At 36.4% G+C, this 144,179-nt stretch overlaps 3 protein-coding genes across 8 annotated transcripts; 1 reads left to right on the top strand and 2 right to left on the bottom strand.

Annotated features, from left to right (window-relative positions):
* Positions 1–28,912: 28,912 nt before the first annotated feature.
* On the bottom strand, positions 28,913–85,053 carry YIPF7 (Yip1 domain family member 7). The gene is given in 6 exon segments (XM_058430028.1): positions 28,913–29,075; positions 31,108–31,289; positions 35,872–36,017; positions 42,373–42,551; positions 56,463–56,579; positions 84,994–85,053. Coding segments are annotated over 5 exon segments (786 nt in total). The 5' UTR covers position 56,579; positions 84,994–85,053.
* GUF1 (GTP binding elongation factor GUF1) lies at positions 77,951–109,669 on the top strand. Of its 6 annotated transcripts, XM_058430027.1 has the most exons (18): positions 77,951–78,055; positions 82,734–82,821; positions 87,139–87,250; positions 87,393–87,541; positions 87,819–87,899; positions 89,034–89,111; positions 89,941–90,024; positions 92,672–92,736; positions 93,227–93,430; positions 94,714–94,853; positions 95,989–96,112; positions 96,546–96,678; positions 97,404–97,547; positions 98,354–98,487; positions 101,181–101,282; positions 103,175–103,294; positions 104,943–104,979; positions 106,072–109,669. In XM_058430027.1, the coding sequence occupies exons 3-18, from the start codon at positions 87,151–87,153 to the stop codon at positions 106,201–106,203; spliced, it is 1,827 nt and encodes a 608-aa protein (XP_058286010.1). In that variant the 5' UTR covers positions 77,951–78,055; positions 82,734–82,821; positions 87,139–87,150; the 3' UTR covers positions 106,204–109,669. The 6 variants fall into 6 exon arrangements, 4 of the variants coding, with proteins under 4 accessions (XP_058286010.1, XP_031992025.1, XP_058286009.1 ...); XM_032136134.2 differs by lacking the exons at positions 77,951–78,055; positions 82,734–82,821 and adding an exon at positions 85,102–85,468; XM_032136135.2 differs by lacking the exons at positions 77,951–78,055; positions 82,734–82,821 and adding an exon at positions 85,119–85,193.
* A 32-nt stretch (positions 109,670–109,701) lies between these two features.
* Positions 109,702–134,555, bottom strand: GNPDA2 (glucosamine-6-phosphate deaminase 2). Its single transcript, XM_032136138.2, has 7 exons — positions 134,462–134,555; positions 129,755–129,916; positions 125,976–126,077; positions 124,789–124,971; positions 118,484–118,668; positions 115,339–115,513; positions 109,702–110,689 (listed from the first exon to the last, which is right to left on the bottom strand). Exons 2-7 carry the CDS (start codon positions 129,876–129,878, stop codon positions 110,628–110,630), a joined length of 831 nt encoding a protein of 276 aa, XP_031992029.1. The 5' UTR covers positions 129,879–129,916; positions 134,462–134,555; the 3' UTR covers positions 109,702–110,627.
* Between the last annotated feature and the right edge of the window lie 9,624 nt (positions 134,556–144,179).

The following is a 144,179-nucleotide window of genomic DNA, read 5'->3' as shown; positions in this document are numbered from 1 at the left end:
CACCAAGAGGACCTAATAGACATCTACAGAACTCTCCACCCCAAATCAACAGAATATACATTCTTCTCAGCACCACATCGCACTTATTCCAAAATTGACCACATAGTTGGAAGTAAAGCACTCCTCAGCAAATGTAAAAGAACAAAAATTATAAAAAACTGTCTCTCAGACCACAGTGCAATCAAACTAGAACTCAGGATTAAGAAACTCACTCAAAACCACTCAACTACATGGAAACTGAGCAACGTGCTCCTGAATGACTACTGGGTACCTAACGAAATGAAGGTAGAAATAAAGATGTTCTTTGAAACCAGTGAGAACAAAGACAAAACAAACCAGAATCTCTGGGACACATTTAAAGCAGTGTGTACAGGGAAATTTATAGCACTAAATGCCCACAAGAGAAAGCAGGAGACATCTAAAATTGACACCCCAACATCACAATTAAAAGAACTAGAGAAGCAAGAGCAAACAAATTCAAAAGCTAGCAGAAGGCAAGAAATAACTAAAATCAGAGCAGAACTGAAGGAGATAGGGACACACAAAAAAAAACCCTTCAAAAAATCGATGAATCCATCACTGACCATCAGAGAAATGCAAGTCAAAACCACAATAAGATACCATGTCACACCAGTTAGAATGGCCATCATTAAAAAGTCAGGAAACAACAGGTGCTAGAGAGGATGTGGAGAAATAGGAACACTTTTACACTGTTGGTGGGATTGTAAACTAGTTCAACCATTGTGGAAGTCAGTGTGGCAATTCCTCAGGGATCTAGAACTAGAAATACCCTTTGACCCAGCCATCCCATTACTGGGTATATACCCAAAGGATTATAAATCATGCTGCTATAAAGACACATGCACATGTATGTTTATTGCGGCACTATTCACAATAGCAAAGACTTGAAACCAACCCAAATGTCCAACAACGATAGACTGGATTAAGAAAATGTGGCACATATACACCATGGAATACTATGCAGCCATAAAAAAGGATGAGTTCATGTCCTTTGTAGGGACATGGATGAAGCTGGAAACCATTATTCTCAGCAAACTATCACAAGGACAAAAAACCAAACACCGCATGTTCTCACTTATAGGTGGGAATTGAACAATGAGAACACATGGATGCAGGAAGGGGAACATCACACACTGGGGACTGTTGTGGGGTGGGGGGATGGGGGAGGGATGGCATAAGGAGATATACCTAATGCTAAATGATGAGTTAATGGGTGCAGCACACCAACATGGCACATGTATACATATGTAACAAACCTGCACGTTGTGCACATGTACTCTAAAACTTAAAGTATAATAATAAAAAATAAATAAATAAAATAAAATACTTTTATGAAAGATTTTGAAAATAATATTGAATACTTATGGTTTTTTTGTTGTAAAACTATGAAATAAAATGGATAATAAAGTATAATTACAGCTATTTTAGAAGAGTCATATAAAACACTGAGAGGACCTGTATTGTAAAATTTATCAATGTTTTACATTTTTCACTTATACTTGTTACCAGTAAAAATAAAGATTATTTTAAACAAGTGAAAAAAATCAATGAATCCAGGAGCCGGTTTTTTGAAAAGATCAACAAAATTGATAGACCACTAACAAGACTAATAAGAAGAAAAGAGAGAAGAATCAAATAGATGCAATAAAAAACGACAAAGGGGATATCATCACCAATGACACAGAAATACAAACTACCATCAGAGAATACTATAAACTCCTCTACACAAATAAACTAGAAAATCTAGAAGAAATGGATAAATTCCTGAACACATACACCCTCCCAAGACTAAACCAGGAAGAAGTTCTATTCCTGAATAGACCAATAACAGGCTCTGAAATTGAGGCAATAATTAATAGCCTACAAACCAAAAAAAATCCAGGACCAGATGGATTCACAGCCTAATTCTACCAGAGGTACAAAGAGGAGCTGGCACCATTCTTTCTGAAACTATTCCAATCAAAAGAAAAAGAGGGAATCCTCCCTAACTCATTTTATGAGGCCGGCATCATCCTGATACTGAAGCCTGGCAGAGATACAACAAAAAAAGAGAATTTTAGACCAATATCCCTGATGAACATCGATGCAAAAATCCTCAATAAAATAGTGGCAAACAGAATCCAGAACCACATCAAAAGCTTACCCACCACGATCAGGTTGACTTCATCCCTGGGATGCAAGGCTGGTTCAACATACACAAATCAATAAACTTAATCCTGCATATAAACAGAACGAAACACAAAAAACACATGATTATCTCAATAGATGCAGAAAAGGCCTTTGACAAAATTCAACAGCCCTTCATGTTAAAAAATCTCAATAAATTAGGTATTGATGGGATGTATCTCAAAATAATAAGAGCTATCTATGACAAACCCACAGTGGGAACACTTGGACATGGGGTGGGGAACATCACACACTGGGGCCTGTCATGGGGTTGGGAGAAGGGGGAGGGATAGCATTAGGAGATATACCTAATGTAAATGACGAGTTAATGGGTGCAGCACACCAATGTGGCACATGTATACATATGTAAGAAACCTGCACGTTGTGCACATGTACCCTAGAACTTCAAGTATAATAATAATAATAATAAAAAAAGTTGGAAGAGAGTGAAAACAATACGGAACTCTCTCTGTAGAGAAGATAGTAAGAGGTCAGCCATGGATAAATATGACACTTTGAAGGAATGTATGTTTAGATCTAGAATGTTTCCACATTTGTAGGTAACAGTATTTAACTTCTTCATTAAAACAAAGATAAAATTAAAAAGCATTATAAAGCATTATATGTGTATGTGTCTGTATGTGTATATATATGTACGTATAAAACCCTATAAAGTACAATGCTTTAAACAAAGTATATGCACATGTCATTGTGTGTATACTTATATATAAACACATACAGACATATATATATATATACATATATATGTACACACACATACACCACATACTCTGCTTACTTGATATTCTAAACAACTGAACCCATATCCATGAATTAAACTAGAAAAATACTTGAAAGTGTTCAATTTAAGGAAATGCACACCTGAGAAAAACAAGAAAATTGAAAATTAGTCATACACAAGCTGAGACCTTTTCTTCACGCCAAAACAGATCAGTGTTTCAGTGTCTGTCTAATGAATGCTCCTTTTAAGAATCCCTTGAAGGAAGTTTGTGAAGTATGTTTCTCAAGCTCATCATATTGAAATGCTTGGTGTAGTTTTGTTTCTGTTAAAATCACTTGGCTTTTGAGGCTTACTGTTGAGGTTTATAGCAAGAAGTGATCCAGATAATCTGTCTCTGAAAATAAACATGGGTTCGTCAAGTTCCATTGCTAATTCACACCAACACAAGCATGGAAGAGTCTACTCTTATGGCCTCACAGGAGAGCTTAGTCTAGTATGTCAAGAAACTTTAAGGAAGGCTTAATACTAGATGTAGATATTCTCAAGCCCCTAAGTTCAGTATTCACAAGGCACTTCCACGCTTGGCTAAAAGGCTGACTCCATGTGGCAGGAGGCAGTTCCCAAGGTACACTCACAGGTACTAGCACTCTTTGTGAAATGTCAGGTCTGACTTCTCACATTCATCCTTTCCACTGGAAAGCCTGCCTTCCAGTTCTCATTTCTTCTTCTACATTAAGCTTCTTCCCAGCAAAATTTACAGAGGGAATGTTTGCTCTATTCAGAGGAAATGCCATCATTGTATTATACTATCATTAATTATAACCCATTCTTTATCAACTGGATAATCACTTTGGAACACAACGGTCCAGTGTCTCCTGTTTTTCCAGTGCTGTTATTCACTATATGTAGAATATCAGCAGTTAATCAAGGTTGAGCTACCCAAAACCCAAGTCTTCTTGTTTTATTTTATTTTCCCAACTTCTTAGTTGTTAAAACTTCAAATCTACAGAAAAGTTGTTGGTAAATAGTACAATGACACCCATACACTCTACATCCAGATTTATCTAAAATTTTAGCCACATTTTCTCTATCCATAGACAATTTTTTTTTCTTTAACCGTTTAAGAGTTAATTACAGGTAGCAAAATACTTCCTCTCTAAACATTTTGGTATATTCCTGTTCAGAACAAGGGCATTCTCCAACATAACCACAATGCAGTTATCATACTTGGGAAATTTTACTGTTTCTATTCCATTTTGCCATTGGTTTCAATAACAATCTCTATAATTATTTTCAAAGAATTTATCCATGATTCCACATTGCATTTAAGTCATGTCTGTTTAGTCTCCATCCTTTTCTGTGTGTTTGTGTATCTCTCTGGACATTGGCATTTGAGAAGTTTCCAGGCAAATTGCTTTGTCAGAGAAATTATTTTTACAGTCTTTCCTCCAGGACGAGGACTGGTTCAGGCCTACACGTCCTTCCTGTGTCTCTAAGCATCTCAGGTTCTTATCTTTGTAAGAGCCTGCTTATCACATATGCACACAAACAAACATCTTTATAAGATCATGCAAGATTTTATACACAACGTGCACTCAATATACACACAGGGAAAAAATAGAAAATTATCCCATTCCCAAACTAAGCCAAAGAAACAGAAAGCAAGAACAAAATTAAAACCACCAAGGCACAACATTGACATATCCAAAACAATTACATCGCAGAAACAATTTTCCAATTAAAAGAGCTGCATAGACATTACCTGTTTCTTTAGTTTTTCACAAGAATAATAGGTAGATACTGGCTGTATGATTACATAAATAAAATATTCACACCAATTATCTGTCTTTTTAAAATTAAAGATAATTCATCAGAAAAGATTGTTGAGAGGCTCTTAAGAGGCAGAAAATGTTAGTGACTTTCATTTTTTTCCTTGTGATTACTCAAACTTTCATACATCTTCAGGTCAAATTCCAGCCAGGGTACTCCATTAGAAAAATTTAAATAAGACAGATATAACAAATAATCTAGAGGAAAGAGAGTAAAAAACTTGGGGATGGAAAAATAGTATAAGACTAGCTATAAGAACCCAAGTAACAGAAGACTTACTCAAATAAGGGAAGTTATTGGTACACAGAACATGAAGCCCCATGGAAGAGAAACTCCAGGGTTATTAATTAATTTTTTTTATACTTTAAGCTCTAGGGTACATGTGCACAACGTGCAGGTTTGTCACATATGTATACATGTGCTATGTTGCTGTGCTGCACCCATTAACTCATTTACATTAGGTATATCTCCTAATGCCATCCGTCTCCACCACCCACACACACCACAACAGGCCCTAGTGGGTGATGTTCTCCTTCCTGGGTCCAAGTGTTCTCATTGTTCAATTCCCACCTATGAGTGAGAACATGTTGTGTTTGGTTTTTTTGTCCTTGAGATAGTTTCCTGAGAATGATGGTTTCCAGCTTCATACATGTCCCTTCAAAGGGCATGAACTCATCCTTTTTTATGGCTGCATAGTATTCCATGGTGTATATGTGCCACATTTTCTTAATCCAGTCTATCATTGATAGACATTTGGGTTGGTTCCAAGTCTTTGCTATTGTGAATAGTGCCACAATAAACATATGTGTGCATGTGTCTTTATAGCAGCATGCTTTATAATCCTTTGGGCATATACCCAGTAATGGGATGGCTGGGTCAAATGGTATTTCTAGTTCTAGATCCTTGAGGAATCACCACACTGTCTTCCACAATGGCTGAATTGGTTTACAGTCCCACCAACACTGTAAAAGTGTTCCTATTTCTCCACATCCTCTCTAGCACCTGTTGTTTCCTGACTTTTTAATGATGGCCATTCTAACTGGTGTGAGATGATATCTCATTGTGGTTTTGATTTGTATTTCTCTGATGACCAGTGATGATGAGCATTTTTTCATGTGTCGGTTGGCTGCATAAATGTCTTCTTTTGAGAAGTGTCTGTTCATATCCTTTGCCCACTTTTTGATGTGTTTTTTTTTTTTTTCATGTTAATTTGTTTGAGTTCTTTGTAGATTCTGGATATTAGCCCTTTGTCAGATGACTAGATTGCAAAAATTTTCTGTCATTCTGTATGTTGCCTGTTCACTCTGAGGGTAGTTTCTTTTGCTGTGCAAGAAGCTCTTTAGTTTAATTAGATCTTATTAGTCAATTTTGGCTTTTGTTGCCTTGCTTTTGGTGTTTTAGTCTTGAAGTCCTTGCCCATGCCTATGTCCTGAATGGTATTGCCTAGGTTTTCTTCTAGGGTTTTTATGGCTTTAGGTCTAACATTTAAGTCTTTAATCCATCTTGAATTAATTTTTGTATAAGGTGTAAGGAAGGGATCCAGTTTCAGCTTTCTACATATGGCTAGCCAGTTTTCCCAGCACCATTTATTAAATAGGGAATCCTTTCCCCATTTCTTGTTTTTGTCAGGTTTGTCAAAGATCAGATGGTTGTAGATGTGTGGTATTATTTCTGAGGGCTCTGTTCTGCTCCATTGGTCTATATCTCTGTTTTGGTACCAGTATCATGCTGTTTTCGTTACTGTAGCCTTGTAGTATAGTTTGAAGTCAGGTAGCATGATGCCTCCAGCTTTCTTCTTTTGGCTTAGGATTGACTTGGCAATGCAGGCTCTTTTTTTGGTTCCATATGAACTTTAAAGCAGTTTTTTTCCAATTCTGTGAAGAAAGTCATCGGTAGCTTGATGGGGATGGCAGTGAATCTATAAATTACCTTGGGCAGTATGGCCATTTTCATGATATTCATTCCTCCTATCCATGAGAATGGAATGTTCTTCCATTTGTTTGTGTCCTCTTTTATTTTGTTGAGCAGTGGTTTGTAGTTCTCCTTGAAGAGGTCCTTCACATCCCTTGTAAGTTGGATTCCTAGGTGTTTTATTCTCTTTGAAGCCACTGTGAATGGGAGTTCACTCATGATTTGGCTCTGTTTGTCTATTATTAGTGTATAAGAATGCTTGTGATTTTTTCACATTGATTTTGTATCCTGAGAGTTTGCTGAAGTTGCTTATCAGCTTAAGGAGATTTTGGGCCGAGATGATGGAGTTTTCTAAATCTACAATCATGTCATCTGCAAACAGGGACAATTTGACTTCCTCTTTTCCTAACTGAATACCCTTTATTTCTTTCTCCTGCCTGATTGCCCTGGCCAGAACTTCCAACACTATGTTGAATAGGAGTGGTGAGAGAGGGCATCCCTGTCTTCTGCCAGTTTTCAAAGGGAATTCTTCCAGTTTTTGCCCATTCAGTATGATATTGGCTGTGGGTTTGTCATAAATAGCTCTTATTATTTTGAGAGATGTCCCATCAATACCTAATTTACTGAGATTTTTTAACATGAAGGGCTGTCAAATTTTGTCAAAGGTCTTTTCTGCATCTATCGAGATAATCATGTGTTTTTTGTGTTTTGTTCTGTTTATATGCTGGATTACCTTTATTGATTTGCATATGTTGAATAGCCTGCCAACCAAAAACAGTCCAGGACCAGACGGATTCACAGCCAAATTCTGCCAGAGTTACAAGGAGGAGCTGGTACCATTCCTTCTGAAACTATTGCAATCAATAGAAAAAGAGGGAATCCTCCCTAACTCATTTTATGAGGCCAGCATCATCCAGCTACCAAAGCCTGGCAGAGACACAACAAAAAAAGAGAATTTTAGACAAATATCCCTGATGAACATTGATGCAAAAATCCTCAATAAAATACTGGCAAATCAAATCCAGCAGCACATCAAAAAGGATCCACCAGGATTATTAATTTAGTAGCTCAAAGTCATTATCAACAACCCAGGTTTTTCCATCTCGCCTCATTGTAATCACCTCATCAGTTTGCTTCTTTGTTGTAAGATGGCGACAGCTACTGGCATCAAATATTCCTATGCCAGTGAAGGGAGACAGAAAAAGTGACTATACTTTCGTTTTGTTTAAAACTAAGAAGGATTTTTCAGAATCTCTCAGGCATCCCTCATATCTCATTTGTCATAAGTGGGTAATAAGCCCAAACCAAAATCGGTCATTGGCAAGGTGATAGGACCTGATAATTGGTTTAGATCCATAAGAATTTACCAAGGCATGTGAGCCAGAGGGTTCTCTTAGTCCATTTAGGCTGCTGTAACAAAATGCCATAAACTTGGTGGCTAACACATAACAGAAATTTATTTCTCACAGTTCTGGAATTAGAAAGTCCAAGATCAAGGCACCAGCAGATTTGGTGTCTGGAAAGAAGCTGCCCCTGGTTCAAAAATGGCCATCTTTTCTCCGTGTCTTCATATGGCAGAAAAGAAGGCAAACTCTCTGGAGTCTCTTTTATGAGGATACTAATCCCGTTTATGAGTGCTCTACCCTCATGACCTAAGCACCTGGCAAAAGTCCCACCACCAAATACTGTCACATTCTGCCTCAGGATTTAACATCTGCATAATATTTAACAAACATTCACTCTATAGTAGGTGAACATAAAACCAGAACAAAATTTTAGCTCTGCATGGAGGAAAAAGGTTGAGAGTAAATTTTGGGTGACCAAGAATCAATTTTACCAATGTCTCCCTACATATTAGTGTCCTAGACCTCGTGTCTTTCTAAGAACTTCATTGAATATAGGAATTTTTCAACGCACTTTTTTTTTTTTTTTTTTGAGATGGAGTCTCACTCTGTTGCCTAGGGTGGAGTGCAGTACCATGATCTCAGCTCACTGCAACCTCCGCCTCCTGGGTTCAAGCAATTCTCCTGCCTCAGCCTCCTAAGTAGTTGGGACTACAGGCATTTGCCACCACACCCAGCTAATTTTTGTATTTTTAGTAGAGAGGAGGTTTCACCATGTTGGTCAGGCTAGTCTCAAACTCCTGACCTCAAGTGATCCTCTCGTCTAGGCCTTCTAAAGTACTGGGGTTACAGGCATGAGTCATCACGCCTGGCTTTAACCCACCTTCTAATCTACTTTTGGAAGACACAGAAATTCGTGAAGGAAGCCAGTGTCTTTCCAAACTGATCCAGCATTTACCTATCAACCAGGCAGAGGGAAACTTACATTGTGCTATAAAGTTGAAAAGATGGAACATCAAAAAAGTACCATTTGTCCTGGTTTTTACATATATCTGGCAAGTTGTATTAGTTGCACTAGTTTTAATGCCCATTGGCGAAGAGATAAAATATACCCGAGTTTTTAGACATGCAAGCACTAGAGTCACACTTTTATTGACAATAGTGTAACTGGGGCTGGGTCATCCAGGCTTGTGAGAACTAACAGTTACAGTGAAAGTGCTATATAATGGTATGCTACTACTGGGCATCTGTTTCCAACTCTGTTTCAGTGGTATCACATTGAAATCAACCAAATCAACCATAATGAGCATATTAACCCCACAGAAATATTCAAATGCTACAGACCAGAAAATAAAGCAGCCAAAAATCAAGTGGTTTGCTGTTAAATGTTTAAGAACCACCTCTCTGAAGGCAGAGAGTAACCCTGATGCTAGAGACTGAACAATATCAAACTGTTCAGGGTGCCGTAACAAACTACCATAGACTGCATAGCTTACAAACAACAGAATTTTATTTGTTAGATTCCAGATGGTGGGAAGTCCAAAATTAAGTGGCCAGAATATTTGGTGTCTGGTGATAGCCTGATTCCTTACTCATGGATATCTTATCTTTGTGCCTTCACATGGCAAAAGGCCCAAGGGAGCTCTCTCTTTCATAAGGGCATAAATCCCATTCATGACAGCTCTGCCCTCATGACTTAATAACCTCCCAAAGGCCACAGCTCCTAATATCATCACATGAAGAATTAGGATTTCAACATACGAATTCTGGTACACCAATCAGACATAGGTTTGGTCTTTTCACATAGTCCCAAATTTCTTGGAGGCTTTGTTCATTTCTTTTTATTCTTTTTTCTCTAAACTTCCCTTCTCGCTTCATTTCATTCATCTTCCATCAGCGATACCCTTTCTTCCAGTTGATCGCATCTGCTACTGAGGCTTCTGCAATCTTCGCGTAGTTCTCGAAACTTGGCTTTCAGCTCCATCAGCTCCTTTAAGCCCTTCTCTCCATTGGTTATTCTAGTTATCCATTCTTCTAATTTTTTTTCAAAGTTTTTAACTTCTTTGCTATTGGTTTGAATTTCCTCCCGTAGCTCAGAGTAGTTTGATCGTCTGAAGCCTTCTTCTCTCAACTCGTCAAAGTCATCCTCCATCCAGCTTTGTTCCGTTGTTGGTGAGGAACTGCGTTCCTTTGGAGGAGGAGAGGTGCTCTGCTTTTTAGAGTTTCCAGTTTTTCTGCTCTGTTTTTTCCCCATCTTTGTGGTTTTATCTACTTTTGGTCTTTGATGATGGTGGTGTACAGATGGGTTTTTGGTGTGGATGTCCTTTCTGTTTGTTAGTTTTCCTTCTACCAGACAGGACCCTCAGCTGCAGGTCTGTTGGAGTTTACTAGAGGTCCACTCCAGACCCTGTTTGGCTGGGTGTCAGCAGCGGTGGCTGCAGAACAGCGGATTTTCGTGAGACCACAAATTCAGCTGTCTGATAGTTCCTCTGGAAGTTTTGTCTCAGAAGAGTACCCGGCCGAGTGAGGTGTCAGTCTGTCTCTACTGGGGGGGTGCCTCCCAGTTAGGCTGCTCAGGGGTGAGGGACCCACTTTAGGAGGCAGTCTGTCCGTTCTCAGACCTCCAGCTGCGTGCTGGGAGAACCACTACTCTCTTCAAAGCTGTCAGTCAGACAGGGACTTTTAATTCTGAGGAGGTTCCTGCTGACTTTTTGTTTTTCTGTGCCCTGCCCCCAGAGGTGGAGCCTACAGAGGCAGGCAGGCCTCCTTGAGCTGTGGTGGGCTCCACCCAGTTTGAGCTTCCTGGCTGCTTTGTTTACCTAAGCAAGCCTGGGCAATGGCGGGCGCCCCTCCCGGAGCCTCGCTGCCGCCTTGCAGCTTGATCTCAGACTGCCGTGCTAGCAATCAGCGAGACTCCGTGGGCATAGGACCCTCCGAGCCAGGTGCAGGACACAATCTCCTAGTGTGCCGTTTTCCAGGCCCGTTGGAAAAGCGCAGTATTAGGGTGGGACTGACCCGATATTCCAGGTGCCGTCTGTTACCCCTTTCTTTGACTAGGAAAGGGAACTCCCTGACCCCTTGCGCTTCCCAAGTGAGGCAATGCCTCGCCCTGCTTCGGCTCGCGCACAGTGCGCTTCACCGACTGTCCTGCACCCACTGTTTGGCACTGCCTTGTGAGATGAAACCGGTACCTCAAGCAGAAATGCAGAAATCACCCGTCTTCTGTGTCGCTCAGGCTGGGAGCTGGAGACTGGAGCTGTTCCTATTCGGCCATCTTGGCTCCACCTCAACATACGAATTCTGAAGTGATACAAACTTTCCGTCTATAGATTCAGGGCAGTCCTCTGCCCCTAAAGAGCTGGTTGTTAAACACTTACCAGCAATCTACTTCATTTTTAGCTCTCTTATTTTCTTAGCTAAGTAGCCTTGGAGATATATATCCATATATATATATATATATATATATATCTCTTTTCATTATTTATTGGTAATAAGAGTACTTACCTCATAGGTGAAGTGTTTTATAAAATGTGGGCTACCTGTTAGACATATCATAAATACTCAATAAATTAACATTACCCATCATTACTACAATTACAAAAGTGAGGGTTTCTTGGGAGGTTATAGTACAATATAAGTAAACTATATATGTAACAGACTCATAAACCTGCAGTCTTGGAACCTTCAAACAGGGCTTGCTCAATACTGCTAAGAATATTGAGGCAAATACATTCAAGATAAATAAATAAATTATCGCTAATTCTTCTAGCTTGCAGTTTCTGTTTTCCTTAGAATTATTCAGACCCTATGCAGATCATTTTTCTAGAAATCCAGGTTTGGTGCTCAATTATGAGACATCAGTTTGAGACAGGGAATTTGGTTTACTTTAATGGGCTTCCTTAAGGCACTTGTAAGGGATATAAGAGACTTAGTTTCTTAAACATGTCTGACATTAGCTAGTATGTAGTTTTTTTCTTTAATCCCCGTTAATACGTCTACTGTTTCTGAGTTTTGGTTTTGACATCTGTAATATGCAAAGGTTGAATTCACTCAGTGGTTACCAGTGCCTCACACTCTTCTAGCCTGTAGAATACTGGCCTCTTCTATCTCCATTACATTGTACTCTTTTGAACCAAAACTCAGGTCCTCAGAAGCAAAATCTATTTATTGCTGTAGCTAGTGATGACATCGTGGCCTCATTTCCCAAAGATGTTTCAGAAATATTCATAATGGATACATAAGATTCTAGGCATACTGCTTTCTTTCAGCTGTCCAAACACACCAAGATCCTTTCAGCATCCAGGGCTGTGTCTGTTGTTCTCTCTCCCTGGAAATGCCCTTCTGCATATAGCCATCTCCTCCCATTCTTCGGGTCTGCGTTAGTTTTCTGGGGCTTCCATAAAAAATACCACAGACTGTGTGGCTTCAAAAACAGAAGTTCATTCACAGTCAAGTGAAAGATCAAGGTACCAGCAGGTTTGGTTTCTGGTGAGGCCTCTCTGTTCAGCTTCTAGACCGCTCCTCACTGTGCCCTCAGCTGGCCTTTTCACCGTGTGCATCTTCCAGGAGACAGAGGGTTCTCATGTCTCTTCCTCTTTTAAAGAATGGTCCAATCGGCTTACGGTACCACCCACCCTTATGCCCTCATTTAACCTTAATTACCTCCTTATCTCCAAATACACTGAGGGTTAAGGCTTCAACATATGAATCTGGGAGAACACAGTTTAGTCTGTAACAAGGTCCCTACTTTCAGTAAGCGCTGCTCTGCACCTTCCTCTCTAAATTTAGTCTCTCTGTTTTTCTCTCATAACACCATGTGCCTCACACTCTTCTAGCCTGTAGAACACTGGCCTCTTCTATCCTCATTATATTGTACTCTTTTGAACCAAAACTCAGGTCCTCAGAAGCAAAATCTATTTATTGCTGTAGCTAGTGATGACATCGTGGCCTCATTTCCCAAAGATGTGTGTGTGTATGCAGACACACATATGTAATATTTTGTACAATTTATTTACTTGGAGCCTGTTTTTGCCATTGGACTGTAAATATCATAAGGGTAAGAACAAAGCCTACCATATTTACTATTATATACTCAGCAATTGGCATGGAGACTAGTGCACAGTGGGCAGTCAATACATACTGTGGTTCGCTCACTATTTATTTAATGCATAAGCACTTTAAAAATCAAGATGCAAACGGAGAGTGACTCCTTGCATTCCCTGAACTCATCTGTGTCCTGGCAGTAGTACAGGCACTTTTCAAGCATTATCTCATTTACTTGTTACAGCAACATAAGTTATTGCTGTTTTATTTTCCACTTGGTAGCGATAATCATTGTCTGCATTCATAATCCACAAGAGTGGAATTAAAGGGTCAAAAGGTATGAGCATTTTGAAGCTCTCGGAGCATATCATTAAATTGATTTCCACAGAAGCTTGCAATAATTACTGCATGTCTACTTCATCATACCCTCATAAGGATTAACATTTTTATCTATGCTAGTTGTAGAGGTGAAATAGTAGAGCATTGCTATTTTAATTCATTAGATTATTTGATAACCAGGGTCTGAAACCAAAGCTTTTTCCTGCTAGTCCTATTTACATCTTGTCTCCCATGCCTATACATCCTGCTTCTTCATGGGAAGTTGCCAGGAAGCCTGTAAGAATTCTTGGTTTTCTCAGCATTGTGTTACAGAAAATCTTAATAATGATGAAGATCTTAATTAAAATTGCTCAAGAAATTTATTTTTTTTAGTGGACAGGTTCGCTGATAAAATCCTCCAATAACTTCTGATTACCTTCATGATTAAGTCCAAACTCTTCTTTTTTTTTTAAATAAAACATGAAATCAGAAAACCAATACACAGTTGAATTAATTCTTACAAGGCAAACGCCCTTGTAACTACCATCTGTATCGGGAGACTAGAACTTGGCACCTCAGACATCATCCACCTGTCTGCTTCCAAACACAACCCTCTCTTGACCCCTCCCCAAAAAGTATCTAATCTTCTGAACTTTTGTAGCAGTCACGTCCTTTTTTGTATAGTTTTATCATCCACGTTTTGAAACTAGTTTTGCCTTTTTGATATGTCTTTTTAAGTTTCTCTTACTTTATAGTTTTCTTCCATTTCTTTTCTCTCTCTCGCTCTTGTTGTTTGTTTCTTTGAAGAAACCACCAGATCATTTGTTCTGCAGAGGTTCTTACAGGCTGGATTTTGCTGATTACTTTTTCATGGCTTTGTTCAGCAAGTTCCCTTGTATTTTCTATAAAGTGATAGTTGGATCTAGGCAATTAATTAAATTGTTTTGCTATTTTTTGCAAAACTATTTTTTTTTTTGCATAGGTAGTGGTGCTTCTTTATCCAAAGGTGCATAAAGTGGGGTTTCCTCTTTTCATGATGTTAGCAGTCATTGATGTATAATGCCTAGATTCATAATTCATTAGTTATTACAGAATTGGGAATTTTAATTCCAGTGTTCCTTTTTTTATTTGTCAAAGTACTGTATAAAGATAATTTTTTCCTTATTTGGTCACCCAGTGGTAGTTTCTTTAGGAAATTCAGACCAAATATTTGTTCTTTCCCTTTATTTACTAGTTTACAAAATTAAAAAATGACAACGTGGCACCTTCCAAAGGTGGCCAGTTTTTTTTTTTTTTTTTTTTTTTTTTTGAGACGGAGTCTCGCTCTGTCGCCCAGGCTGGAGTGCAGTGGCGCAATCTCGGCTCACTGCAAGCTCCGCCTCCCGGGTTCACGCCATTCTCCTGCCTCAGCCTCTCTGAGTAGCTGGGACTACAGGCGCCCGCCACCATGCCCGGCTAATTTTTTTTTTTTGTATTTTTAGTAGAGACAGGGTTTCACCGTGGTCTCGATCTCCTGACCTCGTGATCCGCCCGCCTCGGCCTCCCAAAGCGCTGGGATTACAAGCGTGAGCCACCGCGCCCGGCCCAAACTCTTCTTTACAGTATCTTAGTCAATACATTTGCTGGCCACCACCTCATTTCCATGGTCATCTCTCCCTCCTCTATTTCATATTTTATAGTCAAACAACACAGAACTGCCCACAGTTTTTGCACACATAGTGCTTGTCATTTCTTTTCCTTGGCTGAAGATCTCCCCTCTCTTCTGGCTGTATTACCTTTCCCCTCTTTTCTCCTTCTTCTTCTCCTCAGCTTCACATCCTCTGGCAGGCTTCCATCTCTATTCAGCATTATTCAACACATTTTCATGGAATGATTTTTTTCTGTGTCACAATATCAACTTCTCTGTAAATACTTAACCATTGACTGGATTGGGTAACCTTCCTCTGCTTCCCAGTAGCTCCCTGTGTTAACTTGTGAATTGTAATGATGTGTCTATTTATCTCTCCTGAATGAGACTAGAACTCCTTGAAGTCATAGACCAGATCATCTTCATCTTGTGTTCTTAGGAACTAACAAAAGGGCCAGTGATTATTACATAGCACCAGATATGCAGTAAACATGTTTAAATAAATTAATGACTGATGAATTCTTAACCTTGAGGAGGAAATGCAACATTTCTCCCTGTAAAGTGGATGAAAAAGAAGAAATACTATTAGGTTGGTGCAAAAGTAATTGCCGTTTTTGCCATTAAAAGTAATAGATTCAGTAAAGTTTCTATCAGAACAAAAGAAACATCTCTAGATATTTGATATGGAAAGAGATTTAACTCAGCTTATTAGAGCCCAGGGAAACAAGGATCACAGGGTTGAGCATAAGCAGACACTGGCTACTCGGTGTTCCACTTTTCCCCTAGAAATTCAACCGGGCAAGAACCAGGTGGATGCAGCCCAGATGGTGGGCATGATATGACTACTGAGGAGTCCCAGACAAAATGCTTCTGCCTCTTTATGGATTTGTGAGCCAAATGGAGGGACTCCAAAAATTATGACAGTGAAAGAGATCTGACCTAAGTGACCCCATCTTGCCTCTAACCTCCCAAGCTGTCCTTGTTCATTACTGGGCATAGGCCAACTAACTTTCGGAAGAATTTAGTTTCTAGTTTAACTTTGAAACAAAGATGATAACAGCTCTTTTCTGAAACAAACCCCTTTCTTGTCTGGGGTCCAGGCTGCCTTTGTAACACAAACAAATTAGCCATAAGATTAAAAATTATGGCTTAGGAGTCATAAAGCCGCAGACCACAAGGTTCTGAACCTCCCCAATTGTTCCTAGGAATAACGTCACTATTGTAAAACCTAAGATTGATGCTTGAAATATTTTTCAGACCCTGCATTCTGATACACTATCTGGTGCCACACAGATTGGCAATCTGGCTTAACCAGTTCTGTGATCCAACCCAGGAACAGAAGACAGCAAGAACACACTTTGACCTCCTATGATTTCATCTCTGACTCAACCAATCAGCACTCCCTACTCCCTGTCCCCTATCCACCAAATTATCCTTTAAAAACTCCAGTCTCCAAATTTTCAGGGAGATTTATTTGAGTAATAAAACCCTGGTCTCTCATTCAGTAGGCTCTGTGTGAATCAAACCCTTTCTCTATTACAGTTCCCCTGTCTTGATAAATTGGCTTTATCTGGGCAGCAGGCAAGGAAAACCTATTGGGGAGTCATAGGGGAAGAAATAGGAGTTAGAAGCTATGGAGTCAAAATGGAGAGAAGTGCCTTAGGCAAGTCCTCTGCTAAGGTCTGAGAGGAGGTGCCTGGGAAGTGATGAAGACTCTTTGGGCCTAATAAAAATGCCTCCATGAAAGAGCATGGCTAGTCCTGGGGAGCCTGATTCCTTGACTGCAGTTCCCTCCAGAAAACTACAATGGACCGGCAATGCAACAAGTCTGGTGTGGGGAGGGCGACTTCCCTCTAGGAGGCCTCTCCACCCTTGCCTGTGGTTTAAACTGAAAGATCACACATAGAACTTGGGAGTTGAGCTGGACTCCTTACAGGGAAACTGCTGGCATTGAAAAGTTTAATTATATGGGTATTGTAGAAAAATGCCAGTGATAATCTCAGCTGCCTGTAGCACCAAATTGGAAGGCAGGCAGGAAAACACCCAGAAGGTGGAAAAACCTCACATTTGCCTTCGGCCAAAACCCGTATGTGTGGCCACTGCTGCTTATGAGGTATGATGGTTTCTGCTTCTTTTTGGCCTACCACATATTGCATAAAAGATGTATTGAAATCTTACCTGAAATCCAGCTAGGAACTTAAGTAAATATAATCCCCAGGGTTCTAGCTCATGTGATATAAAGTAACAGGCAAAAAATGGGAAAAAAAATCTGAGTTGCCCATAAATAAACCAACACAGTACAGAAGACAGTGTATGGGGATAAAGAAGAGGGAATATTTTTGCCAGACAGACTAAATACCATCTAAAACGTAGGAAGCAAACTTGGAAGTTGTGGAATTGGAAATGAGATGGCCAGGAATAGTTCAAATGATTACTTTAAAACTGTGAACAGGTAATTCACAAAAATAATTGATGTTAAGAAACTCATAAGATGAAAAGCTTAATCTTACTAGTAATCACAGAGATAAAACACACATATATCTGATTTTTACTCACTTAAAGAATTTTAAGTGCTATCAGTGCTACTTTGGTCACTGATCACGTATGGTCTCGCATTTGTTTATATAAGCTACTCAGCGTGCGAAGTACAGGACAAGACAGTTGTTCCACTGTCATTGGAATCTATTGTTCTCACTTTTTTTCAGAATTGATTTGTCAAAGTGCATCAAGAACCTTAAACCGTTATTTTCTTTTGCTTCCTAGTTCTATCTTTAGAAACGCATTCTAAATAAAAAGTTAGAGTTGCTGGTCAGTAATAATCTAAATAACCACCAGTAAGGGAAAGTTAAAGATAAATAATAGAATGTCTAAAAAGAGGAATAATACGGAGCCATGAAAAAGTAGACACTGGAAATCAATTATGTGACATTACCTAAGTGCATTTTATAATATTAAGGGGTATTTTGTAAGATAACATGAACATTATTCCTGTTATGTGCATAAAAATAAGATTGGGAGGAAAAGCACCAAAAAGTTGATCACCATTTTTCTGTGTGATTGTATTATGGGTGCTTTTTTTCTCCACACAGTTTTTGTTTGTTTGTCTGCTTTTATGAGTTCTATAATAGATATAGTTTACTTATTGAGTTGCTTTGAAAATTCATTTGACATTTTGGCTTACAAATATGAAATCAAACTCATCTGTATGGTTGCGTGATTCAACAGTTGTCCAGCAGCTCCCATCAGACTAAGCAGGGAATTAGGAAACCAAGAGTTTGTTTCAGTTTAAGCTGTGTGACGTTTGGCAAAACAAGTTGGCAGAAGGGCAAAAGCCTTAGGGAGTTGAGAGTGTGACACCATGTTATCTGCCCTGGGTAGAAACAAAAATTACATGTGTTAGGATGGGAGAGGAACACTGAAGTAAAATGAAGGAATTGAGGGACTGAGAATCCTAATGCGATTTTTCTTTTGAGATGAAACAATTCTAGGAAACAGAAAAGTCCAGAGTGTAGCTGGCGTATCGAATGCTGCAGTCATGGAGATGCTTGGAAGACATGATGCAGGACATACAGTTTACATGGATCTGCCAGTCCTTTGGGATGACTCCAACATTTGAGGAAAGAGCAGAACACAAGAAGGATCCTAAGTCTTCAATGGATGCAGAGGGGTGCCCCGGAGCAGGAGGTGGCCTGGCCTGAGCAGCACACAGGAAGTGACATGAAGAGATGAGAACTGCAGCCTTGTCTCTACACTTGAAGTTCTCAGGAAGTCTTACTTTTAAAATAAATGTTTAAAACTTTGATTTTTAACATTTTTAATTATCATCACTTCTTTAGAAATGTGTTCAGATGTAACCAGTTTTCCTGTGGTACCTTTATGATTACTTAGCTTCTGAAGGGGAAGAGGTTATAGCATCAGCTAATTTACTTCCCAGCTATCATTGCAGTGATTAATGACTGGCCAAATGGAGAATCTGCTTTTAATTTTTTTTCTAATTAAAATCGTACAAGAAATGTTGACAGTACCAATTGCTTCTGAACAGACATTTCAGGTTCAAGAATAGTTGAGAACGATTCTGTGGATGGTTGCTCCAGTGAATAGATTTCAAATTATATGAAATTGGTTTTTTTGTTAAAAGTGCAAAAGTTGTCCTAAAAATGCATTAATTTTATTAAATTGTTTAGAGACTTGGAGTTCCCTTACAACTGAGCCAGCTAGCATCTTGGGAAAGGACAGAAGACAAGACTGCCCTCACTGCCTACTGCATACACTGGGCTAGTGCAAAATAATTCTCTATCGTTATGATAATCTATCCATCCTCAAGGTCGTAAAATGGAAGCAGGGGCTTCAGTGAAGTCAAAAGGGCCTAGAAGTAGTTGTGTTGTCAAGGGAGAGGGTTCAAGGGGAGACAGTAATTCTGGTCATAGTTCCTATCAGTATTATTTTCTCAAGGTAGACATTATCTGTCCAAGATGTCTTCTTCACTGATGTTTCCAGCACCTCAGTTTCTAGCTCCTTTATGTGGAGTCTCATTTCAGCAGAGGAGCCTGAACTTCTTGAAAGTAGTTCAAGACTTCAAAAGCCAGGAAGCAGAAGCAGCCAGTCTTCCTAAAGGTTGGACTCAGAAGTTTCACGTTGTCATTTTCAACTATTCTCTTAGTCAAATTAGGTTTAAGCAGCCAAGATTCAAGAGGGGGAGAGGGCCATGTGTACAGAGCGGAAAGGAATTGATGGCAGTGGCCATTTTTCCTTGAGAGATCCTATGAGAAGTGCAGAAAGTTATAAGGGCTATGGGAAAGAAGCTGTAGAAGATTGAGAAAGAGATTAGAAAATGACTTGAATAAAAAGGTCATATGATAAAAATAAGCACTACTTTTGGCATCAGTCTTTTTTTCACTGAGTGTCCAATATACATCCTTTTCTATACTTGATGGCAAAGATATAAAAATGATTCAATATGGACAATGCTATATGGACAATGTGGACAATGCCTATAGGCTTGCTTGTGTTCCTTGCACCCCAAAATTTATATGTTGAAATTCTAACCCTTAGTAACTGAGAATGTGACTTCATTTGGAGATAGGGTCTTTAAAGAGGATAATTGTGGCTTACGCCTGTAATCCCAGCACTTTGGGTGATTGAAGCAGGTGGATCACTTGAGGTCAGGAGTTCAAGAGCAGCCTGGCAAATATAGCGAAACCCTGTCTCTACTAAAAATACAAAAATTAACCAGGCGCAGTGGCAGGTGCCTGTAATTCCAGCTACGCGGGAGGCTGAGGCACAAGAATTGCTTGAACCTAGGAGGTGGAGGTTGCAGTGAGCTGAGATCATGCTGCTGCACTCCAGGCTTGGCTAGAGCAAGACTCCACCTCAAAAAATAATAATAATAAAACAAAATAAAGAGGTAAATAAAGTAAAATGAAGTCATTTGGGCAGACATTATGCATTGCAAGAAGGGGGCCATCCGCGAGCCAAATAGAGAGGCCACAGAAGAAAGAAAACTTGCTGACACCTTGATTTTAGACTTCTATCGTCTAGACTTGTGAGACAGTAAATTTCCATTGTTGAAGCCACCCAGTCTGTGGTACTTTGTTATGGAGGTCCCAGCAAGCTGATAGAATACAGTATACTCAAGACACTTAAACTGCATGGATGATGTAGACAAATAAGTAGATTTTTCAATACAGCGTGATAATACCTCCAATAGGGGTAGACACAGGATGCCATGGGAACATAGGAAAAAGGGCATCATATTCCCTTAGTTTAGATTCTTCTTTAAAATAATGTCTCATTGCTTTTTCTGAAGATGAAATGAGACATTTTATATAAAGCACTGAAGTAATAGGTGCCTATTATATATTAGTTCTTTAGCTCCTTCCTTCAAACCTATTGTATACATACATAATATTTTTTTCTCCTTCTACCCATGGAAAGAAAAAAAAGTAGAAAGTCAGAGTGGAAGAATCTGAAAAATACACCACTGACCCAGGGGACTCTATGCTCACCCAACAATGAGGCCGAAGCCTCATTTTGGCAGCTCTGGGTCACTTACGAGTTTTTCACAACCAAAGGGCTACTAATTCTGAAGCCTTATGAAGCTGTGTGCTGGAACCAGGATGGTTCTGAAGACATTTTAAAATATTCTGGGTGAGTTCATTCTGCTCAAGTTAAGAGGAATTTTCTCAAGATTAGTTCAAGTTGTGACTGAAAGCAAAGATTAGTAAATAGACCTTCTCATTATTTAAACATAATAATCCATGAAAATATAATGTTTAAGCCAATACTAATGGCTATTTAGAGGATTTATTTTATCCAAGTTTATGAATGATGAGAGATTTTTTAAAAAAGAATTTTGATGAAAGGAATTTAACTTGGGAAATCTTGCTGGAAGTTGATTTCTAAGATTAAGTTAACATTAATGCATATGATTCATCAGGGAAGAGTTATTTACATTTCTGATTTATCATTTTAATTAAGCAATGCTTCTTGATAGCAGTGATGATCCAGGGGAGATACATAGGGTAAAGGCTATAGGTATGCGAAGCATTAGGCCAGGATCTATGATTTGTTGCAGAGGGACAAGCTCCGGGTCATATCCAAATAGACAGGAAATAAATGCTTTTGTAGTCAGTGTTGACAAAAATAATGCTAGGAATAAAAATATCCTTGCTCATTCTATGTGTTTTTTTGGGATCCCTCCAACAAACTCCCTTGGCAAATAAAGAATATTAAACACAGAAACGAAATGGCACATTAGGGCCTCTCTTAAAAAATCGCATTCTAAGCAAATCCCAGAAATTTGAAAGCATTCTGTAAGAGTTCCTCGAATATGCCTTTGACACAAGAACAACCTTGATTATACTTGTTGTACTGGCTTCTCTCACCCCTCTTGGTTCAATAAATGACCTCTTTGAGGGAAGTTCAGAATGGTTGTTTATCTACAAGTCCCACGCTTTTTATTAAATTGGGGTGAATTCCCCAGTGTTCACATTTTAAAATGCAAGACAGATTGCAGCACCTGTAGATGATGATTCCACCGGTAACCGGCAGCAACTGAGGATCTATGTGCCCTGTCACTGGGTCAGTGGGAGCCCCTCGGACTGCTCTGCCATTGGCTGATATTCATTGTCATTCCTGCTGCTCTTGCCCTGGATTCTGCCTCAGTGAAATAGTCAACACTTTCTTCCTCACATGCTGCTTTCCTTCTAGCAAAGCTCATCTCTGCACCACATTATATGCCAGCAAATACCATCTTCAATCTGTCTCACAAGATTTGCAGCTGGGACAAATAATACACAAGTTCTTAATTCCCAGAGTCTGGAAATTATACTCGAGTTACTAAAAATCTTTCCCCAAATTACAGTCAGTTTCAAGTGTCATGTTTATGTTGTTCTGTGTGATAAAAATACCTCTACAGTGACAGCTTAGGTGCTACATGTTCTGCTTGTGAGTGCTACATACAATATAATAGCTGTGTCTTCTCAGATAATGTAAAGAATAACATGTATTTCAACTTTCTCTATTATGATAACCTAATATGCCCTCCAAAAGTTTGGTGATGCCAAGAGAGGAGATGTTCATTAGTCTACCAATCCTTTAGGAGTCCTTGTATGCAAACAACAGAAGTTGGCTCTAGTTAATATAAAAAGAAATAGGATTTATAAGAAGGATATAGGCTAGATCATAGAATCAACCATAAGGAAAGAGGACAGAGCTTGCTAAAGGTGCACGATCCAAAAGAGACTGAGTAGAGAAGACAGCCCAAGTCTTCAAGTTCAAGTCGTTCTACAGATATGGACCCAGCTACTTACGCATAGTTATTACCACTGCCAGAATCTGCCCTTGAGCTTCCGTGAATATTTCTAACTGCTCCTCTGTCCTTGTATCATTTTATCAGGATTCCAGGTGCTGAACAAAAGGATCAAATTGGCTGATCCTATTTCATATGCCACTAGCTGCCAGAGATCAGAGAGAGGGAATAACTGCCTGCTTTAGGATATGGAAAATGCCTTCAATATAAAATATTCAGATGCTCGGCAGCCAAATAATGAAACATTAACAAAGGACCTTCTCTCAAATTCGTAAAATTGTGTTAATATTTCCAGTAATATTTAACAAAATGTTTAGCTGACCTTGACATGATCTCCCTCACCAGTTGCACCACCATGCCAAAATAATTGTTTTCCAGTAAGTCTGTATGTCAATTAAGGTCATCATATTTTACCCATAATCTTATTCATGACAGTATGGAAAAGCAAATAGACTTTCCTAAAATCTTATCCCTGAGGATCTATTACAGCTGTGGCAAGTTTCCACTTACTGAGTAATTACTATATGCAGGGCACTGGGCTAGGTAATTTATATGCAGCATCTTATTTAGTCCTCACAAGGCCCTTGCAAACTCTACATTACTCACTTCATTTTCCATGTAAAGAAAATGAAATTCAAAAATCTACGTAATGGTCTCAAACACAGCAAATTGTTTGCAGGCAGAGCTGGGATGATAACCTAGGACTGAGTGATTTCTCCTTCCTTCCTGCTTTACTTCGTTCCTTTTTTTCTATGTCAAAGTCTCTGTTCAAGATATTTTCACCACTCTGCATGTCTAATCAGCAGCATAAAAGCCCATGAATCCTACCTTCACACAAAAAAATCATTTTTTTTTCTGAAAATATGTATTTGGTCACCATCATCAAGGATTCTCTGTGACACAGACTGGTTGGCTTTTTAAATTTAAAAAAATTATTCCATAGTTTTACTCAAATATGAAAATCTATTTGGAAAGCTATAGACTCTTGACTGTGTTGGAGAAACAGAATAGAACCTACAGTGCTCTGAGAACAAGAGGAGCAGGAGCTTGTCAATGTGGGTTTACAGTTGGCATCCCTCCCTTGGAGTCAGAGCAGAGTAGAAAAGCATCTGTCATCAAATGTGACAAAGGCCACTGCCCTAGTTAAATGGTGGTGAACTGGGGCACTTGAGTCTGAGTAATTCAGGACTTTTATTTTCAGACCATGTCCCCAATCATTCCTGTTAAAATGAAGGCCATCTCTTGCCACTAAATGTGCCATTTACCCTGAGCAATAATCTGTAACTTTCATCCAACCAGTAAAGACAGAAGAATGGAAAATGTTACATCCTCAGATAAAGGAAAAAAAAGACATATTTCTTGTTGTGCACCCCAAATGTGTTTTCTTTTACTTTCTCATTTGTTCTGTAACAGATTTTACTGACTGCAGATATATTTCACAAAGTATATAATAAATTTAAAAGGAAAATATCTTCATTCCACTCAAATCCATACAATGCATACACCTCTTGGAATTGGGAGACAGAATGATATTTTGTGAAATGTTTTATGCAAATGCTAACTAGATATAAATGTGCATCACTCATTTCAATTACAGTTCAGAAACGGACCCAGGAGTCATATAGGTACCACTATAATCCACTTAGACATTCTGGATTCTTCTATCTTATTACAGTATTATTTTTCCCTTATAGGTAAAGCCCATTGGCCCTGTCTAGTATTGGCCAAGATGAAAAAGAAAGGATAAACCCTAGTAGAATGAAAAGTAGACACATTACTGCTTAGTTACAGACAGTGTTATGTAGTGATTATGGGCTCTGGAATCAAACTTCCTTTATTCGAATCCTAGTCGTTGGCTGTGTAACTTTGGCAAGTGATTCAGCCTCTCTGTAACTCAGTAGCCTCACCTATTAAATGGACGTGATGATAATTGCACTTCATAAAATTATAGTGAGGATTAAACATGAGTTAATGAATGTAAAGCATCTAGGCCAACCCATGGTAAATCCTCAGTAAATATCAAAATTGTGAAAACTTACTGCATGCATTTTCTCCTGTCATGATTCTTCTAAAACATTTGTTAGTTACCAAGCATTCAATTACAGAGATGAACAATAATCTACTTAACTAACAATTGTAATAAATTTTTAGATTTTTTTTCCAATTCTTCACAGTTATATATTTGCCTAATTTTTCAGATTAACCTTAGAATCAATTTGTCAACTTTGTAAAAAAATGCCTCTTGGATTTTAACTGAGATTATATTAAACATACACATTTATTTCAGGGAGATTCTCTTATGACGTCCAATCTTCTCATCCAGGGATATAGTTTATCTTTCTGTAAATTTAAACCTCCTTAAAATAAACCTCTAATGTTTTGCCATTATTTTCATATAAATCATCTGTATTTCTTTGTACATATATTCTTTGGTATTTCACAACTCTGTCATTAGGAACTATTAAATAGAATATATTCTTATTTCTTACTGTTACGGAAATAGTAGTTTATGCCATTTTTTAATATAGAGGCTATAATTTTTCATAGTAAAGTATCAAACCTTTCTGTGTATGACTGTTTTTATACATAGAAAAACATCAACTTACATCCTGAATTTAGAGCAATTTTTAGTTTTATCTTTTTAAAAGTAAAAGCACTTTCCAAAGAGGAAAAAAAAATTAGGTCCATAAGGCCGGGCGCGGTGGCTTACGCCTGTAATCCCAGCACTTTGGGAGACCAAGACGGGCAGATCAGGTGGTCAGGGGATCGAGACCATCCTGCCTAACATGGTGAAACCCTGTCTCTACTAAAAATACAAAAAAATTAGCCGGGTGTGGTGGCGGGCGCCTGTAGTCCCAGATACTCAGAAGGCTGCGTCAGGAGAATGGCATGAACCCGGGAGGTGGAGCTTGCAGTGAGCTGAGATTGCGACACTGCACACCAGCCTGGGTGACAGAGCGAGACTCCGCCTAAAAAAAAAAAAAAAAAAAAAATTAGGTCCACAATATAAGTATACTTCTAAGCAAAGGGGTGATTTTATAGAGAAATCATTACAATAAATGGCATTCTTGCTTCACCATGAGGGATGTCAGTAGAACTGTCTCAGCCCAAATAGAAAGACCAAGAACTTAAGAAAATTCTGTGCTAATTAACAGGTCTACTAATGGGTTATTAGACCGTAACAGTCTAACATTTACTACAATCCTGCCTTCTTTTCAACATACTCCTACCTTAGAATTCTTCTCATACTTTTGTAATTATCTCATATTAGTTGATTGCATATTGTTTATTTTTGTCCACTGCCAATGTATTTAATGTATTTCCATTAGGGCTGCAACCCTCAGCTGTCTTATTCACCATAGTGAACAATGCCCAATCACAGTCTCATTCGTTTGTTTATTCATTAATTGAATAAATAAATATTAATCTCCTATTCCTTATCAGGAACTGTTGCATATAGACAAGGTCTTTGGCCTCAGAGTGTTTATTTTCTGCAGAGTTGGGGTAGGATAGAAAGCAAGTATCCAAAGAAATAACATAATTTCAAGTAATTGTAACAGTTACCACAGAGGGTGGACTGAGCAAATCTGGGTAGATGTACTGTTGAAAAAAAAAAAACCAGTGAAGGCCTCTCTCAGGAGGTAACATATGAACAGAGAAGTTAATAATATGAAAGATCTGAGGGGAAAATGTTGCAAGTAGACCGAATTTGTATAAAGATCCTGAGGTGGATAAAGTTGGTGGTTTGAGAAGAAGCAATAAAACCAGTGACCGAGAGAGAATGGAAGGAGATGATGTCACAAAAGCAAGACATAGTGAGACCGTGCAGGCAAGGCCTTCTTGTCTCACACTTTCCAAATTCAGTTGTGCATGTAAATCATCTGGAATCTTGTTAAAATGCAGACTCTGATTCAGGAAGTCTGGGCCAGGGCCTGAGATTCTGAATTCCTAACAAGCTTCCAAGGGATGCTAATGCTGTTATTCTGGGGACCACTCTGAAAAGGAAGCTTCTGAGTTACAAAAAGGAGGTTGAGTTTTATTGTAAATATGAATAAAAGCCATGAAAGGGCCTTGGATGACATAATTGCTTTTCATTTTCAAAGGATCACACCGGTGTGAGGAAAAGCTTGTGGGGGAGAAAGCGTGGAAGCAGGAAGCAGTTAGGAAACTGCTTCCGTGAGGCAACAGAGGAGGGTGGTTCGGAGCAGTCCGGGCAATGAAGGAGCCCAGGACACACGGCCACGTTTGGGACGTGTTTTGATTACATAGTCAAAATAATTGATGGACTAGATATCGGATGTGAAAGTCTGAGTAATCAAGACTGACTACTCTGTAAATGAACCAGTAAGTGATTTGTGGTTCTTGTTATAAAGATGAGAAAATATGGAAGAGGGACAGGTAGCACAGGATAGAAGTCAAGGGTTTGGTTTCAGATATGCTATTATTGAGAATATCATATTAATGATCAAATAGAAATATTAAGTATAAGTTGTGTATATATGTTAAGAGCTTAGGGAAGAGTATTGAATGTAGATGGAAATTTGGGGGTCATTAGATTTTAAAGTTATTCAATTAAATGAGCTCATCTAGCAAGGGAGAATTACAGAAGAGATTTAAGCCTGAGAAGAAGAAGAAAGGACAGCCAAGGAGACTGAAAAGAAGCTACTTGTGAGGTAGGAAAATAATTCAAGAACATGTGACACTCTAGAATTTAAGTGAAGAAGTGCTTCAGCATAGTGGCTAATGGAGATTGGGTAATCAAATAAATACCTGTCAGGGTTCAAATAAAATGAAACTGAGAATTGACCATTGAATGTTGCAAGATGTGGGCATCGTTGCTAACTTGACAAAGGTGGTCTTGTTGAATAGGATGATAAATTATTGCCTGGAACGTAGGAAAGCAAGAATGGGAGATGATAAAGTAGAAGCAGAGACAATAGAAAACTCTTTCAAGAATTTTTGCAATAAAAAGGAGCAGAGAATGAGCCATAATTGGAGAAAGATGTTAAATCAAAGGAGTTTTATTTTAAGATAAGAGATATTGAAACATGTTCATGTGCTGACGTAAATGATAGGTGATGAGAAAATACGTGTTATGCAGGTGGAGGGGCTGGCTGTGGAGAGAAGACAGAGACAAGAGGAAAAGAAGAGTATATATGGGTTAAGATGCATGTATGTTGAGAGAGAAGAAAGTGAGAAGACAAGCACTTTTCTTCTATATGTTTCTGTTTTGCAATAAAATAAGAATCAACAAACAGTAGAAAATGAGGAAGGAGTATTGGGGATTTGAGTAGTAAAGAATTGGTGGGATATATTCATCTCAGATAGCATGGAGGTAAATTTAAGAGAATATAGTGGGATTCAAGGGTAGTACTGAGGAGCCATTTAAGACATGGTAATACAATAAACATGAAGTAAGTGAGATTTCTTCTATTAACATTCACCTACTTGGGGAGAAAATGGCAAGGTTGCTGAGGATACATGCAAGAAAGACATGCAAGAAAGAAATTATAGTAACGAACCATGGCATCTAAACCAAGTAAGAAGGAAGTGAGGGCTTGAAAAAGTGGTGAGTCAATGCATTATATAAATGAGACTGAAGAATAGTTATTAAAGTAAGTGAATTGAAAGGCAAGAGGTTCTTTGGTTCTTTAGGTAAGTAAAACCCTATATAACATACCCCTGAACTCTCCAAAGGTGCAGAACAGTGCAGTTTTTAGCCACATGCACACAGCTTGAGCTGTCATGAAAGTTTCTCAAAAGGCTTACTAGAGATTTTCTTTTAGTAAACATATGAGTTTATTTACTTACTTTTCTCAGAAATACATCTATTGAGAAAAGCAGGGTTGATCAGTACAGCAACTGTATCCTTTTTGATTTTAAGTATTTTGAAATGTTTTAATGCACCAAACTCAAAAGCAAAACATCAGTCAAACCAACAGGCTATTAGAGCACCACCCTTAAGTGCTGCTTTGTCTCTCTGCTTATTACTCTCTGAAAAGCAATAAAACAGTAATCATATCACCAAATTTGAATGTTAATATATTTCCAAAATAATCTGGACAGCAAACAGAGTCTTGAAATGCCATCTCAAACATTCTTTAGAAAATTGTTAGGAGGGCAAAAAGTCCGTAAAGTAAGGCACAAGGGTAGGCAACAAGAAGCTGCTGTCCTTCCATGTGCAAGGCTGCAATGAAGATCTTGGAAGCTGAGAGACTACACCAGCCAATGATGACCAGGGATGATATGGTTCCAAAGATGCCCCTGCAGCAAAGACAAAGAAATGATTGCCTGTGCCAGTAGAAAAGAGATTACTGAGTTAAAGTTGCCTCTGAAATATCCTTGGTACAATATTTATAACTACTTTCCCGAGTGGTAAAATGAAAATGATGAAATATATGAACAAAAGCCCTTGGCCAGTTAGGCATTTCTTAGTCAAATTCATTACAGAGGCTAAACATTTTATATTTCTGTTAAACCTGAATTAGAAAAAAAACAGTAGAAGTCACCTGCAGTCACTCTGTTCTCATCTGTCAGTATTCAAATCCTAATTCCTAAAAGTCCCTCAAATACAGCATGGAGAGCCTTCTCTTCCTTATAGCTACAGATTTCCTTTTCCCTACTTTCCTCAAAAATTGGCCAACAGCATCGGAGAAAGATAGACAGAGTTACATTCCAGTGGGGTGCCTAGCTCCCACTACTTCCAGATCTACTTCTCAGGTTTTTGTCGGACATCACAAAAAGCCTGACACAGCTCAAGTAAGGAACACATGGGACAGGAAAGCACATATGTGTGTGGCTTCCCACCTCATCCTTGAAGTTCCATTTTGTATATTTTTAGAATGCTGAAATAGATTTGTTCAACTGGTGTCTTCAAAAAGTAACTGTGGAGGCAAGTGAGCAAATAAGATAGTTAAGTCTAGTCACTTGGAGAATAATAAAGCAGGAAAGGGTGGTCGAGAGTGAATTTCCTTTCTTATGTGCTAAATAGAATGCATTATTTAGAAAAATAAGACATAAGAGCTGGGAGAAATCTCAGGAGATGTCTACTGCCCAGTTTTAAAGCATAAAGTGATGATAAAAATTGCATGGTGAAGTGGACAATAGGTCAAGATCTCTCCTAGCATAGTACTCTTTTCACCACCAAACTAAACTGCCTCACTTGATGTTGGTTTGACGCTGAAGTTGGGAATTGTGTTTATTATTTGTGAAAATGACAGAAATATCTACTTCTAATAATTGAACCAAAGCAAAACAAGTGAAAAGCTCTACAGTATAGCTTCTAATGCCTCAGACCATTAATAAACCAAACATATTTCTAAAACACCATATAAGTACTACATTTATTGATTTAAGTAATACCTATTAGGGATAATTTCTGGAGTTGTTTAATGTACTGTATTCTTAGTAATGGTCTAGAGTTGCACATACTAATTGCCTAAATTAAGGAAGAAAAAAAGAAAAAAACATATTGACTGAGCATGCATGTTATAAAGTTCTCCAACATTAGTATCCTCATCAGGGTTCCTGGGAATTCTACGCGGCAAAGAGCCCAGCTGAGAAAGAACTAGTTGTTTTCAGCCCAGAAGGCAGAGTGCCTGAAAGCTGAAGCAATTTATCAGTGTTCACCAGGTACTTACTCTTCCAAAATCAAACAAGTGAAGTTCCTATAGTTCTTATTTTACACATGACAATAGTTCACACTGAAAAATGTGACAACTTAAAAAGTGCCAGTTTTTTTTCTTTTCTCTCTCTCTCTCTTTTTTTTTTTTTTTTTTGAGATGGAGTTTCGCTCTTGTTGCCCAGGCTGGAGTGCAATGGTGCGATCTTGGCTCACTGCAACCTCCGCCTCTGGGTTCAAGCGATTCTCCTGCCTCAGCCTCCCGAGTAGATGGGATTACAGGCCTGTGCCACCATGCCTGGCTTATTTTGTATTTTTAGTAGAGACGGGGTTTCTCCATGCTGGTTAGGCTGGTCTCGAACTCCCGACCTCAGGTGATTCGCCCACCTCGGCCTCCCAAAGTGCTGGGATTACAGGCATGAGCCACCACGCCCGGCCAAAAAGTGCCAGTTTTAAAGATAACTTGGACTAATTTATTTTTTAAGTAATTGAAGTAAGAACAGCACCTGGGCCAAAACTAACCTACTTTTCTGTATCTATGTGTAGCTTTTAATAGCCATGGTTTTCCCAGTTCCACTACCAAAACAATCAGAAAGGCCTTAACTTTTTCATGGCTGTGGCAAACCTTGGCTATGATTGTGCATGTGGGGTCATTGAGAGCACACAGACACTTACTGCAGTGAAAAGAGCATGGCGCAGCCAGACAGGATGACCATGGGGAGCAGGCAGTAACCCAGCACGCTGGCCACACAGCCGTACGACACCCCTGAAGAGCTCATCAGGTTCAGCAAGGCATGAATCACAAGGCAGCCAATGGCACTTATGCCATACACATAACCAAACTGAACTTTTCCTGCCTGAAACGACGTGAAGAAAAAACAGTTTGAACACACAATGGACACCAAGAGGAAATCTGAATATCATGAAGCAGAGAGCATCTTAGAGTCAGTTCAGTGCTGTTCCATATCTTTGAAGGACTGTCATCAGGAGACTGGAAGTTCTGGGAGAAACATGGCCAGTGGTTTGAATTCAGATTCTGAAAACAAATACTTCTGACTAGAGTTAGGATGGGATAAGCATGCTACAAAAAAGATCGAATATTTCTAGACTTATATTTTTTACTATAAATTGTCCATTATGAGTACAAGGCATAAGTAAGACTATATTTTGTTCCCATATTTATTAAATAAATACGTGATTGAATAGAGGAATAAAAAAATCCAATTTTAGTCTTGGAGATTTACAAGGCATATTAGTAAAATTAGCAAACACCTACAGGGTTTACCATGTCAGATCCCATTCTAAGTGTGCCACGTATATTTATTTAATCCATATAACCACCTTATGAAATCAGTATCATTATTACACCAGCTTTACACATGAGGACACTGAGGTGCAGAGAGGTAAGTAACTTGCCCAAGGTAATATAACGCTAAGCAATGGAGGTTGGCTTTTAACCTAGGTATTTCAGCTCTAAAATTTAGGTCCTGAACATCAGCGGGAGCTCTTACAAGTCCTAAATAAGTCCCAGAATAATGGCACATATTTAACCCTATTTAATTCAGCATTTAGTTGACTACAGAATCCTTTTATGTTTCATGATACCTATTGCCAAGTTGATTAACCACACCTTATGAAAAGGTGATTTATATAAACTAACTGGTAATGAATTATAAAAGGTGTACTGTCAAAGGAAGTTAGTAGTGTTCAGAGTACACCACCAATCTTCTGAAGAAAACTCATAAAAACAGCCCATTGCTCATAAAGCTAGTGTTTTGTGAATACAAGCCCCAATAAATTCATTCAGAGAAAATCACAGCGTACTATTACTTCAGAAGAGGATATTTGAATGTTTGCTGAGAATACCAAAGCTACAGTTAAAAAAATTCATTAATTTTTTCTATTTACATTATGCTGATCATAAATTCTAGACAAAAGTTGAATAGGCTGTCTCTGGTTTTCATGGGAATTAGACAAAAACAATGAAGGATCTGATAAGTTGATTCAGGAGAGAGCTTTCCAGTTGCCACTTTCCCTTCTCCATGCTATTATCTACGAAGTATTTTAGAGTATTTCTTTTACAATTAATCAGGGTAATGGAGAATGCCATAGCTATTTTAATGCTCAAAATTGTTCACCTATTCTGAATTATTCTTCCTCTGCAGTTGGAGAGTTGATCACTACGAAGTCCTTTCTTAAATATTCCTGACTTTTGCTGGCAGAATTGTCTCCAGCATTAGCCACTGATAAATTCTTATGATACCTTCTGTATGCTTGTGACTATGTAATGAAATAATGCTAACGATGGACATGCTAACAGAAACACATCAGCTATCCACTGCTTTATTGGGTGAGTTTGCTCCACTTGCAAAATAGTGACAATTTCACATCATTGTCACGCATTAGAGAAACCATCGACTTAATATTTCACTTGGATGGGATAAATCTGAGGTAGGGCTAGTCCTGATGGTATAGGACAACTCTCTTACACCCAAAGGACATCTAACTGGACCTTCCTGTCCTGAAAAGGCAGTTCTACAAATGGAGTGGGGCAAATAGGGAGCAGATGAAGCTAATTTGGTAGTGAAGTTGTGTCTTTTCATGTCAGTTATGCACTTCTCTCATCATGTCTTTCTCTTGTTAGTTTGTTCCATTTAAGTTGTAATTCCATTTAGCCTAAATCACTGCCATTTTACAAAAGTGTTTCAAATTCTAACAAGGGCTTATAATTGAAATAGAAGATAAATGTTCTTTTTTTTAACCTCAAAATTTTTAAGGATCCTCCCTATACCATCCTCATTACCACATCTTTTTTTTTTTTTTTTTTTTTTTTTTTTTGAGACGGAGTCTCGCTCTTTCGCCCAGGCAGGAGTGCAGTGGCGCGATCTTGGCTCACTGCAAGCTCCGCCTCCCGGGTTCACGCCATTCTCCTGCCTCAGCCTCCTGAGTAGCTGGGACTACAGGCGCCCGCCACCACGCCCCGCTAATTTTTTGTATTTTTTTTAGTGCAGACGGGGTTTCACTGTATTAGCCAGGGTGGTCTTGATCTCCTGACCTCATGATCCGCCGCCTCGGCCTCCCAAAGTGCTGGGATTACAGGCGTGAGCCACTGCGCCCAGCCCCACATCTTGATTTAAAATACTTAGTGTTCTTCTGATTGCACTTTTATATTGGCCATGCATATTGCTTTTTCAGACCACACTCTTGGCCCTACCAGAAAAGTTATAGGGAGCAAAAGCTTTAAACCATTTGTCTTCTTGGTGTTGGAAATGAAAATAATTTGGGGGAAAAGAATAAGTAAAACTAAATTTGTGCTAAGTGCTTGAAGCTGTTTTCTTTGGTTTGTCTCCTTTCTCCTGAAGAAAGTCCACTGAAAGAATTGTGTCTTATGTCAACATAAATGTTAAAGAAGGAAGAGTATGTGACTATGACTCTTATGCCTCCAGAGATAATAAACAGATTTGGACATTCATTCTGGATTTAGTTTTGCTTTCGCTAGTAAAATTCCTGTATCAGCCAGTAAAATCACTCTTACATTTTAATTCTACATATCCAGGAAAGAATTAACCTATAATCAAATGAATTCTGAGTTAAATCATACTTCAAGTAATATTCAATTGGAGTTTTTGGGGAGTCCTTTTTGCTTTATATCAGAATCAATTTGAAAGTTATCACACCTAATGGTAAAATTTCAAGTGATAATGTTTGCATAAAGACATTCAGAAAATACGTATTTTCACATATTCTCCACAATTTTAGAACTAAATAGAACCTGAAGAGCCACTCAAATAAACTCCTTTTGCCTTGAAGAAAATGAAAGCCTAGAAATATGAAGCCAAAGGTTAAAGATTACAGCAAGTGGCAAAGCTAGGGTAGATCCAATTTTCTCACTTCCAGTTAAGAATTTTTTGCCTCTATTGCTTTGTATTTAAAATATAAGAAGGGTTATGTAAATAACTCCAAGTAACATTATGCATCCAAGAGAGATCGTAATGGAATTGATGCTGTTCTTTAAGGGATGGTAACAGTAATATTCTGCTACAGAACAAACAGCTGTTTTATTACAAATGACTTGTAAAGAAAGAAGAGTTAATATAGCAAATTGCTTCTGACTATTTTATTAAGTGACATGGCCATACTTAGCAGTTAATCTAAGATTATCAAATTACTGTGACAAAGACAGAAGAAGGGAGGTTAAAGACTAAATTAAAACTCTAGTTGATATAGTGTTTGATTTACAGAGTATTTGCATTTGCTGTAGTACCAAGAAATAAGATGTTATCACTAAATACTATTGTATTGGATGAATATGATGTTATTATTGGCCATATCACCTACAGAAACTAGATTGCTATCAGTATTTTGATTGATTATATATAATAATTGAAAAGCAGAATTTTATTTAGTTGCAAATGCATTTTACAACTACTTTTGAAAATTGTATATCCATTGGAAGAAATTATTATTATGGAACATGAAGAGCAGGAAAATGGGGAAGAGGGCTAAATAGTTATTGTAAGAGCTTTTCCTATAATGTTTAATTTCTCATATTATTTCCTCTGCCTAGTTTATCTCTTTGTGTCTTAATGAAACTACACTTTTCAGACTGGCTTGACCATCTTTATCATTCTCTGTTTTTAATGTATTGCCACCTCCTCCTTGGTATAAAGTCAGAGACATTTTCTCATTTTTTTCTTCTTTCTTTTTTTCTTAATGAAACATTTTCCTAAACTATGAGCTAGAATGTCTTTTAAAGTTTACTTAGGTGGAAGTACATTTTTCTTTACTTTTTTAGTGACCCTTAATATAATTACTTCCAGATATAAAGAATGAAAGCATACATAAGGCAAATGGTGTAGTCAGAGGACAAATGTCTTCATAAAAGGTGAAAAACTAACATTTTAGAGGAAATATGTAGGTTGAGTAAACAAAACATAGGTTGTCATTGCAAATTAATATTTCATAGTAGCCTAACCCCAAACAAGGAGATCTGTCTCGTACCTCATAAGATGTTAGAAATAGTCTGGAGATATGTCACAGCAAAGAAAATGGTGACCAAAGAGAAGTGATTTCTTCAGTGTCACAATAGAACTGTCACAAAAAAGCAAAAAATAAAATGTAGGCCTTATATCTCCCAAATCTATGTTTTCCTTCCATTATTCCAGATTTACAGTCTTTTCTTAATAACAAAAAAGACATAAGTGATCTCCTGCTTTGATCTCCTTCTTGATTTTTGAAATTCTATTTAAATTTATACTTTTTAGCTGTTGCATTGCATAGTGGTAGCATATTTTTGTCACTATGGTTAAACTATTCTCTCTCACTTAAAAAATTCACTATGTAAAGTGACACGGTTTCTCTTATATTTATACAGATTGCTTCAAAACCAGCACTGGAAAGGACAAGCATTAAAATCTGGTGCTTGCTGTGATACATTACCAGAAGCAAGGTGGTTCCCAGGGCTATGCAAAAAAGAATGGGTCCAGTGAGGTCCGTTTCATTCATAATGCTGCCATCTGCTGGCTTCATTGGGTTTAACACTGTCAAAGTTTTTTGCCATATGTGATCAAAATGGATTCCAAGTTCTGTAAAAAGGAAAAAAGATAGATAATATGATAACATAAATATAGAAAAATAAAAATAAGTTACACTCTTTAAAGGTTAACATATCTTATTAATTTACTTAGCATTTTAATCTGATTGTTCTATCATATCTTCTAAAGTTCTATGTTCTGTATTACACAGAAACTCAAGTTTTACATAACATATAATAATCTTAAAAAAAAACTAAAAAATAATTTGTTTTCCAAAGAATGACTTAAAAGAAATATATTAGAGAAAAATTTCCATCAAGGAAAACATTCCCTGATTTATGCAGCAAATACAAGCTTTAAATCTAATTGAAAATTGGGAAGTTGGCAATATACAGTAAAAAATAAAATTGTAGCTAACAGATCAAAACTTTCATCCTATTGTCCATCTAGATATTTCCTTTTCCTGTATTTTCTGTTTCTTTTTTATTTCTTTTTCGAGACAGGGTTTCCCTCTGTCATCCAGGCTGGAGTGCAGTGGCACGATCTCAGCTCCTCCGCCTCCCGGGTTCAAGCAATCCTCCTGGCTCAGCCTCTTGAGTAGCTAAGACTATAGGCATGCACCATCACACCTGGTTATTTATTTATTTATTTTTTTCATATTGACGAGGTCTCACTATGTTGCCTGGGTCTCGAACTCCTGGGCTCCAGGGACCCTCCTGCCTCGGCCTCCCAAAGTGCTGGGATTACAGACCTAAGCCACCACACCTGGCCCTTTTCCTGTATTTTCAATTGCTGACACTTCTGAAATCTTTTCATATCGGCCATGGCATACTTTTTCAATTAGCAGTACTATAATTAATGAGATTTAGTCCAAGTCTGGGGTTTTACTTCCACTATGCCTAATGAGAAGAGCAATTTTATGCTAAATGCTTGAAACTACACAGAGGGGAAAAGGGCTCTTTCTGCAAGTAAAAGTGATCATGATGTGCATGCATATTTTTGTAAGGTCAATGTACTGTGAAGTTGAGTCTATGTATTCAAAGATTAAATTCTTGAGACGAGTTAACCTTTCTCTTTTATACATGGTAGTATTCAAATAAAATATCCAAAATCAATGAGGTTCAGTGTTCATGAGTCCAAACCCATTTAGAAATTTCTGATTCTTTTTCTCCAATTCCCATTTTTCAAATACTTCTGACTGCTGCCTCACAGGTCCTTCTACTAGAATCTGCTTCTCTTATTACTATAAAGCAAATACTTAGCCATTTGACATCCCCTCAACATAGAAATAAATATTGATACCACATCAGTTTCTTTTCTCACCACTCCTGTAGAGATGAACTAAGATTTATCTAGGGTAGAGAAAGAGAATATTCAAAGAGAAGAGTATGACTTGACTATTTAGGGACCAGCAATCAAATTGGTTATCCTCCTTCTATAATTTCAGAATGTCAGTAAGGGTGAGGTGGAGGCTAGGAAGAGTGAAAGCTAAAATTTACTGAGTGTTTGCTATGGACTCCACAAGATTTACATACATTGGTCTTATAAATACACAATCAATCAATTACTGTTATTTTATCCCTATTTTATGCATCAGATATATAAGGCTTTGACAGATTAATTTGTCTGAAGACACAAAGCAGTAATAGAAAACTTAGGTTTCAATGCTGCACAATCTGACTCAAGAAAGCACATGTTTAACCATAGATTTGTGGTCAGGTCAATGTTCATCTAATCTCATAATGGTTGTATTTTTTTTTTTAATGAGCCCAATTCTTCCATGTGAAGGACTGTCTTTCTAAATGTATTTATATGTGGCACTCAACCACCCTTCCAAGCTTTAGTAACCCTTTTGGTCAGATACAGGGGTATAGCTCAACTTATTTTACAGAGGCACATGCCATCTAAATATCTTGAAAAGTTGACTTTCTGTACACAGACTACAACATGGACTTTTAATAATCTCTATGACACAAAGGACCCTTGTTCTAACAACTTAGAAATTTTCAGAGGGTCAGCTAGACACTGGTCTAAACCAAAAATTAAAGTTTTACTCATTTCATGCCCAGAATGACATCTGTTATTTTAAGCTTGAAAAAAAATTGAATAGTTAAATTAATAGCAAATAATTTACATTTCTGCTTCCTTGTTTCATCCTTTATTTCCACAGTGCATTTATATATTTATTAATGAACATATGCTTTGAAGAATATGAGCAGCTCACCAAGCTTAAAAGGAGGTTAGAATGTCTAATGTAATTTTTAAAAGAGAAGAAGATTTTAAAAATTGAGACATGCTATATATTTTAAATTAATTAATTTTAAATTAATTTCACCTGAAGCTTATGTGCTCAAACTTTATTTTTTAATTTTGGCATGTATGCTAAAAATACATTTTCAGTATTTACCACAATAAAGTGGTATTTAATTCCAAATACCTTTTCTTCAGAAAACATAATTATTTTGGAAGAAATTCAGATGAAAAATGCTTTACACAACATCATACTGATGTCAACCATTTATTTAATGGCATAACTAACTCCTGCACGTATTTTAACATCAAGCCATGAGACAGTAAATGAACATAAGCCCATACAAATATTTTCATAATAAAAAAGATTTTATGTGCTTTCTACTGAAATATATCTCTATAATATTGTGGTTTTTATTTATTATAAGGTATGTGAGCAATTATAACTATTTATTAATTGTAGATACTCTAATATAACATCTTATTGTACAAAATAAAAGAAGATAAAACTGCTGTGAAATTTGAATGCAAAATTTATTGTTTTGCTGTCATCTAGTGGTAGTAAAGTATATGATACATATGCTATAAAAGTGAATTAAGATCTCTACTTTCTATGCAAATTGTGGCATTGGCCTGTCATATGGAAGTGTCAAGCTATGCTATAAATACAAAATACCAAATATCAGTAATTTTTCTTATCTGACAGAATTGAATTTATTATTATTCTTGAAAATGCATTTGTTAACATATTGACTTTACATTAACAAAGAGCGAAATTTATCATTCTTACATAAAACCAAACAAATATTTTAGACAACAAAATATATAAGAAATAAAGTAGGACACTTTTGAAACAACATGTTTTTGTGCATAGTATTATAGCTTCATAATTTTATAGGCCATTCTGTTGGATGGTCAATAAAAACTAGTAAATGTTATTTAATGCGTTATCCTAGAAATTGTATTTTTTTAATATCTGAAAAAGACATACCCTGGCCTTTTTCATGTCTTTAGACAAAAGAGGCTTGAGGCTTTCACAAGTCACTCAGCTTGAAGAACACATTGGATCCAAAATCCAGATATTTCATAGATCCAAAACACAAAATTATATTAGGTACTCTACCTTCTAATACAGGGGTCCCCAATCCCCGGGCCGTGGACCCATACCTACCTGCCCATGGCCTGTTAGGAACCGGGCCGCACAGCAGGAGGTGGAGGTGAGCAGTGGGCAGTGGGCAAACAAGTATTACCACCTTAGCTCCGCCTCCTGCCAGATCAGCTGCGTCAGTTTCTCATAGGAGCGTGAACCCTATTGTCAACTGTGCATGCAAAGGATCTAGGCTGCACGCTTGTTATGAGAATCTAACTAATGCCTGACGATCTGAAGTGGAAGAGTTTCATCCCAAAATCATCTCCCCAACCTGTCTGCGGAAAAATTGTCTTCCACAAAACTGTTTCCTGGTGCCAAAAAGGTTGGGGACTGCTGTTCTAATACACTATATATTTTGGGGAAATTAACTCTGAGCTGTATAAAATGGAAATGAAAATCTATTACATATTTTCTATTCAAATTGAAAGACATGTTAGAGGAGGATGTGTAGAAAGTGGTAAATTAATGCAACAATAGAGACATTTCAGAGAGTAGAAAAGATTATTTTCAATAAATGCTGCAGGAAAAAATTAGTTAAGCAGTACAGAAAAAAATAAAATGAAATCCTTACTTCACATATTAAGCTTAAACAACTCTTGAATAAATATAAAACAAAAAACAGAAAAGGATAATTTTAAAATGTGAGCATCTATAAGGAGATAGAGGCAGTACCTAGAGCTGGAGAAATAGATTCTAAACAAAGAACAATTGGAAAGAAATGTTACTAGGAAACATATTCTGGGTTTAAAAAATTAATATCACATTTTTAATATGTCCCAAAGACCCATAAACAAATTAGGTGGCAAACACAAGCTAGGAAAAAAAAAGTTTAAAATACATATTCTAGACAATAATTAATATGGTTACTATATAAAATCCCTAAAAAATAAACAAGGAAAGAAAACTCTTTAGATTCTATAGAAATCTGAATTAAAAAAACCAATGAAAAATAAAAAGTCAATATACATATGAGAAATGTCAAAAATTTTTTAGTAACCCAGAGGTACAAACTATTCCTTTTTCCTTTTTTCCTATGAAATTGACAAAGACATGTCATATTCTACTCTGGAAGTGGAGTAGAACACCATTTTTGAGATCACTTGACAGTGTCAGTACCTTTAACCCAGCAATCCCACTGTTATAGGTACATCCTAAGGACAGACTCTATAAAGGTCAAAGATGGTTTCCTATGATGGTCAACAAAGGATTACTTGCTCTGAGGAATAACCTATAAGGTGTGTTTAAATTATGGTTATGTTATATGATAGAACTCTATGAAACCATTATAAATTGTTTTCAAATAATATTTAATGACTTTAAACAATGCTTGCATAGAAGTGCTCGTGACAGGCTGGGCACAGTGGCTCATGCCCGTAATCCCAGCATTTTGGGAGGCCGAGGCGGGTGGATCATCCGAAGTCAGGAGTTCGAGACTAGCCTTGACAACATGGCAAAGCCCTGTCTCTACTAAAAACACAAAAATTAGCCATGCACGATGGTGTGCACCTGTAGTCTCAACTACTCAGGAGGCTGAGGGAGGAGGATTGCTTGAACCTGGGAGGCAGAGGTTGCAGTGAGCCGAGATTGGGCCACTGCACTCCAGCCTGGGCAACAGAGTGAGACTCCATCTCAAAAAGAAAAAAAATACTCGTGACATAAAGTAAATAAAAAGAATATAATACTTAAGTACTCAGATGCATATATATTCATTGAAAAATTGGTATTTTACTTTAAAATATGCATGCATGTTCATACATAATACATATAAACAGGCATTTATAGGAAAATAGAATAAAAGCTAGAAGAAAATACATCAAATTGTTAATGATAGTCATGTTTTTGAGACAAGATTTGAAGTAATTTTTATATTTTTATTTTTATGTTTCTATGTTTTCCAAATTCTGAAGACAATTAGGCAGAGATATTGGCAAAGTCAAGGAAAATGTTTAATGAGAATAACTTGTAACTTCTAGGTGTTTATTACTTGCAGAGGCAAAACTGAACGAACTGGTTAAAGATAACTGATCCAGAAACTTGACTGGCTTCTAAAGAGCCAATAGATCGATTATATAAATCTCTGTTCTGTTCTGAACAGTTTAAATCTTTCATGTTTTTACATTATTTAAGGAAAAGAAAGAATAATGTGGCTGGTTGTGTTCATGTGAGGCAAACACCTTTACATCTTGTGATGTAAAATACTGGAAAATTTAATCTATTCCTTTTCACTTGACTACATGCAAAGGACTTGGAGTAGTTAACCAGTGACTATTTCTGCTTGGTTCTCCAATTTAAATCCACTTGGGTTTTAGCGTCTTAACATCCATGTTTCCAGCATTGTATTAACATTGTTTAAGAGCAAAAACAGCACATACAGACTGGCTACATATGAAAAAAAAAAAATCAATGGATGGAACAACTCCGAAATCCCCTAAGTACCTTCAGCTCTAAGAATCTCTGGATTTCCTTTCCACCAGCAGCGTTATTTACTGGATTTATATTCTTCCTCACCTACCCATGCCAAGCTGATATGAAAGGGCTTGTATGAGTCAGGAAAGAAAAAAACTGGCTTGTCTCCATGTCAACAATGACAACAAAAATATTAATTTGAGAAACTATCCACTTTGCTCCCAGGAAAACATAGCAGAAAATAAAATATGCTGTTATGAAGTGCTTCATTAACTGGGTGGGAAGGATGGTCACTTTGATGTAACTACTCTGCCAAAAAATGTCTTCATTTTTTTCTATTCTTGGCCAAGGAGTTTGAATTTAAGAAACAGTGAAGAAGTACTTAATAAGTGCAGCAATATCACAGAATAGCCCATATCTGCACCCAATTTCCCCTACGCAAACATGCGACAAACTTCCAATGCTTTAAGGATTTTGGTTCTGCAAACTCTTGTTATATGTGAAACAGTCACACATAAAGCACTGTACACTGCAGGCTGACAGCACACATTAAGTGCTAATTATTGCTATTACTCTTCTAGCTGTACACACATTAATAACACTTCCTTAACTTATCTTCTAGCAAAGGAGGCTCTTCATCAAAACTGTCAATGTAAGGAGATTGTGAATAATAATCTGAGTTGGATGCTGGCTGAAAAAATTGTCCTGCGTAACCTGGTGACATGAGCATCTCTGATGGAACAAAGGAGGCAGGCTGAGGCTGCTCACCAGCTTGTTGTCTAGAAAAAGAAAAATACAAACATTTATATGTCTAAGAAAAAGGTATCATGACAAATAAAGGAGGAAATTACAATTTTAATCACGTGAATTCATGTAGTTTTTATGAGTATTTACTCATGAAAGAAAGAACTTACTTAAAATTTAACTTTAATCCAAAAATGTAAAATAACTGGTCATCTAAAGGCTTCTGGAAAAATAATCCATACCAATAAATATTAATTGAGCGTGGACAACATGCTGAATGCTTCCCCTAATCTTTTCTCAATTAAAACTCTATAAGGTAAAAGCTGTATTTCTAATCCCATTTTACAGAAAAAGACATAGAATTCCACAGAGACTAAACGACTTGTCCAGTAACACAAAATAACACTGCAGGTGCTGGACTCTGGTGTGAAGCTTTCTGAGCAGTGATCTGCTCGCCACACAGTGATGATTTTTAACTTATCTTCAGGGACAGTCTCCAGCCATGAAGCCCCTCCAAATATGTGGAAGCAGCCAGGAAAAATTATAATTTTAATAGTATAGTCAACTGATAGGAAAAATAAATACATACACTAATTGCTGTGCATAAGGAAATACACTTCAGTTCTAGCCATTCCGAGACAGTCATTGCCAATAGAATTGTCTCTGAGTTCCTAGCTAAATGTATTATCTAGTTGGCTTTAGTGTCTATTTTATTTGTACAAATTTATGGGGCACATATAAAATTTTGTTACGTGCATAGATTGTGTAGTGGTCAAATTAGAGCTTTTAGGGTATCCGAAACCCAAATAACATTCATTATATGCATTAACTAATTTCTCATCACTCCTCTCCTACCCCCTCACCCTTCCAAGTATCAATTGCCAATGATTCTACTCTATACCTCCATGTGTACGTATTTTTACCACGTTTATGAGTAAGAACATGTGATATTTGATTTTCTGTGCCTGGTTTGTTTCACTTAAGATAGTGATTTCCATTTCCATCTATATTGTTGTAAATGATATGATTTTATTCTTTCCATGGCTGAATGGTATTTCATTGTATATATACCATATTTTCCTTAATCATTCATCCATTGGTGGATACTAGGTTAATTTCATATCTTTGCTATTGTGAATAGTGCTTCAATAAACATATGAGTGAAGGTATCTTTTTGATATATTGACTTCTTTTCCTTTGGATATATACCCAGTAGTGGGATTGCTTGATGAAATAGTCATTCTATTTTTAGTTCTTTGAGAAATCTTCATACTGCTTTCCATAGAGGCTAATAATTTACATTCCCACCAACAGTGTGTAAGAGTTCTCTTTTCTCTACATCCTCATTAACATCTGTTACTTTTTGTCGTTTTAATAATAGCCATTCTGACTGGGGGAAGATGATATCTCACTGTTGTTTGAATATTCATTTCTCTGATGATTAGTGATGTTGAGCATTGTTTCGTATACTTGTTGGCCATTCGTATGTCTTCTTTTGAAAAATGTCTATTCATATTCTTGCCCACTTTTTTCTTTTTTAAAAAAAAATTTGTATTTCCATAGGTTTTGGGGGAACAGGTGGTATTTGGTTACATCAGTAAGTTCTTTAATGGTGATTTATGAGATTTTGGTGTACCCATCACCTGAGCAGTATACACTGAACCCAATTTGTAGTCTTTTATTCTTCACACCCCTCCCACCCTTTCCCTCGAGTCCCCAAAGCCCATTGCATTATTCTTATGCCCTTGCATTCTCATAGCTTAGCTCCTACTTATAAGAGAGAACACACAATGTTTGGTTTTCCATTCTTGAGTTACTTTACTTAGAATAATAGTCTCCAGTTCCATCTAGGTTGCTGCAAATGCCATTAATTCATTCCTTTTTATGGCTGAATAGTATTCCAAAGTGACTAGTATCCAGAATCTACAAGGAACTCAAACAAATTATCAAGAAAAAAAAATTACCATCAAAAAGTGGGCTAAGGACATAAACAGACAATTCTCAAAAGAAGATATATAAATGGCCAACAAACATGTGAAAAAATGCTCAATGTCACTAATAATCAGGGAAATGCAAATCAAAACCATGATGTGATAGCACCTTACTCCTTGCCCACTTTTTAATGGGATTGTTTCGGGGTTTTATGGCTGTTGAGTTTCAGGGATTTTTTTTTTTTTTTTTTGACGTTTGTTGGCTGTTTTCATTGCTGATTCAATCTTGAATCATTATTGGCTGGAGGCCAAAGCCAGATGGAGCTGGACTAGGCAAGCTTGCACTCAGGCCCGCCAGTCATGAGTGCATGTACTAGCCATGACAGGTGATGGCAAAACAGTCCATCAAAAAGTAGGCTAAGGACATAAACACAATTCTCAAAAGAAGATATACAAGTGACCAACAAACATATGAAAAAATGCTCAACATCACTAATAATCAGGGAAATTCAAATCAAAACCATGACGCAATACCACCTTACTCCTTGCCCAATTTTTAATGGGATTGTTTCAGGATTTTTGGCTGTTGAGTTCAGTTCCTTGTATATCTGGTTTTTAGTCCCCTGTCAAATGAATATTTTCCAAATATTTTCTCCCATTCTACTGGCTGTCTCTTTGCTCTGTTGATTACTTCTTTTGCTGTGCAGAAGTTTTTAATTAAATCCCATTTGTCTATTTTTGTTTTTGTTTCCTATGCTTTTGAGGTCTTAGTCATAAATTCTTTGCCTAGACCAATGTCCAAAAGTTTTCCATATGTTTTATTCAAGCATTTTTATAGTTTTAGGTTTTATGTTTAAGTCTTTAATCCATCTTGAGTTTATTTTTGTATATGTGGGAGATAGAGGTCCAGTTTAATTCTTCTGCAAATGGCAATCCAATTGTCCCAGCACCATTTATTGAAAAGGGTGTCCTTTTTCCAGGTTATGTTGTTCTCAGCTTTGTCAACGGCTAGTTGGCTGTAAATATGTGACTTTATTTATGTGTTTTCTATTATGTTCCATTGATCTATATGTCTATTTTTACAGCAGTACCATGCTGTTCTGGTTACTATAGCCTTGTAATATAATTTCAGGTCAGGTAATGAGATGCCTCCAGGTTTGTTCATTTTTCTCATAATTGCTTTGGCTATTCGGGCTTTTTTTCTCCTTCTGTATGAATTTTAGGATAGTTTTTTTCTAATTCTGTTAAAAATGATGCTGGTATTTTGATAGTGATTGCATTGAATCTATGGATTGCTTTGGGCCGTATGGTCATTTAAACAATATTAATTCTTTCAGTCCATGAGCATGAGATGTTTTTCCATTTGTTTGTGTCATGCACAATATTTTTTCATCAGTGTTTGTCATTTTCCTTGTAGATATCTTTCACCTCCTTGGCTAATAAATGTATTCCTAAATTTTGTTTGTAATTATTGTAAATGAGATTGCCTTCTTGATTTCTTTCTCAGCTAGACAGTTATTGCTGTGTAGAAATGCTACTGATTTTGTATGTTGATTTTATATCCTACAGCTTTACTGAATTCATTTATTAACTCTAAGAGGTTTTGGTGAATTCTTTAGGTTTTTCTAGAAATAAGATCATATCATCCAATTTCCAACATGGATGGCTTTTATTTTTCTCACTTGCCTGATTTCGCTAGATAGGATTTCCACTACTATGTTGAACAGGAATGGTGAGAGTGAGCATTCTTGTCTTGTTTCATTTTTTCTTAGAAAAAATGCTTTCAACTTTTCACATTCAGCATGATGTTATCTGTGGGTTTGTCCTAAATAGACTTTATTATTTTGAGGTACATTCCTTATATTCCTAGTTTGTTGAGGGTTTTTATTATGAAAGGATGTTGAATTTTATCAAATGCTTTTCTTCATCCATTGAGATAATCATATGTTTTTTGTCCTTGGCTCTGTTTATGTGATTTATCACATTTATTGCTTTACATGTATTAAATCATCCTTTCATCTGTTGTATAAAACCTACTAAATCATGACGTATTATTTTTTGATGTGCTATTGCATTTGGTTTGCTAGTATTTTGTTGAGGATATTTGCATCTCTGTTCATCAGAACTGTTGGTCTAGTTTTTGTTGTTGTTGTTGCGTCCTTGTCTGGTTTTGGTATCAGGTGTTACTGGCCTTGTAGAATGACTAAGAGGAAATTCCCTCCATCTGAATTTTTGGGAACAGTTTCAGTAGGATTAGTATTATTTCTTTTTTGTACATTTGGTAGAATTCGACTGTGAATTCATGCAGTCCAGGCGTTTTCTTTGTTGAGAGACTTTTTATTGCTGATTCAATTTTCTCACTTACTATTGGTTGAGGGCCAAAGCCAGATGGAGCTGGACTGGGCAAGCTTACACTCAGGCCCCCCAGTCATGAGTGCATGCACCAGCCATGACAGATTGGGGAGAAACAGTCCTCAGGCCTCCGGTGGAATTCTTGGGTAAAGTGTAGTCACCACTGCACTGAGGTCCCTCCACGGGAAGTGTGGGACCAGTCCCAGTGGCCTTAGCCTTGGCCAGTGAGTAAGAGACTTGCTTCCTTCTTACAGCCCCCAGTCTGGACAGCGTTCACTGCCCTGTCTCAGGTGTCATAGCCAACCCAACTGTTGCCCCTCGATTCATGCCCATGGTCCATAGGAGTCTCCACTTAGCTCAACACTAGGCCTTCATGGCAACTCTCATCCTGCTCAAGTAGGAGGAGCAGTACCTGCTTCCTGCACTGGTGGCTGCAGCCCATGCCACACTAGCTTCTTAGTCTTAGCCCCTAGTTCACACCCCGGTTCTGCAAACAGCAGCCTAAGTTTCCCTAACGCCTAGGACTGGAAATCTCAGGACTTCACACAGTCTGTTAAGGGCTAAGATCTAGAATGGCGTCTTGCTATAGCTGCCTGGGTTTCAGAAACAGCATGGAACCCACGGCATGCTCCCTCCCTAAAGCAGTTCCTTCTCACAGTTTCCTGGTTGCTTTCTAAGTTAGACCTAGGGTTTGAGAGAGTCAAGGTGCTCTCCCACAACCTGAATTGTGCAATTCCCCAGCAGAATTGGGACCACGTATAGACTGTCACTCACCCTCTCCTGTACTGGAGAGTCATTCCTGGTTCTTGGCTAGTCTTGGCCATATATGCTGCCTATTTTCCTTCCCCTTCCTAGATTTTGGTGTTTTCTGTCACTTTCCTGTTGAATTCCAATGTTCTGCCTTGGATAATATATTATAAGTGTGATTGTCTACACACAATTTTGCTTCTTCTAAGTGGATAAAACATGCTTGAAATGCTTCAAGTCAGCCATCTTGAACAAAAAAAAAAGAGTCCCTTTTTGAAAATGGGCAATTCAATTTTGCCAAGCCATAATACCTCTTTGACATGTTTTTGCTTTTTATTTTTATTCATTTTAAATTGTTTTTACCTGAAAGAATGGAAAGAAACATAGAGCTGTCCAGTAACACGTTTTAAGTTTCTTTCACAAAAGCCCTTGGTGTAAACGGAATGTACAGTCCAAGGTTCTGAACTTGGTAACTCCTTGTGATTTCTTCATGATAAAATATTTACAAAATGGCCTTTAGTACTTTCCTTCAAACATTAATCTTAATATGAAATCTAAGAATAACATATTCGACCTCCATTATGTGAGTAAGCCTGACCAAAAGAATAACTTATTTAGGAAAATAAAGCCACAGATATAGAGGGGGGGAGATGTACACTTAATCATGTACTAACTCAAATGTATGCTCATCAAGAGCAAGATCCTGGTGTAATAATATTTGAACCTGCCAGAATGTATGGTGATTACCTGCTATTATTGTTCACTTAGCCATATGTAATATTCCTAATCTATTTTCCAGAAAAATAGGCACACCGTCAAAAATACTGGTAGAAACAAATTAGAAATAGGAATCTGAATGGCTTTTTTGTTGACAAAAATCCCCCAATAGCTATTTTTTAATGTAAGCCTTTCCAGAAAAATGAAAGGGACACATAAAGATGACTAAATGGACCAATGTCTAGGTAAGACTATGTCATTGCCGTACTTGTCTGGCCTCACCATAACTCATGTCAGGTGCTACTAATCAGGCTTGAGTAAACACAACCTTCACAGTTATTAGCTGCAAAGCAACCTCTGTGAATGAGTGGACTATTTCAGGTAGTAACTTTGACCATCCTCTTCAAAGAGAAACAAAATTTTACAGAAAAAAATTCTCAGGAGCTTGGATTCCATTGTCCTTATTGTAATGGGGGTATAATATTAAAATTCCTCTACCACTTATTTAAGAAAGTAAAATGTTAAAATTTGTCACATAAAGGAAAACACATAACTATGTATAAAATTACCATGCTCACCTTTGATAACTATCTAAATTTAAATTATATCTTTCTTATCTTATATCTTTGTATACCATCATTGTAATATTAAACGTTGCATCTCAATAAAAAAGCATAACCAATACTAAAAGAATCACATGATTAGTCCAAAGTATGATCCAAAAAATCTGTAAATGATATGGTTTGGATCTGTGTCGCCACCCAAATCTCATGTTGAAATGTAATCCCCAATGCTGGAGGTGGGGCCTAGTGGGAGGTGATTGAATTATGGGGGCAATTTCTCATGAATGGTTTACCACCATCCCCCTGGCTGTTCTCATGATAGAGTTCTCATGAGATCTGATTGTTTAAAAGTGTGTAGCACTTCCCACCTCTCTCTCTTGATCCTGCTCCTGTCATGTGAGATGATGCTCCTTTGCCTTCCACCATGAGTAAAAGCTCCCTGTGGCCTCCCCAGGAGCAGCTGTTGCCATGCTTCCTGTTCAGCCTGTGGAACCACGAGTCAATTAAATCTCTTTTCTTTATAAATTATCCAGTTTCAGGTATTCCTTTATGGTAGTGCAAGAATGGCCTAATACAAGAAATTGGTACTGAGGAGTGGGGGCATTGCTATAAAGATACTTGGAAATGTGGAAGTGGCTTTGGAACTGGGTAACAGGTAGATGTCAGAAGAGTGCGGAGGGCTCAGAAGAAGACAGGAAGATGAGGAAAAATTTGGAACTTCCTAAAGACTCGTTAAATTGTTATGATCAAAATGCTGTCCATGATATGGACAATGAAGTCTAGGCTGAGATCTCAGAGGGAGATGAGAAACTTAGTGGGAACTGGAGTAAAAGTCACTTTTGCTATGCTTTAGCAAAGAGCCTGGGTGCATTGTGCCCCTTCTCTAGGGATGTGTGAAACTTTAAAAGTGAGAATGATGGTTTAGGGCATCTAGTGGAAGAAATTTCTAACCAGTAAAGCATTCAAGATATGACCTGGCTGCTTCTAACAACCTATGTTTACATGTGTGAGCAAAGAAATGATCTGAAACTTGAAATTATATTTTAAAAGGAATCAGAGTGTAAAAGTTAGGAAGATTTGCAGAATGGCCAAATGGTAGAAAAGAAAAGCCCATCTTCAAAGGAGGAATTCAAGCAGGCTACAAAAAATTGCATAAGTTAAAAAAAGGAGCCATGTGCTATTAGCCAAGAAAACAGGAAAAGGACTCAAAGGCCTTTAAGTGACCTTTGTGGCAGTCCCTCCCATCACAGGCTCAGAGGCCTAGGAGGGAAGAATGGTTTCATGGGCCAGGCCCAGGACCCCACTTCCCTTCATAGCCTCAGGACATTGCTCCCTGCATTCTGGCCACTCCAGCTCCAGCCTTGGGGCAAATGAACCCAGTTACAGCTCACTGCTTCAGTGGATGCAAGCCATAAGTCTTGGTGGCTTCCACATAGTGTAAAACATGCAGGTGCACAGAGTGCAAGAGTTGAGGCTTGAAAGCCTCCACCTAGATTCGAGAGGATTTATGGAATAGCCTGGATGTCCAAGAAGAAGCCTGCTGCAGGGGTGGAGCCCTCATGGAATACCTCTACTAGGGAAGTGTGGAATGAAAAAGAGGGGTTGAAGCCCCCACACAGATTCTCCACACAGAGTCCCTCACAGTGCAGCTGTGTGAGAAGAGGGCCATCATTATCCAGACCCCAGAATGGTAGATCCCCCAGAAGCTTGCAACCTGCATCTAGAAAAGCCTCAGACATTCATCACCAGAACTTGAGAGCAACCACAGAGGCTGTGCCCTGCAAAGCCACAGGGTTGGAGCTGCCCAAGGCCTTGGGAGCCTACCTCTTGCATCAGTGTGACCCGGATGTAGGACATGAAGTCAAATGAAATTATTTTGAAGGTTTAAGACAGGGGTGTCCAATCTTTTGGCTTCCCTGGGCCACACTGGAAAAAGAAGAATTGTGTTGGAACACATAAAATATACCAACACTAACGATAGTGGATGAGCTAAAAAAATTGCAAAAGTATCTCATAATGTTTAAAGAAAGTTTATGAATTTGTGTTGGGCCACATTAAAGCCACCATTGCCTGCACACAGCCTGTGGGCTGTGGGTTGGACAAATTTGCTTTAAGATTTAATGACTGCACTGCTGGGTTTTAAACTTGCATGGGGCATTTCCTTTTTTTTGGCCAATTTACCCCTTTTAGAATGCCTACACCTCCATTGTATCTTGGAAGTTACTAATTTGTTTTTGATTTTACATGATCATAGGCAGAAGGGACTAGACTTGTCTCAGGTAAGACTTTAGACTTGGACTTTTGAGTTAATGCTGGAGTGAGTTAAGACTTTGGGGAACTGTTGGGAAGGCTTAATTTGCACTTTGAAATGTGAGGACATGAGATTTGGGAGGGTCCAGGGGTAGAAGGCTATGGTCTGGATCTGTGTCCCCACCCAAATCTCACGTTGAAATGCAATCCCCAGCTGGAGGTGAGGCCTAGTGGGAAGTGACTGGACCATGGAGGTGGTTTCTCATAGATGGTTTAGCACTGTCCCCCATTGCTGCTCTCGTGATAAAGTTATTATGATATCTGGTTATTTAAAGATGTGCAGCACCTCCCCACTCTCTCTTGGTCCTGCTCCTGCCATGTGAGACTCCTGCTCTTGCTTTGCCTTCCACCATGAGTAAAAGCTCCCTGAGGCCTCCCCAGAAGCAGCTGCTGCCATGCTTCCTCTACAGCCTGTGGGACTATGAGCCAATTAAACCTCTTTGCTTTATAAATTACCCAGTCTCAAGAATTTCTTCATAGCAGTGTGGGAATGGCCTGATACAGTAAATAACCCAATTCTTATGTTTTAGGGTTTTTTTTCTAAAAATTTATATGAACAACCTTAATTTTAAACACATATTGTGAATTTACATTTAGTCCCCTATGTCTTCTGGTACTTTCCTTTTGTTACTAAGTGGCACCAACTCTGAATGGCTATGCCAATGAGTTTTCATATATTCTTAGAGACATCTTTCAAGCCTACAATATCCTTCCATGAAAAAAGTCTGTGAGATAATGGATCTGGACACATCACCATTTGCTCTATTAAGCCTATAGTCCTTGACAATTAACTTATTAGAGGTAATGTAATGAGTCAGATTAATATGCTCAATATTTAAGATGTTAAAGTTATATATTTGTACCTCACACACAATAAGACTTTTGCAGAATATGCCAAGAAAATGTAACTCTTCTTCTGTATTACACAATGTCTCCATTAGCTCTATTGAAAGATAAATACTGAAATTGTGATAATTTCAAATTCAGCACATTATTACAGATAAAATAAATGTTAACTGAATTAGATCAAAAGAAACATTGAACTCTGGCTGGTTGAATTTAAACTTTAGCTTTGTTAGTAAACACCTCCTCTTCCTTTAAAAATCACTTCAAACTACAGAGAAGTGACTGTAGGGCTCCTTTAAAACAATCAGCAAGTTTCATTTATAAGTACTCATAAATACATATACATTCATTGAAAAATAGTATTTTATTTTTAAATATATATATAATATACACGTTCATAGGAAAATAGAATAAAGGCAGCAAGGAAGTACACCAAATTGTTAATAATAGTCATGTCTTGGAAACAAGATTTGAAGTGACTTTAATATTTTCTTCATATGTTTCTATATTTTCCAAATTCTATACTGGATACAATTAGATATCTGATAGTTTTCTAAAAGCAGAGATGTTGGTGGGGTCAAGGAAAATGTTTAACAAGAACAGCTCACAACTTTTTGGTGTTTATTAATTCCAGAGGCAACACAGAATTAACTAGTTAAACATAGCTGATTCAAAACCATATCTGTGTAACTTATCTATGTAAATTTCCGATTAAGCTTGTAAACTTAGGCAATCTAAGTGCCCTTGGTAAGACCTTATCAAATAGGATGAGTTTGGTGGTAGCATGAGTCAGGGAGTGGTAGCTGGGAGAGCTGGCTTCTGCAACATTCCTAGACTCTGGTTGGTCTAGCTGGGTGCACAGTGATGCCTTAACTGTGTTTGAAATACTAGAAGATCACGTCTGAGGATTCAGAAAAGATGATGATTCAATATTTATCTGTTAAAGTCCTACCAAACCACTCAAAGGAATTTTTCCAGTTGTTCACACCTTTCTGCAACAGTATCTATTTCTTTTTTCCAAATAATATGAATAGATTTCACATTCCAAAAGGTGGAAAAATATAGCCTCAGTAACTAGTTATAGATGGTTGGAAATTATCCCTATCTGAATGGCTGAATGATTATGTTTTTAAAAAGATAATGATCCTACTGTTCATTCTAAAATAAGAAAACTTGTTTTTAAATATAAGTATCTTCATTGTCTTAGTGAGCACAGTCAGCCAGCTTTCAGATCAGTACACCATTGAGCCAAACAGGCTTTTTAAAATGAGCTCTTATATACTGTGGACAGGGATGAAGGAAGAGAGAGAATGAAAGAGAGAGGCAAAGACAGAGACAGAGAAACAGAAGCTGAATGACTGATTATAACTATTCTCTAGGTTCCTACATCTTTTGCCAGGATGATCATCATCTTGTTCTGATTTGAGGCATATTTTAATTGAACTATTCATGGTATGAATAAAAGATCAAATCTCTGGATTTCCTTTGATATACAGAGTAAATCACTGACCTGACTCCATGTTTTTTATGTACCTCATAAAACTACCACAGCTACTATGCTCTTTCCTAATTCCTGAGATGCACAGTGTGAATCGGAATTTAAATGTTGCTGCATCCAAATCAGGACTTGGACTTAAATGCTAAGCATCTGATGCAGGGTAGGCCATCAACCTGGTACTGTAAAATTATGAGCTTTCCTCATCTGGCTACATTAATTTCCATCTCTTTGTCATTTTGATTTCTAGGAAATGTTCAGTCAAACAGAAAAAGAAAATTAGAGTGCGTGGGGTGGGTGGATAAAGTCGCGGTCCATGAGTCCTTGCTTAGGGAGAAAGTTTTTTCTCCCTTATTGTACATTTTAGTTGAATTTAATCTGAAAATATCAATGCTACCCAAATGCTAATCTTATCTGGAAAAGAAAGTGGAGCAAAGAAACAGAACGTTTAAGGCAACTAGTTCCTTTCTACAAAACAGAACAGAGCTTAAAAAGCTTAGTAGATAGCTTTCATTGTGGATTGCAAATTTAGAGGGATCACCTTTGTATACTTTAGTGCTCAAACTACTCCCTGTGCCTCAAACATTTTCCTGTTTTTTTTTGTTTTCACCTTTCAAAGTGTAAATCATAAAAGGCAGCCTGACTAGTTCTAGGCAGGATAGCATAGGAGTGTGAATTAGATACAATTCCAGATATTCAACTTTTCCAGCCTAAAAAAAATTATATCTCAGTACGTTTCCCTATCTGGAAAGCAGCATCTATTTGCTTATACCTGTCGGAGTGATCAGTCAGTAAAAAGAGAGTCCATTTTTTTCTGGGCAGAGTAGGAACAGAAGACTCCCCACTGCCTGTTATATGTATTCTGTCTTTTCCTCTTTCTATTTGGAGCTTTTAAGGTGTGTGCATGTATGTGTGTGTGTGTATAACAAAGCTTCAAAAATTAATACATTTGAAATATACCACATATCCTAATTTATGGAACAGTTTATTCCTATTATCCCAACATTATTACAATAGCACGAATTTTACACTTAAAAAGTCTTTATTTTATAATAAGTCATATGCTCACACTAGTTATAGCCCTAATCAAACAACCTTGAGCTAAAATCCTAACCCCATTTCTTACTAGATGTATAACCTTGAGAAAGTCTCTTAATTTCTCTGTGTGTCTGTCTTCTCATGCAAAATGGGGATGACAGTGCAAGTTGAGTATCCTTTATCTGAAATGCTTGGGACCAGAGTGTTTTAGATTTCAGATTTTTACAGATTTTTGAATATTTACAGAACACATACTGGTTGAGCATCCTTAATCTGAAAATTAGAAATCTGAAATGCCTCACTGAGCACTTCCTTTGAGCACATGTCAGTGTTCAAAAAGTTTTGGATTTCGGGACATTTTAGATTTCTAATTTTGGATTTGGGATGTTCAACCTGTAGTGCCTAACTCATATGGTGCTCCAGTGAGTTAATGTATATAATTGAGGATCCAATGAGTTAATTTATATAATTTCAGAACAGTTCCTAACATATAATAAAAACTCAATATATTGTAGTTATTATGAAAGTTGAAGAGTCTGACTCTTCTTGCCCTCTAACCTAGACCCACAAAAAAAAATTCCAAGAAAGCAACTATTTAACAAAATACAGTATACTTTAGTGACTTTAGGTAACAAAGTGTCAATTGCTTTTGTAAGTCATATTTATATGAATAAATACTGTTTATATAGTGGTTTTACTTTAACACACACTTTTCTACATATTATCATAATTTTTTTCATAACAATTCCATTAAGTAGGTATTATTAATATCTTTATTTTCCAGATTAAGACAGTCAGAGAAGGTAATATCACAGACGAAAAATGCCAAAGCCAGAATTTGAACCAAATTCTTCTTACTCTAAATGCCATATTTTGCCACTATCAAATTCTTAATCATTTTGTTTCATTTTCAACCCAAGTTGAGTTTTTACCTCAAATAACTATCATATTTTGACATGTTTACCTTGATTCCGTCATGGCATTTTTCATACTTTAAATTGCATATTTAATTGCCCAATTCTTCAACATAAAAATATTAAATTGCATGAGAGAAAAAACTATGAATTTCATCGTTATATTTGGATTTGCAGTGCCCTTCTTAATTTCTGAAACACAAGCAGAATCTCAATAAATGCTTATTAAATTAAATGAAATCTGTTTCTCAAGAAGTGCCCTGGAAAATATTAGGCAAAAGGAAAATGCATTCTGTTTGCCCATTACCTGTATCCCAGCTCCCTGTTAAGTGATAATTTGAAAAGAGGAGACAAGCCATTCACTTGGCTCAGGCTGAGGTGATAAAGGGGATTCATGGAGAACTTGATGAATTTCTCTGCCCTTTCCTGACATTTCTTCTTGGGCAATTTACTGAGATATGTTGAGGCAAATGTTGGCTTTTCCCAAGGAAACCTCCCTCTCTAGAAATCCTGCCATAATATTAAGACTTCTTAAAACAAGAACAATACAGCTCAGTGCAGTGACTAATGCCTATAATCCAAACACTTTGGGAGGCCCAGTGGGGCGGATCACTTGAGCTCACGAGCTCAAGGCCAGTCTGGGCAACATGGCCAAATCTCGTCTCTACTAAACATTAAAAAAACAAAATAGCCAGGCATGGTGGCACACGCCTATAATCCTAGCTACATGGGAGCCTGAGGCACAGAATCGCTTGAACCCAGGAGGCAGAGACAGCAGTGAGCCAAGATTGCACCACTGCACTCCAGCCTTACAAAAGCAATTGACACTTTGTTACCTAAAGTCACTTAAGTATACTGTATTTTGTTAATTAGTTGCTTTCTTGGACTTTTTTTGTGGGTCCAGGTTAGAGGGCAAGAAGGGTCAGACCCTTCAACTTTCATAATAACTGCAATATATTGAGTTTTTACTATATGTGGGTGACAGAGTGAGACTCTGTCAAAAAAAAAAAAAAGAACAATATTAAGTACTTACTTTCTAGATCCATAAAGATTTCCATAGGCATTGGAATCATCACCACTCTGCTCCGGGTTGTCAATAGTAAAATTAGACTGGTAAAAATCAGAGTCAAATTGTGCCAAGTTTGACATCCTGAAAAATAAGAGTATGTTTTTAATAAGTTCATGAGTCAGTAAAACTTAGTTTGAGATATTTACAAAGATCAACTGACAATGTGATCATGGCTGGATACCTATCAGAAAACAAGATGTCCTTTGAATGGGGTCAATAAAGTATTGGGGGAAGGGTATAGAAATATATACTAGAAAGTTATTTACAGAATGTGTTATCTTCAACTACTTTTTCTGAAGTTTTCACAACCTGGACTGTGGCTTTTAATAAAGTTGACTTTAATTCATCTGAAAGAACTAATCTTCTCCAAATATCTTATTCTTAGTAATTTAAGAGAAAAAGCTTAAAACTTAGGACACATCTAGAAGGATTTCCCTAAAACGATGTGTTTCTCACTTTAAGCAGGCGCACACACATACACACACACACACTCTCATAGCAAGGATTATTATCTGCAAATGGCTGATAATAATAATACTCCTTCCCAAAGTAAAACCAAAACCCTACAAACCCATTTCCTTGTTCTACTTGGCAATTCTTAAAAAGTGTTTGGAATATTTTCATTTTTCTTTTGCTCTGGATACTGCACCTGGGCTTCTGGCTGAGTCAGAGAGAAAAAGACTCAATCCTGCTAAGGGGAGACTTTTGTTCTATACATTCTCTCTATAGTTTTCACTCACTTCTGGGAATAAAGAGGAATGATTGTTTTTGAATTAGACCTAATGGCCAGGAATACCAGAGGGAAAAATAATTAACTGAGAGAAGGAAGAGGTGTGGGAGAAGAGGACATTAGAGAGGTAATAGTGGCTCTTTGGATAAAAAGTAGAGAATAGAGAAGATACTCTTTTCAACTGGACAAATGCGGTTATTCAACCCAACATTTAATTCTTTATTTTTCTTTGAAAACCTTCTTATTTTAAGAGTGGATTTAAAAATCGCCAGGAGTAATCCATATACTTATAATAATCTATGGAATACTACTTATAAAAATCTCAGATGAAATTGCATAAACAGCCTCAACTCTAAGGGCATCATTAATCAGAAATATTCAAGTAACAATTGTCAAATATATCAAATTTGTTCAGTTCAATAAAAACACAAAAAGCTTCTCTAAAATTAGATGCAGCGATTCATACATCTGATGTAAGAAATCAAGATTTTTCATTAGTAATGTGTATAAAAGTAGCTATGAGTTATGTAAACTAAAATCAGGACTTAGTGACAAATCTTTTAACAATTTATAATTTAAAGAACTTAAAATGTAATAGCATAACTTTCTCAACACGTGAAAATACGCTATTATAAAGCATAGAGAGTAATTTATTAAGAATACATTAAATTTTCATAACGTGCAAAGCTTTATGTAACATGACTATTGGTACTACAGTCCTTACATAACCGAGCTTTGTATTTTGTTTAAATGCCAAGCCTTTTAGAAGGATCAGACACATACCTCTGTTTATTTTTTACGGAAAGAGCCTCCAGTAAATGTAGCTTTGCGTGAGAAATTTAAAGCAAATCCGTTGGTGAAAAGATGACATGCTGGCTATATATATACCTTTCTAAATTTGTATTCTGACACCCTGAGCAGATGCTACAGTCAAAAATAAAAAAGCCTGCCAAAAGCCAAATACAGTATCTTATAACACTTATTATGGTTTACAAACACAGTGAACAGTGTTACAGACATACAATTTGATAATATGGAAATTGTGGAAAGATAGATACAATTCCCTTTTGTACATGTCTATTAAACTCTGAGGTAAGATTATTTATTTGAGGCAAGCACTTAAAAAGTAAGAGGCCTCGATGTCCCTTCCATTTCATGGATTTCCTAATAATATGCAGTAAAAATCAAAATATGGCACATGATCTTATCGTGAAGATCTCAGCACCAAAATGAAAATGAGTCGTGGTCAATTTTATCTAAATTAGAGCTATTCTATTTATATGAGCAATATTTAAGAAGACTAATTACGGTCTGCCTCTGACTTTTTTCCTGCTTCCTACTTTTCCAGCAGAGGCCAAGATGGATATGCTAATGGGATCTAGTGCTTCTTACTTGACAGACAGGTTCTGTACCATTATCGAGCCAATCCTAACCACTGGAAGGTGTTAGGCCCATCCCCACCTCAGGAAGCTCCCTGAATTGGCCCTTCTCTGTATCACTGGGTCACTGCTGGGAGCCTGCTTTCTGGTTCTGACCCAAGTAACCTAGCTAATACTATCAATTCTATCTAGATCTGGTGTTCTCATCCCTAATATTAATCTCATGGTTGGAAGTCAAGTCCCCTGTGGTTTGCTTCATGCTGATTCTCTTTTCTAGGACTTAAGACTTCCCATGTATCCAAATCTCAGTAAGTGAAATTTTCTGTCCAAAGGCAGATAATTTGGCACTTAAGAATCTTCAACTGGAGCCAACGGCAGAATGCTGGAGTAATTTTTTTCCACATTGTTTAAAAGCATTTGAAATTTGAATGTCTTTAAACACAGCTGCCCTTCCTACATCACTAGTTAGGCAACAATTGGTCACACATTTATCAAGGGCGTACTGTTGAGTTCCAGACTCTGCTGTAGATGCCAGGGTTTCAGAAACAAGCAAACTGAACATTTAAAGAGTTACATCTTAGTACTGATTTTGCTACACCTACAACTAATAATAATGAATAACTGGGCATTGTTCTACAAACTTTAAGTCATTTAATTTTTGTAACAACCTGATGAGGTATTATTATCCCATTTTACCAAAAAATAAATGGAGATTGAATAATTTTCCCAAGGTCATTAGCTAGTAGGTGAAAAAGACAATGTTTGAAACCTGACTGAGTTCAGAACTCACATTATCGAAGATAATTTCAGAAATTATACAATAGAATATACTGTTAAGATGGAGAGTGCAAAGGGGAGAGGATTTGAGTACTCAGGGAAGGCTTCTTAAGAGGGTCATTTGGATAGAGATCTGATGGATGATAATGAAGAAGTTGCTTTACAGACTACGTGAAGAACATTTCAAGCAAAGACTTTCAGATGGCAAGGAGTTTCGTGGTTTCTGGTTTAGAAAGAAAAACCAACGTTGCTAGGGATTTTTGAATTAGAGAAAAGTTGAAGGAGATGAGGTCACAGGTATGAACAGAGGCTGGATCAAAAAGGAGCCTGCAGGATTTGGTAAAGAGTCTAAAGGTTACTATAATTGAAATGAAATGTCATTCTAGGGTTGTATAAAATGTGATGATTCCGTATTACTCACAAGCGGAAGAGGGAGCCTGGTTAGGAAGAGAATGTTACAATAACACAGGCATGAGATGTGAGTGGCCTGAACTAGAGTAGCAGTGGAAGGAGAACTGGTATAAAAGTCATGGCAACTGAGGAAAAGATGAATTACAGGGGTTAATACTGAAGCAGTAATATCAGCAAAAAGAAAATTCAGTTCAGGAAAATTATGATGAGTTATATGAACTGAGGAAGGTCCAATATATAGGTAGAGCACTGAACAAATACAGAAGATGTTTGGAAAAGATTTAATAGGATTCAGTTTCTATCGAATAGGAGGAAGAAGGAAAAGGCAGTTACTGAGGATGATTTCTAGAATTCTGTCAATTTTTCCATTCTAGTGCATCATGCCATAGGAAAAGACCACATTGTTATATAGTGGCCAAATTTTGATTATTATCTTTTCTATTCCTTCTTTCAAAGTTCTTTATGTGAGAACATAGGTCCTTTTCTAAAACAGCAGAGATTTACAGTACATTTTTTTGACATATAAATTCCACAGAAAGCCTACCAAAGATAATATTATTTTATCTTAGTCCATTTAGATACATTTTAAACTTATTTTGTGATGTTGTACTTTTCAACACAGTTTCCTTCATAAAATCCTGGCTCGATTAAATGAATTGCAGGAATATATGGACTGGAAATGGCATATAAAAAAATTAATCTCAGCCTCAAGTGAATTTAAACCATGAACATTGAAGACAAAATGACTTCAGTCTCTTTAGAAGTGCATTAATGGACCATTAATGCATATGCAAGAATATTTTAAAGCTATTGTTATGGATATAACACTGTGTATCTACAAAATATACATTTAAGTGGGTTTTTTCCATTAATGAGTTATCTGATTGCTGTAGCACGTGTTGAAGAACAGAGTGTAGATTGATATTACATATAGTCACAGTGTCATCAATTATTTTAACTCATCTGTTTTAGTAATTGTTTCTGTGTCCTCAATGACCAAAAAGACCGCATTATGTGCATGAAGTTTCTCACCTGATGTAAAAACGCCCTGCGTTCTACTCATAGCCACTTTCTTTTCCTTCCTTCTCATTTTCTTTTCTCTCCCTCCTCTCTCCTTACCTTCATCCTTTCCTTCTCTCCCTCAGTTCTCTCTCTGAACTCTCTCTTAAGTTGATCCTATCTATTCCCATGGCTTTATATATTATCCATATATAGACAATTCCAAAAGTTACATATGCATCCTTGACCTTTCTTCTCAGGATCAGACTATTTGATAGACATTTCAAACTTAACATAATCCAAACCGGATTCTTAAAGTCTCTACCCTTCCCAACCCAACACTGTCTTCTCTATTTCAAGAAATGACATCACAAAGCACCCACTCAAGTCAGAAATCATCTAATTTTTCAACAAATTCTATCAATTCTGTCTCTTAAATATATCTCTCACTAAACAATTTCCTCCATCTCCACTGCCTGGTTGAAGTCACCATTTTCTCCCACTTATAATTCTCTTTGTAATTATTTTAAAAAGTGAAATAACACTTTCACAGTAGCAGATTGGTAGGAGATAACAAAGCTCACTTAAAAAGACTGTAAAAATACACCTTTAATGTCTTGACAAAATCAGGAAAGATTCTTCTGTGGTTGCTAACTGCAATTAGCAGTAGGAATCAGTAAGAATTTCCCTCCATAGTTTCTTAGCATCTCTCTGGTGATCTGTCACATGTTGTAGAGTCTGTGAGTTGCTCAATAGATATATTGACAACAATTTGCCATATACCTGACAGTTATGCATACATATTTGTGTTAAGTTAAATAATGAATGGCTTGATGTATGGATGAATGATAACTATTATTAATACTGCATACTCAGAATCCAATATTTTAGTTGATGTCTATCAATCTAAGTATAATGCAAAATTGCAACATTCATCACTGCAGTCCTCTGATATAAAAATGGAGGCTCAGAGAAGCAAATTGATTTGTGCAGTCACACAGTTAGTATGTGAAAGAACCTAGTCTGAAGCATCAATTCTCTCACTCGCTCAGTTTTCTTTGATTACTCATCCTGGCTAACACGGTGAAACCCTGTCTCTACTAAAAATACAAAAAATTAGCCGGGCGAGGTGGTGGGCGCCTGTAGTCCCAGCTACGCGGGAGGCTGAGGCAGGAGAATGGCGTGAACCCCGGGGGGGCGGATCCTGTAGTGAGCCGAGATCGCACCACTGCACTCCAGCCTGGGTGAAAGAGCGAGACTCCGTCTCAAAAAAAAAAAAAAAAAAATTATGTATGGCTGCCCAGAACTCTGGTGTTATGAATGTATCTATTTAGGAACACTAAATGATGTTTATTTGTATCCCTCTACCCCAAATATTTTCAGCTGAATAGAGCTGCCAATAAACCAAAAGAAAAATATGTCATCATTTTCTACCTCTGCTGACAGAGAAACAGGTTGTTTGTTACCAGTGTTTATCATGTAATTACTTTATTCTGGCAATCTGTATTGCAATTTAATGCACATTTGCATTAATTCAGAGAAGAATAGAATGCATTCTGTTTTGCATTATTTTTAATGCATTTTATCAGTATTCTTTAAATGCTCTTTCTGTTAGTACCACATAAGATTTGTTCCTGATCATCTGCCTTTTAAAGACCCTGCTGCTTCTATTTTATAAGCCTGAAACTACAGCCCTGCATATTACAGAGACACATGAAAATGGGCATAAAATTCTGTTGCACTGCATGAATTTTAAAGAGCTCAATATGTTCTATGGCAAGCAAAGAAAAGAAAATTAAAGGATTTTGCTTCATTAATACTATCATAATTATCTTTGACTTTACTTGACTATTTCTTCTTAATTTCCACTTTTTGTTTCCTGTAAAGACTTTATTTGTCTTTACAGAAAACATTGCATTCTAGCAGAGTTATTGCTGAATTCTTATTAAGTTTTTAGTTTGGCAATATGTTTTGTTAGCAAAAATATAATTTACACCTGAGATTATGAAAGTTGATACGAGCAGTAATTGAGTTGTACATTCTTAGTAACCATATTATTATAATAGTCACTTAAATATGTAATAAGAAGTCAAATTTATATCCATTTAGCAAATTGATGTAATTAATTTTCATAGGAAGTCTTTCCCAGGAATTACACACATTCTTCCACAAGTTATCTAATCACATAGATATTTAGTTCCTTCATCAGTAAAAAGGAATAAAACTTATTTTTACCTCTTAGGTACTGTTTATTTCATCTTTATCTCATCCACTTAATTCTATTTTTCCATGTTTCACAATATATCAAGATTATTAATTAATGAATATATAACTTTTATGTGTGTATATAAACTTCAGTATAAAATATGAGGATTAGATAGAATTTTGCAAAAGGTACAATTGAGTATGGTAGCTGGCAAGTAGTAAATTGTCAATAAATGTGACCTGTTTGATTATGTTTCTAGGTGATGATGAAACTGGATCAACAGCAAGCATCCAAATTTACTCTTGTGTTCATTATTTACAATCATTCAATACATTTTTTTCTGCTTTGATATTACATAAATCTGAATAAAGTTATTTTATCAAAAGAAGATAGGAGACTGGATATTTGCAAATACTCTGTCTTATAGAGAGATTGCAATTAGAGATTCAAAGTTTCCTTAGCATTCATGTCTTATTTTACAATAAAAAAATAAAATTTCTAATAAGAAAAGTAAAAACTGACTTTATTGTCCAAGTATTACTTACTATTTTGACTAAAATCCTTTAGGTACTGCTCAGTAAGGACGTATGTTTATGTTAACCATATTTCCTCTAGCAAACAAAGGTGAAATTCTTCACAATGTTGTGTCATAATTATGTTTTTTATGACAACATTGCTATTTCATGGCCTATGCAATTGCACCATTATTAAGATTTTTGTCAAAGTATTCCAAGTTTATTGTGAAAACTTTATTATGATCAGCAGGTGAGAGTTATTAAAATAGTTTGAGGAAAGTGACCAGATATAGTATGTTTTTAATGTAATTGTCAATATGCAAATTCTATTTCATAAAGAGTATCTCTACCTTCTTTTGATAGTAGAAGCTAATGGCTTACAGCTTAGAATTTTAACTTAATTTGAACATTTACTCAAACATTGCCTTTATATGGGGAGCTCTTTAAAGGAAAACTCTCTGCCTTGCAGTATTTATGTTTCATACACAAACCTGAGCTAGGGAAAGTAGCGTATAGCATGACAAAATAATGTTTTAAATACAATTGAATCTTCTTTTAAAAAAATTATAGTTGACTGTCTGGTTTAAAGTGTCACTAGGCCAGAAAGTTGTCCCACAATCCCAGCAAAATGACATATGAAGGTTTATAAAAGGATAAACATGCCACAATGTGAAAAACTAATGCTTGGAGTCAACCTCCTGCCAGAGCCTGGGTAAAATTTCTGTGATAAGGTCGATGAGTATGTAGTGAAAAAAATGATTTTAGACCATCGCAGTCTTTCCGTCGTGCACCAGGACAGCTCACTCATATGAAAGGCAGAAGATTCCTGAGACCCTCAGAGATTCAGGCTTTGTAATAAATAGAAAAGCAGCCATCCCCCTACTGTAATGATGCTGCTTTTCTAAGTGCCAGAGAAATAACCCTGCCACCTGGTCTTATGGTCTGATACATATTTGGGGAAAGTCACTCCTGGGATAAGGGAGGACTGCTCTCAGGATATATGGTGAAAGGGCGTTGCGGCTTAGTGGGATTGGGGTGGAAGTTCTCATTAATTGTTATGGACTGGCTGGGTGCTGTGGCTCATACCTGTAATCCTAGCAATTTTGGAGGCTGAGGTGGGAGGATCACTTGAGCCCAGGAGTTTGAGGCTAGCCTGGGCAATATAGTGAGACCCCACCTTTATAAAAAATAAATAAATAAAATTTTTAAAAAGTGTTATAGGCTGAATGTTTATGCCCTCCCCTTGTCCCCCTACCAAATCCATACATTGAAATCTAACCTAATGTGATGGTATCTGGAGGTGGAGTCTTTGGGAAGTTACTAAGTCATGAGGATGGAGCCCTCATGAATGAGATTAGTAATCTTATAAGAAGAGGCCAGAGAGATAGCTCTGTTTCCTTCCAATATGTGAGGATACAATAAGAACTCAGCAGTCTGCAACCTGCAAGAGGGCCCGCATCAGAACTCCACTATGCTGGCACCCTGATCTCAGCTTGCAGCCTCCAGAACTAAGAAAAATAAATTTCCACTGTTGACAAGCCACCCTGTCTGTGTCACTTTTTTATAGAAGCCTGAATAGACTAAGACACTAATAATGGTTCTATGCGTCCTAGGAACTATAGTCTCCCCCACTACCCTGTTGTTATAAGATCAGAGACAAGCATCCAATGACAATATATACTCGGGGAATGAAGCTTTTCATGTATCACACTACTTTCACCCCAAATTCTGATGTGAAACTGTGCAAGACGATCCAATGGAGTAGAGAAAACAATAGCAGACTATTTGTATTAGTAGTTTTCATGCTGCTGATAAAGGAATACCCAAGACTGGGTAATTTATCAAGAAAAATCATGGTGGAAGGTGAGAGGCACATTTATGGCAGCAGATAGGAGAATAAGAATCAAACAAAAGGGGAACCCCTTATAAAACCATTGGATCTTGTGAGATTTATTCACTACCACGAGAACAGTATGGGAGACACTGCCTCCCTGATTCGATTATCTTCAATCATCTCCCACCGGGTACCTCCCACAAAATGTAGGAACTATGGGAGCTACAATTCAAGATGAGATTTGGGCGAGGACTCAGCCAAACCATATCACTATTATTTGTATTTATTTCTATATAAAAATATGAAATATATTAATCATTACTAGTATTTAGTTTACACAGTTACTGTACTCTCCCCGTTTGCCTGGGTTTATCTGCAGAGTTGGCTGGATCATGAGAAAAACTGGGAACCCATCACATGAAGATGTTGAAAGCAACACCCATTTTCATCCCTTCCCTTTTACAGAGCCACAGCGTACTGGGGTTTGCGAGTGCGCATTAAATGTAGTAATAAATTATATTTTTAACTTAAGCTTGCCCTTACAATATGCACACATGAATTCAAAGTCAGAGTCAGGGAAAAGATGAAATGCAAAGACAATGTATTTGAACAAAACATAAGAGTAGGAAACAAAAACATATTCGTTTAGGAAGCATTGTAAAAAATCTAGTCAAATAATGCAAATGATATAAAGTATAAATGACAGTGCTGACAATTGGATCAGGGCTATAGAGACTACACTTAATATAATATCTCCTAATTCAAAATAAAAGGGCAAAGAAATTAAAATGAAAAAGAAAAAGAAGAGCAAAGAAATGAGCAATTCATAACGGAAAAACCTGTGGAAAGTATTTAAACTCACTATTAATAATTTTAAACTAAAATAAGACATAATGTTTGACCTATCAAGTTAGCAAAGATAGAATAAAATAAAAATATCTAGTTTTAGTAAGGGTGAAGACAACCAAAAATCTCATATAAGGTTTATTTTAGTATATATTGTTTTAAAAAATCTTTAGCAGGTAACTATGCATTAAAAAGCACTATAAAACGTCTATATACCCTTGATTTAGCAAACCTAGTTAAAATAACTTATCCTAAAGACTTAATCAGGGAATATACATTAAAACAAAATCTTGGCCGGGTGCGGTATCTTATGCCTCTAATCCCAGCACTTTGGGAGGCCAAGGCAGGTGGATCACGAGGTCAGGAGATCGAGACCAGCCTCGCTAACATGGTGAAACCCCATCTCTACTAAAAATACAAAAAAATTAGCTGGGCGTGGTGGCGGGTGCCTGTAGTCCCAGCTACTCAGGAGGCTGAGGCAAGAGAATGGCGTTAACCCAGAAGGCAGAGCTTGCAGTAAGCCAAGATAGCGCCCCTGCACTCCAGCCTGGGTGACAGAGCAAGACTCCGTCTCAAAAAAAAAAAAAAATCAAAACCTTACAGTGACCTGCATGTCTAACATTAGAGGACTAGTTAGTTAAATCATGATACACCTATGCAATTGAACACTTTGCAATTTGAGCCAGATTAAAGATAGCTACAAAGTCTTTGACACTCCTTTTTAAGAACGGATGTAATTTCCTTCACCTTGAATATAGGCTGGTCTTAGTGACTCGCTTGACCAATAAAATGTGGAGGAAGCAATGTTCTCAGACTTTCGGGGTTGGATAAGAAGCCATTTAGCTTTTGCCTGGGTCCCTTGGAACACTTCTTCTTTGAGTCTGACTGCCATGTAGTAAGTACCTGAGACTGTGATGCTGAAGAGGCTGTATGGGGAGACCACATGGAGAGACTGTGACTACGTGATGAGAGAGAAAGAGATGCCCGATTTTCAAGTCCCCAGCTGGTCGAGTCATCCCAGTTGAGGCCACAGACATCACAGAAACAAGTCATTCCTGCCAGGCTTTCCCAAATTGCAGATGAATACACAAAAGGAATGATTGTTTTGAGTCACTAAATTTTGGAGTGGTTTGTGATATAGTAATAAATAACTAGAACACATTTGGTGAATGGAATTGGTTTTTGAAAATGTTACATTGCATCTGAGATCAAGTAGTAGGAAAAAGATGGAAATGCCTCAAGGGGACTATTAATGGAAGCTCAAAGGGTCCCAGGCTTAGGATTTGAAGGAGAGTGAAAAATATGTTTTTGTAGGATGGAAAAAATTGAGACCTATTTTATGTAGTACCAAAAAGTTTGGCAATACTGGTGCCCACGTTAATGTGAAAAATAGACAAGGAAACTTTCCAGACAAAAATACAGAAAATGCCAACAGGCTTCTTGCAGCAACTTATAAGAACATATAAAGAGACTAAAATACAAAAACTAAAGCAGGAACTGTTAAGATTCTAATTGGAATTTAGAGGAAATTTTAAAAGGCCAGGACTTGCTTGATTTGAAAACAAAATAGTTTTCCAACCTTAGTCTCTCTTAGCAAAAATTCTCAAAGTGGAAAATGGCTTCAGCACAAAGATAAAACTTAGGATGCCACCATTAAAGTATGGGCTCAGAGATAAACTGAAGGTTGTGACTATAAACCATTTGTTAAGACTTCAGACAGATGTAAGGGTATACTTAGTAGGGCTTCTAAATATCTCATGGGCACGTCTTGTGAATTCTCTCAGTTAAACAACAAGGATTTTAGAAATATTAACATCCCACAGTAACCACAGAGGGGGTCTAATGTAGAAAAGGGCCTGTCTTGGGAAGAAACATTGGTTGCGAAGTGGATTATAAATTGATCCATAAGAAACTCAAATAGGGAGGCAGCGAATTGACTGAGCACCTCTGTTCTTTGGATAGAAGTTGGTAAGATTTGTAAATAGTAAAATTTCTTACACAAAGTTTGCAAGTACTACAGGTTGCATTTGTTGCAATATGCATTTGTCATCCCTTATAAAGGGTACACATGTCTCTTTAAGTCATCTTAACAGCAATAAAAAGCAGCATAATTTATTAATCTTATATATTTCCCACCAGGGAGGAGACATCATTCATTGGGAGGTGAGAATTCTTGGGCTTAAACCTTCAAATTCCTAACATAAAAATGTATATTTGACCAAAAGTGTTGCAGATAAATCCACGTGGAAGAAAAAAGATTAACAGGACTATTACTTAGTGAGGTGGAATCAGAGAATGGGGACTTGGTCTTTAATTACCAAGTTAATTGGTTTTTATCTGTCACCATCTCTAGCCAGCAGATAGAGTTCCTGGTTCAAGGCACTCACAACTTTGAATCCTTCAGAGGTACTGTCAGCTTTTTTCTCTTCAATGCTCTTTCTTCCTTGTTTCTTTCTGATTTATCTTTCTTCTGATGAACACGTGCTTTTCTTCAGTTATATTGAAACCATTTGTTACATTATACCAACTGTTGTGCTGTTCAGTACAGCAGTACCCCTTATCCTTATGGGATACATTACAAGACCCCTAGTGGGTGCCTAAGAAACCACAGATAGTATGGAACCCTATATATATACTGTTTCTTCCTATACATACATACCTATGATAAAGTTTAATGTATAAATTAGGTACAGTAAGAGACTAACAATAATAAAACAGAACAATTATAACAATATGCTGTAATAGCAGTTATATAAATGTGGTCTCTCTCTCTTTCTCTCAAAATATCTTATTGTACTCTACTCACCCTTCTTTGTGTTGATTTGATAACCAAGAAGTCTACTTAAGTGACTAATGGACAAAGAGCAAACATGGTGTGGATACTTTGGACAAAGGAATGATTCATGTCCTGGGCACAGTGGAGCAGAAGAAGGACAGAGCAGGACAGGGCAAGACTTCATTATGCTACTCAGAATGGCACTCAACTTACAACTTATGAATTGTTTATTTCTGGAATTTTCCATTTAATGCTTTTGGCATACAGTTGACCACAGGTAACAAATTGTATGCTCGCTATGGTTTGGATATTTGTCCCCTCAAACCTCATTTGAAATGTGATCCCAATGTTGGAGGTGGGGCCTACTGGGAAGTGTTTGGGTCCTGGGGTGGATCTCTCATGCACTGCTTGGTGCTGTCCTTACAGTAATGAGTGAGTTCTTGATCAGTTAATTCCTGTGAGAACTGATTGTGAAAAGCAGCCTGGCTCCTCCCTCCCTGCTCTCTCTTGCTTCCTGTCTCACCGTATGATCTGTACACACCAGTTCCCCTTTGCCTTCTGCCATGAACAAAAGCAGCCTGAAGCTCTCACCTGACATACATGCTGGTGCTGTGCTACTTGCACAGCATGCAGAACGGTGAGCCAAATAAACCTATTTTCTTTATAAATTACCCAGCCTCAGCTATTCCTTCATAGCGACACAAATGAACTATGACACTTGGAAAGAGAAACCACGTGTAAGAGGGAACTACTATACATTATTCTTTCTTCTTTAAGTGGTTTTGGATATTCTTGAACGCATCTCCTATAGATTTTAGGTTTTAAGTGATTAATGTGGTTGCTGTAATTGCCAAAACTCAGATGGTGACTAACAAAGGAAAGACCAGAATCACTATTGTGATCATCAAAGTGAGCCCAGAGTTTATTGATTTGCCAGGCAAGAGAACACACACCAGAAAAAAATTGAAGGAGCAGTTTTCTGAGGGAAAAACTTTAGGCAGTATTATGCAATAGGGATGTAGTGAGAGTTTGTGATGGTTACGCTAATGAATACTTGATGTTTGCTTTCTGGATAGGACTACCCGTCCGTAAGTCTGCACAAGGTTAGTTAAAACAAGCCCCACTGTTCACCTGTTAAGAGTCAAGTTCACACTTTCATTGTAATTTTAGCATGTGGGGTGTTGACCCTTTTTTGTTGTTGTTAGCTGCGTACAGAATGTGTAATCTTTTTCCTGTGTGTGTGTGTGTGTGTGTGTGTGTGTGTTGTTTGTGTGTTTTTCTTTTTTCTCCTTGGCTAATTCTTGGCAGGGATCTTTCTGGAGGAAAAGCTGGGACCAGCCATGGCAGGAGAGGTGTGGAATCTGCCACGTGAGGCCTGCTGTTTGCCTGCCGGCCCAACTTCCTGTTGCTTGCCCCTACCCTCTGCGCCTTTGCCTCTCCTCAGGCCGCTGAAACAAAGGAAGGACAGCTCATTCCCAATGGGCGATCACTTCGCACCTAAAGGGTAGAGCCTGGGGGAGCTCGAGGGTGGGCTGGGGGCTCCTTGTCCTGGGTTCACAGCTGTCTCCACGCCCCGTCCCTCAGCACTACCGGTGCCACCTCCCACACGGGGCTGCTGCTTTCTGCGCAGCCACTACACCGCCTCCCCCAAACTGTCATGGAAAGAGTGGAGAATGGAGGAGAACCAGGCGTCCTTGGAGGCAGCGCAGGAGGGCGACTGTGTAACGTCACCCACAAGGGAGGCTAGGGCAACAGAGCAGGCCAAAAGCAGCAGCAGCTGCTGCGTGAATGTGCAGCATGGAACCCAGGCCAGGCCAGGCTCCGGGGTTGTGGGATCTGCTCAGAGTTTTCTGCCCCACACTCCGAGCTTCCGGCAAGGAGCAAGGCTTGCGAACAAGTCAGAAGGATTTGAACTGAGCAGCCAATCTTTTCAGCGCACCCCCTCCCCAACCCCCACCCCGCAACCACTAAACTCTGCCTGGAGATGTGGTGGCCTGTGTCATCCAGGGCCTCTGGTTTGTTGTATTATAATATATTTCGCTGTGGAAAATATCACGTTTATTCACCTTGCAGCCCAGTCACCTGGTCCTGTTGTTTTACCCCATCTCTTCTCCCGCGCGCCCTTTTATTTCTCGTTTCTGAGAAGAGTACACCGTTCACTATTGTAGAGTAATCCCTGTGACTCAGTATTACCATAGTGCGATGTCGTTTTGTGCTATTTTGAACAATTAAAAGACTTTTTGAAAGAAACAAAAGAGAAAGAGTCTCCAATTGTGTTCAGTAATGGTCCAATATCCTGGAGTCACTCAAAATTCACATTCATTTGTCAGCCATGGTTGGTGAATGTTCAATGTTCATGATTGCTTAAAAGCTTCTGCTGGTTAGCACTAGCTGGGGTGAAACACAGCGTATCATATAGTCCAATTATATCATAGGCAATCACCGCTTTAAGTTGAAAATCTTTCTTTTGGATATCTCATTATTGCATCACTTACCATCTACTATAATTATATAGAAGGCTTATATTCTATTCTGGTGATTCACTTGAGAATTTAACTGCATTCATATATTCTTCATAGCACCTAGCACAGTTCCTGAGATGCAATAAATGTTCAGTAAAGGTTTGTTGAATTAATGAATACTCAAACAAGACAACTTTTTTTAACCTCACTTTTTTTTACCTTGTCAAAATTAATGTGTATCTATTTAGAATGAAATCTCTGTGTAAGAGGCTTTCTTAATATTTTATCAGCGTAATATACTTGAAAATATCCTTTAACATAGGAAAACCCCTATCAATAGATCCTCTTTTCATAGTCATTTACAATTAGCATTTTATTAAAAATAAGATATACATATAAATTTATTTCTATTCTGATTAATAAATTGGTTAAGTGATAAATGAAATACACAGTATTATGTTCACAGCAGACATTCAAAAAATGAGACTAATAAGACATATATCTCAAATTCATGTGGCAGAATTGATTTTCAGGACTATTTTAAATATATTTATCAAATAATGTAAAATGTATCAAATGATGTAATGATCTTTATGACTTATATGAGCTTGTTTTAATTGTGTGTGTGTGTGTATACACACACATACATATACATATTGTGGAACTAAAAACAGTGATAAATCACAGCAATTAACAAAACTGATAAATTAATTGCTTACTATCTATTAAAGACAAATATTTATATTAAAAAGATGTATTTCAAATTTTATTATTACATATGTTTGATTGTTTTTGACTGGGGAAATAAGAAGTTTTGGGTTATAAATAGTTTCTGGCATTGTTTTATTGCCTAAATATGTTATGCAGCTGTAAGTATAGCAAAACTAGCTTAAAATCTTTTTTTTCTTTCTATTGCATCAATGTTTCTATATAAAAATCTATTGCTGAGCATGTTTTTAGGCTGTGAATTTTAGGCTGTGCATATCACACTGTGGTTTTCACAGAATACTATTAATAGTTTTACTGACAGTCTTTATTGGAAAGGTTGTTTTCTAACTGTGATAGGCAGCTTCTGATGTGGTCACGAATAATCCCAGCATCCTGGTATTCATGCTCTTGTGTGATCCCCTCCCCTTGAGCGTAGTCTTGATTACTTGATTCTAACCAATAAAATATGGAAAAGATAATGGGATGTCATTTCTGTGATTAAGTGTAAAATATTATGACTTCTATATTGTTAGCAGACTCTATTGCCTTTGTGGCTTGCACACTTTGATGAAGCAAGCTAAAATATGGGAGAGACCCAGGTGGCATGGAAATAAGGGAGGCCTCACTTTCTATCCATCCCATTTCTCACGGACAGGTAGAAAATGAGGTCCTCAGTCCATCAGACCACAGGATCTTAATACAGCCCCAAATCACTGAATGAGCATGGAAAAGAATCCTTTCTCAGTTGTGTCTTCAGATGAGACTGTGGATCTTTGTCTGATATCTCAATTGCAGCCTTGTGATACGTTGTATAGCAGAGAACCCAGTTCAGCCATGCCCAGTTTCCTGACCCAAAGAAACTATAAGATAAAAAAATGTGTGCTGTTCTGTAGTAGTAGGTAACTAATACAATAACTCGTCAGTAAAACTGACAAACTTAAATATTTCTTGACATCAAAATCTTTTAAAAAACTAATTAAATGTATAAGATCTTATCCTCACATATGTCATGTCAACATGGTGCAATTCTCATTTTCTAAGAAAACCAGATAATTTACCTGACAAGACAAACCTGTAGCCATTCTAATGTCTTCTCTTGATGTATTATGCTCATGCTATTTCTCTCTAAATCATCTATTATGACAAAGAAGGAAAATGGAAGACATTACATTCACATAACAAAACTTAACATGGTACCCAGAGGGCCTCCAGCTCATCTTTTTCCAAGGGGAAAATATCATCAAATTTTTCCACTAAGAGGGCCATCAAGTTTTGTCATGGAGATTTCCCTAATAATAGCTTCCTGTAAACTTGTAGGTTAGCATTGTATTTCTGTTATAACGTAAGCTCTCTTCTTCCCGCTGTGTGACCTATGGCAATTTACTTAGTTTCTCTGCACGTCAGGTTTCTAGGCTATAAAATTATATTTTTGGACTATATGGTACATAAGGACACCCCTATACCTATGAAATATTTCAAGTACTGTAAGTGTGCCTAAAAATATTTATATTTGTAACATGGCCACAGCAGAAGCTTCTGATGGGAGACATAATCTGTGTTGCAAACCTGCTTGATATACTGCCTAAATGTGCCAAAAATTTCTGCTAAGACATTTTATTGCAAACTCGAATCTACTAGATTCTGCAGGGATTCTTTTCAATAAATCCTTTTAGGCCTTAAAAAGAAAAGTTCTCTTTTTTTCATGTTCCTAGTGCAACATTAAAAGTGTTTATTTCTCATATTCTTTATTCAACATGTTACAATTCCCTTCCTTGTGAGCATAAATAAATATTAAATTCCACAACTGCCATAGAGAAACAAGCACAAAAGGAAATGATATTTTTCTAAGATAATTCACTTTCAAATGAATGAATACTACTGTGAGGTGTTTAATAAATCTAAAACTAGTGACAAAAACAGGAGGAATTATTAGAGAAAAAATTGATCAGTACTATGCAAATAATGACTCACATAGGAATACAAAATGTCAGAGAAGCAAAAAATAACACAGGTAAGAAATAGATGCTAAAGTAATTTTTTAAAAAGACAAACTGACAGGAAAATTAATTTCCTTATTTTCCTTGGCATTGTGCACTTAGAAATGTACTCTTCGGGGTTGCTTGAGAATCCTTGTAATGGACATTTATTGCTACTCAATATCCAATCCACCTTCTCATTTCCTGTCAGCACCCAGTTTTCCTTTTGGGGAACACCCTGCTGACATTGTGTAAGAGCCCCGGGGCTCACATCAGAATTTTTTTCATAGTGCTACTAGTATATCCAGATCAACACCTCAAAAAGGATTATTTCAGTAATTGTGAAAACTGATGCTGTCTCCCTGTATCTGAATAAGAAAAAGCAGTGCTTCAATTGCTTCTTACACTCATTTTTTTAAGGATGTAAGACAAAAATAAACCAAATATGGAGGAAGGCAGAACCAATGGACTATCAGAGAAGCAAACCTGTGATCCTGATAAATCCAAGGCTTAAAGAGACTTGGCAATGATATAAGCCAGTAGAACTTCTTGTTTAGACCAGGTTAAGCTGTATAATTGTAACTTAAAGTTTATAATACACCTTCCTGTGAAAACATAGCTAACAATCAAAGCATCTCCCCCAACCAAGAGATAGAGTGACTCACTCCATTGCCTAGGCTAGAGTGCAGTGGCACAATCATAGCTCACTGCAGCTCTGAACTCCTGGTCTCAAGTGATCATCTTGCCTCTGCCTTCCAAATCACTGGGATCACAGGCATGAGCCACTGCACCCCCCAGCCTCCAAAGTGTCTTTAATTGATGCCTTTTATTTAGCTATTGTTGTATATGTTGGGTCAGGATATTTTTCAATTTAAACACTTCTAATCTTATCCTTCCTAGTATTTTATGGGGATAAAAATCACAATTAATACTATAATATTTTATTTTTAATAGTGAAATCTATCAAAACTCTTAATGATATGATCCCAAACGAAACACCGATGCTCCACGACATAGCTTTCTGAAGAAGACATACCTTTGAAAGACGTATGAGTGAATATGTGTGTTCCCAAATATACGACAGTACAAAGGCCACAGCCGTCGCCTGGGCACTGCCTTGGGGTTTACGAAAGTTACCTGACTGGTGGAAAAATAGCCAAGCCTTTCCTGTGTCATATATTTTGGTGCGTGAGTAGCATATCATTTCTCCAGGTCAAAGACTTTAAGCTAAGGCATCAAACAAGTTTCTGTACATGCCAAAGAGCAAAAGGAAGGATTCCAGAGACAAGTCATTTTCAGTTACTACTAACTTCCTGAATCAATAAGATTCACTGAAGAATTGGAGAACAATAAACTTTGCTTTGAGATTTTTGTTTTAGAATAATATAACAACAAGCTTAGAAAGTAGTTGAATTGGTCTTCATCTTACAAGAATGACACAAGTCTCCACAATGCAAAACTAAACAAAATATTCCCTCTCCCCTGCCCTGGTTAAATTTTAACCAATAGATGATAATGGAGGCATAATGGAAACCAGGAATCAGCTGATACACTTCAAGTGTGAAATGCGAAAATTTTCTTTACTCTGGGTTTGTAATACGCAATTGCTTCTTTCATATTCTATATTAAGGCAGGATGAATTTACCATCCAGTCAAATTCATTTCTTCTGCAGACACAGTATCACTGTCCCCATGTAGGTTGCCATCATTTATCTCTTGAAACTAATTTATTCCCTGCCTCCAAGCAGCTGTTAAAATGATCTAAATGAGACACAAAATTGCCACGCTACTCCCCTGTGTAAAATCTTTCTAACCTTGCAGTGGCTACAATTACCAGGAACAGGAAATCCAAGCTCCTCTTTCCCTGGTCTGGTTCCTAATTTCTTTTTCAACTTCACTTCTTGCCAAACTCTAAATTCCTGCAACCTAAAAGAGCTGGCTGTTTCCTGCATATATCATGCCTCTGTTCACGTAGGATCTTCCATCTAGAACGTTACACCTTACTTTCATCTCAGCCTGGTTGAATCTGACTTATCCTTTGGCCCCCAAGTTAGGGGCATAACTCTGTGGTCAAGGGAATAGTTTTCAAGTCTGCCAGAGTGGTGCTTAAATGCCCCTTCACTACATATGACCTGCATGAACTCAGTCAAGTTATTCAACTGGCCCAAGCTCAATTGCCCTATCTGTAAAACAGGGGCAATAATACCTATTTATAACGTTGTTTTGAGGATTAACTGAGATATTTACAAAGTGCTTAGAAGAGCACCTGGCACATAGTAAGTTCTTTATTAATGTGTATAGCTAAGTATTATTGTCACCTGCCATGCAAAGACTTTCCTGATACCACCACTCTCTGGCTGTAGAAGAGGCGTCTTCTCTGTTCCTTTATAATACTTTATTGAAAATTCTATCATAAAAATTATAACATTGTAATATTATTATCTTTTATAAAATGGCTTTTTTAATTTATCATAAATTCTCTCAGTACTACAACCATACCTATTTCACTTTTGCATTCCCATGGCTTAATACAGTGTCTGACATGTAGTAAACATCCAGCTAATATTTATTGAATGATTAATAAATGACATTCTGTCCCCAGCCACATCTCATCTTGAGGTGTAATCACCATAATCCCCATGTGTAAAGGGAGAGACCAGGTGGAGGTGATTGAATCATGGAGGCAGTTTCCCCCGTGCCATTCTCTTGAGAGTGAGTGAGTTCTCACGAGATCTTATGGTTTTATAAGGGGCTCTTCCCTTTTCACTCTTTCACTCAGTACTTCTCCTTCTTTACTCCTTGTGAGGAAGGTGCCTTGCTTTCCCTTTGCCTTCTTCCATGACTGTAAGTTGTCTGAGGTCTCCTCAGCCATGCTGAACTGTGAGTCAATTAAATTTCTTTCCTTTATAAATTACCCAATCTCAGCAGTTCTTTATAACAGTATGAAAATGGACTAATACACTAATCAATGAATGCAGATTTCTCAGAATAAAATAAATATGTGTACATAAGTTGTTACAGATAGCCATTGCTACACACACACAAAAAAACACATCAAAATTTACTGAATTTAAACAAGGAGACATTTATCTTTTTCAGAAATCTGCAATTTGGGCTGTGCTCATGGGAAGAGCTCTTCCCTGCTCTGCTTGGCAAAATCTGTGGTAGCTCAGAAACTAAATGCTGGAATCATGTGAAGGCTTGCTGAGTCCATATGTCTGGTGGTTGTTGCTGGGTGTCACCTTAGCAAAAGGCATATAATTAAGGTCACTTGTTAGTTGACTTTAAAATAGGCAGATGATCTGAGTGCCTTAATCTAATCACATGAATCTTTTTAAAACAGAAAATTTTCTCTGGCTGGTGGCTGGCGGCAGAAGAAGAAGTGAGGTATTTGAAGCTCAGTGGGGATTTGATGTACCATGGCTAGCTTTAAGATGGAGAGGGCCACATGCCAAAGAATGCAAGTAGCGCTAGGAGATGAGAGCTGCCCCCTGATGACAGTCAACTAGGAAATATGTATCTCAGTGCTACATGGAATTGAACTCTGCCAGCAGCCTGAATGAACCCAGAAGTAGATGCTACCCTAGAGTTCCAAGTAAAAGTCCAGCCTGACTAGATCCCAGATTTCAGCCTTGTGAAATACTAAGCAGAGAATCCAAATGAACCATGCTGTACTTATGGCCTACATAACTGTGAACTAATAGATCTGTATTGTTTGAGGTGCTACATTTGTGGCAGTTAGTTACATGGCAACAGAAAACTAAAACAATGGAGTTTCTGGGGACAGCATTCCGACAAGAAATATTGCTATGACCATTTAAGAACAACCAATAAGTATCTACTCAGAGTATTTGGGTTTGTAATGTTTTTGCTTGAACATAAATACTTTAAAAGTGATTATCATTAAAAGAGTCTTTAGATTTAAGGCTAATTTTAAGGTAATTTTTACAAATTACCATAAATTATGATACAAAGTCTCAGTCTGATTCATTTTTGAGGCTCTGAAAGAGGAGGTTCATCCAGATTGTTAACCAGGATCAAGATTTAGACAGAAGGCTACTGACCTTGGGCCTACCTGGAGGTCAACTCTCAGGTGCTGTTGTGGTTAAACTCTGTCCCCACCAGAAAGATATGTTGAAGTCTTAATGCCCAGTACCTCAGAATGTGACCTTATATGAAACTGGGGTCTTTACAGAGATAACCATGTTAAAATGAGATCATTAGGTTGGGCCCTAATTTAATATTACTGGTATTTTATAAAAATGGAAATTTTGGAGAGAGAGAGACAGAAGACTATGTTAAGAGACACAGGGAGAACATCATATGGCAGAGACTGGATTGATGCAGCTAAAAGCCAAGAAATGCCATAGACTGCCAGGAAACAAGCAGAAGCTAGTAGGGGGCAATGGAACAGATTCTCTATCCTGGTTGCCAGTAAAAACCAACCTTGCCAATTGAACTTCTAGCCTCCAGAACTATAAAATAATGATTTCCGTTGTTTAAGCCACTCAGTTTGAGGAAGCCCTAGAAAACTAATACAGATGGCAAAAGGAAGTGGGCTGCTTCAGCAAGAAATATCTTAAAAAGTATACGTTGTTTTGAACTTAAGAAATGCGCAAAGACTGAGTTTTGAGGTAAATGGCAGAAAAAGCCTAGATTGCCTTGAAGAGATTGTTGGTAAAAAATATGGATGTTAAAGGAGAGTCTGTGGAGAGCTCATAAAGAGGAAAGCTGGAGAGAAAGCTTCTATCATCTTAGATGATACATCATCACGAACAATGTTGCTAGAAATATAAATGTTAAAGGTGGTGGGGTATCAGACAAAAATGAGGATCATTTTATTGGAAACTGGAGAATAGGTGATCCATGTTTATGGAAACTGAAGAAAAAGTGACAGAGAATTTGGTTGACTTGTGTTCTATAGAGTGGAAAGAACTTATTCATGATGAACTTGGATATTTAGCTGAGGAGAATTGTAAGAAAAGTATTGAAGGTGCAGCCTGGTTTCTCCTTGTTGTTTATAGTAAAACAAGAGAGGTAAAAGATAAACTGAAGAAGGAATCCTGCCTGAGTTTTCCTGTAGATTTTGAATTCCCTGCAGATTTTGGACTCAAGAGTGCAGTATCAACTCTTACCTGAATTTTTAGGCTGCATCATGGTCTACAAATTTCTTGCTTGCTAGCTTCCACAATCGTGTGAGTCAATTTAAAATCTCAAATGTGATCTCTTTCTCTCTGTCTCCATATGCATGTACATGCCATGCATAGCTATATATATATATGTGTGTGTGTGTGTGTGTGTGTGAATATTTATATACACACACACATATATATATACACACACACACACATTTTGAGTGTATGTGTGTGTGAATAGCCAGTATATATATACCTAGCATGTCAGACAGTGTGTGAAGCACCTTGAATAAGTAATGGGAGAAGCCATTGTAACCAGTATTTCTAGCTTAGGTAGACTGGAGAATAACATTGCTGTTAGGATTTTTTTAATATTCAATATCTCATAGGTAGTTATAAATTGAGTTTAGGGAAAATAATTCAGGGCTAGAGTTCTGAAAACCAACTGTAAACAATTTTTCAAAAAATTGTGGTACTAGATAACTTTTTGAAGTCAGAGGGTAGGAAATAAAGTTGTTGAGAAAAGAAGAGAGAAGAACTCAACCATTTGAGGGCACCCTTTTGTGAAACATGCCTTGAGGAAACAGAATAGCCTATATGGATTTATACTTACGTTTTTCAAAAATTATCTCTAAGCATCTATATTAGTCAATGTTCTCCAGAAAAGCAGATGATGACTCCAGCCTCCTTAAGTTTCAGTCTGGGAAAGCTCAAAGCTGCCAAAAGAATCTGTTTGTTCCAGCCAACACCTTATTTTGGTGATAATATTTCACAATTCTTCTCTAATTCTGACTAATCTCCCTTTTTAATCAAAAGAAATCAAACCCTAAATGAATCACATTTTTTATTCATTACGCTGATACTGTTAGTTTTTAACAGGTCATTATGCTGTTTCGATTTATACTAATCATATAAAGTTTTCTATTTAAAAAATCATTTACATATAAAAGGTAAGTTAATTTAAAAAATATTAAGTATGTAAGAGAAATAGGAAGATTGACAAAATACTTTTCCTGACTAAACTATAGCCAGGTTCCTCTGAGCCCTTTTACTGGCAAAGCCTCCTTGGCCTATAAAAACTACAGACTCTCAGCACAACTGATTTCATCCACATCCTCCCCCCTCCCACCCCTACACACATATCAAAAGACTTGAACAAACACTAATATAGTTTCTAACAGCTCAAGGTTGCATTCTTAAGATGAAATTTGGAGTTATCCTGGACTTCTCCCTCTCTCTACAACAAATTAATCTTGTTAATTTTGTCTCCAAAATGCCACTAATCATCTCTTCATTCTCTGCCACTGATTCACCCAGGACTCTACTGTGTCTTACCTAGATGATGATGATGATGATTATTATTTGAGATGGAGTCTAGCTCTGTTGCCCAGGCTGGAGTGCAGTAGTGCGATCTCAGAGGCTTACTGCAAGCTCCTCCTCCTGGGTTCACGCCATTCTCCTGCCTCAGCCTCCCGAGTAGCTGGGACTACAGGCGCCTGCCACGATGCCCAGCTAATTTTTTGTATTTTTAGTAGAGACGGGGTTTCACCGTGTTAGCCAGGATGGTCTCGATCTCCTGACCTCGTGATCCACCCGCCTCAGCCTCCCAAAGTGCTGGGATTACAGGCGTAAGCCACCGCGCCCGGCATGTCTTACCTAGATTATTAAAATAAAAAACTCTCTTTTCCTTTTCATTCTCATCACCTCATCTGATTTCTTTTCATTTTACATATCATTGTTAGGGAAAGCCCCCTAGAGCAAAAAATTCTGTTATTTCCTTCCTTACGATGGTTTCTGCATAGATTAATGTTGAAATGCTAACTAGTAAGTCCCTGTTCAAAGCCCTTCACAAAGTGATACAAACTCTTCTTTCTCTGATTCCTCCTCTACCCCATACACTTTCTATTTTTTGATATGAAAATATTTCTAAAGATCCAATTTTTATGCTCAAAATTTGAAAAAATATAAAACTCTAAAAAACTTAGCATAATTTAAAAATGGGCCTCAAAAGTGAGTTGAAAGTTGTATTTTATACTGTAGACACACGGTGGCACCATTTTAGCAGCCTAACAGCAATACTAGAGAACCTTTGTTAATACTGTGTGATTATGCTCTAAAATTGTCCAAGTGCTTTAAATGGCTAATGTGATACTACTTTAATCATTTAATAATGGTACTGTTAGTGCTAAAAATGCTCCACAATATCAATGACTTTGAAACAGAATTTAGAGGTAATATTTATAGATTGTTTTTATTAATCCTTTATAATGGGCTGAATTGTGTCAACACTTCCATGTTCATATGTTGATGTTCAAACTCCCAATATCTCAGAATGTGACTGTATTTAGAGATAGTCTTTAATGAAATAATTAATTTAAAATTATTAGGATTGGCCCAAATCAAATATGACTAGAGTCCTGATAAGAAAATGAGGACACAGACATGTATAGAGAGAAGACCCTGTAAGAACACAGAAGGTACTGATCTGCAAGCCACACCAGAGAGGTCCCGGAAGAAACCAGCTGTGCTGATACATTGATCTCAAACTCTTAGCCTCCAGAATTGTGAGAAAATAAATATCTATTGTTTAAGCCACCAAGTCAGTCTGTGGTATTTTGCTATGGAAGCCCTAGCAAACTTATACTCCCTTCAGTATATTTACAAATATAGAAACCATACAATAGTTGTGGATTAATGTACTATATGAGTGTAGTCTCCATATTATGTATTTATTCTTACAGAAAAACTGAGTCTTGATTTATGAGTTTGTAAATTATTTGAGCTCTTCAGAAGTCCTCGCCTCAAATAAAATGCTACTGTCCTGAACGTTGGCCCTGTTCTCTACTGACTATTAACCCAATTTATTGTGTGTTTTTCCTCATCTGTATCCTTGCTCAGCTGAGCCGAGTTCACTGGAGTGGTTAAGGGTGCAGGCTCTACAGCCGGACTGTGTGGACTCACAGTCCTAGTTCATCACTAACTGTGACTCTAGACAGTTATTTAAAAAGCGTGGGCCACATTTTTCTTGGAAATGTATAAAACAGAGATAATAAGAGTGCCAGCAATAGAGGGCTCTGTGAAGATCGAATGAATTGATACAAAGTATGTAGAATAGTACTGGGAACTGAGAAAATGTGTTATGCTGTTGATTATTCCTCTGCTTAAGTTCCATTTATTTCCTTGGGTAAAAACAAAAAACTGCCTATCCTTCAAAGCACAGAAAAGATACCTCCTCTTTGAAGTTCAGTCACTATACCTCCTGCTTCTTCTCAAGTTGAATAATAAAGAAACTTGTGCTGTCAAAGATATTGCAAGAGATGAGCTTTAGTTTCCAAAAATTTGGATTCGAATAATTTTTTGCATTTATCTATCATGTAATTTTAGACATTTTGCTTAATTTGTTTGAGTTTCCACAGCCAGTATATAACCTGACACAGTGGATCTCAGTATTTTTCTAATAAATATGTTTTTCCATTTGCAGGTTGGGGAATATAATGTCACCCTTATAAGATACTGCAGTTTTCTAAAGTGTGGGACAAATATCTGTGGAGGCACCAAGATAGATTTAGGTGAGATACAGACATGGTATCAAGGACACTGTGTCATTCAGATAAAGTTTTGCTTTCAACCCTATTTAAATGCTTCTTGTTAGGTCAAAGAGAAAAATCTCAGTTTGAGGCTAATGTTTTTAAATTCTTTTCTAATATTTGCTAATCTCCCTTTTGTAATCCAGACAGACCAAACCTACAATTGAAACACATTTTTTATTCACTACAGTTATATTTACTGTTACTCTTATGACAGCTCATCATGCTTTCTCCATTAATGGTAATCTACGTTTTCTTTTAAAACAAATTCATTTACATATAAAGGTAAGTTAATTTAAAGAAAACTATAAAGTACATAATATCGGTATAAGGATTGACAAAGATTCTTGACCAAACTCTAGCCAGACTCCTCTAAGCCCTCTTACCAGCAAAGCCTCAAACTTTCCTATAAAAACTACAGACCCTCAGCACAAATGATTTCATCCATATACTTCCCCTACTGGCTTGCCAACACACATTAAAAGACTTGAACAAACTCATAGTTTCTAACAGCTCAAGGCTGCATCTCTAAGCTGAAGCCCCCTTAAATTTCAGTCTGAGAAAGCTCAAGACTAACAAAATAATTTATTTGTTCCAGCCAGCATGTGAAGGTAGGACTCATTTCCTAGCGTCTGCGGGAAAGGTAGGAGCCTTATTTCCATAAGAAAGTTAACAACCCTGATGGATTTCAAATGGACCATTCTCCCGCCCTTGCTTTTTGTAAATTTCCGTTTCCCTGACTTTGATCAAGCCGTTGTTCTCTTTCCCTACTCCCGCATTCTCCTTTTAAAATACAGTCGCCTCTGTACAAATTGTAGTTTAGTTCATTCTGGATCTTCTTCCCGATTGCATTAGTATATCACTATAATAAAAATCTGTCTTCACCCCTTGGTGTCTGCCTTTGTTTATCTTTGATAGGATATGGTGAAAATTAATGAGGGTAATGTGCAAATTATGGAAGTCTGGGCAACACTGAATATAAATTATTGTGTTTACTTCAAGATAGTTGTTAAATTCATTCTCTTACAAGTGTGATAGAATTAGTCGTGTATCAAGTACTGTTTTAATTCATAAAAGTTCCAAGGAAGGGCCAGGCGCGGTGGCTCACGCCTGTAATCGCGACACTTTGGGAGGCCCAGGTGGGCGGATCACGAGGTCAGGAGTTCGAGACCAGCGTGACCAACATGGTGAAACCCTGTCTCTACTAAAAATACAAAAATTAGCCGTGATTGCTGGCGCGCGCCTGTAATCCTAGCTACTCAGGAGGCTGAGGCAGGAGAATCGCTTGAGCCCAGGAGGCGGAGGTTGCAGTGAGCCGAGACAGCGCTACTGTACTCCAGCCTGGGCGACAGAGCGAGACACCATCTCAGGGGAAAAAAAAAAAAAAAAAGCCAAGAAAGAACTGAGTCTGGTACAGAATTCTTGATCCTGAGAAATCCTCCAAATGAAAAAACTTTCAAAGGCTCTGGAAACAATACGAATGATTCTGTCTTCAGTCACAATGATGAACTGAACATAGCTGTCATCTCCCTCCTTCGCACCAAACTCTGGATATTCCAGAAAAGCGCAAGAGAAATAGTGGGAGACAAACACTGGATGCAATCCACGTATCATCATCTGTTTTATCCCCCATTCTTACTTCGTCAGAGCTCATTCGATGAAGTGGTAACTTGACGACGATGGAAATATTGGGAGTCCAGCATGGAACTTTTTCCCACCTTTACTTCTTGCCAAAACCTTCCTGGATTCACTACTGCAATCAATGTTATGGCCCGTTTCCTTTCAGATGCACTTCAAGATTAGCTCAGTCACTGACAACATGGGGAATACATTTCGACCTCCAGATTTTAAAAGTGCCATTATTATTTTGCCATTAGGTAGAAGGCTAAGTCTCAACGTTGTGCTAATAATAGCATCTTTAAGTCCCTGGACTAAGACCTCGGCTCCTGGTTTGGGAATCAGACTGCCTAGGCGGCACTCAAGGCTCCACAGCTCCCCACCTGTGAGCTCCAGGGCATGTCACTCGGTCCGGATTTCCAGAGGTAGTTTGGGGGGAACCAACAGTACACACACCACAGGGCAATAATGAGCAAGAAAGAGACAATGCAAAGGAATTGGCACAGCACTCAGCAGACAATATAAGCTAATACGTACTCTGTCTACACCCTGCGTTTTAGGGAGTTAATCGAAAGCCTCCACTCACGTGACCACTCCACTACCCGGCGCCACGACGCGCTGATGTCACGACGGCGTGCGGCGTGCAGACGTCGGCAAGCTGCGCCGCGCCTTCGGGGTGCTTCCGGATCTGGTACTTGGGCAGAGTTGCACCGCGTTCATTGTCGTCGCTTCACAGGGTCTGTTTGAGTCCTGTCCACGGGACCCTACGGGGGGTACCTTCGAAAAAAACGGGCTATGCTGCTGTTGCTTGTCGGTACCTTTTCCTGACGCCTCCGCCGCTGGGGTCATGTGGACCCTTGTGGGTCGGGGCTGGGGGTGCGCACGCGCCCTCGCGCCACGAGCCACTGGGGCCGCGCTTCTGGGAGGCCCGGGGCCCCGGCCCGCGCCGACCTTTGGGGCTGCTCCGGAGTCCTGGGCTACCGACAGGCTCTACAGCTCCGCAGAATTCAAGGTGACTGCCCCCTGGAATCTGATTTAGTCACATTTTAAAACAATGGAGTGCCCCATGCGATCTTGGAAATGTATAGGGCTTTCTGGGACTAGTTCTGAACTCTGCTTGCCACTTGGTACAGGGAGGCAGAGCAGAGAGTGTGAGCACTGCTCAGGTTCCCGACCCTCCAGCCCTCACTATCGTGACCTTGGGCAAGTCACTAACTTTGTAGGTTTTCCCATTTGTAATGTCAAATGTTGATTCGTTTACGCGAGCCACTGGTCGAAGTGCTTTGCGTGTATTCATCTATTTAATTCTCCTAAAAAGCCTACTGAGAAAGTTGCTAGTAAATATTAATATAACGTCCATTTTCCTGCAAATTAACTGGCTATGTGGCCTGGGCAAGTTACTTCTTTGTCACTCTCCTGCTTCATTTGTTGAATGCAGAAGTAATCAAACATCCAGTGGCTAATTTGTGAGATTTGTGTGATGTGAGAAGTGGACTTTTTTAGACTAATACCTAGAATGCAGGAAGTGCTCGGTCTGTCTTTGTAGTTTTATTTCATTCTACCTCAGCCAGAGCAAACCTGTGTAATTTTGACTGTGGTGGGAGAGGGTGGGAGGTTCAACAACTCTGATAATTGTGAAGGGATACAGTTTAGGCAGAAAAGTGAAGTGACTGAAGGCAAGCTGTAAGTAGGCAGAAAGACAAAACCTTGTAATTAAGCAACTTTGGCCCTAATATGCCTGTGGTTTTAAAAATGGATTTATATTGCAATTCGAAGTTTTAAAGATGGTGCAATTCTCTATACCTTTTGAACTGAAGGCAAAGAAAATCTATAGGGCAAACATCAGAATTAGTTTTTTTTTTTATTTTTTTTGGCAGTCTTTCAGCTATAATTGTGCTTTTATTATTTGTCTCGTGTGGGGTATTACAAAACTTAAAGCTCACGTGAATTTTATATTTCATTGTACTTTCGTGGTTTTGCTGATTGTGAAATATACGGTTGATTGGAAAAAAATGTCTAGAGTACAAAAAGCTGGTATTGTTGCTTGATAACAATTTCTAGCAGTTTGTGATGTGTTTCAGTAAAACGTTAAAGAAGATGTGTACACGAAAAACCAGGAGTTCCGTTTTAAAATATTTTTAAGTTTAAAATTATGTCTTTTGTTGCATGTCATCTTTTTTTCTTTCTCACTAGAGAAGCTGCAAAGTAGTAAAATTGTATCTAAAATAAAATTTTGAGGCTCAGTTAGAGACACAGATCTTTAAATAAGTCTGATTCCTGATTAAATGTGTGATAGGAGCAGAAAATGCTTCTTTCAGCTTTTCTGTAGCTCCGTTGCCTCAAAAGTTTTACTGGACAAGGTATTCTCAGGCCTTTAGAAGTTCTAGGTATCTTATGTTCTCCATTCACGATGATAAATTCAGTTCCTGATTGGCCCTAAAAATGGTGTAGAAATGTTAAGGGATTATTATTCAGCTGTATAGTTACCTATGACTATTAAACTGATGTTCCTTGTAATATGAACTTAACCATACATGTCTTTATTCTTAGAAGAATAATATAAACAATATAAATGCTAGAAATGATATTGTTCAACAATTAAAAGAATATTCTTTGAATTGGTATACTTGTTTGATAGTATGCAAAATTTATACTCTTAAATGTGGTATTTCCCCTTTCTAGGAAAAACTTGACATGTCTAGGTTTCCTGTTGAAAATATTAGAAATTTCAGTATCATTGCACACGTGGATCATGGCAAAAGTACTTTAGCTGACAGGCTCCTAGAACTTACAGGTATTTCATTTATATTACATACTTAACTGATGGCTGCGAGTTATTGGGAATTACTTTTACTCTTAAATTTTAATTTTATAAGTAATATTCCCCCCCCTTTTTTAAAGCCCAGAGAAATATCAATAAGTGTTTCTGTTTATAGGGACAATTGATAAAACAAAGAATAATAAGCAGGTGCTTGATAAATTGCAAGTGGAACGAGAAAGAGGAATCACTGTTAAAGCACAAACAGCATCTCTCTTTTACAATTGTGAAGGAAAGCAGTACCTTTTAAATCTCATTGATACACCGGTAAGTTTAATATTAATTTTGCATGTATTGTTAAAGTCAACATTGTGTCAGTAGTGCAAACAGATCCTTGTTTAATTTTTGAACTGAATATTAAACGTCTGCCTTTGCTTTTTGTTTTCTCAGTGTTGTGTTAGTGTCAGTTCTTTCAAAAGTGCAGGCTACAAAAAAGAAACGAGTATTTAACAACTTTTATCAAGTAAAGTCAATAAATTTGCCATAATGCCCTTTCCTAAAAAATTAACTCACATTTACAGGTATCAATATTTTTGTTTCTCAGGGCCATGTTGATTTTAGTTATGAAGTATCCAGGTCACTTTCTGCTTGCCAGGGTGTTTTACTTGTGGTTGATGCAAATGAGGTAGGTATTTTTCATTTCGTATGATGTGACGTGATATGTGATATGACATGACTATTTGGTTGTTTCAAGAGTTTTTCTTTAAACTGTGCTTTGGAAATAGAATTTTTGTGTTTGAAAAGTAGATTTAATCTATTACTTACTGAAAATCATATGGTTTCATCCTGTTAACTTGAAATATTATTACACTAAAGCATTCTCTGGAATTGACTAGTTTTTAAATTGGAATTGTTCAAAAGATCGTTGTATTTTTTTGAAGTGTGACATATTATCAGTGCATCTTACCAAAAAAACCCCACCAACTTTAGCAGTTCTTAATCTGCGGTTTCTATATCCATTTTTAGCAGATCTTGATAATAAATCATTAGTTTTCAGATCATTTTAGGTGATTTTAAGGCAATAATTTGGGAAGTATTAGGTTTTTAAAAAATCAATAACATTCCAAGCTCTTTTGTGGTGTAAACCATAAAGACATTCAGCAGATGATCATAAAAGAGCTGTGAATATAAGCTTTTGAACATGTTTCTCACAAACTCTTCATTCAAAACCCAGCTTTTTTTTTAGTGGTGGTGGTGGTGATGGTGTTGTGTTCAGCCTTTCCTGATCCCATCAAGGAAAGTCAATCTCTACCTTATATAGGCAGTACTGGGCTTTATAAGCTTCCTTGATGACTGTGTTCTCTAATAAGCTTTGAGGTCCTTGAGAGTCCATGTTACATCTTTTGTTTCTCCAATGGCTGATGTAGTTCCTGCCACAGAAAAGGCCCTCCAATAAATCCTTTCTGAACTGAAAGGAATTATTACAGAGAATGATTCAGATGCATGGAAAAATAGGTATCATAGTTGAGTTGCCGTGTACCTTTCCTTAAAGGCTTCCTATCTCAAACTTAGTAGACTGACCGTTGGCTCACTCTACTTGATGTGGTTATTGCTTTACCATCAGCGATTTTCATTTTGACCCCAAAGACATAAGTTGGAGAGAAAAGTATGAAGGGTAGCTCCATGGCATGTTGTTGAATTTTATTATTAGCATGATGTGAAATCTCTTGATGAAGATGTGTGGAATGGTCTTAAATTACAAGTTTTGTGATAGATAATAGAATGTTCATCTCAGTATCTTGTGTCTTGATATTTTCAGGGTATTCAAGCCCAAACTGTAGCAAACTTCTTTCTTGCCTTCGAAGCACAGCTGTCGGTAATTCCAGTCATAAATAAGGTAATTACAATGAGACAACAGTGTTGTTATTTCACTTTCTAAAAGTACAATTAGTGTTTAAATGTCAGTTGTACTATTTATTATAATAATATGAGGGATCTCCAGCTATTTATTAAATATATTGGTGGGATTTATCTCTTTGAATTGTATATAACAGAAGTGCAACTGAAACTCACCCTTGCACAGAGTTGAGAAGATAGTTTCCCTGAATTATTTTGCGGTAACTGAGGGCCATTTCTGTAGGGAAGGGATGCAGGACAGATGAAACATGTTTTTGTCAGATTAAACCATACATAGGAAAAGAAGAGAAGTTTATAATCTAGGAAGAAACAATACAACACATGAAGCATGACAGTTTAGTGCTAAACCGAGTTCCGTCTATAAACTTCCATTTCATATTTTAAAGTTAATTTAGAATCTTAATTTTAAAATCTGCATTGCTTTAAATTATATTTCTTGATAATGGAGTTAAGTTTAAAAGAAGGCCATAGGTAAGACAGCTTGTTGTCACACTTAATGTTGTATTTAACTTAACTTTTAAAATCAGTTCACATGCTGTTTAATTGATAAATTACTACTGGTCTGTTTTGCTGCCCTAGGTAGCTAACTGCTTAAGTTTTTTTGGCATGCTCTGCTACCTTCTCTTTTTCAATCATGGTTTTTAAATTGTACTGCTAATACAAAGATTATTTTACTCCTTTTGAAAAAATGTCATAGAGGGGTCAGTTAGGTTAAAGTGGGTAAGCTTTTAACTACCTCAGAATACTGTTAATACATAATACATCTTATCTTTATTATACTAACACATAATGGATTTTTTTTTTTAAAGATAGATCTGAAGAATGCTGATCCTGAAAGGGTTGAAAACCAAATTGAGAAAGTGTTTGATATTCCAAGTGATGAATGTATTAAGGTAAAATACTTTCCTAAAAAGATTATACTTTGAAAAAAGTCTGAAGTAATTGGGCTAAGTGAAATTTCATGGTATTTGATAACCTGGCATTATATGCTGTTTTTTATAGTTTTACAAACTTCTTTTACTATTATTTCCTTTGATCCTTACCAAAAGCCCTTTTTATATTGTTAGGACATACAGAAATTATTGCGATGCTGTAGTTGAAGGAACTGAGGCTCAAAGGTTTTATCACTTTCCTAAGATCACAGGTTTAGTTAGCCAATGTGCCAGGACTCAAACACAGGCCTTCTGAAACTCCCTGCAGTATTTCTTGTGTGTCATTTTGCCCAGTGGAAATACTGTCTTGGAAGATTAGGTTCAAACTAATTTCAAGGCATTTGTATGTATCATTCTTTGAACTGACAAAAACCTATTTTATAAATAGCTAGTTATAGTAGTGCTAGGAAACAATAGATTTTATTTATATCAAAGTTGCTACCATTTTAAATTTGAATTTTTATTTACCTTTCAAATGATGATCTGCTTGTTAAACAGCCACAGCCAAACTGCTATACTATATGGTACGGTAAAGTATGTCAGCGCAGCAATGTAATGTTTTTCTTTCAATCTCATTTAATTTTCGAAAGAGCAAGTTATATATGGTTTTATATTTTGGATTGTGTTATATTAAAATACAATTAACTATTCTGATTTTAATCTTAATAAAATTCATTCAGATTCTTATTTGGTATATGCCAGCTAAGAGTATGGCAGTGAACAAGACAGACAAGACCCCTTCCTCTTTGCAGACAGTCAATAAATAAGTAAACAAAGAAGTAAGCATAGGAATTACTGACTAGGATAGAGATTGTCGAGGAAATTCAGTTGACAGATTGTATTATTCTAGGTGAAATACCATCGTTAACAGTGAAAAGTCTTTTTTCTTAGAGAGATGTTATGACATGGAATAACTTAGCAAAAACGTCTCTGATAAACTGAAACGTGGAGGAATGAATAATTTTCAGAAAAGCATTCCAGGAAGAGAAAAGAGCATGTGTAAAGGACTTAAATTGGGAAAAGATTTGGCATGTTTACTAATCAGAAAGGTAGATTGGATGAGAAGGCTTTGTAGGGGTATGCAGGAATCAAGTCATGCTGGGACTCTTGCTGTGCTGAAGAGCTTGAAAATTATTCTAAGGTAATGGAAGGATTTTAAAGCAAGAGAAACAAATTAACCAGTTATTCAGGTAGCCTTACAGAGAATGGATCAAAGAGGTGTAAGAAGAGATACAGGGAATCCAGCTATTAATAGTAGCACAGATGTGAAATTAATATGGTTCAGTATTAACTATCCATATGAAAAGGAGATTATGATCCAGGAGGAAACAACATAACACATAAAACATAACAGTTCATTGCTAAACTGAGCACTGTCTACAGTCCTCCAATTCATACTTTAATAAAGAACGTTAATTTTAAAATCTGCATTGCATTAAATGATGTTTCTTGATTTGGAGTTAAGTATATAAGAAGCATGGCTGCCCATAGGCAAGATAGCTTGTTGTCAGACACAAGAAATGAACTAGACCATTTATTTGATTTCTTTTTTCCAGTAATGTTAAGCTGCTCTGTATATGGGCATAGAAAAAACACATAATTGGATGCAGTGAAGGTTGAGGTTTTGCCAGCTGCCTCTGATAAGAAAACAGAAAGTGGTTGAACCAGAGTGATTGTAAATGATGGATCTTGGAGTCCCATCTGGGAAAGGATAGAAACAGAGTGGAGGGTGGAGCTGATGGACAGCATCAAGTAGTATATTCAATAGTTACAAGTTAAGGATTGTTGTAAAGAAAGTACTACAATCTAGAGCAGTAGTTGTCAGTGGTGGGTGGTTTTGCCCTTGGGCAAATATTTAGAGATATTTTTGGTTTTCACGTCTTGGGAGGGATGCTACCAGCATCTTGTGGGTCAGTGAGGTGCCCTGGTTGCTGCTGAACATCCTGTAATGCACAGGACAGCCTCCCAAAACAAATAATTATCTGGCCCAAAATGTCAGTAGGGCTGAAACTGAAAAATCCTGGTCTAGAGTGAATGTGAAGAGTAAGAAGTTTGAAGTCAGGATTTCAGAGATAGTCCATTTATTACTAGTGATAAAGGTCAGTCATACCATGTGGTTTGAGTGTTGGCTTGCTTTTCTGGTGTGAGAACAGTAAAGTAGTAGTAACATGCCTTATGGTTTTATGCCATCCACATATATTGTTTATCCACACAACAACCTTGAGATGTAGGCAGAATGTGAATAATCACTTCATTTTTTAGATGATGAAATTTATGCTCAAAGAGATAGATACTGGTGAAATACATGCATTCAATGCAGAGACATGATCGTTACCCAGATTTTGAACTCTTAGTCTATTCCTCTTTCAATACTATAATCAGGACTCTCTTGTAATTCAATTCTAGAACCGTAGAACTACCTAATTATAATAGAAAACGAGGTATTTGTCAATATACTGTTTGCTTTGTTCTTTTCCTTTTGCTGTATTTCTCAAATTGATAACTATTGGAATTTTTTTTTCCTTCTGATCATAAGTCATAGGTCATCAAGACAGAAAAGTATAGTCTTAACTTTAAATGCTTACATTTTTCACATGTATCTTTGTAGATTTCTGCGAAACTTGGAACAAATGTTGAGAGTGTTCTTCAGGCAGTTATTGAAAGAATCCCCCCGTGAGTATTTGGTGATTTTTATACTAGTTGTCTCTATTGAATAGTTCAAAAACTGTCTGTGTTTAATAGTGCAAAGACTGTCAGCTTGAACTGTTATTTTAGCTTAATGGATGTGGCACATATTCTTGCAGGGAGTGAGAATAAATTTATTTGCTTTTAGTAATATATAGAAGGCAAGTACAGTAAAGTAAAAGAAAAAGTAAAGATGATTGATAGAGGTCTTTTCATGACAGTCATTATAAAATATAAGTCAGTACATTGGCAGTTATTTTCCTTTGCTTTAAGCTGAACAAATATATTCATATATAATTTGTTAAAACTAGAGGTTATTAAATCTAATATATTTTATAAAAAGTCTTTTTATTTAGGCTGTTGTGTATCAAAATTTCTCAGGTACTCAAATTAAGTACAATAACTAAGTTGAAAATAGGAATTTTATTAAGATTTTAATTTAGTATATATATATTTACTTTTTACTTTTATTTACTAGTCCTAAAGTGCATCGCAAAAACCCCCTGAGAGCTTTGGTATTCGACTCCACCTTTGACCAGTATAGAGGTGTGATAGCCAATGTAGCATTATTTGATGGAGTGGTTTCCAAAGGAGATAAAATTGTATCTGCACATACTCAAAAGACATACGAAGTTAATGAAGTAGGAGTTTTGAATCCTAATGAGCAGCCAACTCATAAATTGTAAGTAATCTGCATTAGTAATTAAAATGCATTTGTATGTGGTTCTATTTCTGCATTTTTCTTAACTTGGTATGCTTAGAATGATCCTCATTTGGTAACTTAAAAAAACTATTTAATGCAACTATACAGTAAATGCTCTGTCAAAAGGCATCTCTTGTGAAGGACAATAGAAACGTCAGTTGATACTTTTTTTATTCTAAATGACTAGTTATAACTAGGTTTATGATCAAGGGTAGATTGGATCCTATATTGATATATTTGATGAGACAATGAAAGAGTTAGTTCCCTCCACTCATATCCATATTGGGTATCATTTTTGACATTTCTTCATAACTAGACTTTCCAATGTAAAGGTGGTATAATAGAAACCTTAATAAATCTTTAGTGTGGAATTCATGGTAAGACCTTGATTAAAATTCTTGGGGAGTGGGATTAGCAAGGGTAGTGTGCATTAGAAAAACATCTGAATTGACTTGTAAAATAACTATTTATTGAGTGCCTACTCCATATCAGGTACTGATGAGACATGACCTTGGGTACATAATTTGAGCTTTGTAAGGTCCTGTTCCTCATCTGTAGAAATTATTGAACCAGATGACTGTCAGATCACATTTGAGTGTTTAGTGTTGTATGTCTTAAAACAGCACTATATTGAGTCAGAAAGTCTATTTTTATTTTACTGAAATATTTTAACATCTATTTATATTCTGCCATATATACTGAACATTATCACATCTTCATTTAAGATTCTTAAAGCTCATTCTAAGTGTAAATTATTTTAATTTTGTAGGGTTTTTTTTTTTTTTTTAACTAAGCTTAAACTGAACTCATAGGATTTGTCGTTTTGCTACAGGAGGAACATCAAATGTCCAGTTTGTTGAGAGTTCACATTTTTCTTGGATAAAAATTTACCTTTTTTTCCTTTGTTAAAGAACATTTGCAACACAGTTCATTAATAAAAGACATCACAAGTAGTGTACTTATTGTAATGCTTTTGTACTTACTAGTTTCACTGTATTTACATGTATTTTAGAAACTGCTGTTTAAATTGCAAAGGTTGGCAGAATCATGAAAAAGTAGAGAGGTCTAATGGATTGTAAGACCTGGTGTGTTCATTTGCTGACAAGCTTTAGAGTTTGATAATTGATATGTAGCACTTATTTTCAAAGTGTATGGAAAGTTTGGAAAGTGTATGATAGTTTCCTGGGAAGGTAGAACTAATTGTGAGTTATGTGCTTGAAACATTAAAGCAGTAAATATTTGCATATAATAATTTTATTTAGATATGCAGGACAGGTGGGCTATCTGATTGCTGGGATGAAAGATGTCACTGAAGCGCAAATAGGAGATACATTATATTTACATAAGCAACCAGTGGAGCCCTTGCCTGGGTTTAAATCAGCGAAACCAATGGTATTTGCAGGTGAGGAGCTCACAAATTCAAAGGTTGAGGGCCATGATATTTTTAAACTAAAAGTCTGTCTCAGTGGTTAAGGAAAAAATACACATTCTGGTTATTTTAAATAACCACTAATTCCAGCATATTGTTTCACTTAATTGTTTATGCTGTTTATCAGTTTATAATTTCATATGTATGATGAAATTGTATGTGGGAGATCATTTAGGATGTGTTAAGAAATAAGCTCTTAAGGAAGAAGCTGTGATATATAGAATACAGTAATATAAATTTCTTATTTTTCTAGGGAGTTCCTTATTGAAACATTTTTCTAATTAGGATGTTCTTATTACTAATTGTCAGTAGACACTGAGTGCCTTCATCTTCAATAGACTTTCTTTAATATTGTATTGTACTAATGTAGACATGACAGAGAATGGTGTTGCCTCAAGTATGTATAATTTCAGCATCTTTTACTTTCTTTACTTTGGAAAAAGGAAGACCTGATTGAAGGTCATCAGGTTACTCTGTGCTGAGTATCTAGCCCTTAATTTTCACCCTACAGTCTCTCTCACTGCGAATTAGGAACTTTGTTTACCCCTACCTTTAGGCAAAGTCAGTCATTTGGATTTTAGAGGACTTCAGAGGTGTCAGATGAAAGAGAATCAGTAGTGATTCCCATAGTTTTTGTCAGTAAATACCAAAAAGCAAAATTTAACTATGGTTTTAAGTAGATAATCTGCCTTAGAGAATTGAGAGTGCAGTATAGTTTTAATTTCTACTCCTATTTTTATCTAATAATAAAGTTTCATTTGGGTTGTGGAATGTCTTGTGCTTTTGTTTTTGAAATTACAGTGTGTTTTCTTAATAGGCCTAATTCCCATGGTTTTTATTTTTCTTTTCCCTGTATTTTTTCAAAAACATTAAAAACATTATTTGGAGTGCAAATCTAGTTGTGTATTCTTTCAGATTAATGACTTGTAAGATACTTTGAAACCAAATAATCATACATTTTTAGCAAACCAATATTTTGGTCAATAAAATACAAGAAAGTAATTTAAAAGGTAAATGACTAATTTGGAACTTGGCAGCACTACACATGTGGTTTGATTGGTCTGTAGGCAGCTTATCACATGATAATTAGAAATTATTGTATCCCCAGGAATGTATCCTCTAGACCAATCTGAATATAACAATCTGAAGAGTGCTATAGAAAAACTGACTTTAAATGATTCCAGTGTGACAGTTCATCGGGATAGTAGCCTTGCTCTGGGTGCTGGCTGGAGGTAAGATTCATTCACATTTGTTTTATAGGAAAGGGAGGTATAAATGGTGTATTTTTAAAATATTTGTATAGGAAAGGGAGGTTTTTTAAAGTATCTTTATAAGTAAGGGAGGTATAAAATGATGCATTGTTCTGGAACATTTACTGAAAATAAGTTTATATTAGTGTAAAGTGAATGAAAACAATTTTTGTCTGCCTGTTTCACGTTGTGGATTGACATTTTATGGGTAAGTTTTATAGTGATTTAAAATAGATTCCCAATGGAAGATTTTAATCTTATTTAATAAAATTATGCTAGCATTTAATTATATTGTGAATTGTTTGAATGACTCTTAATTCCATCCATCCCTTAAAGTAACAATATGTTCATTAAAAAAAAAAAAATGAAGCCCATGGGACATAAACATTTTGGAGTTTGTCTTTTCCTCCCTCAGGCTAGGATTTCTTGGACTTTTGCACATGGAAGTTTTCAACCAGCGGCTGGAGCAAGAATATAATGCTTCTGTTATTTTAACAACCCCTACTGTTCCATATAAAGCTGTACTGTCATCATCAAAATTGATAAAGGTACTTGGTATTTAGTACTGTTTTGCATTAGTCTCTTGGAAAAAATAAATGTGTGTATATACAATGCAGGAGAAGCATTTTACTATACCGGTAGCTGATTAAGTATTAAACGAAATATTTATTGATTAGTAGTAATAAACATTGAATTACCCTATGGCTAATGATGAAGAACTTTCTTGAAAACTAATTTATGCAATATTTTTCTTAACCTGATATAATCTCCACATTATCAAAACTAGTCTATTGCTGATAGTAAAAGGTAAAATTAGTAGTGAAAATAATGTGCTGATTCTAGCACAAAGATGAAAAATGTAATTTTGGTCCTAAGTAATTTATCTCGTAAAAAGTGAAGCATTCATTCTGGTGACTGGGAAATTTTAAATTTCAAATCAGTGATGAAGACAATATTGTATTCCAGGTGAGTGGCAATCTGTTCATTTTAAACAAATAATAATTTTGGCAATCTAAATATTTTCCAACAAAATTAACTTATTAAACTATAATGTTTTATAAGTGTCAGGTTAAAATGTATTCTTTTGTCATACTTTTTCTAAATGGTTCATGAAATATGTTTAGTAAATATCAATAATTGGAATATATTGTTTACTAATACTTGTTATTAATATTAAATGATTATAGCTGGAGGGATTTTAAAATATAAAGCAAACAAGAAAAATGATAATCATATTAAGATTTCAAGTATTGCTGATTTTTCTAATTTTTAGGAACATAGAGAAAAAGAAATTACAATTATCAATCCTGCACAATTCCCCGATAAATCAAAAGTAACAGAATATTTGGAGCCAGTTGTTTTGGGCACTATTATCACACCAGATGAATACACTGGAAAAATAATGATGCTTTGCGAGGTATAACTGTAATACAATTTAATACAAAATTAGGTTTTAGTCCTCTGAAATAGTGATTTCCAACTCAGGTTTTAAAAGATTTCTTTCTGCTGAGCATACTGAATTTAATGAGATTTTCATATATATACCTGTTTATATCTATACATATAGATATGTATACTTTTTAAATTATTTTGATTTTAAGTAAACATATTTGATAATTTGTGTAATTTACTGATTTGATATTTTAGCCCAAAGGAAAGAAATTTGATAATTAGCTAAATGTATAATTTCTTTTCACCTTTTTGAGTAGATTGAAAGATAATTATAGTACTTTAGGGACCATAAATTTGAAGGTACTCCCATTTTGCTTTAGTTCTCACCACGTTGTAATAAATGATTTAATCCACAAGTGGTATGTGATTATATTCCTTAAAAATACCTACGTGAAATACTCTGATACATATTGGAAAGTGTGTCAGATGGTGACTTGAGTTTTGATTAGGTTAAAAACTAGATTGTAATCTTGCTCTTACACTTTTAATTTCTCTGGACCTAATTGTAAAACAAGAAATTAGGACTTTTGACTTTATATGTAGTTACATTTGATTTACTGTTAAATGAAGTGGTGTTTATTTTAAAAGATAAAATTGTTAGATAAAGATGAAAAGCTTTGGTAGCAAGCCTAATATAATTGAAATATAAAATGTTTCTCTCTGGATTATAAATACTGCCTGTAAGTTTTTACTAGACCTTTAGAAAAATACATTATTCCTTAGTATTTGAGTAGGTTATCATTAAGCCCATTTTCTTCCTTCCCTTTTTAGGCTCGAAGAGCAGTTCAGAAGAATATGATATTTATTGATCAAAATAGAGTTATGCTTAAATATCTCTTTCCTTTGAATGAAATTGTGGTAGATTTTTATGACTCTTTGAAATCCCTATCTTCTGGATATGCTAGGTAAAAAAATAATGAGCACCTAAGATGCCTGACCAACTTTTTTGAAATATTGATGAGCAAGGGTATACTAATTCTTCATTTATTTAGTAATTTCAGCTTTCTTGAAGATAGTTGAGAATCATACTCTAAGGTTAGAATGACTTGGAACAACCTTATCGGTGTTACAGACTACTTGTGATTTGTTTATAGGAGAAAAGTTTCCTTTGATTTATTATCTAACTTTTATTTCTCTTTTAACAAAAGAAGTTAGTCCCCTTTTCATGAAGAGTTGTATTCCTTGTCTGTTAAGAATTAGACCTCTTTTCAAAAATTTACTGTAACCTCAGTGGCAGTTTTACAATGTATTTGTATGTTATGCAATCTCGAGCATCTGTTTACATTTTTTGAAAAATAAAAGTGCATATTCAGTCTGTAAAAAATGTTAAATAGGCCCCTCCATTAGTGAACACTTTAATAACTTAGTCTTTCCAGGAACAGGTTGTCCTCGTCATGAAAACCATTGTGTATCTCATAGGAGTACATGGAGAAAAGCCAGAAAAAAGTGAAAGGAGAGTTACTATTAAATAACAAATAAGGAACTCAGGGCATAGCATTCTGAGAGGCTGTTTTTTTTGGGGCGGGGGGAGCGGGCATATAACTCTAGATACCCTCACTATGCCCTAAAGTCTTATGTTACAGGATAGTATATAGTGGAAAAAGATACGAAACATTGGGAAGCAGAAGGAGAAAAATGAACATTGATATCTATAAAACTCCCACACAGTGCATGAATGTTAATGTTAACATGCAGAGACAAATTCCAGTGTTTAACGAACATGCTACAGTGACTTGGAAGTTTAACTTTATTTAATCATCTTGTCAGTGAAGAGAGTTAGCATATATAATTCTTCTTACCAAGGAATCTTCATGTTTGAGAATTTTCTTCTACTTTTGTCACCCAGTTTTTTCTTCTTCTATATCTTCTTTCAGACAAGACCTTGAGCAAGTAAGTGGCAATGGAATTTAAAGTAAAATGAATTGAGGGGGCATATTAAAATTACTAGATTGGAAGGAAGATTAGTAGGTTTAATGTTTATAAATATTTTTAACAGAAGTCTGTCAATTTTAGTTTGCATTTGGGTACTACTTTCTGAATTATAAGTGGTCTTAAAAAACCTTTTCATTTGGAAACTTAAATACATTTTGAATTTAATGAGAGAACATGATTTATTTTTGAACTACATAAAAATAAAATATTCCAGCTTCCAGCATTAAGGTAATTGTTATGTTCAAGATGGATGTTTTACATAGGCAGTCAATTCCACACTTAACAGAAAGTCATCATAGGCTATGAATTAAGATCAGGAAAAAATTTATTTCATACCAGGAGGCAAGAATCAACTGCAACTGGGTCAGAGCAGGGAGTCCTGTGTTACACAAGAACTGTAGTGGTGCCTAATCAAACAGGCATTTGCCCTCAACCCATAACCATAGTAGCTTTTTAGAATTACAAATGTGTTTCCTGCATTCTAAGGAAACACTAGAAGATCTATGTTTTTTTCAATAGAGGTTAGGTATCGATTGGGCTGCTTGGAAACAGAAACACAATTTTTATAATGATTTCTTTGGAAAAAATGAGTTAAGAAATTTTTAAGATTTTTAAGATTTTGGACCACAACATAGCTGGAGCTGTAACAGCTTCAAAGTTAAGGACCACGTCTATTTTATTCTCTCCCTATTTGCTTTGTATTCTGTATGATACTTAACATGGTATCTTTCATACAGTAAATGTGTAATAAGTGATGCGTCCTGAAGAAAGGATTTTAACAATACTTCTGAAAATAATCTGTTAATAGAGTGTATTATTGTCACTTTATGACCTTCCTGCTGAAAATCTTTAGAAACCAAACATAATTTTGCAAGTCCAGGCACCAGTTGTTTTAAAATTAAGACAATAGGAGTATACATGTTCTTGTCTGTGATTGGGACAACTTGTAAGCCTAATTGAAATTTTCTTGTTAGACTTCAGTTTTATAAGTTAAACATTTAAATGTCTGTTTTGACTAACAATGCAAGCTTTGACCATGCTGTTCAAAGTAATAGCTGAAACTAAGTGCTTGTGTGTGCTAAGCTAGGCTCTGTTTAAACGCTTATTATGTACTAGGCATTGCTCTAAGTGGTTTACATGTATTAACTCATTTAATCCTCACAAAAGCCCTGTGAAGGGAGGTGCAAGCTCAAGAGCCAAATAGGAAATCCAAAGGTCTTATTTATTAATGGCATTTTATGAGTGTCATACCACTTATTTAAACATAGAGTTGTCATTGGTAATAGAAAGTTAAACAGAAACCCAACTCATGAATCTGAAAATGATCTATTAATATATAGTATTGTCTGAAGCCTCCCAGCTGCTGGGAACATTGGGAAGGCATGATATTTGTCTTCAATAAACCATTTTCTTTGTCAGGTTCACTAGCTTATTTTCCTTTCCCCTATAAACACATTCCCCTTGCTTTTGCCCTTGACTTAATAAACATAAAAAGATAACATTTAGATCCATTCACAAGAAACTGTATATGTAATATTTTGATGGAAAGTTAGATCTCTTTGGGGAGTGTAATGTGGTAGAAAGTAGACATTTAGTAAAGAGTAGAGTAATAAAGGTAATCTCTTGGGAAGTGTAATATTTACCACTTGGACTTTTTTCCTTTTAGTTTTGATTACGAAGATGCAGGCTACCAGACTGCAGAACTTGTGAAAATGGATATTCTGCTGAATGGAAATACTGTAGAGGAGCTAGTAACTGTTGTACACAAGTAAGTTGAGTAGGAACTAATCATGGAATGTGAAAATACTCATTTTTGATGTTTTTCACTTATTTTTGTTTGAGCAGCTGCATTTAAAAAACTTTGAAAGGTAATTAAAATAGAGTTCACCCTACTATGCCTTCTCTTCTTTTTCCACACTTCTCTCTAGACTGCTAAAAATAGAACAGAGCTATAATAGTCAAAAAGAATACTGTCATAGAAATGTTTCCCTTTACCATGTTAAAAAAAAGTTTTAAACATTTTATAATGATGGATTTAGAATTGGGAACAAGTTTTTTTTTTTTTTTAATTTAAGTTTTAGGGTACATGTGCACAACGTGCAGGTTTGTTACATATGTATACATGTGCCATGTTGGTGTGCTGCACCCATTAACTCATCATTTACCATTAGGTATATCTCCTAATGCTATCCCTCCCCACTCCCTGCACCCCACAACAGGCCCCGGTGTGTGATGTTCCCCTTCCTGTGTCCATGTGTTCTCATTGTTCAATTCCCACCTATAAGTGAGAATATGCAGTGTTTGGTTTTTTGTCCTTGCGATAGTTTGCTGAGAATGATGGTTCCCAGCTTCATTCACGTCCCTACAAAGGACATAAACTCATCACTTTTTATGGCTGCATAGTATTCCATGGTGTATATGTGCCACATTTTCTTAATAGTCTATCATTATTGGACATTTGGGTTGGTTCCAAGTCTTTGCTATTGTGAATAGTGCTGCAGTAAACATACGTGTGCATGTGTCTTTATAGCAGCATGTTTTATAATCCTTTGTGTATACCCAGTAATGGGATGGCTGGGTCAAATGGTAATTCTAGTTCTAGATCCCTGAGGAATCGCCACACTGACTTCCACAATGGTTGAACTAGTTTATAGTCCCACCAGCAGTGTAAAAGTGTTCCTATTTCTCAACATCCTCTCCAGCACCTCTTGTTTCCTGACTTTTTAATGATCGCCATTCTAACTGGTGTGAGATAGTATCTCATTGTGGTTTTGATTTGCATTTCTCTGATGGCCAGTGATGATGAGCATTTTTTCATGTGTCGGCTGCATAAATGTCTTCGTTTGAGAAGTATCTGTTCATATCCTTCGCCCACTTCTTTTTTTAGATGGGAGTCTCATTCTGTCGCCAAGCTGGAGTGCAGTGGCGCAATTTCTGCTCACTGCAACCTCCGCCTCCTGGGTTCAAGCGATTCTCCTGCCTCAGCCTCCCGAGTAGCTGGGACTACAAGCACGTGCCACCATGCCCAGCTAATTTTTGTATTTTTAGTAAAGACGGGGTTTCACCATATTGGCCAGGATGGTCTTGATCGCTTGACCTCTGATCTGCCCACCTCGGCCTCCCAAAGTGCTAAATTACAGGCATAAGCCACCACGCCCTTTTATATTTGTAAAAAAATTATTAAAAGGAAAAACCCCACATGTTCAAGAAATAGCAGATTGGTTAAAATGAATTACAAAGCACCCATATTATTATTTTCAGCCATTAAAACTTGTGGAGTAATATTTAGTGACATAAAAATGTCTATTAAATAAGAGGGTAGAATATTTCATAAACACTGATCATACAAAAAAAAAATGACTAGAAAGATATCTGTTTAAAATAAACATTCCAAAATGTTTAACCATTTTCAATGGGTAAGGAAAGAGAATCAAGAACGGTTTCTATTCTCTAATGTTGTATTTCTAAATTTTCTGTAATCATACATTACATTTTTAAATCAGAGAAGTTCATGATTCAGAGAGTAGGAGATATTTATAAGTAAGTTTCATTTGAACCTCCTTAAGAGATCACCGTTACGTTGATTATGCAACTGGCCTAGAAAAAGACCTGAAATATTCTTATTTAGGATATATAAACAGGTGTATTTTTCTGTCTCAGAGACAAAGCGCATTCAATTGGCAAAGCCATATGTGAACGGCTGAGGGATTCTCTTCCTAGGCAACTGTTTGAGATAGCAATTCAAGCTGCTATTGGAAGTAAAATCATTGCAAGAGAAACGTGAGTTGAAATTCATTTTTGTTCTTGAGCCAGTTTCAGAAATGATATACCTAAAAAGTGAAAGAATATTGAACATTTTAACATTGGCCTAAACTTTATTTTTACTTGTAGAAACAGTATGATAGTGCTCTCCAGTTTTCTGATTTAAGTAATGACTGTTACTTTGAATTACTTATATAACACCATTGGGTGATGTGATTTGCAGTTAGTATAATGTATACGGGTTTGAGGAACTGTTTTAATTTCCACTCATATCAATATCTATACTGAATTTCCTGGGTAAGGAATTTCTTTATGGTTTTATCCCTTTAGGTAGATTATAAATTAATAGAAACTGAAACTAAAAGGTTTTGTCTTCCAAATGACAAAATTACAATTTTTTTTTAACCCAAAGCATTTAGTATTGGTTCCCCACTTCCGCAGAACTAGGGAGGTTATAAATCAAGGAATGCCAATACCATGTTAGGATTTGCATTCTAGATTAGGGACCTCACGTAAATTATAGTAGATATGGAAGATAGGCTAATTTCTGTAGGACACTAGTCTTTCATGAAATGAAAGACTGGCTGGGTGTGGTGGCTCACAATCTGTGATCCCAACTACTTGGGAGGCTGGGGCAGGAGGATTGCTTTGAGACTAGTCTGGGAAACATAGTGAGACCTAGTTTCTTAACAAAAACCAAAAAATAACAATGAAGAACACTGAATAAGCTGCTCTGCTTGTAACATCAGGTGCAGGATGTGTCTTGTAGCACTTCCCATTTCCTTTCCTTAATGATCCTAAGACTTCTGGGAAATAGGAAGTATCTCCTCAGTTATGAAAAGCTGGAAATTGCTATTAAATTCTACCTTAACCCAAACCTAATGGGGAAATACAACCATCACATTAGTATAGACTTGAGGTTAATTTTAGGCCCACTGTTTGAAATACATTTCATTTCCTAACACTGTTTTGCTTTGGTTAGTTATTCTGTGTTTCGTAAATACTGAGATCAGGCAGAGTGGAGATGATAACCAGGAAACATCCTGGAAAGTGCAATTTAAGACAGTTACCAATTGCTTATTCTAACATAGTGTGTTGAGAGAATACCTTAAAAAAATAGGTTTTTCTGTCTTAAGGAATACATAAAGATGGAGCTATTTTCAAAATCGGAGTGATCTAGAAATTTCTCAGACATTATGGAAATAGATTAGTTTATAACTGCTGGGGTGGATATATCAATCTTCCTAGCCACTCCATCTACATTCAGTAGAGGTAGTCATTAATAAGATAATAAACATACTTTGTTTTTCTGAAGTAGTAGTGGTAACAGTATTTTTAGATTGAGTAAAAAATAACAATATATTTCTTGTAATCAAGGTCACATCATGCTTGAATTTGGCCTAATCAGGCCTACCACAAGCCTTGACCTTTTTTTCTTAATGTGTGTTGATAAACATGTTGAATTTATTTGTTCTTTTATGCTAAGTAAATGAAAATAAATACAAGAGCATTTGAAGTATCTAATTAATACGCTTATGGCAATTTTACATAGGTAATGATACTATCATTAAAATTTTCAAGTAAAGGGGAGGTTGTTTTTGGTAAGAAAGTGCTTTTAAACAGTATAATGGAATTATGTACTTAAACGAATTTTTCTCTTTTACAGTGTGAAAGCCTATAGGAAAAATGTTTTGGCAAAATGTGTACGTATCTAGTTGTATTTATTCTACTTTATAATATAACTTTTATGGGTTTTAAATCAAAGGTGGCATAAACTTATTGATTTCCATTGTTGGTTTTTATACATTCTTTGTTTCCAAGTTCTCTTTTTGAATAGGTAAATTTCAGCTTGACCATGGCAACCTGTTCATTTTGCCCATATCTTTAAATATTTTTTCATCTTATTTATAAAATAAAAATTTACAAAAATATTTATGAAAATTGTTCTTATATGTAATACTAAGGAAGATTTTTACAACAGTTATTTCTATGATCTGGGCAACATGTTTTCTTGATCTAAAATATAATGAAAGATTTTGAAAACAATGGCTTCATCTTACAGTTGAAATCTACCTCTCCTGACATTGTTTTGCCAGTTTGCTGTTATTCAGCTGTTAAAAAATTATACTTGCCTGGGCTTGGTGGCTCACACCTGTAATCCCAGCACTTTGGGAGGCCAAGATGGGCAGATCACCTGAGGCTAGGAGTTGCAAGACCAGCCTGGCCAACATGGCGAAACCCCATCTTTACTAAAAATACAAAAATTAGCCAGGCATGGTGGTGCATGCCTGTGATCTCAATTACTTGGGAGGGTGCAGCACGAGAATTGCTTGAGCTCAGGAGGGGGAGGTTGCATTGAGCAGAGATCATGCCATTGTACTCTAGCCTGGGTGAGAGGGAAACTCTTATCTCAAAAAAATAAAAATTATTCTTAAATATTGTGAGAATTGAATGATCAATTTTTTCTCCAAAGGCACATTTATTCCTATGTGATTAAGAGTTTCCTATATTAGACTGTGGCTTTATAGTCAAAATTCCAAGCCTAGAATCAGTAATGAGATTGATAATTCTTCCTTGACATGCATATTATTATACTAGGTTTCCTTGGGGATCTTCACCTCCATCCACATTAAAGCCTTTATCATTCTTTGAGAAGACAGTAAAATTAGGATCTGCTAGGAAGGTTAGAGAGATGTCTGCCTTATGGATAATGAGGTTGTACTGATGCCTCTGTAATCATATGATTGTTTCTCTTTAGAGTGACTTAGACTTCCAATTTTTAAAATATTTTTCAGTATGGTGGTGATATTACCCGAAAAATGAAGCTTTTGAAGAGACAAGCAGAAGGGAAAAAAAAGCTGCGGAAAATTGGCAACGTTGAAGTTCCAAAAGATGCTTTTATAAAAGTTCTGAAAACAGTCTTCTAAATAATTGGTGGGAAAACAAAGAATTTTCATAAATTAAAAACTATCTTTTTTTCATTGCAAATTGTAATACGCTGACAACAGAAAGAAAATTATAAAATTTGCTTGTTACTTTCAGGGTATTCAGGTTCAAATAACCTACTAGCCTTTTGTTGAAAGGGAGTAATGAGTGGGTAGGCAAGAGCTTAGATCTTGAAGCCATGTTGCCTGTTCTCAAATATCTGTTCCAACCGCTCACTAGTAAGGTGACCTTGGCCAAATTAACCTTTGTTTCCTCTTCAGTAAAATGGAGATTATACTACTACCTATATAAGTTGTTGTGAAGATGAAATGAGGTAATACGTTAAATATTCAGAGGTGCACGACACATATTAAGCACTCTATTGTAACTACAGTTAAGTCCTTAAATGCCATCAAAAGGTTCTTAGAAACTGACTTTAAGCAAAATGACACATAGCACAATGTCCTTGAATGATGTCATTTCCTTAAGTGGTTTGTAACCTTGATGAGGAAAAAAATTGGTTTATGCGTCATTTCATTTTATTTATTTTTTGAGACGGAGTCTTGCCCTGTTGCCCAGGCTGGAGTGCAATGGCGCAATCTCTACTCACTGCAACCTCCGCCTCCCAGGTTCAAGAGATTCTCCTGCCTCCATTACAGGTGCGCGCCACCATGCTCGGCTAATTTTTTGTATCTTTAGTAGAGACGGGGTTTCGCCATGTTGGCCAGGCTAGTCTTGAACTCCTGACCTCGTGATCCACCCGCCGTGGCCTCCCAAAGTGCTGAGATTATAGGCGTGAGCCACCATGCTCGGCCATGTCATTTCATTTAAAGTCACAATTTCCATGAATCTCAACAAGTGAGGACCTGCTATATTTTGTTGCATGCAGTTTTTCTTTACTGACACTAATAAGGCCCCATACTTAAGATTCCATCTACTTTAAGTTAAAGGATTTTCAGAATCACCTTAAGTGTCAAATTTGTTAGCAGGATTAATTTATCTGATATGAATTCATTTATTAAACAGTAAACTCAAATAACATACTATCTAGACATCTGCTCTAGTTCATGATAAAATGTTTATAGATTTTATCAGGTGGTTAAGTTTGAAACTAAATGGTTTACATGTAAATTAAGGGCAGGAGCTGTCTTTCAGACATTCAAAACGCATTTGTGTAAAATGACAGGTGTTTGGTATTACCAGGAACTCATAATGACATTTTAATAATTATTGTCTAAATTTCATAATCGAACCGATTTTAGAGTAGTTAACTTGAGATTTCACAGCCAGTTATTTCTCCAAAGCTCTCAGCTCCCATGTTTATTCAGCCAACGAACAAACCAGACTGCAGACTATATTACAGCAAGATAACATCATTTAGCCATTGATTTTTATCTTCTACCTTGAATGAATTGAATGAAGAAAATGTCTTTTAGGGATAAACACTATCAAGGATGAATTTTATACTAAGGTTATATGAAAGAAAAAATCTATCTCAAAACCACCAAGCCAAAGGGAAGTCAAACTGGGAACTGATTGAGGCAAACCTGCCTCCCATTTTATTCCTAAATAAGACAGCCACAAAGATAAAATTTGCCCACAAGGAAATTCCTTATGGACAAAGACAGAACTCAAAGTCTTCCTTCTGCTCACATGACACAAATGCATAAATGATTGCTTTCTCTGCTTCATGTTTCACTAAGCCAGATTAAGGTATAACTGACTATTCCTCTACCCTCCTCTCACATGTAAATTGTATATTCAGTGAAAGGCTAATCAGAAACTCAAAAGAATGCAACCCTTTCTCTCTTACCTGCCTATGCTTGAAGCCCCCGCCCCTCTTCGAGTTGTCCTGCCTTTCAAGACCAATGTACACCTTACACATACTGATTGATGTCTCATGTCTCTCTAAAATGTGTAAAACCAAGCTGTGCCCCAACCACCTTGGGCACATGTGGTGAGGACCTCCTGAGGCTGTGCCACGGGCACATCCTTAACCCTGGGAAAATAAACTTCCTAAACTGACCTGAGAGCTGTCTCAGATATTTTGAGCTCACAGTTATTGTGAAGTCATTTTAATTATAAATTAAGTGGAGATTTACTTAAAATCATGTGTAGAAGTAGCCTGTGATGTATCCTAGATACATATATTATCATCTTATGTATCTTCCCTCCCCCTTCCAGGTTCTGATAAAACAGATGAAATCTGAAAGACCATGACAGTAGTATTTTGAAAATGACAGTATTTGAAATTAAAAAATTGTAAAACAAAGTGTTCTGTCACTGCCAAAGGATAAGTTACAAATTGGTTCTTGGAACGTAATATGTACTATGTGCTTGCTATTTAATAATTTACTAATATTAGTCTTTTTTATTCAGACTAATTTTATCTTTTTTTAACCTATGACTCTTTAGTTATAGTAGTACAAAAAAGTAGTTTTAGTTGTAGTACAAAAAAGCATTTTCTGTAAGCTTAATTTCTTTCCCCTTCCCACTTTCCCAGTGAGATGACTTTAGTGATTTGGAGTTGTGTGCTTTATAAGTGTATTCCTCAGAGGACTTAATATTACTAAGATTTTAGCAAACATTGAAGTATGTTTAAACACTGTTACCAGTATTAAAATAGCACCGTTCATTGAATTTAGTATGACAACCACTGTGCTGAGCTATGTATGCTTCCCTCATTCAATCTGTGTAAAAATTTTGGGGAAGAAGCTGAGACTTTTTTATTTCCCAAAGTCACCATTGCTGACAGAGCTGGGATTTAATGGTTGGTTTCTTCAAAAAGCTAAGTTCTTTGTCTAACAGCAGCTTAGCTCCTGAGTTTAGGGAATGAAAGCAGGAATGAAAATGGCCAGAGTTTTCGCTCCTCAGCTTGTGGAGGAGCTTGAGTACATGAACCTCAATTAAGCCCCTAACACCAAGGGCAGGAAAATGGAAAGGAGAATTTTTAGACCTTTAAAGCACAGAAATAACTGGTGAATCATGTACCACAACAGGTACCTTTAGCTTTTTCACTGTGATGCTGTATGACTTTCTAAGGTAGTCAGCATAGTTTGTAGTAAATGATTCTTATTACTGGAAGTGTAAGTGGAATGTTACTCACTAGTTATTTAAAAAACATATATAAGGCTATTAAAACATCTGGAATTAAAATAAAGCAAGATAATTTACCCCATCCCCCACTTTTAACCATAAAACCCTATTACCAATTTTATTACATTTATTTGCTATTTTAATATTTTAAGAACCTACATTTTGATCACATAGACAAGCAGATAAGTAAGGCTTCTTCTACCAGGTGGGCTTTTGAAATGCAAAATTAGCAAATGGAGCATTTTCTTGCTCCCCACAGAGGCAGAGACATCTTTTAACCTAACTCTCCTAATGCATGATGGCAACAAACCCAAAATACATGCAGGTTCACATGTACTATAATTGTTGGGAGTCGAATGCATATACTTCTTCAGGTTCACTTCTGGAAATAAAATTTAGATAACTTATTTATTACATGCTTTATTTGAGTTAAAGATAGAAAACAATATACTTTTATGTAAATTGCTATGGCAATGTAGTTTACAGTAATTCCTTTTATATATACTTCGTATTATTCTTTTAGACATTTTATAAGGAATAAAGCTAATCGTATATTAAGTTTAACAATAATCAGAAAATATTCTCCAAAAGAATTTCCTGAAGTGGATTGCTAGGTATAAAGCTCATAATTGTCAAGATACTTATATTAGGGACATGAACCCAAGTCGTTAAATAAAAATAAGATATTTGTAAAAAAGTGCTATAGAAGAAGGTGCACAAAAAACATGCACTTAACACATACTTTCCAAAAGGATGTAAACTGTACTTTTAGGCACCGTCATCTCTTCAAATTTCCTTTACCAACGACATATAGCACAATTTTTGATGTCTAGATGGTGCTGTAGGAAGATGACTAAGGCAACCACGTGCAGAAAAGCATGTGTGTGATGCACAGAAAATATAAAGATTGCATTCCAAAAGTGAAGGTCTGCAATGATAGTTTGTTATCTGAAAGGTTTGGAGTGTCTTGTCATTAAAAAATGAAATATATGCCACTGGAGTCGTATCACAAATGGTGCCTGATGTGTACATTCTACCTTTAAAATGACTTTTTAAACAGGCAGACATTTCTATGCTGTTTTATAGGTGGCTATGTGACTTCAATACTTTGTAATAAATAGCCAGTCAATCTTGAGAGCCAGCTACTTCTCTTAAACCCAAGTACAAGATATAAATATTCAAAATATGGAATGTTTAACATAGATACTCGAATGAAAAATGACAATCTTCAAAATTCCCCATGTTTTGTCATATTGCATAGCTGGAAATTCATCTACTACTTAGTAAAAAGTGCTCTGTTCATTCAAGCAGAATTTTGCTCCAGTCTCCTTCAATTTCCATCTTTCATACTGAATAGTGGATCCACAAGTTTATTGTGCACATGCATTAGACCTTAAAGAAAAAAAGCACAGTTCTAGTTGTTTTTGTTAATTTTGAACTATCTCATTTACTTTAGACAACAAAGTATTTTGTATAAGACACAGTAAGCCTGTTTAGTTCCCATCTTGATATAGTCAAGTTTATTGAAAAAGTACAAACAGAAATGTTTCAGAATGTCTTAAGTTTTATCTACCTAGCAAATACCAATTTATAATTATGTAACAGTGCAGATCTAGAATGTGTACAGGTACTTTGGGAGTAACCAGAAGAGCATTTCTTGTCTTCAAAGAGATTCAGCATGACAAATTTGAATACTGACTTAGATAATATGTTTTAATTATATCTAAACGTTTATGTTGATCTTGATCCTCTGGCAGTTCCTCTACTAGACTCCAGCCAGGGGCTCAGAACTGCTGTCTCACTCTTAATACATTACCCTATCCATTCATCTGGCAAATTATTTTCCAATAGTTTAGTGTGTATTTATGACAAAGGTTGATTACAAAATCTACATTGAGGGAGGGTTACTAAAACAATACAGAAAACCTGTATTAAATCATTTAATTCAGAATAGAAATTTAGATTTTAAATCAGGTAGATTATAACTTTCATTTTGTAATTGGTACATATACTTGCAGACTGCTCTTAGCTATGGAAGCTGCTTGGGAAATAGCTGATCTTCCAGTTACTCCTGTTTTAATGCCTCCATACTCTATTTCTTTGGGGAGAAAAAAGTTCTAAAAAGGCTGTCTTTGACCCAATTAATGAACCAGAGATTTTATATTTTGGAGGATAAAGAAATGAGTTAAATTTTCCAGGTTATTAAGAACATGGGAGGGTGGGGAAAGGCACTTACAATGCAGTTTTGCAGGAAATGGGATTACTGGAGAGAGGTTGCTTGTTAGTAAACAGATGTTCCTTGTCAGAAAGGCTGCAAAAAGGACTCTAAAATCCCAACTTTGAGAAAGACCCACTTTTAAGGGACAAGCAAAGAGTACTGGGAAGTGTCTGTGTAGTAGGAGAAATTCTAACCATAAGAATGGGACTCTAAAGGAGGGAAAGGGGAAGTATTCCATTCACTAGTGCTGCAACTGAAAGTGAGAGAATGCTTCTCAACAGCCTTCTTGAAGGTCACCTGAAACTTCACGTCCAGTAGGAGAGGGGACAACAAAGATAAGGGTAATATCAGCTGTATGACTTAGAAGATGCAACATTTTCCAGAGTATCACTTTGTAGAGGATCATTTTTCTACTTAAATAGTATTCATCTGTCATTTGCTAACAACTTTGATTATGGAAAGAATACACACAGCTTTAAAATACATGCAACTTAAAATATCAGTAAAAATATTAAAAATTCAACTCCTTTATAAAATTTTTTTCTTTACTATGCATTGGATATATCTTTTCTAAATCAAATAGGACTGATTCCAAACTAGAAATAATTATTTTGAAAATTCTATTAATTGCTTTTTAGATATTAAGTCAAATATTTACTGTGACTTTAGGTAAAAACTGGCAACTTCCTGCATATGAATTTTATATAAATAAATAATTGCTACTTAAGTCAAACAGAAATAATTCTTCTGATAAAAATGCACCAGACTTCCTGAAACCTTACCAGAAGAAAGGTTAAATGTCACAGATTCTAACCAATGTCTGTATAAAGTAACTTTTAAGGTTTTGACTCAAAATGAACTCATTCTACCTTTGTCAAACTACTGAGGTGGAGCCTAAATACAAAGTAAGAGAAAAAAATTCATGATAATGATGTCATGAAAATATACTAAAAATCAAAGATAAAGCTGTTCTATTTAAAAAGCAAAAATGAAAAGCGAGAATGAATAAAACAAATCCCCAGGTACTAAACTTGTTGTCTTGTGATTAACTTAATCTTTCAAGAGGTATATACTGGTATATAGGTATATATTGAAATAAACTTGCATTTACTGACAATTTTTATTGTTTTGGATCTAGTTAACCTAGATCTTATCTAGGCACTAAATAAAACCCTTTAAGATTCTGGTCAGCACTTTTTAGTGACGACAGAAGAAAGGGTAGTGATGTGAATGGAATTTGAAGAGTTACAGATGACAATTACAGGAATTTACATCCTCCAGTATTTTGATATACTAGTAACTCAATGGAGGTATGAAAAGTATACAAACTACATTTGAAATGTGCTTATTTAAGAACATTCAATTTCTCTACCCTTTACTAAAATACTATAAAATGAGGCCCATATGTAGCCCAGAATATCTAAATTCTGTCTTCATATTGAAGGAGGTATCCTAACAGAGGCTGATACCTTGAAACCTCTTCAGAAATACAGACAGCTCCAAAGTGGAAAATACTGTGTCCTGTTTATGCAGTGCAGCTATCCTCTCATGAATGGTCTGTTGCGAAATTTTTTCAGAAGAGCTTACAATTAGATAGATGAACTAAAAGAACTAAATACATACAAACATCTACCACCCTTCTATTTTAAATCATCTAACATATGTCTATATACCTTTTTTGGAAGCAGTGATTATGATATGGGAAAAAAGCAGATGGAAATATGGTTTTGATGTAGATGGTATCATACCTAGAGTTTATTCTGGGAGGCAGTATAACAGAATAGACAAAAGCCTATATACTCCAGAGATCAGCCTGATTTTGATTTCTATTACCCATCTCTGCCTAAATATGCGCTGTATGACTTTGGGTAAGTAGCTTAACGTCTCTGTTAAGCCTATTAATTCATTTAAAAATGGGACTATGAGTACCCATTTCGTAACATTTTTGTGAAAAGTAAGTGCATTTAGAATAGTGCCTGGTCATAGAGATACTGGCTATTATTAAATATCTTACTAAATATTCAGCAAGATATAAAAATCTGATAAAAACCAAACTCTGACAAAATTAGATTAGTACAGGGATTTATCTGGGACTTAATGAGGACTAGAAAATGGCATGTTAAATGAATCTCCTTAAAACTGGAATTAAAATTTGTGGATAGTGAGGATTCCTTGTAGTCAAGAAATCTATTATTTGGGATGAAATCTGAAGGATTACATGGGAAAACAGTTAAAACTCCATCAAATACTCTGTTTTATTCACAAATCAGAAATTCTTCAGTTTTTCAATTTTTCAGTTTAATCTGATATATTTGTGGCTTGGTAAATTAGTAATTTAAATGGTAAAAATATAAATGACTAGAAATAATCTTTAAGTGTTAAACAATAAGGAGATGTTTAAAGTATGATTTATGTACTTGACTATCCATTAAAATGCTTCCAAATATTTAGTAAAACAGGAAAATGCTCATGAAACAAGTACAAAACTATATACAAAGCATGATCAGCATTTTGTTTAAAAATAGACTATTTTTAGTGCTTGCCAAATGTCAGTTATTTGTATAACACCTTCAAGATATTTGCCATATTCACACATTTACATGAAATATGAGTTGGTTTTCTTTGCATTGAATTAAAAATTTAAGATTATATACTTTATTTCTGAATATGAGATGCTATAGACTATAAGACACACCATTTTATGTGCCACTGAGAAAAAAATGCTACCTGGTAAGCTATGATCTGATACCAGTTTTAAGACACAGTCCAACATCAGCAAGATCAACATGTATTAGAGCCAATCAAATATGGTAGCTTTTTTGGACCTTGTCTTAAGCAATAATATCCAAAAAGTATAGCTTTGATTTATTCAGTGTATTTTCCAATAGGCATTAAAATAAATACCTAGTTACTAGAGTAAAAAAGATTAAAAGGTATAATCATGTAGCAAAAGTAGCACACATACTACATACTTAGTGAATCACTGACCTATCTATATGATCAACTATATAACTTTTAATATCAGCTATGTAAATAGCTGGTGCTTTATGAAAATTACCTGTTTGTACAGCTTGCTTATATATGTGTAATATGTGGAGCTGACTCTTAAATCAGAGAATGGGTTCTACATTGGGTATAGGCAAAATGTCCCTGGAAAATCTCTTAAAACCATTACATCAAGCATATGTGTTTTGTAATACACGGCCTGGTACAGTAAAGTTTCTGAATTACTGAACTAGACTACAGGAAAAAGCAAAAAGGAAAATCAACATGAAGTCTGGGCAATCAAACTCCTGCTTACTTGCAGAGTTTATTCCACACTATTTTAACATTTAGACATTATAACTTTAATATATGGGAATAAATTGGCTTAAAATTGTAAAGATTAAATTAGATAGTGGGAGATCTCTATTATCCACTGATTAGGTTCTAAATTTAGGTTAGAGGGGAGTGAAGGAGAGGGATTGAGATGGGACTAGTAAACATGAAAAGAAATCCAGAATAGACAAAGATAGATTTTCTTTTGGGTTATTTGGTCTTGTATATTCAATATGAAAGTAAATTATTAAACCTTGGATTTCAAGAAAAATTGTTTACTGAAAATAGACACTGAAGAGATTCTCTTCACAAAAAAAAAAAAAAATAGGTGCTACTTTGAAGATACTATTATCTGAGGTGAGAACTTTCCATTCCTTGAAAGAACCAGCTGTGTGTTGTCACTTTTCAATAGGTCACAGTGTGAGATTTAACTCCACAGTCACAGTAAGTTTTAATTGTCATCACAACAGATTATCTCAGTCGGCTTTTGAAATTCAGTGCTCACCTTTAAAGTATTTCACAGTTTTAACTCTTAATTCTAAAGTAGCATCTTCATCACATACAAAAATAGTTCGGGGATGCTGCTGGAAAGCAGAAACAGTCCACATGTGATTGACTCCTTCTTCTATTGCTTTGTACAGGGCAAATGCCTTGTGTGCCCCTGTTATGAGGATCATTACCTGAAAAATTGTGAACATCAATTGTTAAGACTTGTTTCAAATGAGTAAGAAGCTCTTTTTTAAACGAGGACTTCAGCACCAATATTTTTTCTGAGAGAAAGAAAAATACATAGCTCCATATAATAGTTCAAGGTATTTATTTCTACTTTTTAAGGTAACAAGCACAAAATGTTGCTTCTAGTTTAACAAAGCAAAATAATATCTTGTTATGGGGTATTAATGCAAACACTATAATACCTGTAATTTTTAACACAGTAAATGATGATGTGTAAAAGAAACCTAGGACAACGAAGAAAAACAAAAGGACTGTCTTGCAAAAGCAGAATTACAGATCTATAAATAATTTATACAATCTAGAATGATACACCAAGTTGCTGTAGTCTACATAAGCAAAAGATATTATGTCAGAAAAGCAAAGACTAAAACAACAGATAATTTGAAGAGTTATCAAGAAAAGCCTGAAGAGCATTTCACTGAACATGTGCTATTCAAAGTTGACTCAGAATAAAAACTGGATTTAAAGAAGGATTAGGGATCTACTTAAACATAGGAACTGTCTTATATAAGCATATATGACTGATATTACCCTTATAAGCTACAGAAAATCCAAGCTCTTGGTCCCCAGTCCCTAAATGCCAATGAAATAATGCAATGACATGTTGCAAATGTGAATGTATATGTGTCAGAATCTTCTCTTTATCATCTTTAAGCTGGAAATTGACCCCATTTAATACCTCATCTACACACATTTTTGTAATGTAATCTTTAAACATTTTTTTCTCATTACAATTGTTTTAAAAAAGAATGTTAAAATTGCTGTAGTTCTAAAATATTTATAACAAATTTTGTATTACATATTTTATAACTAGACCTAAAACGGGAGGAAATACTCTGCACTCTCCTTGAATTACATCAACTCCTCAGAACAACACTATGAGAGAAACACTATTCTTACTCATATTTTAAAGATAAGGAAACTGAGGCATATTCTGTAACTTGCCCAAGGTTTTGGTAAGATACAAACAAGTAGTTTTTTTCTACAGTGCATATTCTTAGCGATTAACAATTACATTACATTGCCTCTTGTAAAAGTTCTAACAATTAGACAATATGAGCTAAAAGTCTTTTCATTATTGATGCACACTCTATAAAAATAATGGGACAGGTGGCAAGAAATCTCAACATCAAGTATATATACTGAGAAAAAAAAGACAACCAAACTTGTTGGTGAGAAAAGGTAAGTACATACCTGGCATTAACATTATGAAGGGAGTGGAGGGAAAGGAAGCTTAGTATAGGAGGAAGAAATTCATTAGTGGTGTTTATCTATGGCTAAGGCATAGACAAAACAAATTGCTCTCTAAAGAGACTTGATCTGATATGTGATTAGGTATACCTGTTCTACTCTCAAGGAGATTATTTCTCATATCATGGGAAAGGACAAACTATATGGAATAATTTGGTATGTTTGTTCAAACTGCAGAATCCGTAAATTTAAAGAAGCAACCTAGGTGTGGATACCAGGTGATTCTTGTGTACACTAATGTTTGAGAACCAGTGCTAAGGCAGATGTTGCACTGATACAGCTTTTTGCTACTTAAGTATAGCAATAACACTATTTTAAAAGGTTATGAAATAAGCTAATTTTAAAGAATAATCAACATTTAATTATCCCATAAACTGATATAAATGATTTGCAAAAATCTATAACCTGATATTAAATTCTCCACATCCCTTCTTGGTTGGAATTTTTAAGTCAAATGTAATTTTTAATAAATGAGGAAATTAGCCTGGGCAACACAGTGAGACCCTGTCACTTCCAAAAAAAAAAAAAAAAAAATGAAAAATCAGCCAGGCATGGTGGTGTGCACCTGAAGTCCCAGCTACTTAAGAGGCTGGGGTGGGAAGATCTCTTGGGCCCAGGAGGTTGAGGCTGCAGTAAGCTGTAATCACACCACTGCACTCCTGTCTGGGCAAAAACTGACCCAAAGAAAAAAAAAATATTTGAGTAATTCTGTTTGTTCTAAAAATCAGCATAAAAACTGTATTAAAACTCACATCTTGTTAAATGTAATAAATCTATTACATAACTCAGTTTCATATTTTAGAAATAAGATTGCTCTAAAATCCTTTTTTCAACTTATTAACTGAAATTTCAGTCCTTGAAAGATCTTTTTTCATATACCTATGATTTTTAGGTTTCTTATATATTTTGATTGACAGTTCTACTTGTATGTTCAAGTTTAAATACAATTATATCAAGATAAGTTACTTTTTCATCATACCTTGTCTATACTTTTTTCCTCTGAACCTGTCCAATCTGTCTACCAGAAAGAACAGAGCTCTAGGTGTCCATATAATTTAACTACATGTAACCATGAACTGACTACAATTTGTTCTGTATTCTCGAGGAAGAAAATGACAGCCTAGTTTTAAAAAACTTAAAAATTACACAGGGTCTGCTGTTCAGAGCTCTTCCATGCTTAAATATACCAAATGTAGAACAGTTGCAGCCCTAGCTGAGTTCCTTTTCTGCTGGAAACCAACAGGGCTCTATCATCCTACATAACATACAGTCAAAAAGCATTTAAATCATCCTGAGAGCTCCAAAAAAGATGTAGTATAACTAGCATTGCATCATTGTCCCAACAGTCCTGTCATGAGACACCTTCAATAAAAAACAAACCATGTGATCAGTAAGATTTTAGCACCTCAAATGGGAGCAGGAATAGGCAAGTGAAGTAGTACCTCAAAAGTGGTGGTGCTTAATTCTTAGTTTACAGCTCCAAAAGACTTAATTGATCCCTAAACGTGTCAATCAGACTGACAAAACTTGGTTACTGAAAACTAGAAAACAATTTACACTGCAAATAGAATGCAATCAAAATATCACATTCAGCATCATAATCCCTCCAAAATATTAATATATTAACATCAAAAGAAAAACAGCAAAGAACATTCAATGCTTACTTCTCTAGCATCCATCACTGTCCCCACACCAACAGTTAGAGCCATAGTTGGCACTTTTGATAAATCTCCATCAAAATATTTGGCATTTGCCAAGATGGTATCCATTGCTAGAGTCTTTAATCTTGTCCTTGATACTAAACTGGATCCAGGCTCATTGAAAGCGATATGACCATCTGGACCAATTCCTTTCAAAAGAAATATACATACATATACACATGAAGTAAATAGGTTTCACAAAGTTCAATGTGTGTTAAAGAACAACAAAAAAAATCACTTACCTTGTTTTATACTTGAATTCCTATTACTGCATTAAAATATTTGTTTCTGTATTGATTCAACAAATGTTACCATGTTTTCTACATGTTTAGCAATGAGCTGGCATGATTCTAATAGTAAAATTAAGTATCACCTTATATTAATATAACATTTGATAATGTATAAAGCCCTTTCACATGCATCACAACAGATTATTAAATATTATTTAATAATCTTATGAGATGGTCAGATTAGCCATAACTATTTCCCTCATTTCCTCCACCTTTTTTAACATACAAAAGGAAATTTTGATGCTCAAGAAAAATAAGTGACTTGTTCAACATCACAACTGGGTAAATACTGAGACAGGACTCGGATCTGTCTTCTGATTCCTAACTTGGACATCTTTATAGTCACACTTTAATTTACTTGGTTGTAGTCCAGATAGGGCAATTAACTAGTAGACCTTTCTGTAGGATAGTTTCCTCGCTTATAAAAATGTGTGAATTGGACAAGATAATGTCTAGGGCAATAGTTGTTTGTTCAAATTTCTGACTGTAACCCTTGTAAGAAATAACATTTGATACTGCAATCTAGTATATATATACACATATACAACACAAACATATAAAATATAATTAAGAATTCTATGAAATCATACTTACCCTTACTAGGAACCATACAAGCTGTTTTCTATGACATTGCATTTCATTAACAAAAGGAAAATGTTGCATGTGACTGGCTATATTGATTTTACGATATAATAATGGGTGACAACCAGTTTTAAAAACACTGCTTTAAAGAGACCTAGTGCCAACTCTAATATTCTAGGATTACCTCTAAAATATAGACAGGAATATGACATTCTTATTTGAAGGAAATGGAAGGTAATTCTTTTCACAAACTTAAGATTATCTTTCCATGACATAAATAAATCGAGTTTTATTTATAAGTACCCTAGTAGCTAGTCACATTTCTAGTAACCTCAGCCAAAAAGTAAATCCGCCAATTCCTTTGAGTCATTAAAATATCTTTTACATTTATATTCTGCATATTTACTTTAATGATATCTGTATTTTACTGACACTTAGCACACAAGTTTAACAAAATTTTCCAAGGCCACAACAAGATAAAATATGACAAAGAATAACCCAGTTTTGAAAAATGAAGAAATGAATACTGAAGCCAAGTACAGAATGCCAAAGTACAACAATTTATGAATTTTTAATATGGAGATATAAGGCCAGACCTACATGTGGTTAATATGCATTGACTGTTTCTACTATTAAGTATATATCTGCTTATAAATATATTATAGACATTAAATTATCTAGATTTGTAAAAGTGTTCTGTTTCTCCTCTTAGGTATACATATCCCTAAAATTTATTTTTCTCTATATATGTGTAAAGAGGGAAGGATGGGATCAGGAAAATACAAGCTTTAGGAAAAAATATGAAGTCTACTAAGATCTACTAGTGACCTCACTGATGATTTGCACCTTATAGAAACGTACAGCTAAGCTGAAATTATGAGCAAAGATTAATAACAGAGGTGGGTCAAGATATTTGCTTGTTGGCTATGAATAACTGAGGTTCCTGATATAAAATTATTTTTTTAAATGTGGCTAATTCTTACTCAGCCTTCAAGTCTAAGTTAAAGTATCAACACCTCTATGAAACATCTCTAAAACTCATTGTCGGAGTAAATGTCATTCCTGTGTTCCTACAGTTCTAAGGGTAGAATGTACATGTACTCTTCATGAAAGTAAGGGCTTTATCTTCATTACTATATTCTTACCATTTAGAACAACAAGTGACACATAGGACGCACTTATTAAATAATGGCTGGATAAATGAATGTATGGTTGCTGTTCTTTGGTCAGCTCAGTATAGTTTATTCCACCTCCCACCTTGTTCTCTTCTGTCTTGCTCCCCTCACCAGAGGGGATAGAACAATTTTAATTTCCTATATCCCTCTTAGGTAAAGTGACTGTGGTCTAGAGATAAGCACTTGTCTCAGGCTGAGCCAATCAGAATCTCTGTCTGTATCTGAATCTTGACCAGGGATACAGTAAGGAAGATGGCATGGTGAACTGAAGCACTGGATGACAGCACTGCAGGGAGAAGATTGATGAGTTTCTATTTCTGAGATCTGAGCTTCTCTGGTTGTTTTTCCAAAGACTTGGTTGTTTTAACTTTTCCTTCAGTTTGTGAGTTACCCTAGAATCCTTCCAGTTAATTTACTTTTGATCCCATTAGTTATTTCCTTTTTCTAGCAAAGGAAAGAATCCAAGCATGCAACCAAATCAGAAAGTTAACATTTTCCCCACTGTCTTTTATTTTTACTTTTTAAAAACATTATTAGGCTGGGCTCAGTGACTCACACCTGTAATCCTAGCAGTTTGGGAGGCCAAAGCAGGTGGATCACCAGAGGTCAGGAGTTCGAGACCAGCCTGGCCAACATGGCAAAACCCCATCTCCACTAAAGATATAAAAATTAGCTGGGCATGGCGGCAAGTGCCTGTAGTCCCAGCTACTCGGGAGGCTGAGGCAGGGGGATTGCTTGAACCTGGGAGGTAGAGGTTGCAGTGAGCCAAGATCAAGCCACTGTACTCCAGCCCAGGCAACAGAGCGAGACTCTGTCTCAACAACAACAACAAAAAACCCAAGACACTACTGCCTTAAGATATTTTAAAAGTTTATATATTTAGATTTTATTGTAAAACTAGATTTTTAAAATTATTTATTTATTCATTTTGAGATGGAGTTTCACTCTTGTTGCCCAGGCTGGAGTACAATGGCACGATATCAGCTCACCACAACCTCTGCCTCCCAGGTTCAAGTGATTCTCCTGCCTCAGCCTCCCGAGTAGCTGGGATTACATGCATGCGCCACCACACCCAGCTAATTTTCTATTTTTTTTTTTTTTAGTAGAGACGGGGTTTCTCCATGTTGGTCAGGCTGGTGTCGAACTCCCAACCTCAGGTGATCTGCCCTCCTCGACCTCCCAAAGTGCTGGGATTACCCCAGGTTCAAGTGATTCTCCTGCCTCAGCCTCCTGAGTAGCTGGGATTACATGCATGCGCCACCACACCCAGCTAATTTTCTATTTTTTTTTTTAGTAGAGACGGGGTTTCTCCATGTTGGTCAGGCTGGTGTCGAACCCCCAACCTCAGGTGATCTGCCCACCTCGGCCTCCCAAAATGCTGGGATTACAGGTGTGAGCCACCGGGCCCGGCCCTAGATTTTATTTTTAAAAATCCATGTTTGTTATCTTATTGCTGGGGTTAAGTCAGGAATTGCATGATACACCTTTTACCCTTTCTCTCAACACGTTTGACATCAGAGGAAGAATGAGAACATTTGAGTATGTATTTCCTCCTTTTTCTTTCCCTCTTCCCTCTAGGAAAGGGACCTCTGCTCTAATTCCCTGGAATGAGCATTAGCAGATTAACATTTTGAGCTCTTCTCATTCTACTGTTTCCAATTCAAAGGGCAGGAGTGAAAAACCCCATTCTGGCTTCAAGCCCAAACTGCAATCTCTATTTCAACTTTACCTTTAATAAAGCTGATATTTTGATCCCATTTGGCACAGTTCTTAGAGTTTTTATTAACCAAACCCTGGAACAAAAGAAGGGTAGTCGTAAGACCCAGATGCCAATCCTCATCTAAAAATCCAATGATGATAAACCTAGATCAACAAATGAGATTCTTTCATGAATACATATCCAATAATAGGGTATCCCAAATAAGGAAAAGTTCAAAGAAAATGCAATAATCCTTCTCTCTCTCTGCACAATTATGTCCTTTAGATGGTACATATAAAATGTCAGGCATTGGATCATCCATGACTACAGTGAAGATGTTAATGTAAGAGGCAAAGGAACTCTCTTAAATATATTTGGGAGCGGGGAGGAGCGCGGAAACAACTACAGGACGCTTAAGACAAATTGGTTAAAAAACCAAGTCAAATTCTTTTTAGTGGTGTCAGTGATAAACATAAATAATTATAATTTATGCAACATCTATTTCAAAAGGAGAACTGAGGTGGTTTATACTGAAGAAACATAACCCCCTCCCCAAAAAAATTAGCTAAAAGGAAGTACAAAATGATTTAAAGTTATAAGGAAAGAGGAAAGTTCTACCAGACATCTTGGATAAGAGTTACAGGCTTAAACATTATTTTACGCTATGAATGCTTTCTGGAAGGCAGGCAAAGGAACAAAATCAAGTGTTCTTATCAGTGTTATTCCCCATAGTAAAATCTATTTCCTATCTTTGAGTCTACAAGAGATTTCTCACATGCATACTTATGTAAGGTCAATAAATTAACAAGGGGGAAAGAAAGTCTACAAATGAAGATATTTTCAAGCAGTCACTTTTAATAGTGAACCTCAAACAGCTAAGAGCCTTTTTTTGCATTAAAGTAAATGAGTGAAAACATTTTTTGATATAAGCAGTTGAAGTATGTTGTACTCCAGTAATCCTACTAGATTTTGGTGCGGAGCTTAGAAAATCTAAAGATTAGATGGTCTATGCACCCCTCAGACACTCTCAAATATCTACTGTCTTAGCCTGAATATTGGAAGGTACAAATGGTTAATTATCTCAAAATTGAGCCATACGTACAAAGCAGGAGTATGCAAATGTTCTCTAGGATTACTGAAGTAATATTAGTAAATTTTATTTAAAACAGATAACCTTCTAATTTGAAAAGCAATAGTCTAACTTGGTTTCTTGCTCCAATAAACAACCATTCTATCAAGAAAGTAAATGTTACTGACTCTGCTAGCTAGAAGTAAAACCTGTCTTAAAGAGAAGATTTCAATCTCGCTGGATGTCCCTAGAGGAAATTCGGTAAAAATCCCAAGGAATTCAGTAATTCTAAGGGACAATTATTTCAGCATTTACAGTTGAGAGAGAAAGAGAAGACTGAAGTAGCACTTACGGAGTACCAACTATATACCAAGCACTGTGTAAGACATTTTATGTATGTTACAACATTATTCTCACAAATTTTGGAATGGTTAATATTAATCCTCTTTTACAAATGATGTACTTATACTGAACTTCAATAAACTTTCCAAGGTCATACAGATACTAAGTGGCTAAAACAGGATACGATTTTACGTCTGACTTTAAAACCAAATTTCCCCCAATGATAATCAACTATCTCAACCATACTTGGCCACTTCAAGTATAAATTAACCTCAGTACAGCTCTATTGAAGATCAAATTCATGTAATTTTGATCAGTGTTCTATTAAGTTAATAAGTTATATACAGATAATTTACAGCATTAGTATTTTTAGTTGAATATTAAAGAATCTGGCAAAAAAATCTGATTTTAGTTTAGTTGATGTTGTACTATTCTTATAGCAATTAGCTAGCTGTCTGTGATAGTTTATACTGATAATAGAAAACAGGAAAAAACTTCCTATTTTTAACTGTAGATTATGTATACACACACACACATATAAAAATTACAAGTGGAATTTGGTAAACATAATTTTGGAATTTATTATGACAATTATACAGCTTAACTCATATTAACTTAAGGCTGATAAGTAAAAAGTTTTACATCATTCTTAACTGATTACTCAGTAAGACGAAACAATTAAAGTGATCTACTAAAATCCACCTGTTCCTCATGGAAACGTTTAAACTGTTATTTGATAAGTAGGCTGGCTAGAGTTTTAAAGAAATAGTAAAAAGAAGCTATCATTTAGGTAAAGAAATATATTACTCATTTTGAAAGATGTGGTAAACCATCAACTTTAAAGAGGTAATTATAAGAGTTTAACGGGGATTGGGATCTACCTCTCAAGGCATAATGTAAACAATTCCAGCTGTCAATTTGAAGATTAAGATGGGAATTTTAAGATTATTTTCTGAAGAAAATGAAAACAGGAATCAGTAGCAGAATAAATGCGTATTACGGACAGCCACAGGTGCTCTTTACATTACACAATGGGAAGATTTCTTTTTTAAATTTAAAAATCCCTAATTCAAACACTAACGAACAGTTAATACCAAAAAGTTTTTACATACCTCCAACAAAAAGATCTATTCCTCCAGCTTCCTTTATTTTCTTTTCAAAAGCATCACATTCTGCTTGTAAATCTGCAGCATTCCCGTCAAGGATATGTGCATTATTAGGATCTATATCAATATGCTTAAAAAAGTTATTCCACATATAAGAATGGTAGCTTTCAGGATGATTTCTTGGCAGTCCTAAAGATGAAGTTAATAAAAATATAAGTATTCCCGAAATAAATCTAAAGTTTTTCTTTTTAAGTCATAAGTGCTATTTAATATATCTAACTTCTCTATACCATATTCAATTTAAAAGCATTTTTATGTGGAATATATGATTATATGCCCAGTATTAATCACCTTAAATGTATGCATTAATTGATAAAACATCTATGGAACACTATTATCTCATTTTATAGGTAAACAATTGAAACACAAGAATCTTTCCCAAAGGTCTCATAGTTCACAAAGGAGTTAGGATTCAAACACAGAAAGTCTAGCTCATGTGCACTTAGTAACTATAGTCTTCTCAAACACAAAATTTTAACCAATGAAATTGACTTACATGTTAAGCTCCAAATAAATTAGTCATTCAAGTGAAATGATATCCATGTTTCTTCTCTATCCATCTTGTATGTGTGCAGATTATGTGGGATCACAACACTTCTTTGGCTATCATTTATGCTACCATTAAATACACATCTCTATATTTAAATTTTAACACAGAGTTTCTATGAATCATAGATTTCAGGTAGGTAAGTTAACAATAAATTATAAAAGCTCCAGGGCTACCAATATAGCTTTTTATTTGAAAAAATACTTAACTAATTACTTTTACATATACATTACTTAGTTTATCCTGACAACACTGGTTTTATCTCCGCCTTAAGAAAAAAAGAGAATGAGAAATGTGAGTAGGCTGGCTTAAAGTTACATCACTGTTGAGTGGCAGAGCCCAGGATGAATGCAGATCTTTTGATTTCTAGTCCTTCATTCCTTCCACTATTCTGTGCTACTATCACAAAAATACAGGTTTTTATATAAACTGACAATCTCAAAGCAGTACATTTTAGAAATATATTCATACATTAATATTATATTCAAAACATAAATTCAAATATACTAGTATTCTAAAACGACATTCACTTTATTCCAAATATAACATATCCAAATAATAGTCAATATATTTAAGTATACCTTACCTACATATTCATCCATATTAAAGGTCTTCACATATTTAAAAGAAAGGTGTCCATTCTTATGATATTCTATTAGTTTTTTATAACATCCTAAAGGTGTACTCCCTAAAAGACATAAAAATTCCATTTTTAACATGACTTAATAATCTATTAAATAAACTTTTTATTAACTTTACCTATGTTTTTCTTAATAATATTCTGTAGTTCTGATTTATTAGGCAATTATTAACTTAAATACATAATCAACTAACAAGTACTTTGAAATTTTGGTAAACTAGAATTTGCTGAATAAAGCTGGAAATCTGTCAATAAAAATTAAAGTTTGGAAAATTATCCTTCAGTTGTTGGGTACTGGGATATACTATTACAAATTCTAAGATTAGAAGCTTCTAGAGTATATACCTGAATTTTTAAAAATCTCCCTTTCTGAAAAAAAATCTTGAGTTCTTGCACAAATGATATATAAATAGGTCAAGTGTTGACCATTTACTGAAATCGAAAGAGAAAACAGAGTTAAATTTAAATATTGCCCCTACTTTCAAAATAGAATCTCAAACTGGCAAACATTGAGTAGGGACTTGAGCCTTACAGCTTTCTAAATGGAACCCCTGTTTCTCATCTTTTGATAACTTCGGCATGCATCAGCTAAAATGTGTAAGGTGAGAAAAAGAAGTTATTTTTGCTTAAGATAGAACTTATAGGAAAGAGATATTTCATCTGAGTTCTTGATTCTATTGTTTTATAAAATTATAGTTTGATATGTGAAAAGATGGTGCTTCATGATATGACAAAATAAAAATAAATATATTTAGGCACTTGAGGATGGCCTTCGTCTTTGTTTTCTAGATTTGTTACTTTTTTTTTTTCATTTTAATTTCAAACTGAAAGGCTAGATTGATTGCATTCTTATAACAAGTTATCTGGCCCTCCCAATCCTAGTTGGAGTACTGATTCCTAGTTAACCCACCACCACAAAACAAAACAGTGCAAAACAAAAGGCTGCACAAAAAATTCCAACCCAAGTATTATACATAAATCTAATAAAACTAAACAGTCTCTAACAAAAATAAATACAAAGGAAATTCAAGAATAGTAAAAAGACTGCCTCTCGTTTGAGATGACAGAATAGACAAGGCTATAAATAAATACCACACAAAGAAAAAAAGATTTTCTAAAAGCTAAGCACATATGTTATTTTAAATTATAATTATTAATTTAAAAATTATGTAGTAAAATTTTACGTTTCTCAACAACTACAGCCCACTAACATGAAACCTGTCTAAAAGATGGATAAATATGCTTTCCCTCTTCCTTTCTGGAAGGATAAATGAATCTCTTCTCTCTTTTAGTGTCAAGAGACAAGTTATAGGATTCTCTCAATTTAAGGATATTACGAATAAAAAGGTGAGCTGTCACAACGGAGGTGACAAAAAAATTCATTTTCTATTTTGTAATCAATGTAGCTAAAAAAAAGACTGAAGAAAAAGAACTGCTTAAAGAAACTTAATTTTAATATTTGCTTTGTAATAGTCATTACTAACACAATTTACTAAGTACCTACTACGATTTATATAAAACAAAGATTAAGGCATTTTCTTTCCTATAAGAACTCACAATATAGGGATAAGCAAGTACAAAATAACCATAACACTGGAAAAACATTATAAATAATCTAAAAGAAGTCTGAGTATTGCAGAACATCAAATAATTGCGAGTTGGAAGAACAATAGAAGAAAATGGCATTTCAATTCAGTCTTGATGAAGACTTTCATTTCATTTCAACAAAGAGGAAACTAACTCAGAACAGAGAAAAGATGGAGCTGGAGGTTCAATGATGACATCTGTCTACCATGTGGCTAGATGCTGTGCTAATGTTTTTATATATTACCTTGCGTAAAGCTCACAACCTTGAGAAACTGGCATTATCTTTCCCATTTTGAAGATAGAATACTGGGTCAAAAAGATTAAGGAATTTGCCAAATGTCATATGGCTGTGAAACCAGGAATTCCAATCTAGATAGGTCTGGTGCCAGAGCTCATATAGATTCCATTAAATAACATGCTAGGAATATGAGTGAAAGCAATGCAAAGCAGCAAGCAAGTTCAAGCCTATTCTTGAACTGCAAGCAGTCAAATCTGCCTAGCCCAGTTCTGTGTAAGGAAATGGTGGGAATAAGTTTTGGGAAGCAGATCAGGCTCACGGCATGCAGGCCTTTAAATGTCACACTCATTAAGGTCACGCAAGTAAATATAAAATTGAACAGATATTGCCCAGAAATTGCGCTTGATAGGGAGATAATTACAATGCAGCCTGGTACTAGCAATTACCGACATGTATGTTCAAGTCTCAAAAGCAGTGGGGGAAGAGGACATAATTAACCTTGTCAATGGTCAATGAAGGAGAGTAATGGAAAATTTCAACAAGGTTTTCCAGATACTCCCTTGGCAGGTATATTACTAGCAGTTATACTACCCAAAATAAAGCAAAAGTTGTAGATCTAAATACACAAAAAGATGTTTAGCACTGCTGACATTTAAGACTAAGTCTTTCTGTCCCCCACTCAAATTACTGTTTTTTTCTGCATCATAATTAACACAATGTCACTAACAGAGGTAGGCTGAGTGTAACGAAGGGTAACAGTATAGAAAGTATACAGAAACCACGTTCAACCCCAAGGGCTCACATATCAGAACTGAGGGTGCTGGGGGTATAGTACTGGTGTGTCCAGTGAAAAAAGTCCCCTTTTACCATTCGCACCAAGATCTACTGTCCTGGACCAAAAGAGAAAAAGCAAAACAAAACAATCAACTTGAAGAGTACCATTCATGGAAATTACTCAAGTGGGAAAAAATTACAATTGTAGTTTTTATGTAATTAGCATGTATGAGGGGAGGAGCTGGAGAACATAGTCTGTTTAAATAAAACACACTTACGGGAACTATAAATTATTATAGACTATTTACAGTATACAAGGGACTTACACATACACTATCTTAGCTGAATCTCAAAACGGCATCTTAAGTTATTATCCTTATCTTTCTTATAGGTAAGGAAACCAAGGCTCAGGGGTATAGAACAAATGCCTTGTAGTCAATAAGGAGCAACTTTAGTTCCAGGTCTAACACTCCTTGTGAAAATCATGGGTCAAATAGAGTGCCATGAGATCAAATGACACCACCTGGTCGTTTTTTAAGAGAATGCTTAATGGAAAACTGAATTCAATAAAATATGTAATTAATGCTTCTCCTTAAACTGTGATGAAGATATATTTTTCACTTGTAATACATCCATAATAGAAAAAACAAATAGTAAAAGACTAATAAACATGACATAATATATAATTTATAACTTCTATATTAATAAGGATTTATAAGGCAGATGAAGTTAAATTAAGAGGCAACAGTACATAACTTAGATACCTCTTAATGATTAATAAGAAAGCCAATCAACTAAAAACTGGTATGAATGGTAAAAGCAATGCTCCCCAAAACAAAGGACTACTAGAAAAATGTACAAAAAATACGAACAACACTTAAGTTACAATATTTCCTATTGCATTTTGGACTGATAGGTGAGATTAAATTTTGGCACAAGAACTAGTAACACATTGCAGATAGCAGATTTTATATATATACATTTTTCTGGCCTTTTATACTATGATGTTCAATTAGTGATATGGCAACAAATGAATGGGGAAAGTATCTTAAGAGAAACCCTTCAATTCCATCAGAATTAAATTTAGATAATATCAGAATATAAAATGGAAAAAGTAGTTAATTACCTGTTGGTAAACCCAGTGTAAAATATCTGTCCTGTCCAGGTTTGAACTGAATGATGCGATTACAGATGTATTTGGCTGCCCATTCACTAGCCAAGTCATAGTCATCAAGAATTACAAGCCTCATTACGGCGACACACAGCTTCCAGAACAATAAGTTCAAACCTGAGAAAAGTCCATTGTAGAACACTTTACATAACAAACAGATAATTTAAATTTAGTAATTTTTTAAAAGATGTAAATAATAGAGCACTGAAACAGAAGAATATACGGATGATTTTAAAAAGTACATTACTGAAGAAGGACATGCACATATACAATCTGAATTTTAAAGATAGTAATAGCTGTTCTCTTTTGAGCAAACACTGAGTTTAAGGCAGTGGGCTAGGTCATTTAAGTATAGTTAGCCTTCTGTGGATTCCATATTCGAGGATTCAACCAACCAAGAACTGAAAATATTCAGGGGAAAAAGATGTTTGTATCTGTATTAAACAGGTACAGACATTTTTTTGTCATTATTCCCTAAACAATACAGTATAACAACTATTTACACAGCATTTACATTGTATTAGGTATTATAAGCAATCTAGAGATAAAGTACATGGGAGTATGTGTGCAGGTGATATGCAAGTACTATGTCATATAATATGAGGGACTTAAGCATCTATGGATTTTGGTATCTGAAGGGGGATCCTAGAATCAATCCCCAACAGATACTAATAGATACCCCCCACAGATACCAGGGACAAGTGCACATATTTTAATCCTTACAATCATCTTGTGAAGTAAATAAAATGCCCAGTTGTAGATGAGGAAATGGACTCACATAATTTGGCTAAGGTCACACAGGTAGTAAGCAACAAGGTCAGAATTCAAATTGTAACAATGGGATCACACTAGACATGTTATTTTTAATAAGAGAATTCAACAGAAGAAAAAGAAAACAAAGTGAACTAAATAAACTGCTGATCTCTGGAAGAGAAATTTCTTGACAAAAAGCAACTTTAGTTCCTCAAAAATTATTACAAAATTAAGAAAAATTATTATACGTATATTAAGAGATCAGAGTCACTTACAAGCTACATAATTCTATTTTACACAATGTAGGTTGACTTATACCATGAAAGATGTGGAAATCAGCATTCTTACAGTAACTCATAGCTTCTGATATCTATAAGACATATTGTTTTCCTTTTTTTAAAAAAATGGTATAAATTTAAGGGGTACAAATGCAATTTTGTTACATGGATATATTATTTAGTGACTAGGTCTGAGGTTTTGGTGTATCTATCACCTGAATAATGTACATTGATCCTAGCAATTTCTCATCATCTACCCACTCCTACTCCCCAACCCTTCTGAGCCTCCAATATCAGTCTACTTTCCATCACCACGTGTATACATTATTTAACTCCCACTTGTAAGTGAGAACATGTGGTATTTTTCTTTCTGTTTTGGAGTTGTTTCACTTAAGATGATGGCCTCCAGTTCTACTCATGTTACCGCAAAGGACATGATTTCATTTTCAATGGCTGAATTTCACAGTGTATACCACATTTTCTTTATCCAATCATTCATTGATGGACACTCAGGTTGATTTCTTATCTTTGCTACTGTTGTTATTGGAAGGAAGGTCATGAGTGTGAGGTGTCCAGTTCCTTGGCATTTTGAACAAAGAACTGCACAAAATAATGAAACACAGGAATGAAGCAGTGAAACCAGGGATACTGAAGCAAGAAAGCACTCCACAGGGTGGGAGTGGGCCCAAGCAAGCGGCTCAAGGATCCGGTTACAAAGTTTTCTGGGTTTTAAGTACTCCTTTTGAGGTCCCTTGTCGGTTACCCCTTATTTGCATGAAGGGTTTGGTCCGTGACTAATTAAAGGCTGAGGTGAATTGGCTCCCTATGCAGATGAAGGGATGGCCCATGCTTAGTCCACGCACAATCCAAGGGACTTTACCCTTCCATCTGAGACGTGGTGGAAGGCAGTCGATTGTAGAGAGAGTAGCCTTTGGTCTTTTGCTACTTGGGCACGGGGAGAGGGGTTTTTTCCTTTTGGTTTAGCTTTAGGAAGTTTGCGTTAATTGGTTAACTGGCTTTAGGTTACCTGCCCCCAGACGCAGGTGTTTTCCCTTTGCTACTTGGGCATGGGGAGATGGGTTTTTTCCTTTTGGTTTAGCCTTAGGAAGTTTGCGTTAATTGGTTAACTGGCTTTAGGGTACCTACCCCCAGACGCAGGTGTTTTCTCTTTTAGGAAGTCAGCACAAATTGGCCTTAGATTTTCTGCCCCTGGACGCAGGTGTTTTCTCTTTTAGGAAGTCAGCACAAATTGGCCTTAGATTTTCTACCCCCAGACCTTGGTGTTTTCCTTTGATTCAGCTTTAGGAAGTCAGCACGAATTGGCCTTAAGTTACCTGCCTCCAGACCATATTCTACTGCCTCACTGTGAATAGTGCTGAGGTAAAAATGAGTGCGGGTATCTTTTTGATATAATGAATTATTTTCCTTTGGGTAGATACCCAGTAGTGAGACTGCCTGATCAAATGGTAGTTCTATTTTTAGTTCTTTGCGAAATCTTCATACTCTTTTCTATAGAAGTTGAAATGTCATTACCACCAATAGTTTATAAACTTCCCCTTATAACATTTACTCAACATTCTATAACAGTTCCCATAATTCTTAGATTTTTAATTCTTAATTTTATATTTAAATGGATCAGTCACCAATACCAAGCTTTTTATAACATGGTTTCAGCATTCCTGAGTTTTGTACCCGCACACTTTACATAGAGTAATAAGTCAAATTTTCTAAATTAATGACATTAAAAGGTCTTATTCAAATAAATGTAAGGAATCTAAATGTCTTTAAGAAGGTAACAGTTTCGAATTCTGACACAACAACAAAAATTTATGGTCACCATGATCTAGAATTCTGGCCCGATAACAATAATTTATTTACAGAAAATAAATTACATAGTAAGTCATAAATTCAGTCCAACAAATGGACTCGGCCTCCACTTAAATATAATCCACAATCTAATGCCAAATACAGTTTTAGAGTTAAACCAAAGAATCAGAAACAATTACTGGCTGTAATTACCATCAAAAGATATATTTATTTCTAACAAGAATATATGGCCAGCTGATTGTTAATAAAACGGAAAAAAAAAATAAAGTAAGGAGGACGAGAAGCATTAGAGCTTTCCAACGTCTTCTGCATCCTGGGCATGTTATTTTTCTCAGCTCAACACACGTTTGAAGACCTATTATATACTAAGCACTATGCTAGGTTCTGTAGACACAAAAATGATTAAGAACTCTATTGTCAAAGGGCTTAGAATCACTTAATTGTCTCTGAGGTGGAAATTATTATTCTCACTTTCAGATACAGAAAACTGCAACTACGAGAAGTTTATTGCTGACGTTAAAAAGTGGCCCGGGGAGCTGGCTTTAAAACTAAGTGTATCTCACTCAAAGAGCCATATATTCTTGTTAGAAATAAATATATCTTTTGATGGTCATTATAGCCAATAATTGTTTCTGATTCTTTGGTTTAAGATGTCTTATCGGTTGAGAATCACTTAGGATGCTAGTTAAAAAAATACAGATTCTCAGGTTCCTCTCCCTAGACACAGTGTTTCAAAAGATCTGAAATGAAGTCCAAGGAATCTCTGCTTTTGCAAATTATCACAGGGGATATTCATAATCAGGTGAAATTTGTTAAGAACACCACACACCTCACTGAAACGAAGTTTAAGCAGGTCTCTCAGACCAACGTACAGGCAACTTTTTGTTTTCTTAAACTCTCTGGAGGGCGCAGAGTCACCTCCAGAAGTCCCAAATGAATCCCTTCACCCAGAAGAAAGAATTTCTTCACCACATTTAAGACTTTAAGATTTGACTTTTCCAGTTTTTGCCAATCCTCAGAGATCCAAACTATTGGCCAAAAATCCTCAGAGATCCAAACTACTGTGGCCTTATGCAATTCTCTGGCATCACGAGAAGACAGCATCAAAAAACAACAGAGCACCACCCTTTCCCTCGTCTTCCTTCAGGTGCTGATTCATTTTGGATGTGCATCGCTAGGAAAAAGGGCTGCTGAACATAAATCGCAAAACTTCAGTGCTGGATGACAACTTCTACACCCGTGAAGTTACACGGCTAGTTAATGGCGGGGCCAGGACCAGAATCTACACTTGCAGAACCTCTGCTCCGAGCTTTTCCCTAGTCAACCTGACCTGACCTGAAACGGTAAGGGTGGCCTGGCCGCGCGTGTGGGACCGACCCGAGGAAGGACGAGAGACAGCAGAGAAGGCTGTGGTTCCTGCCCGGGAGGCGGGGGCTGCAGATCCCCCTCAGCTGCGCGTTTGCCTTGCCCTCACTCTGCAAAGGACAGCGAATGCAAATAAGGATGACTGTTAGGAATTTTTAACGAGTGTAGAGAGAGGTGTCAGGAGGAAGCCGCAAGAGAGGAGAGGACAGGGACGCCTTCTCCCGTAGGCACAAATCCGGAGAGGACAACCAGGTCCGCGAGGGGCAGGTCGGGAGACCCCAGGCGCCCCCAGCCTCGAGGTTCCTGAGACCCCATTCCGCCCCGGCCCGGCGTCCCCGTCTCAGCACAAAGCCCGCACAGAGCGAAGTCGCCGTCGGGTCCCCCAGCCCAAGTCCCCTTCTTGGCGCCCTCCCCCCCGCCCACCCCTCGCTAAACTTACCGGCAGACCCAATGGTTCTTCCGACGCTGGAACAGCGGGAACAAGCAACACCCAATGACCCGCGAGCGACCCCACCCGACCAGTGGAGCGCGAATCCCACGGACCCGGATGCAGATAAAGGCGCAGGAAGGAACCGCGACGCGGCTGGCGGGCGCTGCGCATGCGCGCTGCCTTTAGAACGCCTGAGGTGAGACGGGAGGAGGTTGGTCCGAGTGCTGTGCGGCAGGGCTCTCTTCCTGCTTGAAAGAACGCGGTTTTTGGGGCATCACTTTACCGCTACTTTCCCCTCCACCCCATCTTTCAGAGAGGGATTTGCTGTAGATTCTTTACGCTTGTGAGATTTCGTATGTAGGACGAAAGCCATCCACCCTCCATGGCCTCCAAAAGTGCTGGGATTACAGGTGTGAGCCACCGAACCTGGCCAAAAATCGCTTTTGCAAACTTACTCAAGGCTATAGTACTAACTAACAACCCTGTCTATTATCAGTATATGAGCAAAATCAACGAGAATATAACATCCTACTCTTGAAGGATGCAAGAGGAGTCATTTCATCCAAAGAAGTAGGCTGGATTTACAACCCAGGTGAAGAACTTCATATAACGAGTTTGAGGACATAGCGTTTTACATTTTTTTAACTTGTAGTTTCCACGGAAACAGAACCTTAAGTTGGCTAGGAGTCAAGATTGTATTGTTCCTAACAGAACCCTAAACAGTGTTCTTAATGGAACAGTGTTCCTGATGGAACATGGTGAAGACACAACACACTTTTCTCCTTTTGAATGATCGCTGCTTTCTTTACAATAATTTCCACAGCCCAATTCCTTTCCACTCCTGTATAAACATCTGTGATACCCAGCTCAAAGCTGATTCCAGCTTCCCCTATCCCTTTTTTAGACTCATTCAGCAAAAGCCAGTACCCTATTATAGTCTGTTTTATCTTACTGAGACGCTCCCGATTTCCCATGGTACTGTTTGCCCTTTTGCAAACTTGACTTTGATGAATTTTTTGACACAAGACGCTTATCTGTCAATGCGTTTGCAAATATGCATTCAATAGCTTGGAGAAAATGGCAAATATATTCATGTTGCCAAACAGCAACATAAGCAACAAAATATGTGAGCCCAGGAGTTGGAGACCAGCCTGGGCAACATAGCAAGACCCTGTCTCTACAAAAAGATTGAGGTAAAATGATGAAGTAGTTTGTAGGCTATGCATAGAATGTGGGCTTTGTATTGTGGGCAATAGGGAGTCACTTAAGCTTTATGAATTAAAGATAAGAGACTAGAACATATGTGTTTTAGAAAGAATGCTGTAGAAAGGTGGAGATTGAATTACAGTCTTGAATTACAGATATGTACCACATAAGGAAGTTTAGGTAAAGAATGTACTGGATATTTGGCAATGGTCCCATAAGATTATAACAGAACTGAAAAATTCCTATTACCTAGAGACATTGTAGTAAACGTAAAGTTGTAGAGCAACACCACTCGTGTCTGTGGCTACATGGGTGTAAACCTACTGTGCTTCCAGTCTCATAAAAGTCTAGCACATACAGTTATGTACAGGATATAATACTTGATAACAAATGACTATGTTACTAGCATATGTATTTGCTATATTATACTCTTTATCATTATTTTAGAGTATTCATTCTATTTCTATTTTTATATTTATTTATTTATTTATTTTTTTTTTGAGACAGAGTCTTGTGCTGTCGCCTGGGCGGAGTGCAGTGGCACAATCTCGGCTCACTGCAACCTCCACCTCCTGAGTTCAAGCAATTCTCCTGCCTCAGCCTCCCGAGTAGCTGGCATTACAGGCAGCTGCCACCACTCCTGTCTAATTCTTTTTGTTTTTAGTAGAGACAGAGTTTCACTTGTTAGCCACGCTGGTCTCGAACTCCTGACCTCGTGATCTGCCCGCCTAGGCCTCGCAAAGTGCTGGGATTATAGGCGTGAGCCACCGTGCCCGGCCCTATTTATATTTTTAAAAGTTAACTGTAAAACAGCCTCAGGGAGGTCTTTCAGGAGGTATTCCAGAAGAAGGCATTGTTATTATAGATGACAGCTACATGTGCATTATTGACCCAATGAACTTCCAGTGGGATAAGACGTGACCGTGAAAGACAGGGATATTCATAATCCTGACCTTGTGTAGGCCTAGGCTAATGTGTGTGTTTGTGTCTTCATTTTAACAAAAAAAATTTAAACAGGAAAAAAAATTAAAAATAGATTTTAAAATAAAAAAACTTATAAAATAAGGGTATAAAGAAAGGAAATACTTTTGGACAGCTCTCCAATGTGTGTTTTAACCTTAATGTTATTACTAGAGTCAAAAAGTTTTTTTTTTTTTCTGAGATGGAGTCTCACTCTGTTGTCCAGGCTGGAGTGCAGTGTCGCAATCTTGGCACACTGCAAACTCTACCTCCCAGATTCAAGCAATTCTTCTGCCTCGGCCTCCCGAGTAGCTGAGACTACAGGCGCATGCCACCACACCTGGCTGATTTTTTGTATTTTTAGTAGAGACGGGGTTTCACCCTGTTAGCCAGGATGGTCTCGATCTCCTGACCCCGTGGTCCCCCCTCCTCAGCCTCCCAAAGTGCTGGGATTACAGGTGTGAGCCACCACTCCTGGCCAAAAAGTTTTTTAAAAATTTAAATATAAAGTAAGAAAGCTACAGAAAACTAAGGTAAATTTACTATTGAAGAAAAAACCCATTGTTTTATAAATTTAGTGTAGCCCAACTCTACATTGTTTATAAAATCTACAGTAGTATACAGTAATGTCCTAGGTCTTCACATTCACTCACCACTCATTCACTGACTTACCCAGAGCAACCTCCAGTCCTGCAGCTCCCTTCATGGTAAATGTCCTATACCGGTGTACTGTTAATATTTTTTAATTTTTATACTTTTTTCTTACTATACCTTAGACCATTGTGTTATAATTGCTTACTGTATTCAGTAATATGCTGTACCGGTTTGTAGTCTAGGAGCAATAGGCTATACCATATATGTGTAGTTTGTGTACATATACTAGGTTTGTGTGCATATACTGTATAACATTCACACTATAACGAAATCGCCTGAAGATGCATTTCTCAGAATTTATCCCCATCATTAAGTGATGCATGATTGTATGTTAGGAAGACTCCAACACAGAACGACTCTGAGTGTACCTTGTATTTTTCCTACCCAGCCTTGGTATCAGGCATTTCATTACTAGCTGATAGTTGTTTTATTAATCAACAATGGATGTTGAATTTTGTCACTTTCTATGTATCTATTGAAATGGTTGTATGGTTTTCCATTCTAATATGTTGGTGAATTCAATGTTGAGTACACTTTTATTGCTGGGGAAATTTTGATTTGGTCATTGTTTTTCTTGGTCAGAGTCTTTCTTATACATTTATTGTTGGGTTCAATTTTCTAAAATTTTGTTTAAAAATTTTACACCTATGTGTATGAGGGATATCAGTCCATAGATTTTTTGTTTGTTAGTTTTGTGTGTGTGTGTGAAGTCTTTGTCTAGTTTTAGTATCATAGTAATAACAAACTCATGAATTGAGTGGGAAAATTCCGCTCTTCAATGTTTTGGAATAATTTGTGTTGAATTGTAATAACATAATTTATTCTTTAAATACTTGATAGAATTCACTAGAGAAGCCATATGTACATAGAGTTTTCTTTTTTGAAAAAATTTAACTATAAATCCAATTTCCTGAATAAATACAGGATTATTCAGGTTATCTATTACATAATTTTCATTGAGATGTTATTCACATACTATAAACTCAGGCTTTTAAAGTATACACTTCAGTGACTTTCAGTATATTCACAATGATGTGTAACCATCACCACTATCTAATTCTATTTTTCTATTTCTGTCCCCCACCCCACATCAAAAGAGACCTCATCACCTGTTAGCAGTCACTTCCAATTCTCCCTCCCCTACCTCATGTCCTGGCAATCACTAGTATACTTCCTTTCTCTATGGATTTGCCTATTCTAGATATTTCATATAAATGGAATCAATATGTGGCCTTTTGTGTCTTGTTTCTTTCACTTTGCACTATATTTTCAAGCTCCATCCATGTTGTACTTCATCACATTTTATTACAAAGTAATATTCCATTGTGTTGATATACCACATTTTGTTTATCTACTTGCTAGTTAATAGACATTTGGATTGTTTCCTGCTGCTATGAGCATTTAAACAAAAGTTTTTGTGTGAACATTTATTTTCAATTCTCTTGGATATATACCTGGAAGTGGAATTCCTCGGCCATATGGTAACTACATGATTAACTTTTTGAAGAGCTGCCAAACTGTTTTCACAGCAACTCTACCATTTTATATTCCACCAAAAATGTATGAGGGTTAAAAATTTCTCACACCCTTGCCAACACTTGTTATTTTCTATCTTTTTTATTGTAGTGATTCTAATGGGTATGAAATGATTTGAATATGCGTTTCTCTAAAGACTTATGATGTTGAGCATCTTTTCATATGATAATTGCACTTTTGATATCTTATATGGAGAACTAACTGTCTATGCAAATCATTTCTTGATTTTTAAACTGGGCTATTTGGTTTTTTATTGTTGAATTATAAGAGGTTTTCATATATTCTCAATAGTAGAGCCTTATCAGATATATGATTTAGAAATATTTCCCCATTTTATGATTTATCTTTTCAGTTTCTTGATACTGTCCTTGGAAGGAAAAATATTTTTTAATTTGATGAAGTCCAGTTTATCTACTTTTTCTTCAGATGTCATGATTTTGATGTGCTGGCTAGGTAACTAGAAAAATTTGGGCTTGTATTTTGTGTCTTTTTTCCTTTTATTTTTCCAGTTATTCATTTTTATCATATTTTACAAAAGCACTGGTTTGTGACAAATTGAAAATTTTAAAAAAAATGTATCCTTCACCACAGATAGCTTGATAAGTGCTGTTTTTGAGAACTATACTGTTTACACTGGATAACATTTAGGGTATGTTTGTGGCCCTACACAGTGACCAAAACAGGGTGCTGAGGGAATGGGGGTGGAAGGGATGAGTCAGGGCACAGGTCATGAGCAGCTGCTATGGGAGCTGTTCCCCTAACCAGGGAGGAAAGGGAAGGGGTGACTTCAAATCTTAAAGTTCTCAAGGTCAAGAAGATTCACACCTATGATCTGTTATAAAAGTTTTTTAGTTTTATCTTTTACATTTAAGTCTTTGAGTTAATTTTTGTATATCATATGTGGTAGAGGTCCAACTTCATTCATTTACAGGTAGACATTCAATTGTTAAAACATCATAGATAAAAAAGACTGTTCTTTCTCCCCTTGAATGCTCTTGGCAAACTTACTGAAAATCAGTTGACCACAGAAACATGGGCTCTCAGTTCTATTCCATTGACCTACATGTCTATCTTTATGCCAGTACCACACTATTTTGATTAAGATCAATTTGTAATAAAGCTCGAAATCAGAAAATGTGAGTCCTCCATGTCTTTCTTTTAGGCTGTTTTGGCTATCCTGGATGCCTTGCATTTCCATGTGAATTTCAGGATCAGCTTTACCATTTCTGGAAAAAAAAAAAAGGCCATTGGAATTTTATAGTAATTATGCTGAATATATGGATCAATTGGTGAGTATTACCATCTGAATTATATTAAGTTGATCAGTCCATGAACACAGGATGTCTTTCCACTTATTTAGCTCTTAATTTCTTTCAGCAATGTTTTGCAGTTTTCAGCATAGAAGTCTTCAATCTTTTTGGTTAAATTTATTCCTAAGTATCTTTTTGATGCTATTGTAAAGTGAATTGTTTTCTTAATTTCATATTTGCATTGTTCTTTGCTAATGTACAAGAACACAACAGATTTTGCAAAACCACAATGAGGTACCATCTCATACCAGTCAGAATGGCTATTATTAAAAGTTTAAAAATAACACATGCTGGTAAGGCTATGGAGAAAAGGTAACATTGATGCACTGTTGGTGGGAATTTAAATTACTTCAGCCAGTATGGAAAGCAGTTTGAAGATTTCTCAAAGAACTTAAAACAGATCTACTGTTCAACCCAGCATTCCCATTACTTGCATATATACTGAAAGGAAATTAAATTTTTCTACCAAAAAAGACACATGCACTTGTATTTTCACCACAGCACTATTCACAATGGCAAAGACATGGAATCAACCTAGGTGCTCATCAATGGTGTATGGATAAATAAAATGTGGTACATACACACCATGGAATACTAGGCATCCATAATAAAGAATGAAGTCACATTCTTTGCGGCAACTTGGATGCAGCTGGAGACCATTATCCTAAGCAAATTAATGCAGGAACAGAAAACCAAATACCATATGTTCTCATTTATCAGTGGGAGTTAAACATTTGAGCGCACATGGACAGAAAGATGGGAAAAATAGACACTGGGTTTTATTAGTCAGGAGAGGGAGGGGTGAAAAACTACCTATTGGGTTCTGTGCTTACTGGGTAAAGGGATCACTCATACCCCAAACTTCAGTGTCACTCAATATACCCAAATAACAAACCTGCACATGTACCCCTTAATCTAATAAAAAAGTTGAAATTATTTTAAAAACAGCAAAATACAAACGAAAAGCAAAGCAAAACAAAATGCAAATACTCATATGTCAAAGGTCATGGTACCCAAAACAATCCATAAAGCCAGTACTTCTAGACTTGCAAATAATTGTTTGCTCAATTAAACTGTGTTTAAAAAATTAAAGCCAGGACTGGGTTGATAACAAAACAAACAAAGACAAAAAACAACTGAGTTTTAAATGTCAGTCTTGTATTCTGCAACTTTGCTGAACTAGCTTATTAGCTATAAGAGTTGTGTGTGTGTGTCTGTGTGTATGTAAGGATTTTCTATATGTAAGATTATATATAGTTATAGTTTTACTTCCTTTCCAATTTGAGTGACATTTATTCCTTTTTCATGCTATTTGCTCTGGCTAGAACCTCCACAACAATATTTAATACAAGACATCCTTGTCTTGTTCCTAATTTTGGAGAAGAGCTTTCAGTCTTTCACCATTAAGCATGAGGTTTGTGTGTTTTTCATGAATGCCATTTATCAGATTAAGGGAGTCCCCTTCTATTTTTAGTTTGCTGAGTGCTTTTTTAAATAAAAGTGTATTGGATTCTGTTATTTTTGTGTGTTTGTTGAGATAACTATTAGGTTTTTTGCTTTAGTCTTTTAAATGGTGTTTACGCTGATTTTCCTATATTGAAATAACTTTACATACCTGGGCTAAATCTCATTTGGTAATGTACAATTCTTTTTAGATGTTGCTGGATTTGGTTAGTTAGTGTTTTGTTGAGGATTTTAACATCTATCTTTATAATGCCACTAATCTGTAGTTTTCTTTTCTTTTGATGTCTTTGTCTGGCTTTGGTATCACAGTAATATGGGCCTCATAGAATGAGTTAGAAAGTTTACTCTCCTCTTCTTGTTGAGAAAAACTGGTGTTACTTCCTAGAATTTACCAGTGAAATGGTCTGTTCCAGGGCTTTTTATCTGTTAGATGTTGTTTGATGGCTAATTCAGTCTCTTTACTTACTATTTATCTATTTGGATTTTCTTTCTTGAGTCAGTTTTGGTAGTTTGTGCATTTCTAGAAATTTGTTTCATCCAGATTACCTAGTTTGTTGGCACATAATCATTCAGTGTACTTCTTTCTAAGCCTTTTAGTTTTTGTGAGGTTGGTAGAAATATCCTCTCTTTCATTCTTGATTTTAGTTATTGGAATCATTTTCTTTTTTTTTTTTCCTAAAAGTTCATCAGTTTTGTTGATCTTTTCAAAAAACCAACTTTTGGTTTTGTTGATTCTTCTGCATTATTTTTCTATTTCCTATTTCTTTTATTTCTACTCTCCTCTGTTATTCCCTTCCTTCTGCTTGCTTTGGCTTTAGGTTTCTCTTCTTTTACTAGTTTCCAGAGTTTTTTGTTGCTGTTTGTAGTTATTATTTGTTTGTTTGTTTGTTTAGTGACTTTTCTGTACAAGTCACAAGTAAATTCTTTCATGTGTGTGGCCACTGAAATCTCTGTTCTGTTAGCCTAATGATCAGATAATGATTACGCAGAGATTCCCTTAAATGCCTGAATAATTCCATAGTCCTTGCTGAGTGATTGTGTGTGTGTGTGTGTGTGTGTGTGTGTGTGTGTGCGTGCGTTGGGACACACCTGCAACACAAGCAATTTGCAACTCTGCTTTAGCCTTTACTTCCTCCTTGCACAGAGCCTATAGGTTAGCCATGGGTGAGAGCTTGGGGTCTCTCAGGTCTTTCTTGAGCATGTACGTCAACCTATGCATGTGTTTGACATTCTAGATTCCAAAGAACATGTTGGAATTTTCAAGTCTCCAATGATATCTTATTCCCCAGCTTTTCCATGTTTTTTGGTTGATCTATTGTTTACCCCAAGTATTAACCATCAACTCAGCCAGCAGCAACTAAACAGTTTGCGTGTTAAGAATTTTTGACAAATGCCTCCTTTCTATTGGTAGTGACTTTATCACTAGATGAGTTCTGAGTTGGGCAAAATAAAGACAAGTCTTTCAGTGGATTCTTCCAGAGTTCTTCTGTCTTAAACAAACAGGCTAAGTATGGCTGTTCTTGGGAAATGAGGCTTTGAAAGTGCTGCAGCCTTGTTTCTGCCACTGATCTGAGGAGCGAGGATGTGCCTAGGGTGTGCTAAAACACCACAAAACTCACCGTTCTTACTAATATTTAGCCACTTTCATTGAATAAGTCATCCCCAGGTTTCTGCAAGTGTTTTGTTAATATCTAGAGTTTTGAAACAATTGATTTTGATAGAGTTTGCTAGGTTTTCCTTTGGAAAATTTTCTCTTTAACTTCTTGAAAATATGGAATAGAGTTATGATAAACGTTTTTACGTTCTTATCTACTAATTCTATCATTTGTGTTATTTCTGATTATCTTGAAATTGATCAACTTTTATTCCTCTTATTGTACATACTTTTCTACTTCTTTGCCTGCCTGGTAATTTTCCATTTGATAGTCACATTGTGAATTTTACCTTTTTGAGTGCTGGATATTATTGTTTTCCTAAAAATATCCTTGAGATTTGTTTTGGGACATGGCTAAGTTACTTATAACTGTTAGGAAATAGTTTGGTCCATTTCAGTCTTGTTTTTATGCATCTTTAGGTAGGATTAGAGCAGGGCTTTTTTCTAAGGTCAACTTTCCCTACTGCAGAAGTAAGAACTTTCTTAGTATTCTAACTTTTACTTCATGAATTATGGTGTTTTCTCTTCTAGTTGTGGGAACAGACAATATGTCTTTCCCTACATGTGCCTCAGACACTGTTCTCTAACCTTTCAGGTATCTCTCTCCCTAGGCTCACATAATTTCCTCACATACTTGTGCTGATCAATACTCAGCTGAATGCTCCAGGGGAACACTCTTCCAGAGTTCTCTTTCTGTGCAGAGATCTCCAGAGTTCTCTTTCTGTGCAGCTCTCTCCTCTTGGTTCTTTGCCTCACAAACTTAACCACCTTGGCTTTCCTGGACTCCCAGTTCTGTCCTCTCAGCAGAGAGACAGTGGGTCTCTGTCTGAGTTCCCTCGCCCTATACTACAACATGGAAACTTTCTGTAGACATTAATCTAAGACAATTGTAGGGCTTGTTTTTTTGTTCCTCATCACTTAGGAATCTCTGTCCTTCACTGCC

The sequence above is a fragment of the Hylobates moloch genome, unplaced genomic scaffold, assembly GCF_009828535.3.
Source record: "Hylobates moloch isolate HMO894 unplaced genomic scaffold, HMol_V3 SCAFFOLD_17, whole genome shotgun sequence".
Taxonomy (NCBI): domain Eukaryota; kingdom Metazoa; phylum Chordata; class Mammalia; order Primates; family Hylobatidae; genus Hylobates; species Hylobates moloch.
Note: the sequence above shows the minus strand (reverse complement) of the source record. Positions and strands in the feature narration are given on the sequence as shown.

Coding starts and splice junctions, on each gene's coding strand:
- GNPDA2 (XM_032136138.2), bottom strand. CDS start 129,878: ATGAGGCTTGTAATTCTTGATGACTATGACTTGGCTAGTGAATGGGCA. Junction 124,972..125,975: donor TAATATGGATGAATATGTAG/GTAAGGTATACT, acceptor CTTCATCTTTAG/GACTGCCAAGAAATCATCCT. Junction 118,669..124,788: donor AATAGATCTTTTTGTTGGAG/GTATGTAAAAAC, acceptor TTCTTTTGAAAG/GAATTGGTCCAGATGGTCAT.
- GUF1 (XM_032136134.2), top strand. CDS start 85,304: ATGTGGACCCTTGTGGGTCGGGGCTGGGGGTGCGCACGCGCCCTCGCG. Junction 90,025..92,671: donor CAAGTGATGAATGTATTAAG/GTAAAATACTTT, acceptor GTATCTTTGTAG/ATTTCTGCGAAACTTGGAAC. Junction 94,854..95,988: donor GAAACCAATGGTATTTGCAG/GTGAGGAGCTCA, acceptor TTGTATCCCCAG/GAATGTATCCTCTAGACCAA.